The sequence below is a fragment of the Bufo bufo genome, chromosome 9 (genome assembly GCF_905171765.1).
Source record: "Bufo bufo chromosome 9, aBufBuf1.1, whole genome shotgun sequence".
Taxonomy (NCBI): domain Eukaryota; kingdom Metazoa; phylum Chordata; class Amphibia; order Anura; family Bufonidae; genus Bufo; species Bufo bufo.
Window position 1 is genome coordinate 159729506 of NC_053397.1, and position 121931 is coordinate 159851436.

Consider the following 121931-nt stretch of genomic DNA (forward strand, 5'->3'; position numbering starts at 1 on the left):
ACATGAATGGAGGCACGGCATTCATCTTCCTGTCATATCATCACACCAGTTTCCTGCTGCTGTGAACATGATGGTGATCAGGCTAAAGGTTGCTCTTTCCACTGACTTCAAAGCCAGACAGACAGGAACTGAGGGAGGACGAGAAGGATGAAGGTGCTCAGATTCTAGTACAAGGCATGTGAGGTTGATGTCAAATAGTAGAGACATCAGAGATGTTTATGGCAGCGGAGGAGCCACCTCTGGCTGGAGGTCATCCACCGCTATTGTCTCAACTTCCACATCATATCCAGTAAAATAAATAGGATTCCTTCTCGTCATAACCTGGAGGAATTGTGTTATATTATAGTTAGGAGGGAGATGAAGTCTTACTGATAGTGAAGTCTTACTTGCTTAGTGCGGTATGAATGACCTGCTGCACAAGGAGAGACACAGAGGCAGTAATATCTGTGCCTCCATCATTTTGTGGGCAAAAGAATATACTGCCCCTTCCCAACAAGGTAACCGCCACATTACGCCCAGTAATACAGTACACCAGTCACCGTGCTGCCATATGGGCTGTTGCTAGGAAATGGCTTATAGGCATTGTGCATATTCTTGTTAGACAGAAAACAAATATTGAAGGGGTTGGTTACTTCTGGTTATTGTTTGCGAGATGATTATATGGCACTTTTGTCCTGTCCATAAGATGGCCGCTGCTGATGGACGGTCATGTGACCTGGAAAATCACCTCCATGTGAGGTCTTCTCCATTCAAATACACTGTACCTGCACTAAACTCCCAACAGAATAAGTACAGATGGAATGTGCAGCATACCTCCCAACCATCCCAGATCCGGCGGGACAGTCCCGAATTTCAGTGACTGTCCCGCGGTCCCCATATGGCGTCTTCAGGGGTTAGGGCAGAGTGTGAGCGTGTCCTCCTCGCGGCTAGCTATACATATAGGCTAGCCGCGAGGAGGACACGCTCACACTCTGCCCTAACCCCTGAAAACGCCGTGATACGGCGAAACATGTCGGGGGGGCAGCGTGAAGCTCTGATTTTTAACACAGCTAATCACTGAAGCCTAGCAGTATATGACAAATAAACCACACAGTGCATACATCACATACAGGCAGCGCACAGTCTGGCTGGCACTAGTGCGTACAAACCTAGCAGAAAGTTAACCTAGTCAGGTGACAATCCTGATAAGGCGCTTAAGCAAAATAAAAAGGCCAGTGATTACTGGAAGTTTTAACTAACCAGTTATTTACACCAGTAATATTAAATAATAGTGATTAAAAGTTAAGTCTTAGTTAAGTAGGTAGGTGCAGGAAAAATTGGTGTAATATAGTCCTAAAGGACATCAGTAGTAGTGAATCTTTACAGGACGGCCACTCCTAGGGAGAGTAGCAGCAGTGGTGAAATTTCTCTATTTATAGACAATTTGTCTTACCGTGGACTGATGAACAGCAAGGCTTTTGGAGATACTTTTATAACCCTTTCCAGCTTTATGCAAGTCAACAATTATTAATCGTAGGTCTTCTGAGAGCTCTTTTGTGCGAGGCATCATTCACATCAGGCAATGCTTCTTGTGAAAAGCAAAACCAGAACTGGTGTGTGTTTTTTATAGGGCAGGACAGCTGTAACCAACACCTCCAATCTCATCTCATTGATTGGACTCCAGTTGGCTGATACTTCACTCCAATTAGCTCTTAGAAATGTCATTAGTCTAGGGGTTCACATACTTTTTCCACCTGCACTGTGAATGTTTACATGGTGTGTTCAATAAAAACATGGTAACATTTAATTATTTGTGTGTTATTAGTTTCAGCAGACTTTGATTGTCTATTGTTGTGACTTAGATGAAGATCAGATCACATTTTATGACCAATTTGTGCAGAAATCCATATCATTCCAAAGGGTTCACATACTTTTTCTTGCAACTGTAACTACCTTGAAGTGGCACTTATATGGTGTAAGAGATTGCTGTACTTGGGGGGGTCATTCTCACAAGAATCGTCGTCCACCGCAGCTTTTGGGGCCAAACATTGCATTTATTGGGACTTTTTCTTTATACATGGAACAGTCCAATTAATAATCACTGGGTGTGATTAGGTTCCCACATACATCAAAACAAAATAAATACCTGCCCGGCTGGGCTCTCAATACACCTGTTAACATGGCCCTGAATCAGCTACAGAACCCTGTTCACACACGGAACCCATATGCGGGTTTTTCTCAGCCCGTAGTTCCCCAGCCTCTCCGGCTGTAATCAGTCCCGTACCTGTATGGGGAAGTGTGGCCCAACAGTCCTCCCGACTCCGGCCTTGTGACCCTTGAATCCCGGTGTTCCCCAAACTTCGGGCTGTCACAGTGCGCCTGGCGAGCTGAGACCACGCACAGAGCCTCTGCTCTGGGTCTCTGTATCTCACAGCATATCTCTCCTCAGACTGACCTACTCTGACGCGCTTTATGCCAGCCTGATTACAGCAGGCCTCACCTGCGATCACCTCAGGTAGAAAGGAAAACCCGTACTGGAAGGGTGTGGACTGGCAACTCCCTCTACCAAGCCCAGCCGCCAGTCCAAGTAAAATCCAGCCCAGAAAATGTATACAAATATGTCTCAGCAAACTATGCTTTGCTGAGACTACTGCCACTCTCTGGATTTTATCTGTCTCACCCATCTGAGGTACCTGAAGTGGGACAACACACCTTCCAGCACTGTTCACATTACCACACTGGACATAACTATATAACAATGACAATATGTAAAATGGAGTGCTCACTGAAGTATAGCTCGGTCTGCTAGTCCACCTAGCATATATATACCGCGTATGTAGTAAATGACCGGCTTGATATAAAGTAAAACACTTTATTGTATTAATATTCCATATGTATTACCTCTAAAACATCATAAAAAACCTATACTCTTAAAATACATAAAATAAACCATTGACATATATTGCATATATAAATGTGTGTTCACACACAGTCACGGTCCCTCTATCTTACTGCAGTGCGGAGCTCACGTACTGCTATGTTATAATATAGAAAAGTTTCTCAGCGATGTCAGTATAGTTGGTATTCCCGGAGAAGGCACTTATTGCTTATAGCCACATAATGATCTTCACGTTACTTTTTCAAGTTGGGATATAGCTGTGTGGTGGCATACAGGGGGAATAATTACTATGTGGGGGCATTTAGGGGACTGGGTGGGATTAGGTGTTTATTTATATTTTGGGTGGAGTTAGAGGTGTGGTCTAGCCCCTTCTCCTTCTTTTCAAAAAGTTGGGAGGTATGGGTGCAGTGTATTTGAACGGAGGAGACATCATGTGGAGGTGATCTGCCTGGTCACATGACCCTCCATCAGCAGCTGCCATCTTATGGACAGGACCTCTGTGTGTACAACACTAAAGACTTTGTAAACAAGCGGGCATACCTTATGAAATATAGAAAATGGTGCAGAATTTTAAAGACTATATTAGTAAGTGCCATATAATCATCTTACAAACACATTGGTCAACAGAATGCAGGAAGTGGCCAACCCCTTTAAAGCAAACAAAGCAGTACTATCACAGCACACGGAAAGCAACACATCAAAAATGACTATTAATTGCACAACACATAATTACTGTGAGCAGATTTACTAATCCTGTAGATGGTGTAAGCTTATAGTCAGACTGTCTAGACCTGCACCAGATGTATCACAGGGACTCAGGCTGGAGGCTACATCTGGTGCAGGGATAGACACTTTTCTCTAGTTCTATACCAACTGTTGGTTGGTTTATTTTGAGACAAAAATTTATGCCAGAATTGTGGTGCAATTTTGACGCAAAATGTTGCACCATGGGCCACACGCCATTTCAAGCTTAGTGAAAAAAGTTATAGAAACCCCCTTGAAAATCTGCACCACTTTTTTACACAGATTCTAGGTATAGACACATTAGTAAATCTGGACCTGTGTGTTAGGTCACACTTCATTTATTTCCATCAGAGATTGTGAGCCGAAACCAGGTGCGGGTCAGAAACACAAGACAAGTGCCTTTCTTTCCATTACACCTATGGTCCGCAAACCGCGGATCCGCAAAACACGGATGGCGTCCGTGTGCATTCCGCAATTTACGGAACGGCACGGACAGCCTTTAATCTAACTGCCTTTTCTTGCCTGCAAAGCGCGGACAAGAATAGGACAGGTTATATTTTTTTGGCGGGCTACGGAATGGAGCAACTGATGCAGACAGCACACGGTGTTCTGTCCGCATGTTTTACGGCCCCATTGAAGTGAATGGGTCCGCACCCGAGCCGCAAAAACGGCGGCTCGGATGCGGACCAAAACAACGGTAGGCACTGTGTAGGCACCGGATCCTTTTGTTCTTTCAGAAGATAAGCCACTACCAGAAGTGTCTGGCAGCAAATATCTCCCCACTGACAGCACACACATGCTTAGCCAGCCGAACATGTATGTGTATGAGAGGTATCTGTTGGTTAAATAATCCTTCAGCTGACAGCTATGGAATGTGTATAGCCAGCTTAAGATCACTTTTTGATCAGTGGGAGTTTGATGGGTAGGACCCCATCAATCCTGAGGATAAAGGGGCCACAGTGCTGCATTAGCTTTATATATTGTTCACAGTTTTTCAATGTTTTAATCACTTAAAGACCAGGCGCATTTTCAATATTTTTAGTACAGGTGTCTTTGAAACTTTTTTTTTCCATTCGGTTATATAAATATATTTTGCTGCTTTTCTTGGTATTACATGGGGCTTTATTTTTATCTCATTTTTATGTATTTTTTTTTATAACCAGGAAAATGTAAAAAAAATGGGTTGGGGAAATAGTCTGTTTTTCACATTTTTTAAGTCCCAGCTTCCACAGCTGCTTGATTAGTGTGCAGCTGCGGTCTCTGCATGGACATTTGAAAATGTCCATGGGGAGATATTTGCAAACAGCCCGGACGTATATAGTCAACGGGTTGCAAGTGGTTAAAGTCAGTGGGACGGTGGTGCAGCACCCTGCATAGCTGCTGAGCAGAGAAAACTTTGAAGGAAATGCTGTGCTGCTGCCGACTCATTTTCAGGATCAGTGGGGGTCCTGGTAGTTGGACCCCTAGCATTGAGAAAGTGATGGCATATCTTAGCGATATGCCATCACTATATAAAGTGGAACAACCCCTTTAAGAAAAGTGTTCAACACGGGCTATCAAAATATCTACGGAATTCAGGTAAATTATCACATCATGATGCTTCTATGTGGGTCATTAATATGTCTCCTTATACAGGGGTTCGGTGGTTCAAAACTAGCAGCGATTAAGAGTCGGGACCCCTCCCTATACCATACAGGTACTCAGGTAATGCTACGCAAAAAATGTTTATGTTCTGTCTTTGTTAATTGGTAAAATATTATGTTAATGATACACTGCCTGTCCAAAAAAAAAGTAGCCACCTACATTTAACTAAGCAAATAGTTCTGAGCCTCCTATTGGATAATTACTGCATGGGCGATTATCTTTCAGCTGGCAATAAGTTACTTAACCCCAACTGATGCAATGAGTTGCTTCTCATTTCTTAAACAACCATGTCGAAAGACACATCTCGTGGTCGTGGAAAAGATGTTAGTCTGTCTGAGAAGGGTCAAATCATTGGCATGCATTAAGCAGAGAAAACATCTACGGAGATTGCAGAAAGTAATAAAATTGGGTTAAGAACTGTCCAATACATTATTAAAAACTGGAAGGATAGTGGGGACCCATCGTATTCGAGGAAGAAATGTGGCGGGGAAAAAATCCTGAATGATCGTGATCGGCGATCACTTAAACATTTGGTGAAATCAAATCGAAGAAAAACAACAGTAGAACTCAGGGCTATGTTTAATAGTGAAAGTAAGAGCATTTTAACACACACAATGTGAAGGGAACTCAAGGGATTGGGACTGAACAGCTGTGTAGCCGTAAGAACACCACTAATCAGTGAGGTAAACCAGAAAAAAAGGCTTCAATTTGCTAGGGAGCATAAAGATTGGACTCTGGAGCAATGGAAGAAGGTTATATGGTCTGATGAGTCCAGATTTACCCCGTTCCAGAGTGATGGGCGCATCAGGGTAAGAAGAGAGGCAGATGAAGTGATGCAGCCATCGTGCCTAGTGCCTACTGTACAAGCCTGTGGGGGCAGTGCTATGATCTGGGGTGGCTGCAGTTGGTCAGGTCTAGGTTCAGCAACAGTATGTGCTCCAAGAATGAGGTCAGCTGACTACCTGAACATACTGAATGACCAGGTTATTCCATCAATGGATTTTTTTCTTCCCTGATGGAACGGGCATATTCTAAGATGACAATGCCAGGATTCATCGGGCTCAAATTGTGAAAGAGAGGTTCAGAGGGCATGAGATATCATTTTCACACATGTATTGGCCACCACAGAGTCCAGACCTTAACCCCATTGAGAATCTTTGGGATGTGCTGGAGAAGGCTTTGCGCAGCAGTCAGACTCTACCATCATCAATGCAAGATCTTGGTGAAAAATTAATGCAACACTGGATGGAAATAAATCTTGTGACATTGCAGAAGCTTATCGAAAATGCCACAGCGAATGCGTGCCGTAATCAAAGCTAAAGGCGGTTCAACAAAATACTAGAGTGTGCAACCTTTTTTTTTTTTGGTGGCGACTTTTTTTTTTGGAAAGGCAGTGTATGTTGATCATATAAAGTAGAAATAAATCATAACCATAATGAACAAAAATGTGCCTTGATTATCTTACACTGTAGAAATGTATATCTACAAAGAACATTCTGTCTCCATCAGGGACAAGCAGCAGTCCAGGAGCCTGAGTGGATCAATCGGGATAAAATACTGAGACCTGTAGGAGCACACGATAAGGTGGGGGCACGAGATAAGAGGAGTGCCCTGCTGATCGGCTGCTATTGATGGGGAGAGCAGCCTGTCCTGTGAGACTGCAGGAGAAACGCTGCATTATACAGCATCCAGTGCAATCATTGAGCCATCTTTGCAGTGAATAAGACTGGTCCTTCAGAGGTAGAGCCACTCTGGCTGATAAAAGGGAGCCTGAGCAGGAGAATCACTTTATTGACACAATAAACTGAGACCTTCATGACAAAATGTCTCCTAATTGGTTCTTTCTGCTCAGTCTTCTGGTTCTGGTCTTGTGAAATCCAAGACCAAGTTCTGTGTTGAAAATGACTGCTGGATTAACAGAATTTCTGGACATTTGGATACTGTATTAAAGGGAGTCTGTCAGCACAAACATCCCTTTTAAACTCTGCAAAATGCATGGTAGGGCTGCCTCCTCATATTATAACCATGCCTTTGGCTGCAAATTCCAATCCCGCAATGTAAAGAAAATAAACTTTTGATATATATGCAAATTAGAACTCTAGTGCACAGAGGGTGGGCCCGAGACACTCAGTGCACAATAGCTCCAGACCTTAGGTGATTGACATGGCCTGGCTCCCCCCATGCCTGCGCCGATGCATTCATAGAACAACACAGCCTCAATGGATAGTATTGTGCAGGAGCAGTACTATACATTGTGGCTGGGCTAGGACAGAGGCCTCTACTCAACATGTGCCATGGTTTGTAGGTCCACGATCTGATACAAGAAATCATGGGGTGCTACACTGTATAGTAGTCAGGAAATGTATTGATAGCAATTCCTATTCAAATGCACAAGCACATTTTCTGTCTACTACCCAGTGTAGGGACCAGTGCTAGTTCTGGCATGCAGATGCTCTATCAGCTGATCAGTGGGGGTATCAGGAATTGTACCCCCACAAAGACGCTATTGATGACCTCTTCTAAGGATGACATCAATATTACACATAAAACACCTTTAGGGTATGCCACCAATATGAGATAGGTGTGGGTCCCAACTCTGAGACCCGCATCTATCTCTAGAATGGAGCCCCCAAAGTGAACGAGAGTACACCGCTCATGCGTGGCCGCCATCCATTCGTTTTCACACCCATTCCGCCAGCACCTATCTGACACCGGTGGCATATCATAGCAATATGCCACCAATGTGTGAGAGTGACATCCCAGTGTATCTCAAAGGGAAGGGGGAAAAAATATGTTTAAAACCTCTCAGCACGCATGCATTAGAAAAGGTATACTCCCCTAATTGATCCCACATTGCTCATGTTCTTAGGCTGCCTGGTCCCCTGCCATTGTCCACTGCAGCAATAACTTCCCGACAAAGGCACATGCTATAGTGGGTCACTGTGATTGGCTGCAGTGGTCATACAGTCCTGATCAAAAGTTTAAGATCATATTTAGCATGGCTGGATCTTAACAAGGTTCCAAGTAGAGCTTCAACATGCAACAAGAAGAAATGAGAGTGAGAGAAAACATTTTTTGAGCATTCAATTTAATGAAAACAACGAATAAACTGAAACAGGCTGTTTTTCAGCTGATCAAAAGTTTAGGACCACATGCCTTTAAAAGGCCAAATCTGTGCAAAGATGTGGATTAATTGTCATTTTCTGTCAGATAGTCACACGTTGTGATGGCAAAGGCAAAAAAAACTCTCCCTTTTTTAACGTGGTCGGGTTGTTGAACTGCATAAGCAGGGTCTCTCACAGCGCGCCATCGCTGCTGAGGTGGGACGCAGTAAGACAGTCATTTGGAATTTCTTAAATTCTTAAATGATCCTGAGGGTTATAGGACAAAAAAAGTCAAGTGGAAGACCCAAAAAAATGTCACCAGCACTGAGCCGAAGGATCCAATTGGCTGTCCGTCAAGACACTGAACGATCCTCGACCCAAATTAAGGCCCTTACTGGTGCTGACTGCAGCCCCATAACCATCAGATGGCATCTGAGACTGAAGGGCTTCAAAAAAGTCTTCAAAGACCTCGTCTCCTTGAACGCCACAGAACTGCTCGTTTGGACTTTGCAAGATAGCACCAAACATGGGACATTCAAAGGTGGAAGAAAGTTTTATTCTCTGATGAGAAAAAATGTAACCTTGATGGTCCTGATGGTTTCCAACGTTACTGGCATGACAAGCAGATCCCACCTGAGATGTTTTCTACGCGCCACAGTGGAGGGGGCGCCATAATGGTCTGGGGTGCTTTTTCCTTCAGTGGAACAATGGAGCTTCAGGAAGTGCAGGGGCGTCAAACGGCCGCTGGATATGTCCAGATGTTGCAGAGAGCATTCCTCATGACTGAGGGCCCTCGTCTGTGTGGTAAACACTGGGTTTTTCAACAGGACAACGTTACAGTACACAATGCCCGCAGGACAAGGGACTTCTTCCAGGAGAATAATATCACTCTTTTGGCCCATTCTGCGTGTTCCCCTGATCTAAATCCAATTGAGAACCTTTGGGGATGGATGGCAAGGGAAGTTTACAAAAATGGACAACAGCTCCAGACAGTAGATGGCCTTCGTGGAACCTTGTTAAGATCCAGCCATGCTAAATATGATTTTTTGCCATTTTTCAAGTGGTCTTAAACTTTTGATCAGGACTGTATATCCCTGTGTCAGGATCTCATCGCTGCAGCAGTGAGTGGAGAAAAGCAGGGGACCAGGAAGCCTCAGTGGAGGAGCAGAGGGGGATCAATGAGGTAAGTATATCTTTTCTATGTATTTATGCCTTGCTGCACATACTTTTTCCATCTATACAAGTCTATTAAATGGAAAGTTTTATATTCTAAGTTTATCCTGTAAAGCATAAAAAGAATTTTTTTTTGGTGCAGGAAGAAGAAAAGTTGGACAAAAACACTGATTTAGCCTGGAAAAATCGTGAGACCTTCTTAAAATCGGTGAGACAATATAGGTGTGTATATGTGTAGCTGCTTCTAACTTGCATAGTCATGTCTGTTAACAGTATGAGATGACCCCTGACATTACCGCTGAACATATCATATCGGAGATGCAGTTTCCATCAGAAAAACTGGATACTTTGTATTTTATCCGGGAAAAATGAAAGACACACAGCACACACCGTTACAGTTATTGGGATCCCTTGAGAGCTGTTGATATCCATTATGCCACGGATCTGGTGCTTCTGTTATTTTCTTATAATGGAGCAGTACAATGGAAATAACAATGCAGATGTGACCGAAGCCTGATAGTGGTACCATTACTAAGTCTAGCTATGGTGACTGCATGTGGCCTATGTTATTGGATATCGTATGAGAAGGAGTTATTTTTATTGAAATAATAATCACGGGAAAACAGTATTCTATAGTCTTTGACAGTTATCCTATTGATAGGCACTGTCGTTGTCTCCTCCACACCCTGGCCTACAGGGAACATTCAATTACATCCTACTGCCCAAATTCTTGTCAGACAATACAGTAGAGTAGACTATTCACAATGAATTCATGCAATGACCTATTCCGTAATATAATGTTATTAGAGACACTCCTTTTAGTAAAGTGACAAACAGCCTGTGTCTGCTGATGGATTTGCAAGATCACTGTATGGAAATGAGCAGTGTTAGCAGAATATGAAGAGACTTGTGAAACCTGTGAATTAAGTATACATACAATTTACATTACAGACGCCACTGACGGTAGAGGCCTCACATGAACATCACAGTTCTACTCATTTCGAACGTTGGAACAAAGAGGTAAAAAGTCTTGTAACTTATGACAGATTCACATTTCTTACATACTGTACTGTGATGTCCTGATCAAACTCACGGTGGAAGAAGTATAGAAGCAGTTCGGAATGGCCCACAGGGGTACAGGTGAATCCCCCTGAAAGTGGCTGCAGGGACCCCCATATTCAATCATCTGGTACCATATTGCTGCTGTGTGAACAGGTAATATTTGACTGTATCCGTACAATGGGCCCCCAAAATTAATTTTCTGGTGGGTCCTAGGCACCCAACACTGTATAGAAGTGTATGATGTCTCATAAGGTTAGCAGCATACCGCCCACCTTTTGAAAGGCCCAAGGAGGGACAACAGCAGCAGCACACCCTGGTATTTTTTTTTACACTAATCAACGCTTCTAAGGCTACTTTCACATCTACGCTTTTGCTGTCTGGTTTTGAGATCTGGCATGGGATCTCAAAACCACAGCAAAACACATCCGTTATAATAATACAACCGGCTGCATCCATTCAGAATGGATCCAGTTGTATAATACCGAAAATAAGGAAACTGTGTCCGAAAAAAACGGATCCATTGACTTACATGGTTTTTGGTGCCTGATCTGGCATCTTCAGTTACCCATACCGCACACAAAAACACTGCTTGCAGCGGTTTTGTGTCCGGCATGGGAATGCAACAAACTGGAATAGAATACATTCTGGTGCGCTCCGTTTACGGTTTGGTCAGTTTTGTCTCCATTGATAATGAATGGGGACAAAAGTGAAGCGTTGTGCTGCGGTTTAGAGAGCCTGTATCGGATCTCAAAACCGGACAGCACAACGCAGATGTGAAAGTAGCCTAACTCAATAGTGCCCCACACAATAGTTATGCCCCCTAACAGTAGTGAGGCCCTTTAGTATTAATAAAATAAAAAAGTAATATTCACCTAACCCTGTCCCCCCCCCCCCCCATGGCTGGAGCACATCATGCTCTCCCCAGCAGTAGGTGCAATGTGATGACATTATTACGCCTGCTGAGCTGAGTAGGAGAGCACACAGGATTATTCCTCAGCCAGGTGATGATCCCTGACCTGTCCACAGCTCAGCAGGTGCAATAACATCACCGCGTTGCACCTGTTGCATGATAGAGCACCAGATGGTAAAATAAGGACAGGTCTCTGCTTCACCACCACAACTGTATCTGCATCTTCATGAGAGGAGGAGCGATGCTGGGGACCAGGAATGAGAGGAGAAGGCATGCATGCTAGAGGCTAGGAATGAGATAGGAGCCATGCTGGGGAGTAGGAATAAGAGGGGCACCATGCTGGGGAGTAGGAATAAGAGGGGTGCCATGCTGGGCAGTAGGAATAAGAGGGGAGCCATGCTGGGGAGTAGGAATAAGAGGGACGCCATGCTGGGAAGTAGGAATAAGAGGGGCGCCATGCTGTGGAGTAGGAATAAGAGGGGAGCCATGCTGGGGAGTAGGAATGAGAGGGGAACCATGCATGCTAGAAGCTAGGGATAAGAGGGAGCCATGCTAAAGAGTAGGAATGAGAGGGGAGCCATGCTGAGGACCAGTAATAGGCAATATTACATAGTAGATTGTATGTGATACACTATTCAGGGGTGGCCAACCCGCGGCTCCTTGCACTTTCATTTGCGGCTCGCAGGTGAGCGGTGCGGCCAGCTCTTACTCTCCTCTCTGCAGCTAGCAAATTAATCATCTGCAGCAGCAGCGCTTCAAACGCTGCCTGCTGCAGACAGTAACAGCCGGCCCAGGTCCCGCCCCCGTCAGTGCTGCGGTGGAAGGCTGGAACGAGGCAGAAGAGTGGAGAGGACTCAGAGCGCCGAGAGCGGGCACATGACTCCGGCGGAGAAGGCGAAGCTGCAGTGCTTATCCCCGCCACCAGCCGCCGATGTGCCCGCCCACGTCCTCACCTGTGAGTGTGTCTGTGTGTGACCTTATGCCCGCCCCCAGTCTTTTCAGTGCCAGCCCAGCAGCCAGATTCATCAGACCACGGGCAGGGTCTGTGGGGGCGGCAAGAAGTGGCGCAGCAAGCAAGGAGGACCTGCTTCCAGCTCCAGCAGCAGCCAGAGTGAGCAGCAGCCAAAGCTCCATCCATAGTAAATTTTAATAAATGTTAATGATGGGCAGCAGGGCAGGGGGCACTCAATCAGAGCAGCAGTGGCAGAGAGACTCACTGTGGCCAGCAGCAGTTATTTTAGTCCGATTACAGTCACTCTGCGGCATTGGCTGTAATCTGACTGAAATGGCTGCTGCTGGCCACAGTCTCTCTGCCACTGCTGCTCTGCCTATTTTTTCACAGGTTCCACTTCCCAGCACACAAACTGTGTTTGAGCATATGGATGGTCGTCTAAGCATGGGCGGTCTTCTGAGCATAGGGCTGTCATCTGAGCATGGGCGGTCATCTGAGCATATGGGCGGTCATCTGAGCATGTGGTGTCATCTGAGCATGGGGTGTCATCTGAGCATGGGGTGTCATCTGAGCATGGGGCGGTCATCTGAGCATGGGCGGTCATCTGAGCATGGGGTGTCATCTGAGCATGGGGCGGTCATCTGAGCATGGGGTGTCATCTGAGCATGGAGCGGTCATCTGAGCATGGGGTGTCATCTGAGCATGGACGGTCATCTGAGCATATGGACGGTCGTCTAAGCATGGGCGGTCTTCTGAGCATAGGGCTGTCATCTGAGCATGGGCGGTCATCTGAGCATGGGGTGTCATCTGAGCATGGACGGTCATCTGAGCATATGGACGGTCGTCTAAGCATGGGCGGTCTTCTGAGCATAGGGCGGTCATCTGAGCATATGGGCGGTCATCTGAGCATGGGGTGTCATCTGAGCATGGGGTGTCATCTGAGCATGGGGCGGTCATCTGAGCATGGGGTGTCATCTGAGCATGGGGCGGTCATCTGAGCATGGGGTGTCATCTGAGCATGGGGCGGTCATCTGAGCATGGGGCGGTCATCTGAGCATAGGGGGTCATCTGAGCATGGGGCGGTCATCTGAGCATAGGGGGTCATCTGAGCATGGGGCGGTCATCTGAGCATGGGGTGTCATCTGAGCATGGGGTGTCATCTGAGCATGGGGTGGTCATCTGAGCATGGGGTGTCATCTGAGCATGGGGTGTCATCTGAGCATGGGGCGGTCATCTGAGCATAGGGGGTCATCTGAGCATGGGGCGGTCATCTGAGCATGGGGTATCATCTGAGCATGGGGCGGTCATCTGAGAAATATTAAAACACATTGTGAAAAACAAAGATTGGCAGAAGTCTCACTAAAGTTGTCTACATTACAGGTAGGAAAGGTGGTTTAAATACACTTAAATGTTTGAAAACTCAATGGCAGTAATACTGTCGTGTGCACGCATATTTGTGTAAATGTATAGCTTGTGGCTCCTGGCAGTCATAAGTTATTTTTTTCTGGCTCTTTGTGTCTGTAAAGCCTCCTGCACACGAACGTGTGCTGCCCGTTGCCGTATTGGGGACCCCATTTGTGGATCCGCAATACACGGGCACCGTTCCGTGTGTATTCTGCATCACGGATGCGGATCCATTCACTTAAATGGGTTGGCAAATCCGGAGATGCGGAATGGTGCGGAACGGATGCTTCTGTGGGGTTTCGTCCTGTACTTCCGTTCGGCAAAAAAATAGAACATGTCCTATCTTTTTGCGGAACGGCCGAATCGCGGACCCATTAAAGTGAATGGGTACGCGATCCGCTGCGGCTGCCCCACGGTCGGTGTTCGTGCATTGCGGCCTGCATTTTGCGGGCCGCAACACGGCCACAGGGCGCACACGTTTGTGTGCAGGAGGCCTAAGGGTCCATTCACACGTCCCTAGAATGGGTCCGCATCCGTTCCGCAAATTGCGGAACGGGTGCGGACCCATTCATTCTCTATAGGGCAGAAATGGATGCGGACAGCACAGTCCGCGGCTCTGGAAAAAAATAGAACATGTCCTATTCTTGTCTGTAATTGCGGACAAGAATAGGCAGTTCTATGGGGGTGCCAGCCGGGTGTATTGCGGATCCGCAATACACTACGGATGTGTGAATGGACCCTAATGTTGGCCACCCCTGCACTATGTGAGTAGTTATAAACAAAACAATTGTAATTGTGAATACAACTCATATAAAATTAGACAGTGTATTAATTGTGACACTACTTATGTGGTGTATCATGTATTATTTGTAATATTGCGTATATCGGATTCACCATCTGTCAGCTCAAGACCAGAATCTAGGAACAAAATGGGGATTCCAATAACCCTCAAGCACAGAATCCTTCACATGTTTCTAAACTATTTTTTGTCCACATACTCTGGTATTGATTGTGTTAAGAAACCTCTCAGAAGAGGTGATTGGAGATGGGTGCTTCTGAATGGTGAGGTATTCTGCATCCTGTTGCTAAACCACTCCTTCCTGGAAGGTTTGAACTATAGGTCCGAATTAATTTTGCATTATTGAACAACTTTTTCACCACGTTTTCTCTTGTATTGTTTTTAATTATTGTAAATTACATTGTGTCATTGTTATTTTTAACCCCTTAAGAACCATGAGATTTTCAATTTTTGCATTTTTGTTTTTGACTCCCCGTCTTCCCATAGTCCTAACTTTTTTATTTTTCCATTCACATAGCCTTATGAGGGCTCATTTTTTTGTGGAATGATCTGTTCTTTAGTGATACCAATTTGAAGTGTGTGCGACTTTTTGATTACTTTTTATAAAAAAATTATTGGGTAGTTGAAGTGTCAAAAAATGGCAAATTGGCCGTGTTTATTTTTTTTCCTGTTACGCCATTAATATTGTTAGATTTTAATTGTATTGGCATTTTCACATGCGGCGATGCCCATGATGTTTATTTTTTTTATTGGTTACGTTTTTTATTTTAAGGAAAGGGTGGTGATTTGAACTTTTAAGTTTTTTTTTATATTTGTAAAAACGTATTTTTTTTTACTTTTTTTTAAGTCACCTTGGGTGACAATAACTGGCAATCATTGGATTGCCCATTGTGTTCATTGATGGCTATATAGCCATCATTGAAGACTTAATTTGCACTATACCAATACAATGCTGCCCCCTAGTGGCCTGTATTGGTATAGTCCTGAAATTAGCTCCGAAGCCTGCTTGAAGCTTCGGGCTATTTCATAGATATAACAGGTTCCCCGATCTCAGTCAGGGAACTCTGTTACCGGAGCTGAAGCATGCGACTTCCGCTTCCGGACTGCAAAAATGTCGTGGTCACATTTGACCACGGCATCTGAAGGGGAAAATGTATGCGATCAGCCTTATGGCTGATCGCATACATGTGCCGCGGATCTCTGCTATTGAAACCTGGCGGCATTGGCGCCCACTGCACGTGCGAGAGGGCTCCATGTCTGGGGACCATACTTCCACGGTGCATATACCGCGGAGGTCCTTAAGGGGTTAAAGGGAACCTGTCACCATAAAAATGCTAAATAATCTGCAATAAAACTATATAACAATCTGCTCAGCTCCTTCTGCTCTATAAAATGCTGCCTTCAGCTGAGGCTTCATCGTGACAGGTTCCCTTTAGTAGTGCAGTCGGAGTAGTGCTTTGTGCCTCAGAATTTGGGTGTCTGATTATCACTCGCTGCTATTAGTATGCATATTATCACACCTTCCACTCAGTGGGGGCTTGTGATCATTATTCTCTGCTATTAGTATGCAGATTTTCACACTTTCCACACAATGTGTATATGTGTGGGTGAGGTGTTGCCACCTTCGGCTTTTAATCATCAGTAAAAGGCACAACATACAGGCCATGAAAAAGAATTAATGTTGTCTGAAACACATTCATTGGGGGGTAATACATGCTGTGATCTGTATATTCATCTTCTTCTTCTTGGATCATGATATTTTAGGTCTTAATTTTTACAGAATTTTCAAACTAGACATACAAATAAAGAAATATCCCAATATGACATCACAACCACATAATGATATAAAACAGTAGTATTCTGTCATATCAACCATGTCACATAGAAGGATAATAACAAACCAAACACAGAAATATAGAATAAGTAGTGGCCGCAATCCATAAAGAACCATTGTGTATAATGCTACAGATATGGGGCAAGAAGCACAAAGTAATGTAACAAGAGTCCTAAGGATGAGAAACTCTTAAATTTAGTCCACTTCTCCCATTTTATAGAAAAGACAGCACACTGACCCATGCGTCCCAAGACCTTCGATAGTATAATTGTATTGCGCTTTTGACAAAATATTGCCAAGAGTGGACTGGGTAACACTCTTTTAATGCTTATCCACTGAGATTCGGGTGACTGTTATGTAATACTAAAGTAACATCTGAAGTAGGCAATCTAGTCTTAAAGATAAAAGAGCCACCTCAGGTGCCCAAGGGAGCGGGTATTGTAGGATTTGTCCTATTGTACGTGCAATATTAGTCTAATATTCCTGTATCCCTCCACAGTGCCACCAAATATGCATGAGGTTCCCCACTGCTCGTGAAGAGCACCAACATACAGGAGAAATAAGAGTATAATACTGCTTGGATCATAATTTGAAAGGAACCTTTATAAAACAATGACTTTTTAACCAGGAGAGTTGTGCTGGACCTTACCTACACTATTAGAACTGGGAAAGACAAGGGGAAGGTGACTGAGAAAGAAGAGGGGCCACCCATGGTTACCATATTGTGTTGTCTGGGATGACTTATGTAGGACGGTTATATTAGTCCTAGTCTGGGCCTGGTTCTGTGTGATATGTTGATCAGATGCCAAGCATAAATGGCATAATTTGTGACTCCTTCATCATCATTTGTGTTTATTTGTGTGCTGTATGTATTTGCTGTCTCCATTAGACATGTTACCCTACATTCTGTATACCTTTTTCAATGAGAATGCTGCCCCCCATAAAAGACCATTTTTCTGTGGAAATCCAGGTGTTCAGCTCAAAGAGGTTTCGTTGTATGTGGATACAACTGATAGGGAGGAAGGTAGATAAACCTACTACAGATTTGCAATATCAGGGGTCTAGCAGATGTTGGAATCACAGTCCAGAAAGCCATAATGAACCCTAAGCATGTGAAAAGTTGCCCATATAAGAACATAATACAAAACTTAAAGGGGATTTGTCATCAGACTATGCTGACCAATACACAACACAGTATGGGGACAGGTCCTCATTATAATCCAAAAGAGCAAAGAGCAGTAATCAAAGAATACAGTGGACTCATAGTTATGAATCTGGAATATTCATGAGGGGAGCAGTCCCACACCCCTCTCTCTGGTGATCGATAGCTAGCCGCTATATATCTGCATACACAACAGTCCCTGATTATTGTGAGGAGGGCAGGGGTGGCGGGGGAATGTTCTCCTCATCATTACACCAGTCTCATAACTATGGGTCTGGTGTATTCTTTTATCGTTCCTTATTAGCCATGTGACATAGACGCGCAGTCAAAATCCTATAGACTGCAATAGTATTCTATTGCAGTCTATGGGACAAGCTATCATAAAATTGCATATTCAAGTACCCTTAGGAACGAAAAAGCATAGTAAAAAAACAAACAAAAAATAAATAATTTTTTTTTAAATAAAATAAAAATCACAAAAATATTAAAAAATTCAAATCTCTCTTCTTTCTTAATTTTACATATAAAACAAAAATTCAAGGAATGATTAAAGAATAAACATAAAGCCCCATGCACACGACCAATTCATTTCAGTTGCTCTGCAAAACTGTGTGCTGTCCTCATCTTTATGTCCATTTCGCTGTTTCGCAAAGAGATAGAACATGACCTATTCTTGTCTATTTCCATCTGAAATACATGTCAGAACCTGCTTACAATACGCATCCACTGTTGCAACTAGAAAAGCGCAGTTAGTGCATACACATTTTTTCCGCACAAAGAATTAAATTCCACTTTGCAGGGGAAAAAATGATGTCAATTCTTGCTGTGGTTTCTGCGGCGAGATACCGCGGTGGATAGCCACATATAGATTAGCTCCATTGAATGTCAAAAATATATATGATTTTCCACCATTTGAACATGTTCTTATATTTTGGGCAAATGAAACACAAACGTTTCAGGTGACTTTGGTGCAAAATCTGGAAACTATATGACTTCTGCATTGCTCACCAGTTTCACATTATTAGGCTCCAACTCTGTCAGTTTTGCATAAGCCCAGCTCCAGAGTGGGTGTTGATTAGCTGCTTTTATATCTCCCATAGACAGTGCACAGAGAACACTCTACATCAGCATTGAGCATTGTAGCTGTGAATCCTGCACTAGAGTGAGACAGAACACTTACTAGAAGCAGCAGCGTCCTTATGTGTCTCTCTGCCGCTATCTCTCTGCAGCTGCTTCCTCCTCCTACCCTCTGTATAGAATTCTATGGGCAGCAACTGTATCCTGAGACTCCTGTGTATGTTTATTTTATCAGTCAATTTAAAAGGAGTCATCGGTGTGGCAAGCAGAGGGTGAAGGTGGGTAAAAGAGGAGTCAGATAAGTGGTTATTTTTCTGTAATAATGTATACTACAAATTTTAGTCTCTTAATTTGTACTATTAATTTATGTAAAGAAAATAAAGTTTACTCTTTAAGTTGGAAGCAGAAGAAAACAATAGTCCTACTATCACATGAGAAAATCCCAACTACCCGAGGCACAAAAATTCTATTGATATATACTGTTACCACAGCAAAATGCAAATGCTTTAAAAATAGTATTTTTTTTTTGTTATAAGCAGACTTATTATAATTAAATAAATACTATATTTAAAAATATGTATTTTATAATGGTTTCTTCACAGAATCATCAAACAAGTATCATAAGAGCATCTACTGAGCCAACATTTAGCCACTCAGGCAGCTCACAATATCAAAAACTTGAGAAGTCGCAGAAGGTGGAGCAACAGTATAAACCATCACCTACTAATAATCCAGAATCATATTATACTGGATCTAACCACTTACAACACTCACAGCATCACTCATCATATGGCTCACTCCTTTTACAAAATGAGCAGCTGTATATGAAAACCAGCTCTATACAAGAGATAAAAAATGTTGGGTGGTCCCAATACAAGCCCGCAGGTCCACTTTCTGGCCACACACCAGAACCGCAAAGGCAACAGTTTTTGGGTTTTTCTGAAATTGAAAGCATCTCTCCTAAAGCTGATTTGAGGGCAACTGGAACACAAACTGACCAAGAAACGTCAGTAAATGGTGCTGCACCATACACAAAATCTCCCCAGGAGTCCATTAATATAAAAAGTGTTCGAGATCCCTCATTCTCTGCACCAGAATCTGACAGCAAGTCTTATACTCCACCAGAAACTATGAAAAAGGATCTCCAAAGGATACAAAAACCTCCCTCAAATTCCAACTGTTCCACCAAACAACATGCTCATTCAGAAGAACCAAATTATTGTAAACTGAAGGACTTAAACAAATCCAGTGCACCTGAGATCATCAATAATGGCTTTATAAGTTCAACTTTTAAGACGTCCCATAGGACAATATCTTCAAGGTCTGAATCTCAAAATTCCAAAACTGAAAAATCACCAACAGAAGGAATGACAGAATTAAACCAGGAAGAACATCCTTCTGAAGAAAAAAATCTACAGCAATCACATCCACCACCATCAAGTTCTTTCCCAGACCAAGCCGACGGTAACCAAGAACCACAATTCCATGCAAGTAGGTCTCTGTATAAGCCTGCAGGTCCTCTCTCTTGTTACCGGCCAGAGCCACAAAGCCAAATACTTGTGGAATGGTATAGTGGCACTGACAGCCCTCTGTCCAAAGTCATGCTGAAGTCAACGAGAACTGTCAGGGATGCATCAATGAATGTGACTTCAGAATCTGCAGAGCAGAATGATAGCAACAACTCACAAGATATGGATACACCAAAAGAATCTAAATCTCAAAATAACGTGGATGGGAATGAATGTCCACCAGGCGCTAGAAGCAGGCCTCATACTCCTGCAGAGCTACAAAGAACCCCTGTAGATACTTTTCAGAACCTACCTTCCCCAGAACACATTTCATACAACCTGAAGGAATTAAACCTAGCAGATGCTTGTGAGATGCAGTATAGTGATCCATTGCTTCCAGATGAAAAATTACTGACTAAAGGAATTATACAATTCCAGCACTGTGAATATTCCCCTGCTGATACTGCAGAATATGAAGAGGCCTGTGACACAGACATGTACCTGACCACCATGGTAGAACACATAAAGGTATGTACTACAACTGATCCCTCATGAAATACATATGCACACTTTATTAATGTATATACAGTACATTGCATATGCCATGTATTTTTATTCAGGTCTTGTGAAGCGTGATTGTTTTTGTCTGTACTTACATTCTGTTGGCTGCAAAAGTGAGGTCAAATTCTGCATTATTACTAAATGTAAAGTGAAGCCTTGAGTTACTTCATAATTACATTGCTTTAATTTTCCACAGGTTCTAAGCTAAAGGTCCTATAGCCTTTCCTATAGTCGGGAGCTGCATTCAGAATTCTGCTAATGGAAACAGTCAGAAAGCTTGTCAATCGACACACCTTCATCTCAAATAGGGCTGCCACAGGATAGGTGATAAATGCCTAACAGTTGGTAGCTCCATGACACCATTCAAAATCTATGGGACCGATGGAGAAGCCATGTACAGTGCCCGACTATCTACATCAGTTCCATAATCTATGAATGGAGCCACATCACAAATGGTCGATTAGTTCTCCATTCAGTCTCCTCCTCAATTAAATTGTGCAGTGATTAGGAACTGATATCTTTGGACCCCTGTTCTGGTGGGGGTCTCAGAGGTGGGGTCCACAGAGATCAGACATGTATCTCCTATCTAGTGGATGGCTGATAAATGTCAATTGTAGACATACCCTTTAATTAAAGTATTATAATAAAGCAGGAGAGTCCGTTCTTCCAGCATCAAATTACTACACCCTGCCATGTGTAATAATTTTCTGCGCAGATATTACATTACGAAAGCTCTGTTCAGATATTCAGCCTCCAAGAATCCCTTAGATGCGGTCATCTATAGTGACCACCGAATCTAAAGAGCTTAAAAAGAAGGTGGGGGCTCCCTCTGACCGCTAATGCATGACCCCTGAGGACTATAGGTTAGCATGACAGCCAGGGTGGGACTGGCCCACCAGAGGATCCTCCGGTGGGCCCAAAATCTGACAATAATTGACCACTAGTAAAACTGGGCCCTTAAGTTCCTATATATACAGAGGGTGGGCCCTTAGAATCATTTCTTCTGAGCCCAAGAGACTTCAGTCCGACACTGATGGCAGCTGGGGACCTAACAAAAGTCCACGGGTCTGCCATTAGTGTCACCCTATTAGCTAGGGCTTACATCATCATTGTGCCACATATGTCTTGGCAGAGCCAGTTTTAGATACATTATAGAACTGGGAAAAGTCAAAAGTGGGCTTGAAATGCTAAAATATTGTACTAAGAATAGTCACATTCAGTCAACTCAGATGTAGGTGTGTAGAGATCTGATCTCTAGCTGTCACCGCCAGCTCTCTGAGAAGGTCTGACAGACTTTCTTCTGTACCTCTTGCATGATGTTCTTTGTTTTGGTTTCACTTTCTCATCTCCTTTCCTTCTCCCAGCTGTCATCTATTTACACTGATTGCCTCCCTTTATATTCCCTCCCATACTGCCTCACTTTGCGGTTTATACTTCTTCCTGGATGCTCCTTCTCCTGATTCCTCAGATAAGTCTGTTTCCTTTATTTGTGTTTCCTTGCTGGCTTGATTGTAGGTGACCCTGACTCCGTCCGTATTAAGTGCAGGGAGCCGGTGGTCGTGTCCCCTCACTATTATAGGGTTTTCAGGTGTCAGATAGTATAAGGTACGTGGACATGCAATCCTCTACCATAAAGATCTTTGCATGGGCTTAGCAGTCAGGGAGAGCTCTAGGGGTTTTATAGGGCTCACCCATATGCTCCTTAGTTTGGGATCAAGCCAGTCGGATGTTTATTTATAAGTTCCAGCTTTCTGCAACACCATCCGTGACACTAGCGCTTTCAGGGGCATTGGTAGGATCTTTATGTCACCTACTGTATAAAAACGAAAACAGATTTTTAGAAATGCTTGCAAATTTATTACAAGGAAAAACTAAAATTTTGCATGGACATAAGTATTCAGACCCTTTGCTGTAACACTTGACATTTAGCTCTGGGGGCCTCACATTTCTTTAGGCCATCTTTGAGAAGTTTCTATTCCTTGATTGGAGTCCACCTGTGGTAAATTCAGTTGATTGGACATGATTTGGAAAGACACAGACCTGTCTCACAGCTGACAATGCATATCAGAGCAAAAAGCAAGCCATGAAGAGGAAAGAACTGACTGTAGAGCTCAGAGACAGGATGCGGATCCGTCTGACAAATGCATTGAAATGCCGGATCCGTCGCTCCGGTGTCATCCGGAAAAATGGATCCGGTATAATTTTTTTTTGCATGCGCAGACCAGAATGCCTGATCCATTTTGCCGTAACACTTAATGACGGATTCGGCACTAATACACTTCAATGTAAATTAATGCCGAATCCGGCATTCCGACAAGTGTACAGTCTTTTTGGCCGGAGTGAAAACTGCAGCATGCTGCGGTATTTTCTCCGTCCTGAAATGGCAAAAAGACTGAACTGAAGACATCCTGATGCATCCTGAACGGATTACTCTCCATTCAGAATGCATAGGGATAAAACTGATCAGTTCTTTTCCGGTATAGAGCCCCTAGGACGGAACTCAATGCCGGAAAAGAAGAACGCTAGTGTGAAAGTGCCCTAATAGTGCCCATCCGCTTCTATCCTAAAATAAAAATCAATGGTGTAATGGTGCTCTCTTTAGGAACCACACAATAAACATGCTCACCTTTGTGAGTAATGCAGCCTTTATGCCCCTGACATAAGAATAATGCCCTCTTTCTGCCTTCTAAGAAATAATAATAAACAACAATGGTGGGTATTTTATTGTGCATAGAAAGGTGGTATTATTATTAATGTGACCTCCTCATAGTTAATAGTGCCCCCTGACAGAACATAAAAAATCTTTACTCACCTTAGGCTACTTTCACAGTAGCGTTTCTATTTTCTGGTATTGAGATCCGTCATAGGATCTCAATACTGGAAAAAAACGCTTCCGTTTTGTCCTTATTCATTATCGGGGACAAAAACGTAACTGAACAGAACAGAATGCTCCAAAATGCATTCCGTTTGGTTGCGCTCCCATACCGGAGGACAAACCGCAGCATACGACCGTATGTGTTTTGCGGTCTACAAAAAAAAACATGGATGACATAGGGACGCCATCCGATTTTTTTGAGGATCCATTGTAACAATGCCTAAAACGGACAAGAATAGGACATGTTCTATCTTTTTTGCGGGGCTACGGAACGGACATACTGATGCCGAAAGCACACGGTGTGCTGTCCACATTTTTTGCGGACCCATTGAATAGAATAGGTCCGCATCCTATCCGCAAAAAAAACAAAACGAACGGACACGGAAACAAACAACGTTCGTGTGCATGTAGCCTAACTCTGACACAATAGAAAACTGATCCGTGCCCCATTGACTTTCAATGGAGTTCATGGCGGATCCATCTTGGCTATGTTAAAGATAATACAACCGGATCCGTTCATAACGGATGCAGATGGTTGTATTATCAGTAACGGAAGTGTTTTTACTGAACCCTGCCGCTGGTGTGAAAGTAGTCTTAACCTGTTGTGAACCCTGAGTGGCGCAGCTGAGGTCAGGTGTCCAGTGCAGTCAGCTCAAACCAGTGATGTCATGGCGCCACCTGTACAGGGACGCTGATGTCCTGACTGCTATTCTGCAGTCCTCTAGGCCACAGGCCGATTTAGGAGGAGAATGGCAATGAAGGAAGCCTATTGCTCCATGCCATAGGTATCACCTGTATCAGGGTCCTGAGGATGCTGATAGAGTTGAAAGTGGCGTTAACTAAATGTGCACTTCTGGGTCAGCATCCCCTTTCTCCATGGTTGTCCAAACCAGCCACTGATTTACTAACCGGATTGGGAGAATTAGAAAGAAAGGGCCAGATCCTACCCCTGCTATTAGCCCATAGCCCATGGCGAGGGCATATCTAATCGATTACATGCCAGTGACACCCTGACAAGCATATCTCTTTGCAATACTAAGAATTCCAGAGCAGTTCGAAATACAGGTTGGGAAAAATTTAAAGGGGTTATCCTGGAAAAGATAATGATGACTGATCCTCAGGATAGGTTATCATTATCACATCAGCAGGGGTCCAAGTCCCAACACCCCTGCCAATTAGCTGTTTCAAGGAGCCGCCATGCTCACTGAAGCTCTGGTGAGTGATTTAGGCTCCCGGCAGCTTTCCAAGGATAGCACCATACATCGTATAATGGCAGGGCTTGGTATTGCAGCTCTGCCCCATTGACTTGGATAGGGCTGAGCTGCACCTAGGCCATGTGACCGATGTACAGTGATGTCACAGGAAAATGCTGCGGCGCTCAAGGCCTCTTCTAACAGCTGACGGCAGGGGTCCCGGGTGTTACACCTCCACAGATCTGATGCTGATAACCTATCCTGGGGATACGTCATAAATATCTTTTCCTTGATAACCCGTTTAAGATAAATCTCCCCTTCATAGTCTTGTTTGGCCGACTTTTAAAAACCTTGGATAGATTTGGAAACGCTTGCATTTCTATTGCACTGCGGAAATTTCCAGTCTGATGGACTTTTTCAACTGACTTTCTAGTTTTTTTCTGTGTATCCTCCATACAGATGGTTAAAGGAGTTCTCCAGGACTTTTATCTTGATGGTCCATCCTCAGGCTAAGTTATCAATTTCAGATGGACAGGGGTCCGACACCCTGCACTCCAGGAGTCCGGCCTTGGAACTACATAATGAAGTGAATGGGAGCAGTGCTGCAGTAATTACAGTGGAAGGAGCTGTGCGGTTCTGGTGCGGGGACTACTCCTGGTAGTTGATCGGTGGGGATGAGGGTTTATTGATGGCTTATCCTGAGCATAGGCTATCTATACAATAAATTTTCATTGGAAAGACATCAAAACAACTTTTTATGTGGCCGGACCGCCCCTTTAATGAGCAGTGGCACTAATCGAGTACTTTGCGGCTACTTATCATGCCATTGTGTGAAATTGTCTGGGCACCGTGAACCTAAACCTAGAGTGCTATTTATCTGGGCATGGTACTTCCCTGTGCCGTGACTATCACAGTGGGCTGTCTGTTAACATCTGAGATCTCCACCCGGCCTCTGTTGTTTGCAGGCGCTCTCTTGCCCTCTCTTTACATGGCTGCATTCTCTAATAGTACCGAGCAGTGGTGACAACTTCCTCAATAGACATGACGTCTGTGCCCGCAGCTGGGGCATGCTGCCGTGTGATGTCTTATAGATGAAGTGTTATAGAAAGGGGTAATAGAGGTGGGTGGGGGACAGAGGAAGATATTGTAGAATTTATAATTTTATATCAACATCTTGTGGTCATTTTGAAGGGGCTAATCCCATACAGAACGTATTAGCATATTACCAGGCATATCACTTCTGTATGGTGGGGGTCCGACACTTTGTGCGAAAGAACCATATTGTGTGCCTTTAATTTCATATGCTCCGTGCACCATATGGTGGCACACAGTGAGGGTTTTTCACCAGTCTTGATATCCAATGTGCCGATGGAAAAGGGGTTCTGTCATCAGATATGTTGCAATAAAACCATCTCACCTGAGATATGTGCACTTGACAGTTACACTTCATGATAATGATCTTCCTAGGTGCCTGTATTCTTGAGAAAAAAGATGTTTTATAATATGCAAATGAGCCCTTAGGAGCAACGAGGGTGGTGCCGTTGCACCACATTGCTCCGCTCATTGCCATACATGCCGTGCTGCCACCACTAACTGAAAGGTCTAGGCAGTGCAGACGTGCTCATGCCTGGCTCTGTAGCTGGAGCTCGTTCAGTGCATGCGCTGTACAGGGATGGAGCGCCAGTGGGGGCGCACCATGAAGGGCAGTGAGCAGAGCCTCTGGGAGCAACAAGGTACAATGGCGCTGCCCTGGTTGCTCCTAGCAGATGATTTGCAGATTATAAAACATCAGAGCGGGCACCTAGGAAGATGGGACCAAGATGATGTCTCAGGTGAGCGGGTTTTATTGGGACATATCTGATGACATTTATGATGACACTGGTAAAATGGAGTAAAAAAAATTCATTTTTATTTATAAAAAAATACCAAATTTACCCAGAATTTGGAAAAATTAGCAAATTTCCAAGTTTCAATTTCTCTACTTCTATAATACATAGTAATACCTACAAAAATAGTTATTACTTTACATTCCCCATATGTCTACTTCATGTTTGGATCATTTTGGGAATGACATTTTATTTTTTGGGGACGTTACAAGGCTTAGAAGTTTAGAAGCAAATATTGAAATTTTTCTGAAATTTTCAAAAACCCATTTTTTAAGGACCAGTTCAGGTTTGAAGTCACTTTGTGAGGCTTACATAATAGAAACCACCCAAAAATGACCCCATTCTATAAACTACACCCCTCAAGGTATTCAAAACTGATTTTACAAACGTCGTTAACCCTTTAGGTGTTCCACAAGACTTAATGGCAAATGGAGATAAAATTTCAGAATTTCAATTTTTTGGAAAATTGTCCATTTTAATCCATATTTTCCAGTAACAAAGCAAGGGTTAGCAGCCAAACAAAACTCTATATTTATTGCCTTAATTCTGTAGTTTGCAGAAACACCCCATATGTGGCCGTAAACTACTGTACGAGCACACGGTAGGGCGTAGAGGGAAAGGTGCGCCGTGTGGTTTTTGGAAGGCAGATTTTGCTGGACTGGTTTATTTACACCATGTCATAGAAACATAGAATGTGTCGGCAGATAAGAACCATTTGGCCCCTCTAGTCTGCCCAATATACTGAGTACTATGGATAGCCCCTGGCCCTATCTTATATGAATGATGGCCTTATGCCTATCCCATGCATGCTTAAACTCCTTCACTGTATTTGCAGCTACCACTTCTGCAGGAAGGCTATTCCATGGATCCACTACTCTCTCAGTAAAGTAATACTTCCTGATATTACTTTTAAACCTTTGCCCCTCTAATTTAAAACTATGTCCTCTTGTAGCAGTTTTTCTGTCCCATTTGAAGCCCCCCTGATGCACCCCTAGAGGAGAAACTCCATAAAAGTGACCCCATTTTGGAAACTACGGGATAAGGTGGCAGTTTTGTTGGGACTATTTTTAGGGTACATATGATTCTTGATTGCTCTATATTACATTTTTGTGAGGCAAGGTTACCAAAAATAGAAATTCTGAAATTTCATCTCCATTTGCCATAAACTGAGGAACACCTAAAGGGTTAATAAAGTTTGTAAAATCAGTTTTGAATACCTTGATGGGTGTAGTTTCTTAGATGGGGTCACTTTTATGGAGTTTCTACTCTAGGGGTGCATCAGGGGTTATTCATATGCGACATGGTGCCAAAAAAAATGCCATTTGGTCATACAGCAGTTTACGACCATATATAGGGTGTTTCTGTAAACTGCAGAATCAGGGTAATAAATATTAAGTTTTGTTTGGCTGTAAACCCTTGCTTTGTTACAGGAAAAAACGGTTTAAAATGGAAAATTTGCCAAAGAATTGCTGTTTTGGCACGGACGCGGCTATACCAAATTTTTTTGTTTTAGTGTTTCAAGTCTGAGAACCATAGTTTTTTTCCGATTGTCACTGGCTAAATGGAATTAAAATTGGGGAAGGGGAATATAAATTTTGTGCTCCATGGAAGTGTGGTACTCCCTGAAGCAACCGTCAATGCAGAGGCCCGGATGATCAGGGCACGTGTCACACTGAGTGGTGGTGTCCTTTCTTATCCCCCTCCTGTGACACACTCTGCACCATTTTTGGGTCAGTCCCTTCTTTCCAGTATGGGGGACCACACCTGGAAAGTGTTGGCCAGGGACGATCCGGGCGCCTCCAGTTCCCAAGGTACTCCGGCCTGCTCTTTGCCGGTCAGAAAAGATCAGGGCCTTGAGAACTGCCTCATAGAACTGAAGGAATTTCCCTGTGTTGGCAGCGCTCTGGGACAGCACAAAAGAGTTGTACAAGGCAACCTGCACCAAGTAGACCGCAACTTTTTTGTACCATGCCCGGGTTTTGCGCATGGCATTATGTGGCTTGAGGACTTGATCAGAGAGATCAACTCCTCCCATATACCGATTGTAGTCGACGATACAATCGGGCTTGAGGACCGTTGCCGCGGTACCTCGCACAGGGACAGGGGTGATGCCGTTACCGTGAATCGTGGACAGTACAAGGACATCCCTCTTGTCCTTATATCTGACCAGCAACAGGTTTCCACTGGTAAGGGCATGGGTCTCACCCCTGGGGATAGGTACCTGGAGGGGGTGGGTAGGGAGGCCGCGTTGATTTTTCCGCACGGTCCCACAATCGGACATGGATCTGGCGGCGAGGGACTGGATACTAGTAAAAAAATTATCCACGTACAGGTGGTAACCTTTATCTAGCAGTGGGTGCATAAGGTCCCACACAAGTTTCCCACTAACACCCAGAGTGGGGGGACATTCTGGGGGTTGAATACGGGAATCTCGCCCCTCGTACACACAAAACTTGTAAGTGTACCCTGAGGTACTCTCACAAAGTTTGTACAGCTTCACGCCATACCTCGCCCGCTTAGAGGGAACATACTGGCGGAAAAGGAGTCTCCCCTTGAAAGCAATGAGAGACTCATCAACTGCAACCTCCCTTCCAGGTACATAGGCCTCCAAAAATTTGGCCCCAAAGTGATCGATGACCGGCCTGATTTTGTACAGGCGGTCATAGGCAGGATCACCTTGGGGGAAGGGGGGGACATGCTGCATTATCTGCCTAATGCAGGCATTTCTGGATGGCCTCAAACCGGGTACGTAAAGTAGGGTCTGGTAGAGAACGTCCCCACTCAAGTACAGCCTGACACTGTTTTTTTTTACTAGGCCCATGTGCAGCACGAGGCCCCAAAACGTTCTCATCTCGGCTGCACTGACCGGAGTCCAACCACCGGACCTAGCCAAAAAGGAGCCCGGGTGTTGAGCAATGAACTGTTGGGCATACAAGTTTGTTTGCTCCACCATCAGATTCACAAAGTGGTCACAGAAAAAAAGACTAAAATAGTCAGATTCAGTGAAGCCCACTGTGCGAATCTGGATTCCTGGTTGGCCAACAAAATCAGGAATCACTGGCTCAAAATCCTCTGGGGTACACCATGCAAGTTCACTGGTAGGGGGCTCAGGTGGACTTATCTGGTGGGCCGGAAAACTAGTATGAGCCCCAGAGCTGCTTGTACTAGTGTGGGCCACAGGGTCCCTGGCATGGCGGTCCCCTTGCTCCGCCACCTTGGGGGCTCATCATCGCTAGATGATGAGGACGCGGATGACAAAAGGAAAGTGGGGTCATCCTCGTCCTCACTGGGGCTCTCGGAGTCGGAGGCAAGCAGGGCGTATGCCTCCTCGGCCGAGAACGTCTGGCGGCCATAGGGGAGTGTGTGTGTGTGCATGCATGGAAAACTTTATTCAGTGTGTGTGGGGGACGGGTGTTCACAGACTTTGCCCTAAAATTAACAGAAAAAAATAAAAAAATAAAATTGAAAATCCCAAAAAGTGTAAAAAAGAAAAGAAAATAAATATTCAAACGCGCTGATCAGAGGTACGAAGCTGATCAGCAGTGGGGTGGGCGATGCGCTAACAGTGGCCGGATGCTAAGGCCTCTTTCACACTTGCGTTGTCCGGATCCGTCGTGTACTCCATTTGCCGGAAGTGCCCGCCTGACGTCACTCTGAAGCGCCCTGGGAGCCGCACGGACGGTAAGTATACTGCTCCCCCGCTCCCCACTACACTTTACCATGGCAAACAGGACTTTAGCGTCCTGGCAGCCATGGTAACCATTCAGAAAAAGCTAAACGTCGGATCCGGCAATGCGCCGAAACGACGTTTAGCTTAAGGCCGGATCCGGATTAATGCCTTTCAATGGGCATTAATTCCGGATCCGGCCTTGCGGCAAGTGTTTGAGCAAAAAGCGCAGCATGCTGCGGTATTTTCTCCGGCCAAAAACCGTTCCGGTCCGGAACTGAAGACATCCTGAACGGATTTCTCTCCATTCAGAATGCATGGGGATAATCCTGATCAGGATTCTTCCGGCATAGAGCCCCGACGACGGAACTCTATGCCGGAAGAAAAGAACGCAAGTGTGAAAGAGCCCTAAGAGTGCCGGCCACAGTCAGTGCATGCAAAAAAATTCAAAACTGCCGCTCCTCCCGCCCACATGCCCAGCTGAATTGACCTGCGGTTTGCTGTGATCGCTGACACGGGATTGTACACGGCATTGTACAAAGGTGCCTGCTCAATGATTTGAGCAGGCACCTTGTTCCGATCACCGCCCGCCGGTGATCGGAAATACACAGGGCGTACAGGTATGCCCTGTGTCCTTAAGTACCAGGACATCAAGGCGTACCTGTACGCCCTGTGTCCGTAACAGGTTAATAAATGGCTGTCCACACAAGACATAGGGGGTCATTTATTAAACAGAAATATGCCTATATTAGGAGTATTTATGGCGCAGATTGCATTGCAGAGGTCCTTTGCACGGCAATTTGCGACTTTTCCACGCTCACGCCAGGTCTAAAATAGTGGACGTGGCATGGACGGGGAAGAAGGGCCGGCAGCCCCGTCTCCTGTACCATTTTGTATGCCTGTTTTAGGCATAGACAATGGTCGAAATGTAAGACAGCGAGGAAGTTGTGTAGAGCTACTTTCTCACGTGTGTTGTTAATTCTGGTATTGAGATTCAGCAGAGGATCCGAATACCGGAAATAAACGGATCCGTTTAGATTTTACACATCAGGATAGCCTCTGCCGGATCTCAATACCGGAAAACAACACAAGTGTGAAAGTATCCTAACTTCTAAATGTAAAGCTACTTTCACACTTGCGTTGTTGTTTTCCGGTATCGGGATCCGGCAGAGGCTCTCAATACCGGAAAAAAACACGTTTCCGTATGGTCCTCATGCATTCTGAATGGTAAGAGATCCGTTCAGTATGCATCAGGATGTCCTCCGTTCCGGCAGGACACAAAACCGCTGGAAGCTGCGGTTTCTTGTCCAATCATAAAAATGGGGAGAAAAAGGGATCCGGCACTGAAAAAAAATGTAAGTCAAAGGTGACGGATCTGTTGTTTTAGGAGCCTAAAAAACTGGATCCGTCACCCATTGACTTTAAATGTATTTCGTGACGGATCCGCTTTTATTTCACACCACCACATCCTAACGGAACGGATGCATCCTGATGTGCAAAATCAAAACGGATCCATTTATTTCCGGTATTCAGATCCTCTGCTGGATCTCAATACCAGAATTAACAACGCAAGGAGGGACAGTCCTGCTTTGGACCCAAGTCCCTCTGTGTCCGTAAATGTCCCTCTTGGTGATCTGAGGTGTAGATTTGCATTATTGATGCAGAAAGTGTTGTCTGGTCCTCTCTGTATATTGTCGATTATTTCATTGCTCCATGCAATTAGAATTTTAGAAATTTGTATATTTAGATCATTTTTGCACTATTTCGTAAGAATTTCGTATTGAAGTGAATAAATATGCAAGAAAAAAAAAATTTGATCTTTCACACAATGAACCATAAGTGTCCCTCTTTAAACGTCCAAAAAGTTGGGAGGTTGGTGAAAGTCGCTTTATGTGGAGGCCGCCGCCTCGACCGCCAGCACAGGGCCTTATTAAGACCGCTGTTTAAAACACTGGAAGTTACTGCGAAATCCAAGGCAAAACGCAGGTTTTTACCAAGATTTTGGTGCTGAAAATCAAATGACGCACTAGATGGGAAATCCACACCACAGATCAATTTCTGCAGCATCCTGTAATCCGCAGTGTATCCGTGCATGTCACCCTTATCAACCACAGCGCACTACAACTCCCAGCATCTCCTGTCAAACTTCAGGTTAATAACAAGGCCCAGAAGCCTTCCCTTTACTGTTTTGTCCCTCAGTGAAATGACGAGTTATACATTACACAAGGCTCTGAAACCTGCAACTACTCCTCCCAGCGACGGCAGTCTGCTGCATGCTGGGAGCTGTAGTCCCTCAGCAGTTCCTGTACAGTCATGTAAACTTCCTCTGTGACTACCTCTGTGCATTGGCCTGACCCTCCTCCCGCCGGTACCTCCTTCCTCGCTGGGGTAGTTTTCCTGTCCCCTCCCAGGAAGTTTCTAAAAAAAAATTCTAGGAAGATAGAAGGGAAAAGGTTCCAATTTGTAAGAAGTTGGGGACTTTTCGGCGGAGCCATAAGAAGAGGCGGGAGGAGCGGGCTGTCCGGGGAGCGAGGAGGAGACATGACGGTGAGACGGGCGCGGCAGGCAGGGGAGGTCGGGGCTGGGGAGCAGCTACTTTCCGGTTCCTCACCAGTGGGTCCTGTATCTCATCCGTTTATGGGAAAGCTGGGTGACATGCCCACCATTACAGCTCCTACAGGTGTGCCAGTCCCATGTGGGTGCTGTGACTATGGCACCTCTGTCATTCAGGTGGGTGCTGAGCCCTGCTGTACTGGTGGGCGGATGGTCCGGGAACTGCAGTGAGATCACAGCCCCGCGTCCATTCAGTAGTCACCCTGTGGAAACGAAAGTGAGCGATCACTGATCCCCTCCCGCACTCCTTACCGGCGATTCTTCTGCCTGTGTTGGGCCTCGTTCACATTTTCATGTCTGTCAACGATCTGTGTTTGGTCCGTTTTTTTGCCCTCTCTGTGTGTGTCATCCGTAATCCAAGGACGCTGCTAATCTAAAAAGTTATTTCTAAGCACCAGTGGTCAGTGAAAAAACGGACGCGCCATGAATGCCCTTTGTAGGCTACTTTCACACTCACGTTTTGGGCGGATCTGCAAAAAACGGATCCGTTACAGTAAGTTAGGCCACTTTCACATTGGCTTTTGGTGCGGATCCGTCATGGATCAGATAATATGACTGTCTGCATCTATTTGTATTATCTTTAACATAGACAAGACGGATCCGTCTTGAACACTATTGAAAGCCAATGGAGGACGGATCCGTTTTCTATTGCACCATATTGTGTCATAGAAAACGGATCCCCCCCATTGACTTACATTGTGTGTCAGGACGGATCCGTTTGGCTCAGTTTCGTCAGACGGACACCAAAACGCTGCAAGCAGCGTGTCCGCCTCCAAAGCGGAATGGAGACTGAACAGAGGCAAACTGATGCATTCTGAGTGGATCCTTTTAGTTTTGGGCCACTTGTAAGAGCCCTGAATGGATCTCACAAACGGAAAGCCAAAACGCCAGTGTGAAAGTAGCCTTCTACAATGGCATGCATCCGTCATGAACGGATCCATTTGTATTAGGCTACTTTCACACTGGCGTTTCTGGGTCCGCCTGTGAGATCCGTTTCAAGGCTCTCACAAGCGGCCCAAAACGGATCAGTTTAGCCCCAATGCATTCTGAATGGAAGAGGATCCGCTCAGAATGCATCAGTTTGGCTGCGTTTGGTGTCTGTTATGTTTTTTTAGACGGTCACTAAAACGCAGCTTGCGCACCAAAACGGTGACTGTCTGACTATGTGGAGCCTAACGGATCCGTCTAGACCAGGGGTGGGCAATTATTTTTTCGATGGGGCCACATGAGAAACTGAAAATATTTTGGAGGGCCGGGCCAAAAGGCTAAACTCAATACTGCATAAAATCAATTGTATTTCTTTATAAAAAGCAGTAAATATCATTGTTGGACAACTGGTACGAGTACTTGTTATAGTTAAACAATGAAAAAGTGAGGTTGCCTTACAAGAAAAAAATTTAAATTTATTAAACAAAATTTCCCAAAACAATGAACATTTTTCACTATTTGTGACTCATATTAGTGAAAGCCATTGTCCCCCTGTGAATCCAGCCATTGTCCCCCTGTGAATCCAGCCATTGTCCCCCTGTGAATCCAGCCATTGTCCCCCTGTGAATCCAGCCATTGTCCCCCTGTGAATCCAGCCATTGTCCCCCTGTGAATCCAGCCATTGTCCCCCTGTGAATCCAGCCATTGTCCCCCTGTGAATCCAGCCATTGTCCCCCTGTGAATCCAGCCATTGTCCCCCTGTGAATCCAGCCATTGTCCCCCTGTGAATCCAGCCATTGTCCCCCTGTGAATCCAGCCATTGTCCCCCTGTGAATCCAGCCATTGTCCCCCTGTGAATCCAGCCATTGTCCCCCTGTGAATCCAGCAATTGTCCCACTGTGAATCCAGCAATTGTCCCACTGTGAATCCAGCCATTGTCCCCCTGTGAATCCAGCCATTGTCCAATGTGAATCCAGCCATTGTCCCCTGTGAATCCAGCCATTGTCCCCCTGTGAATCCAGCCATTGTCCCCCTGTGAATCCAGCCATTGTCCCCCTGTGAATCCAGCCATTGTCCCCCTGTGAATCCAGCCATTGTCCCCCTGTGAATCCAGCCATTGTCCCCCTGTGAATCCAGCCATTGTCCCCCTGTGAATCCAGCCATTGTCCCCCTGTGAATCCAGCCATTGTCCCCCTGTGAATCCAGCCATTGTCCCCCTGTGAATCCAGCCATTGTCCCCCTGTGAATCCAGCCATTGTCCCCCTGTGAATCCAGCCATTGTCCCCCTGTGAATCCAGCCATTGTCCCCCTGTGAATCCAGCCATTGTCCCCCTGTGAATCCAGCCATTGTCCCCCTGTGAATCCAGCCATTGTCCCCCTGTGAATCCAGCCATTGTCCCCCTGTGAATCCAGCCATTGTCCCCCTGTGAATCCAGCCATTGTCCCCCTGTGAATCCAGCCATTGTCCCCCTGTGAATCCAGCCATTGTCCCCCTGTGAATCCAGCCATTGTCCCCCTGTGAATCCAGCCATTGTCCCCCTGTGAATCCAGCCATTGTCCCCCTGTGAATCCAGCCATTGTCCCCCTGTGAATCCAGCCATTGTCCCCCTGTGAATCCAGCCATTGTCCCCCTGTGAATCCAGCCATTGTCCCCCTGTGAATCCAGCCATTGTCCCCCTGTGAATCCAGCCATTGTCCCCCTGTGAATCCAGCCATTGTCCCCCTGTGAATCCAGCCATTGTCCCACTGTGAATCCAGCCATTGTCCCACTGTGAATCCAGCCATTGTCCCCCTGTGAATCCAGCCATTGTCCAATGTGAATCCAGCCATTGTCCCCCTGTGAATCCAGCCATTGTCCCCCTGTGAATCCAGCCATTGTCCCCCTGTGAATCCAGCCATTGTCCCCCTGTGAATCCAGCCATTGTCCCCCTGTGAATCCAGCCATTGTCCCCCTGTGAATCCAGCCATTGTCCCCCTGTGAATCCAGCCATTGTCCCCCTGTGAATCCAGCCATTGTCCCCCTGTGAATCCAGCCATTGTCCCCCTGTGAATCCAGCCCTTGTCCCCCTGTGAATCCAGCCATTGTCCCCCTGTGAATCCAGCCATTGTCCCCCTGTGAATCCAGCCATTGTCCCCCTGTGAATCCAGCCATTGTCCCCCTGTGAATCCAGCCATTGTCCCCTTGTGTACAGAACACCCCCCCGGCCCCCCCATCATATACAGAACACCCCCCCCCCCTTACAATAGTACACACCCCCCCCCCCCCCCCCCCTTGCCTTTAGAAACGTAATGCTCAGAGATGATCAGCCATGTGTTAGTCACACTGACTACACACAGCACAGGGGGAGGCGGCCGCAGCTTCATGCTTGTCGGCTCTATGACTGTCAGTGTCAGACAGTCACAGCCGATACTATGAGAGCCGCGGGCGCTGCGCTGTTACAGAGAAGGGAATAATTGCGGCCGGCCGGGTCCCGGGTACGGCTCGCACGGGGCCCCCCCCCCCCCCCTGCTGTGTCTTACCTAGACAGTACTGCCGCTGACGCTGCCTCCCTGCCACCGCGCCATGCCACACGCAGCACGCCGAGTCGGAAGTCCTCTTCATTCGCGGAGGAGGGGTATCGTTGCTTGGCACGCCTCTGGCTCCGCCCGGGGGCCGGATTAAAAGGTCCGCCGGGCCGTATACGGCCCGCGGGCCGTAGTTTGCCCAGGTCTGGCTCTAGACTTACAATGTAAGTCAATGGGAACGGATCCGTTTTTCACTGACACAATATGGTGCAATTGAAAACGGATCCGTCCCCCATTGACTTTCAATGTAAGTCAAGACGGATCCGTTTGGACTTTTTTTTTTATGAATAAGGCCGAATGCAAACGGATCCATTATTAACGGATAAAAGCGTTTGTATTATTCGTGCGGATCCATCTGTGCATACACAAGATGGATCCGCACAAAACGCGAGTGTGAAAGTAGCCTTATCTGTAACATAGCCAAACGGTCATGAACAGCACTGACAGTCAATAGGAGACGGATCCATTTTCTATTGTGCCAGATTGTGTCACAGAAAACTGACCCGTCCCCATTGACTTACATTGTGTGTCAGAACGGATCCGTTTGGCTCCGTTTCGTCAGGCGGACATCAAAATGCTGCCAAGGGTAGGGCATGTTTTGAGGAAAGCACATGGATCATCCATATGTCCGTTCCGCAGAATATAGAATATGTCTGCAAAATGCCGACCATGGACCCAGTATTACTTGCTGTTGAAGTCAATGGGTCAGCAAAAAAATTACGGACAGCACACGGACCGCATCCTGATTTTGCGATATGTGGACCGGGAGATGGTTAAGGTCTCTGCGCAGATTCTGTGCGTAAACAGCATCTTATCCACATTTAGACATGGCAAGTTTTGGTGCAGAAACGCACGGAAATTCGTGCGGATCTAATGTGCGATCACCCACCCTTGTGTGCAGGTAGCCTTAGGGTTTGACCACCCGATGTGACTGTGCGGCAGCTGCCTGAGCCTTAGCGGCCTGCAAATACCTGATTAGGACTGCACGGTTTAGTTGGTCTTCATTGTTAATAGCCAAATGGTTTTGAAGGTGCTGAGTGGCCTTGGAGCTGCTAACATCTAGGGTCCCAACTTGTGACCCTAAGGCCTCATGCACACGGCCGTTGCACGGGCAACATCCATGCGGCGGCCGGGACGGATCGAGATCCATTCAACTTGAATGGGTCCGTGATCCGTCCGCACCGTAAAAAAATAGAGCATGTTCTATTTTTTGCGGTGCGGAGGCACGGACAGAAACCCCACTCTGTAGTGCTTCCGTGCCTTCGTTCCGCACCGCAGCTCCGGATTGCGGACCCATTCAAGTGAAGCACACGGCTGGTGCCCGCATATTACGGACCCGCTGTTTGCGGGCCGCAATACGGCCGGGCAACGGCCGTGTGCATGAAGCCTTAACATAAAAACCACCACTTTGGCTCCGTTCCTGGCTCCTTCCAGTCCCTGCAGGAACAGGAAGGTACCATGACCGCTGTGGCCAGTCACAGGCCTCAGCAGCCACATCAGTGTAATAACATGCGAGGTCCGGAGGACTGACGTGGACACACTGGTGGGGGAGATTTATCAAACCTGGTGTGAAGGAAAACTGGCCTAGTTGTCTGTAGCAAGTAGCAACCAATCAGATTCCTCCTTTAATTTTTCAGAGCTCCTGTGGAAAATGAAAGGTTTAATCTGATTGGTTGCTATGGGCAACTAAGCCAGTTCTACTTTACACCAGTTTTGATAAATCTCCCCCCAGCACAGACAGCACTCCAAGTAATACTGGTGATGGGTGCGCGCATCGACAGGGAAATGTCCAACATCCACAGCAAAGAAAATGGAGGCAGCACTCCAACTGAAGTCTATGGGCCAAGTGAAAAATCACGGCTGGCATCCGTATGTGGTCCATGTTTGGTCCGTTTTTCAAGTGACAACTGGTAGGAGATGCTCTGGAAATTTAAATTTCAGCTGAGCGGTGTCCGTGGAATAAGGATGACACATGGAGGGCAAAAAATGGACACACAGATCCTTCACGGATGATGGATGGTTTATTTTTCACGGACGTCAGAGACAGAAATGTGAACAAGGCCTTAGGGTGGATGGCATCCGAACGGAACCCTGACCCATTCATCTCAATGGGTGCGTGCACATGAGCGTGGTTTTCCACTGACCACCTGTCCCTTCAGGAAAAATCTCAGCATGTTCATGCAGGACTGGTCCATTCAAGTCAATGGGTCAGTGAAAAAAAACTGACAGCAAAGGTACAGTGTCCTGATGGAGTCTGTTTTTCACTGATGGTCGCTGGGAGACTGTTTTCTTCAGTTTTTCTTCATGTGTATGAAAAACTGATGCAAAACGGATGCAATCAAGATGGAAAAAAACTGAAGCGCTGAACGCAGACAAAACGGGCTAAACTTGCATGGAAAACTGTCGGTTTTTCTCTGAACAGACCATAGCATAGCAGCCAATCAGATTCTACGTCTCATTTTGGACAGCTCCTTTGGAAAATGAAAGGTGGAATATGATTGGTTGCTATGGGCAACTAAGCCAGTTTGATAAATCTCCCCCATTCTCTATTGCTTCAGGTTAATTCTTTTTAGGGCCCATTCACATGACTGTATTTTTGGTCCGCATCCGATCTGCATTTTTTCACTTCACCTGTTCACTTCAATGGGGCCTTAAAAGATGCGGACAGCACTCCGTGTGCTTTCGGCATCTGCATGTCCGTTCCGCAGCCCTGCAAAAAGGATAGAACATGTCCATTTTGCAGACAAGAATAGGTATTTCTAACAAAGGGCGAAATGGCGGGTCCGCAAAATGCAAGACTTACATGGCCGGTATCCGTGTTTTGTGGATCCGCAATTTATGGTCCGCAAAAATTGATACGGTGGCCTGATTAAGTACTTAACCACAGGGTTCCTTAATCATGGTAGTCGTAGTTATGAGTAAGGCTACTTTCACACTTGTGGCAGAGGATTCGGCAAAACGTGTGCCAACTGATGGCATTTGTAAGACTCATCAGGATCCTGATCAGTCTTAAAAATGCATTGAAATGCCGGATCCGTCTTTCTGGTGTCATCCGGCAAAACTGATGCAGCATTTTTTTTTTCACCTTTTTTTCGGTCTGCGCAGGAAGGACGGATCCAGTACTAACAAATTCCTATGGGGAAAAATGCCGGATCCGGCATTCAGGCAAGTCTTCAGTTTTTTTCGCGGGAGATAAAACCGTAGCATGCTACGGTTTTATCTTTGTCCTGATCAGTCAAAACGACTGAACTGAAGACATCCTGATGCATCCTGAAGGGATTACTCTCCATTCAGAATGCATGGGGATATGCCTGATCTGTTCTTTTCCGGTATTGAGCCCCTGTGATGGAACTCTATGCCGGAAAAGAAAAACGCTAGTGTGAAAGTACCCTTATCCACTATGTTCTGATCCTCAGCTGCGTCATGTTATCGATCCTCTGACTCCAACTGACACAGTTCCTTAGGTGCAGACGGGAAGTCAGTCTGACATTGAGGTTCTTATATATGAATAAAGAAACTGACATATTGTCAATACTTGGAGTTATCCAGGAAACGCTAATGATGACCAATCCTTAGGATAGGTCATCATTATCACATCTGGCACCCCCGCCGATCAGCTGCCACACTCGCTAGAGCTCTGGCGAGTGGAGCCGGCTCTCAACATCTCTCCGAGCACAGGGCCGTACATTGTGTAGGCTTCAACGGGGCTGAGCTCCAACTAGGCCATGTGAGCGATGTATGGTGACGTCACTGACCTAGGAACTCACGCCCAGCCTCTTCAAACAGCTGATTGGTGGTCGGACCCCACCAATCTGATTTTAAATGGAACCTGTCGCCTCCAAAAACCATCCCGAGCAGCCAGCAGTACCTGAGAGTAGTCAGCAGCGTGTTTTTCCGACGATCGATGAAGCAAAAGCTCAGAAAACGTTCTTTTATCCCCTGCCCGCATGATTTTCTAGTCGTGCTTCAAGTCACGGTAACCGCGCCCCCTTCGCTGTGACTGACAGCGTTTATGCACGAGAATTCGGCTGCCTTTGCCGAACAGCCGGCTGTCAGTCACAGGGGAAGGGGGCCTGGTTATCTTGACTTGAAGCAAGGAGGCCGCTGCCCGCTTGACTTGAAGCATGACTAGAAAATCACGGGGCAGGGGATAAAAACGTTTTCTGAGCTTTTGCTTCATCTGCCTTCAGGAAGAAAACGATCGCTGGAAACGCGCTGCTGACTACTCTTAGGTACTGCTGGCGGCTTGGGAGGGTTTTTGGAGGTGACAGGTTCCCTTTAATGACCTAACCTGAGGTCAATATTATCTCCAGGATAACCCCTTTAAGACGCTGTGTCAGTTGGAAAGTCAGAGTGTCGATCACATGACACAACTGAGGATAAGAAAGGAGCAGATAAGTCATAACTAGGGATGAGCGAATCGACTTCGGATGAAACATCCGAAGTCGATTCGCATAAAAGTTTGTTCCAATACTGTACGGAGCAGGAGCTCCGTACAGTATTAAAATGTATTGGCTCCGATGAGCCGAAGTTATTGCTTGGGGAAGTCTCTGGAGACTTCGGGTAATAACTTCATAAATTAATTTGTACTGTGAAAAACGATTTCCCGAACTCGGGCTCGGTTCCAAATGGTACTTGGAAAAGGCCGAAGCACCACCAGGCCCCATTGACTAAAATGGGACTCAGTGGGGATGCGGCCTGTTTCCAGCATTAGTGCTGGGATTCGGCTGGACAAAAAACGTTGCTTGCAGCCATCTTTTATGCCATAAAAATGTACCTAGCATTTCTCCGCTAAAAAACGTACTCCTCATTATAGTCATCGCGACCTGTTCCAGTTAGTTATGTTATTTTTTATCATTGTGCTCCTAAAACGGGTCAGAACAACGGAAATCAGTAGTGCAAGTGTGAAAGAGGCCTAGTATGGTTTCCATGATGTTGAAATAATTTATGGGTTGCTACCTGTAAACCTGACGTGATTATTGATATGGCTGATATCAGAGCCCCATTAATAAGGTGCGGTTTAATATTTTCTCTTCTGCACACTGACATTACTACTCCTGTCGTGTAGTACTGGTATTTCCAGGCATTGCACAATAACTTACTTTACATCTGTCATTCATGGTTTTCATGTGGTTCTTTCAGTTTTACTATGTTTGCCCATCCCGTGTGTTTTGTGTGTGCTGTCGCCCCAGGCGCCTTCCATTCTGATGAGTCTCGCCTGTCTCTTTCTCTCTACAGATGTTTCTTTGAGATTCGCTCTTCTCCTGTACACGGTGTATGTTAGCGTTTGTTGTGTGCTTTACTTTGCTCCCATTTCTTATGTGGCTGTCGTGGTACATGGTCCGCCCGTACAGGTGCTTCTGCTAACCCTGTTCTGTGGTGGGACTCCATACTTTTGAAAGCATGATGGTAAAACTCACTATATTCATGAATGTTCGGAGACGTTTTTTGACCATGTCTCTGTTGTTTTTAGAACGTTTGCACTGTATATTTATTTTCCCACTGGCAACAAAAAAGGGGCAGCTATAATAAAATAAAACTTAGCTTTTAATAAATCGTATCTAAAAAGAAGACAAAAATGCACAATACATACAAAAATTGGAACAATCTTACCGGTATGCTGATAATTCAATTGGCACATGAATACCGGACTGGTTGGGTTGATACCGATGACTGGGGAGGTGGGATACAATGCACATATCCTGTCCCTACCTTGCCCTGTCAGGTCTATTATGCCCTAATGACCTCCTAAATACGGAGTCATCGCCCTGACAAGAACCTTGCCCTATCGCCAATCCCTAAAAAACCCTATTGGGGGAAGTTGGTGGAGGGACTACCCGATATCAGTCAATACCCTCCCTAATCCAAACCTTTAAACAAATCAAAATATATATCAGAAAAGGTTCCAACGTGTTTCGTCTTGATGGGTTCCCCCAGACTCATGAGAGGACTAGGGGCAAAAATTGAAAAGGGAGGGCTGGTAGATCGCCCTACTACCTCTAAGTGTAATAAATGAGGCTGTGTGACAAGTTCACATGTGTCTGACGGCCACATTTACTACACTTAGAAGTAGTAGGGCGATCTACTGGCCCTCCCTCAATGTAACAGTGACACCGGACCACAACTGTGGGGGCATTTTATCATTCTTCACCTTTTCAGTTTTGGCCCCTTGTCCTCTAATGAGTCTGGGGGGAACCCATCAAGATGAAACGCGTTGGAACATATTTTGAGACCTTTTCTGATATATATTTTGATTTGTTTTGTTTTGAGGTTTGGATTAGGGAGGGTATTGACTGATATCGGGTAGTCCCTCCACCAACTTCCCCGAATAGGGTTTTTTAGGGATTGGCAATAGGGCAAGGTTCTGGACGGGGCCGCTCTTGTCAGGGCGATGACTCCGTATTTAGGAGGTCATTAGGGCATAATAGACCTGACAGGGCAAGGTAGGGACAGGATATGTACATTGTACCATCCCACCTCCCCCGTCATCAGTATCAACCCAACCAGTCCGGTATTCATGTGCCAATTGAATTATCAGCATACCGGTAAGATTGTTCCAATTTTTGTATTTATTGTGCATTTTTGTCTTCTTTTTAGATACGATTTATTAAAAGTTAAGTTTTATTTTATTATAGCCTTTTTATATACTCTTGTGTTGCCAGTGGGAAAGTCCATAAGGGAGCGTAGTACGAGTATACCATCATTTACTCGTACATTTTGAGATTGGTTTACTGTATATTTATTACCTTAGACATCTGAAACCCCGTCCTATGAAAAATACTGTCATCACCATTGATACATGAGCCCTGTAGCATGTTACGTTGTATTAACCAGCTGCATGCTGATTTCTTTTTTTTCTTTTTGCTACCTCTGGCCCCTGTATCCGGGTGAGGTATTAGGTGTCTGAAGTCCTTATGCTGTCTATGGGGTAGTCTCACTTTACGCCAGTCTCTCATGTGGTATTCACAGGGTGAAACCGAATCTGCCATATCCTTCGGATGTCTCTCTGCCCCCCTTTGCCCTCGAACCTTCGGGACTGTGGCCAAGGGGCGGGTGTCCCCAGCGTCCCTTCTCATACAGACAACAGCCTTGTAACTGGAGATGGAAAGGTTTGGAGAGAGGGACAGAACTAAATGTCACATAAGGCTCGTGTCCCGGAGATCTAGTGGGAAAAAAATAGAAAGCGAGTCATCTCAATGTATAGATAGAAGAACTCCTCAAGATGTGTAGCACTAGAGTATATAGGATAATTACAAGAAACGGCCAGAGCAGGCGAGCGCTGTATACTGTAGGCCAGTCCTTGAGGATGTGACAGATTTCTTATAGTGCACAGCTAACATCTTGTGGCCTCCTGCTGCCATGACCGAAGAGTTGCGTTCCAAGAAGGACATCTAAGCATGAGATTGAATTAGGACACTGGTGAGGTGGTGAGACGCCCCCATGTTGCCCAGTAATGCGTTTTCTGCATCCTCGGAGCGAGGTGCCAGCTCTGACCTCGAGGTATGACGTCTGTGTCAGGCATGGACAGCTCTGTAGAAGTGGCCTGCTGCATCCCTGTTCTGTGCGGTCTTTGCTGTTCATCACTCCACCCCGTGCTTTATGTATTCACCTGTTCCGCTCTTCATCTACCACTGATGTTCAGTTGCAGTCCATGTGTGTTTTCTCTCAACAGCCCGACCTGCTGAACTTCAAGAAGGGATGGATGTCCTTGCTGGATGCCAATGGAGAGGTGAGTCTATAGCTGTGTGTTGTGCCTTTTATCATTTGGTCAATCTATAAATGCAGCCCAGTTGTGTTGGTGCCATGGCCCACTGTACAGACGTTTGCCCATGTCCACCCGGACTGTGGAAGCATCTGAGATCTATGGACGGATATATGGAAGCATGGTGTGTATGTGTTCTGTACAGTTGGAGGAGGTTTGTTCATTCATGTTATGTTTGCTGTATCACTGGAGCCATCGTTTTTCATTGCCAGTTTACAAAGGTCTTCTCTGCAGCCATCGCCAGTAGGAGTAATGGATAATACAAGCTGTCAGTCCGCACTAGATCACGTCTGTGGCAGGCTTTCTCACTGCACATGATTGGCGTGTCTAGGAGAGGAGCTGTGTCTGGTTGCAGTGTACACAGAGGTGTATAGAGGAGAAGATAATGAGGATGGTGATATGTACTGGAAATATATTTCTCCTTTTTCATAGTGGAAGAAGCACTGGTTTGTTCTGACCGACTCCAGCCTCCGGTATTACAGAGACTCCAATGCTGAAGAGGTAAGGACCTGTTTTCTGAATCCTTTAAGCAGACGTGTTTCATATCTGTTTCTGTAGAAGATGGTTTGCTGAATGTTGACAGCTGTAGAATATCAGAAGTTTATAGCGGGGAACTTATGAAGCTCTGTACTCACAAAAATGTGCAACTTTTTGTAGTTTCTTTTTTAATACCGCTCTCAGCACTTTTCAAAAGTGGGTGTGGTTAGCTAGGTAGGTTAATGGTCTCCCTTCTGCAAGATGGATGACTAAAACCGCTCTAGACAAGTGTTATTTGTAACCTCTTAAGGACGCAGTCTAGTTTAGTGCTTAAAGGGGTTGTCCAGGATTAGGAAAACATGGCTGCTTTCTTCCAAAAACAGATTGTGGGCTGCATTGCAGCTCTGCTTCATTGACTCCAATAGAGCCACTCTGCAGTGCAAGACACAACCAATGGGTAGGGGTGGTGCTGTTTTTGGAAGAAAGCAGCCATGTTTTTCTAATCCTGGATGAGCCCTTTAAGGATGTGGCAGTTTTTTGTTTTTTTATCTTATTTTTCCATTGGCATGGCAGTCTGGGGGCTTGTTTTCTGCATAACGAATCTTTGGGGCACTGGTGTGAAAAAACAACAACAATGCGATTCTGCTATTGTTTTAACGTTTCTTTAGTGTTTGCAGTGCATTAAAATGACATACTGACATTATTCTGCACAGCGGTATGATTGTTTTATTGCTTTAGAAAATCCCTAATTTATTTAGCATTCTGTATTAATAATGCTATTATTTTCTCTTATAACTGTGTTATAAGAGAAAATAATAGCAAAGATCGGGGTCCCCATCCCGATCGTCACTTAGCAACCATGTGTGAAAATCGCACTGTATCCGCACTTGCTTGCGGATGCTTGCGATTTTCACACAGCCCCATTCACTTCTATGGGGCTTGTGTTATGTGAAAAACGCACAATATAGAGCATGCTGCGATTTTCACGCAACGCACAAGTGATGCATGAAAATCGCCGCTCATCTGCACAGCCCCATTGAAATGAATGGGTCCGGATTCAGTGTGGGTGCAATGTGTTCACCTCACGCATTGCACCTGCACGGAATTCTCGCCCGTGTGAAAGGGGCCTTAGGGTTCATGGCTACAGACCAGAAGGTCACAGGGAGATGGTTCTGGGACCAACAGACCTGCCTGGGTTCCGTCTACAAGTAGAGTCCAAGCATGGTACCGTTATTTAGTTTCTGTGGGGAGATATGTAGATCTCCCTTCCCTGGCATCCCACCACCTAACCATGACCACGGGCCTGTTCATCGTGGCCACAGGGTTCCATTAGCAGGGTTCCTGGCTGGCTGAATGGAAGTGTGAAAAGTTGTAAACACTGGTGGACTGCTAGAGGTCCTCTGCCATCTGCTGGCTTTGAGGCAGCGCCCCCCCCCCCCTTCCCGTGTGGAGCTCACTACCTTTGCTACCTTTCAGCAAACGGTGAGTGTGGGAACATGGCTGACATCAAATAATCCATATTCCTCACAGGGGTCCCCAAGGAAAACACTATCTCTGGTCATAAAGTGGTAGCGTACATGTATAGTTTTAATTTGTATAATGGTAATGCTTGCTTACTAATTTGCGTCTACCCTTGGAACAATGGGGGGAAATTTCTGAAGTCAGTTTTTAGCGCATCTGTAAAAATAGCACTTTTGTCTAGAGATGTTAACTCCAGTTTTTTCACACCACCCACCTACTGGAGTTTGTGCCATTTTTTACAGCTAATAGTCGCATTTGATAAATCTTGTATACACATACTTGCTGAGCTAATCATGCTCCCTTTCCCACCCACTTTTCAAAAGTGGCCAGAGCTGTGAAAAATCCCGAAAAGTCACAAAAATGGCAGAGGCCAAAATGTGGAGGAAACAAAATGGTTCAGTACAGCTCAACATGGTAAACTGCAGTCCCAGTGTTCACGGTGAAGCAGGCTTGTGCAACTGTTGGCAAAAATTCCAGAAACCGTTATTGCGTCATAAAATCCACATTTTTATTTGTGCTTACCGGTACAATAAAAACATGGTTAAAATGGACATCCATGGTACAATGTGGGGACAAATAAAAAAGTTCTAGCGGTTACTGGAATTTTGCATAAGCCTACTTGACCAAGAATGTGCCTATATTTCAAGAAGTATTTCTTTGGAAAGAAATGCCAATTTAGAGGAATGTCAGTTGCTTACATTAGCTTGTTCTTTTGACCTGAGGCCTTCTGAAGCTCGCCTCCTCTTGTTTGATCCTCTCGTCATCAGTATATGTGTAGAAGATTTCTAGTGGACCTACAGTCACATACGTCGGCCATAGGGTCCCATAATAAAAACATTTAAAAAAAATGAATGAAAAAACAAATATATATATATATATATATATATATTTTCTGCTGTATCGGGCAAACACGGATCACTAAGAATTATTAAAAAGCTTCATACAATTTTATGAAGCACACTAACATGTGACTCAACATCAGCAATGTACCCTTCAGGCCACTGCCATACAGTAAGTCGATTTCTATCTAGATCGCCTCTTGGAGGAATTTCTGCAACTTTGAAGGGCACGGTTTTGAAGAATTCATCCATTAGGATTGCAGAGAAGTAGAACATAAACAGTCATTATGGAGGTGTGCAAGAAATGCAGGGGGAGGATTATGATAGGGTTTGATACACTAACAGTGGTACCAAGCTGTATGTTCTGCCCCCCCTTCCCCAGGTTAAATTCTTGCAAACAAGAAGCCGCAACAAAAAGTATATTTTTCTTTATTTCCCTTTTTTTTCTATTTTTTTCTGTTTATACAGTTAGATGCTGCTGGCAGTACTGCAGAAGGGTGCTTAATTGGCCTATTCTTTGTATAACATAGTAAACAGGGACGACCTTCAAACAATGTCAGGAACAAGCCACTGATATGCTACTATGACATAAGACTAGTTGAAGTAATTACTACTACTACAAGTAGTTTCTGTACGCGTGGCATATTTATATGTTTTAAGGCCTTTTGCACGCAAACGTTTTTTTTTCCTGTTTCAGTTCCGTTTTTTGCTTTCCGTATATGGAACAATTCATTTCAATGGATCCGCAAAAAAACGCAAGGTAGTCCGTATGCATTTCCGTTTTTCCGTTCCATTCTAAGATAGAACAAGTCCTATTATTGTCCGCATAACGGACAAGGATAGTACTGTTCTATCAGGGGCCAGCTGTTCCGTTCCGCAAAAAACTGAATGCACACGGACGTCATCCATATTTTTTGCGGACCGCAAAATACTGAAAAAGCCATTCGGTCGTGTGAAAGAGTCCTAAAGAAGCAATAAATCGGCACCATCTCTTCTTCCTTTGTACGCTTTGTTCTTTGCATATAAAAAAAAGCAACAAAATGTGTAGATATAATAGTCACAAGGTTATACAGGTCATTCGGATAGAACAGGATGAGTCTTTCAGAAGTCCATATGGAGATGCTGGAGGAGAGGAATGTGCGCAGGTGCGTGCTGATGCGATGCTCCTCAATGCACAGAAGATGCAGAAATAAGCTTAACCGGGGGGAATAACTTACTACAGATATACGGCTCAAGAAAAAAAGTAACAACATTGCTCACTGATCCCTCGTTGCTGCTGTTCTGATGCTTAGGCTACTTTCACACTCGCGTTTTGTACAGATCCGTCATGGACGGATCTGTTCAGATAATATAACCGCATGCATCCGCTCAGAACGGATCTGTTTGTATTATCTTTAACATAGCCAAGACGGATCCGTCTTGAACACCATTGAAAGTCAATGGAGGACGGATCCGTTTTATATTGTCTTATATTCTGTCAGAGAAAACGGATCCGTCTGCATTGACTTACATTGTGTGTCAGGACGTTTGGCTCAGTTTCATCAGACGGACACCAAAATGCTGCAAGCAGCGTTTTGGTGTCCACCTCTAGAGCGGAATGGAGACTGAACGGAGGCAAACTGATGTATTCTGAGCGGATCCTTTTCCATTCAGAATGCTTTAGGGCAAAACTGATCCGTTTTGGACCGCTTGTGAGAGCCCTGAACCGATCTCAGAAACGGAAAGCCAAAACGCGAGTGTGAAAGTAGCTTACTGATCCCTCTCCACTTCCTGCTCCTAGCTCCACATGCAAGAAGTTCGTGGAGATGCCTGGGGTGCGTCACTGCTGCAGCCAATCACTGGCTTAGTGGACATCTCCTGCCACTATCTTTGAGTCATATAACATTTGTAGGGCTGATGGGAATCGCAGAACGCCCATACCATCTATTTTGTGGTTTATTATTGCCCATTTCCTTTTAATAGGATGAAGCATGGGTAAAAATAATAAATGACCAATCTGCATTTAACTAGATACTGATCATGCGTTGTACATGTACGACACATGGTACTGAGCTTTAATCCAGAGCGCTGTACATGTAGTCTGGGGGTTTAAAAACTCTACAATCCACCAGAAGTAGGTTTGGTCCCTAGGCTCTGTATTGCGGTTTCTGGTTGCCCATTTCCTATATACATTGCACTCAATGAGTGCTGTGCAGTGAAAAGAGGAAACGGCTACGCCACGTCCTCTATTAGAGCTGGCGATCACATGGTTGTTGGCTCTTCTCTGGCCACAGCAGAACTTCTGGGTCTTAGCAGACCCAGATCAGCTCCACATGTGTATAAAGCCCCCAAAACAGTTGTGTATATATAAAAATGACGTTACAGCATATAGATTTTACTAATTTATTTTGGTGTACATTTGCAGAAGTACAGAATAAAGGGCTATAGTTTGAAAAAAAAAAAAAAAAAAAAATTTAACTTTTTTTTTGTAATTTTCCCAACAACATTAGAATAAAATCTATAAAGCATATTCATAAAGAGCACTTTATCATTTTACAAACTTAATAAAAATGATTTTTGTGAGGCTACTTTCACACCTGCGTTAGGTGCGGATCCATCTGGTATCTGCACAGACGGATCCGCACCTATAATGTAAACGCTTGTATCCGTTCAGAACGGATCCGTTTGCATTACCATGAACAAAAAATGCAAACTGATCCGTTTTGACTTACACTGAAAGTCAATGGGGGACGGATCCGTTTTCAATTGCACCATATTGTGTCAGTGAAAACGGATCCGTCCCCATTGACTTACATTGTAAGTCAGGACGGATCCGTTTGGCTCCGCATCCAGAGCGGAATGGAGGCGGAACGGAGCCAAACTGATGCATTCTAAACGGATCCTTATCCATTCAGAATGCATTGGGGCTAAACTGATCCGTTTTGGGCCGCTTGTGAGAGCCCTGAAACGTATCTCTCAAGCGGACCCAGAAACGCCAGTGTGAAAGTAGCCTAACCCAACGAATAAATTGTGTGCAAACACACAAAAAAGTGTCTGATCATTGAAGGGGTAGTCTCACTTCAGCAAATGACGTTTAGGCTCCATTCACACTTCCGTGGTGTTTTGCGGACCCGCAAATTGCGGATCCGCAACACAACCGCCCGGCACCCCTATAGAAATGCCTATTCTTGTCCACAAGCTGCGGACAAGAATAGGACATGTTCTATTTTTTGTTGAGCTGCGGACCTGAAGATCTGGGCCGCGCTCCGCAAATGCGGATGCTGACAGCACACTGTGTGCTGTCCCCATCCATTCCGTCCCCATAGAAAATTAATGGGTCCGCATTTGCGGAACGAATGCGGACCCATTTGCGGACGTGTGAATGGAGCCTTATGTAGAGAAAGTTAATACAAGGCACTTACTAATGTATTATTATTATTATTATTATTATTGTCCATATTGTCTCCTTTGCTGCATGGATTCATTCTTCCATTACATTATACACTGCTCGTTTCCATGGTTACGACTACCCTGCAATCCATCAGTGGTGGACGTGCTTGCACACTACTTGAAAAAGCACTAGTCTATATGTGCTCTCACAGTCCCAGGCTCCAGAGTGGCTGGTGCTTTTTCCTATATTGTGCAAGCATGACGACCACTGATAGATTGTAGGGTGGTCGTAACCATGGAAACGAGCAGTGTATAATGTGATGGAAAAATCTATCCAGCCAGCAAAGAAGGCAATATGGACAATCACAATACATTAGTAAGTGCCTTGTATTAACTTTATCTACAAGATGAAAGCCATTTGCTGAAGTGAGACAACCCATTAAGGGCTTCTCAGGCCTGGTCATTAAAGGGCATATGTGAACAGGATCAACCCTATTAAACCACCCATATTGCCTGGTAGGGCTGCCCCAGCCTATTGAAAACATAGTTGTTGTTTTTTTTGTTTTTTTAAATCTATACAAATTAGCCCCCCGCTGCACCTTAGCTCTGCTTCAGTTGACACCCCCCTCCTTCCACCTGGATGCCTGGCCCTGTCAATCAAGTGGAGGGGGAGTGTCCAGGGAAGCAGCGTGGAGGAAGTAATTAGCACTGAGTGGCTAGGGCCCTCGTTTGGTACACTTTATGAAAATACGCAAATTAGGTATTAACACTTATTTCTCCTAATCAAAGCAACCGATCAGGGTAAGAAAGGTAGGTTTTTACTAACGGGGTCAGCCCTACTAAGTTTTAGGGTACAGCTACATGGCGACATGTGTTGCGTGACTTCTTGATGCTGAAAAGTCGCGTAACATTTTTTGTAATAATAGTCAATGGTGTCACAATGCATCGACATAGTGTGGCCGCTCCCTTCATTTCTAAGAGCGTTCCGGAGATTAAGCTGAGTACAGCGCTCACCTAGCTCCGAAATTCTCATAGAAATAAATTGAGCAGCTGCACATATATGTGACCGACCGCTCAGATAATTTTAGGGAGGCTGTATGGGGCCCATGATCTGTGGGGGTCCCAGCGGTAGGACCCCCACCAATGCAATAGTTATCTCCTATCTAGTGTAGAGCGAACTTGTATCTCTATCTAAGAATTCAATTATGGATTCCGCTCCGCATAACTTATGGTCCGTGGTAGCAGAATCCATTACTGAATTAATAGATAACCCGACCCTTGTACGCCGAACTTGAAACACAAGTTCTCTCATCCCTACTCCTGTCCTGTGGATAGGAGATGACAACCGGAGTACTCCTTTTAATCTTTTTTTTTACCTTTTCCAGCTTTGCACAGCACCAGCATCTAGTGTGAATGCAGCCACACTCAGGATGCTTTTGTTTATTACCTTTTTGTGTGTTGTAGCTATGAGCAAGATGAGCTTTTACTGTGATGTGTAGCTGAGAAGGTATTTAGAGTCTGATATGGTTTCTCCTAACACCATATAGGTGTATGTCCGCTGTCCTATACTGCAGTCTTGTGAACTTAATTCTGCATTATTGATGTCTAGGGCTTTGTGCTTGAATGGGCACACAGAAAGCAGGTTTGTAGGAAAATAAAGAGTGGATGTGAGGAGTAATAGTGCAGGTTTTAACAGATTTTTATTTTCTCCTTAGGCAGATGAATTAGATGGAGAGATTGATCTTCGAACTTGTACTGATGTGCCTGAATTTGCTGTACAGAGGAATTATGGATTCCAGATTCATGTGAGTTTAACATTAAAAAGTCTACTGGAATTAGGATACTTTCACACTGGCGTTTTGACTTTCCGTTTGGGTGATCCGTTCAGGGCTCTCAAAAGCGGTCCAAAACGGATCAGTTTTGCCCTAATGCATTCTGAATGGAAACGGATCCGCTCAGAATGCATCAGTTTGCCTCCGTTCAGTCAACGTTCCGCTCTGGAGGCGGACACCAAACGCTGCATGACTGATGCATGCGGTTATATTATTGTAATGGAAGTGCTTTTGCAGATCCATGACGGATCCGCAAAAAAAAAAACACTAGTGTGAAAGTAGCCTTAGTTGTTCATATTAGGTCAATGTAATACATTATTTTATGTACCGGTAGGTGTTTGCTGACAGTAAAAATGAAGCCACTAGAGGGGAGGTTTATTAACCCTACGCCAGTTAACTATCGTCAAAAAGTCATAAACCAAGGGTTTGCAACTTTTTGAACGCCAGTTGCACAAAAAGCATTTTTACACTACCCTTGTCGCTTTCATATTACAGAAGATAAACCCTTATAATAAAACTTAGCGGCACATGTATTAAGATCAACGTTTTAGACGTCGGTCTTAATAAACCTCTAAGCTGACGGTGGTTCCGGCCTCTTCATAATTTCGGTGGCTCCTCTGCCAGTTCTAAATGTAAGACCGCTTCCTAGCTGTCTTACATTTAGACCTTTTTCTACGTCTAACGTGCCATGTCCACCATTTTAGACTTGGCGTGAGCAGGGAGAAATTGCAGATTGCGGAGCAACTAACCATTGCGCTACAATCTGCACCTGACATCCTCCTAATATAGGCCTATTTTAGGTTATTAAATGACCCCCTTAGATTTTATGATTACTGGTTAAAATTGTAAAGTAAAAAAAACTAATTGGTGATAACCCATAGATCAATAGTACGAAGAAACCAGATGTCAATGGGCACATAGAAAAATAACAGCCACCAGGGATTGCACTGAGCAGCTCCGACGCCTCCTTGTGCACTGAAGCAGGGTTACATAACAGTTTCATTAGTAAGACGACCTACAGTTGCTAGAAAAAGTATGTGAACCCTTTGGAATGATATGGATTTTTGCACAAATTGGTCATAAAATGTGATGTAATCTTCATCTAAGTCACAACAATAGACAATCGCAGTCTGCTTAAACTAATAACAGACAAAGAATTAAATGTTACTTTTTCCACCTGCACTGTGAATGTTTACATGGTGTGTTCAATAAAAACATGGTATGTGAACCCCTAGACTAATGACATCTCCAAGAGCTAATTGGAGTGAGGTGTCAGCCAACTGGAGTCCAATCAATGAGATGAGATTGGAGGTGTTGGTTACAGCTGCCCTGCCCTATAAAAAAAAAACACACACCAGTTCTGGGTTTGCTTTTCACAAGAACCATTGCCTGATGTGAATGATGCCTCGCACAAAAGAGCTCTCAGAAGACCTACGATTAAGAATTGTTGACTTGCATAAAGCTGGAAAGGGTTGTAAAAGTATCTCCAAAAGTCTTGCTGTTCATCAGTCCATGGTAAGACAAATTGTCTATAAATGGAGAAAGTAAAGCACTGCTGCTACTCTCCCTAGGAGTGGCCGTCCTGTAAAGATGACTGCAAGAGCACAGCGCAGACTGCTCAATGTGGTGAAGCAGAATCCTAGAGTACAGTTGTTGCGATTCCAAATTTTGGATTCGATTTCGATACCATAAAAAAGTATTGCGATATTCGATACCACGCGAAAAAATAAACCAAAAAAGCCACGTGCATTCCGCATTTAAAAAAATGGCGAATCGCGCAGTTTTTATTTATTTTTTCTGTTCCGGCGTTTACCGCATTGATTTTTTTTTTATTTTTAGTTTTTAATAGTTTGGAATTTTCTGACGTGGCGATATGTGATATGTTTATTTATTGTTTATATATTTTATATGTGAAATTGGGAAAGGGGGGATTTATACTTAATATTTTGTTTGTTTTTGTTGTTTTTTTTACACTTTTTATTTAATAACTATTTCCCCCCTTAGGGGCCAGAACCTGGGATCTTTTGATCCCTTGTCCTATTCACCCTAATAGATCTCTATCAGGGGGAATAGGACTTCACACTGTCTCTGATGCTCTGTGCTTTGTGCACACGGCAGCAGGGAGCAGACTATGGCAGCCAGGACTTCAGTAGCAACCTGGCTGCCATGGTAACTGATCGGAGCCCCAAGATTACACAGCTGCGGCTCCGATCAGAAGCTGCCACTGCCACCAATGAAGAGGAGCGGAGGGGACCCTGTGGCCACTGCCACCAATGATTTTAATACTGAGGGGGGGAGGGGGTGCACTGCACCACCAATGATTTTAATGGGGTGGGGGGGTTGAGGGGAGGGGGAACTGCGCCACCAATGATAATTACCCCTTAATACAGGAAGCGGGTGCCAGCAGCAGATCAGCGGCACCTGACGGGTTAACTGCCGCTGATCGCAGCTCCCTGTCAGAGGCAGGGTGCCGGCTATGCGATTCTGCTGCCGGCACCTGCCTCCTGTATTCAAGGTTAAAGACCACCTTATATGGGTCCGGACTTTAAGTATTAGGCTACACAGAGCGGCGCCCAGAGATGTCCCTGCACTTACTATTATTCCTGGGCGCCGCTCCGTTCGCTCGCTGTGCGCCTGTGCCCCATTACTGTCTCCTGCTCTATATGCTAATTACTATGGAGCAGTGGGGAGGAGACATCAGCTTCTCTAGTGGGCGTTCCTTCTCCCTGCGCTGTAGCGCTGTCCAATCGCAACACAGCGCAGGGAGAAGGAATGCCCAGGAGAGAAGCTGATGTCTCCTCCCCATTGCTCCATAGTAATTAGCATATGAGCAGGAGACAGTAATGGGGCACAGGCGCACAGCGGGTGAACGGAGCGGCGCCCAGGAATAATAGTAAGTGCAGGGACATCTCTGGGCGCCGCTCTGTGTAGCCTAATACTTAACTAAGTCCGGGCCCAGGAAATGTCCTTATCATTGGTGGCGCAGTGCGCCCGCCCCTCCTCCGCCCCTCTCTTTGTTCATTGGTGGAAGCAGCGGCACAGGGGGAGAGAGAGAGACTGCTTCCTTCTCCCCTGTGCTGCTGAGGGAGCATAAGAGCGCGCTCATGTTCAGAAATTTTAGACTGCGCAGCCCAGTATCGAAAAAAAATTAAATCCCGGTATTGTATCGATACCAGGACAATAGTATCGATTGGGTATCGAAATTATCCTAAAGTGTCAGCTAAAGACTTACAAAAGTCTCTGGCATATGCTAACATCCCTGTTAGCGAATCTACGATACGTAAAACACTAAACAAGAATGTATTTCATGGGAGGATACCACAGAGGAAGCCACCGCTGTCCAAAAAAAACATTGCTGCACGTTTACAGTTTGCACAAGAGCACCTGGATGTTCCACAGCAGTACTGGCAAAATATCTGTGGACAGATGAAACCAAAGTTGAGTTGTTTGGAAGAAACGCACAACACTATGTGTGGAGAAAAAGAGGCACAGCACACCAACATCAAAACCTCATCCCAACTGTGAAGTATGGTGGTGGGGGCATCATGGTTTGGGGCTGCTTTGCTGCATCAGGGCCTGGACGGATTGCTATCATCGAAGGAAAAATGAATTCCCAAGTTTATCAAGACATTTTGCAGGAGAACTTAAAGGGCTTCTGTCACCCCATTAAACCGTTTTTTTTTTTTTTTCTTTACTAATAATCCCTACACTGCGATCTCAGCATACATAAGCTAATTAATGATTTTCGTTCAGTAGAATTTGCTAAAAATCGATTTTTATAATATGTAAATTACCTTGCTACCAGCAAGTAGGGAGGCTACTTGCTGGTAGCAGCCGCATCCTCCGATCGTAATGACGCCCCCTCCGCTTGTTGATTGACAGGGCCAGCGGACGGGATCTTTCTCTGCTGGCCCTGCCTGTTACCATTCAAAATCTGGCGCCTGCGCCGCGGCCGTACGTATCTTCAATCTGCGCAGGCGCACTGAGAGGCGGCCACTCACTCGGCCGCTCGCTCCTCAATGCGCCTGCGCCGGGTGTAGATGTGACGTCATCGGCGCAGGCGCATTGAGGATGGAGCGGCCGAGTGAGTGGCCGCCTCTCAGTGCGCCTGCGCAGATTGAAGATAGGTACGGCCGCGGCGCAGGCGCCAGATATTGAATGAAAACAGGCAGGGCCAGCAGAGAACGATTCCGTTCCCTGGCCCTGTCAATCAACAAGCAGAGGGGGCGTCATTACGATCGGAGGATGCGGCTGCTACCAGCAAGTAGCCGCCCTACTTGCTGGTAGCAAGGTAATTTACATATTATAAAAATCGATTTATTTTTTTTAGCAAATTCTACTGAACGAAAATCATTAATTAGCTTATGTATGCTGAGATCGCAGTGTAGGGATTATTAGTAAAGAAAAAAAAAAATAAAATGGTTTAATGGGGTGACAGAAGCCCTTTAAGTCCATCTGTCCACCAGCTGAAGCTCAACAGACGATGGGTGTTGCAACAGGTCAACGACCCAAAGCATAGAAGTAAATCAACAGAATGGATTAAACAGAAGAAAATACGCCTTCTGGAGTGGCCCAGTCAGAGTCCTGACCTTAACTCGATTGAGATGCTGTGGCATGACCTCAAGAAAGCGATTCACACCAGACATCCCAAGAATATTGCTGAACTGAAACTGTTCTGTAAAGAGGAATGGTCAAGAATTACTCCTGACCGTTGTGCACGTCTGATCTGCAACTACAGGAAACAATTGGTTGAAGTTATTGCTGCCAAAGGAGGTTCAACCAGTTATTAAATCCAAGGGTTCACATACTTTTTCCACCTGCACTGTGAATGTTTACATGGCGAGTTCAATAAAAACATGGTAACATTTAATTCTTTGTGTTATTAGTTTAACCACTTCAGCCCCTATAGCTTAAACACCCTGAAAGACCAGGCCACTTTTTACACTTCTGACCTACACTACTTTCACCGTTTATTGCTCGGTCATGCAACTTACCACCCAAATGAATTTTACCTCCTTTTCTTCTCACTAATAGAGCTTTCATTTGGTGGTATTTCATTGCTGCTGACATTTTTTACTTTTTTTGTTATTAATCGAAATTTAACGATTTGTTTTGCAAAAAAATGACATTTTTCACTTTCAGTTGTAAAATTTTGCAAAAAAAAACGACATCCATATATACATTTTTCTCTAAATTTATTGTTCTACATGTCTTTAATAAAAAAATAAATGTTTGGGTAAAAAAATAAATGGTTTGGGTAAAAGTTATAGCGTTTACAAACTATGGTACAAAAATGTGAATTTCTGCTTTTTGAAGCAGCTCTGACTTTCTGAGCACCTGTCATGTTTCCTGAGGTTCTACAATGCCCAGACAGTAGAAACACCCCACAAATGACCCCATTTCGGAAAGTAGACACCCTAAGGTATTCGCTGATGGGCATAGTGAGTTCATAGAACTTTTTATTTTTTGTCACAAGTTAGTGGAAAATGATGATTTTTTTAAAAAAAATTTCTTACAAAGTCTCATATTCCACTAACTTGTGACAAAAAATAAAAACTTCTATGAACTCACTATGCCCATCAGCGAATACCTTGGGGTGTCTTCTTTCCAAAATGGGGTCACTTGTGGGGTAGTTACACTGCCCTGGCATTCTAGGGGCCCAAATGTGTGGTAAGTAGTTTGAAATCAAAATGTGTAAAAAATGACCGGTGAAATCCGAAAGGTGCTCTTTGGAATGTGGGCCCCTTTGCCCACCTAGGCTGCAAAAAAGTGTCACACATGTGGTATCTCCGTACTCAGGAGAAGTTGGGGAATGTGTTTTGGGGTGTCATTTTACATATACCCATGCTGGGTGAGATAAATATCTTGGTCAAATGACAACTTTCTCGCGAGATGACGCATATATGCGTGACTCTGCGCCAGGCTGCCGCCTCCGGAACGCGATCCTGCATTAGGCGGTCCGAAGGCGGTTAAAGGGGTTCTGCACTTTGTTTTAACTGATGATCTATCCTCTGGATAAATCATTAGCTTCTGATCGGCGGGGGTCCGACACCCGGGACCCCCGCCGATCAGCCGTTTGAGAAGGCAGCAGCGTCGCGGCCTTCTCACTGTTTACCGCCGGCCCAGTGACATCCCGACTAGTATCCACTAGCGTGGGCGGGGCTAAGCTCCATTCAAGTGAACAGAGTTTAGCCCCGCCCACGCTAGTTGTTACTAGTCATGATGTCAGTTGGCCGGCAGTAAACGGTGATAAGGCCGCGGCGCTGCTGGAGCGCCGCTGCCTTCTCAAACAGCTGATTGGCGGGGGTCCCGGGTGTCGGACCCCCGCCGATCAGAAGCTGATGATCTATCCAGAGGATAGATCATCAGTTAAAACAAAGTGCAGAACCCCTTTAAGCAGACTGTGATTGTCTATTGTTGTGACTTAGATGAAGATCACATTTTATGACAAATTTGTGCAGAAATCCATATCATTCCAAAGGGTTCACATACTTTTTCTTGCAACTGTATATGCAGGGGTGGACCCAGGACCACAATGTTCTTTCCGTCCAGTGTCCTTCAGCAACCCCTGCTTACAAGTGGAGTAACTGCCCCAACAGAGGTCACCCCATTTCTCAGTGGCTGAACACTGCGCTATACATACATATATAGCCCTCTAGAAAGATTACTTTGTTCATAGTCCCAACTTTTACCATATGGTAATTGGTTCATCAGGAGACGAAAGTGCACCTCAGGTGTGCTTCTTCATGATGTATCGGCGTGTGTTCCTGGAGTGGAGCCCATGGCTGACCCCTCCTTCTGTTAGCATTTCCCGTCAGTCTTTAGTATGGGAGAAGCTGGATTTGCTAAATACTCTAACCACTGCGCAAGCGCTACTCCTCTAAGCATATATGGTGTGTATATATATACCTTGTACAACATCTGGAGGCCCCCCTTGAACACCATACAGACTAACTTGGGCATGTGTGAGATGATATCACAATTACACATAACCCTTAAATTCATATTAGCATGACAAGTGGCACCTATGAAATTAATACCCAGCAATTTTGATGTTGCTAGACCCTCCACTCAGAAATATAGAAGAAATTGACCCCTCTCAGGCCAATACAGTTTAGTTGCAGTCTTCCATATGTCTCAGACACAACTCGTAGTCTAAATAGCTAAGTTGGCCCCTTAAATGAAACCATTAAAGTCCTTTGCCACTTTCCAAAAAAGGGGACGTTTCGTGGGGGCATTGGCCCCAGCAGATTTATCATTTTCGCTAGTTTTCTGGGGTGAATACTGAAATCTTACCCAGATCTTGTAGATTGGCGTAGATTTAGTTCTAGGCCCGCATGCTGTCGGTGGTTTCACTTGACAAGGCGTGCGCCAGTTTGTAACTTAAGAGCGACCTCTGGTGGTCAGTGTTGAGAAAACTCCCCCTAGATGTTTTTGTTAGATTTCTCTCTTACCAGTCAGCAGTATAGAATACCTTACCTGCAGTTTGGCAGTAATCCTATAAGGCTGTGACTTCTTATTTCATCTGATCACATCACTGGGTGATAATGCTTGTACTAAACAGAATTCTCTGCTTACTCTCTTAGACAAGGGAAGGTGTATTCACACTTTCCGCCATGACATCTGGTATAAGGAGAAACTGGATTGAAGCATTAAGAAAAAATGTCCACCCTGTTTCCATCCCTGATGTGACAAAGTAAGCCACTGCTTCAGATCTTCTGTTATGGTTACTTAATTTATATTATCAGAAATATATAAGAGTAAATGTAATGTATGGACAATCTTTTGACAAGATGAACCCCTTTAAGTTAAAGGGGTTGTCCAATGAAAAATATTGTACAGTTTTCATCAAACCAGCACCTGGATCGGAATATTTTTTGTAATTCTATGTATTTAAAAATTTAGCATAGCCACTGAGCTATTCTATAAAATGTATCTGTATAGCGCCACCTGCTGTTTATCTTTCTTATTTCTTTGTCCGGTTTACTGAGAAGGCCACATAAGGTTGGTTTCATTCTTCAACTGCCTCCTGAGCTGTGATAGGGAGAGAGCTGCAGTAAAAAGGACACGCCTCGTGAGCTACAGCAGAAAGGACACTCCCCTCCAGCTGTCAGCTTGATATAGATCTAGCAGAGCAATAAATGTGGAGATCTCTGGACTGGTTCTAGCTTTGTTAGACTCTCTCTGATTTTCTGTTTATAACCTCTATAAATTGAATGCTATTTTATTTATTGTAGATAGATTAAGATTTGTGCTGATTTTATATTTTAATGCATATTTATAGTGATGAGAGCTCAGTTTTTCCGATACAGAACTCTAAGGGGGAGAGTTATCATCTCCCTATGCCAGTTTTCTGGCTAAAGTCACAAAGCTCATGTCTGCAACTTTTTAAACGCCACTGTGACTACATTCATTCTCAGGTGACATTTCTACACAGTCCTCGCCACTTTCTGGGGAGGGGGCATGCCCAGCACATGTATCTTCTTTTACACCATTTTTCTGGTGTAAACTAAAACGGAAATCTAGAGCAGCTGAGACCGGCCCAGATTTCAGTTTAGGCACAGACTGCTGCATGTTGCACCTAGATTATGATTAAGCCTGTGTCTGGCCATAAGTTAAGCGCATCCTCTGGCCGTGCAGGGAATATATTCTCCTAAATCCCTTGCATAAAAAAACATAAAACCTAATGGGCAGCAGGCTCCATAGTCTTGCCTCTGCTGTTTTAAACAGAGGCCCGTGGATCATGTCTGCGACTGCCAGTACTTTAGATGCCAGGATCAAGCATGACCACAGAATCTAAATAGGGAAATACCCAGAAGCTTCCAGGTTAAGACCGGCTCCCCTGTGCAGTGATCGGGGAAGCCGGTCCTTCGTTCTAACATTGAGTCTCTCTGAAGTTCCTATGTTGGCCTGCAGGTGGCAGGCCAACATAGTATATCAACAAATTCAGTTTATACTGTATAAACTGTAGTTCTAATATCCCATAGGGTGTAATAGAAAAAAAATAATAATGTGGGTCAGAATATGGCGATGTAAAAAAAATATATATTTTTAAAGTTTTAATTTTTTTAGTATTAAAAGACAAAAAAACGATACACATTTGGTATCATTGTAATCGTACTGACCCAGAGAATAAAGGGCACAGGTCAGTTTTGCTGCATGGGGAAACACCGTAGGGACAAAACCGGTAAAACTGTGGTAGAATAGCGTTTTTGATTTATTCTTTTCCAATTCCAATTTTTTGCCCGCTCTCCACTACATTATATGCCATATTACATGGTGGCATTAGAAAGTACAACTTGTCCTGCAAAAAACAAGCCCTCAGACAACTATGTGAACGGAAAAATTAAAAAGTTATGTCTCGGGGAAGGCATGAAAGAAAAATAAACTCAAAAACTGGAAAAAAAACTCCAGTATCCAAGGGGTTAAAGACCAAATTCAGAATATCACAGGATACAGCTCATTGCTGGAAATGAGCAAAGCAAATGCTAAGGCGTTGTCCAAGGCAATCAATCCTTCCAGTTTTCATTATTCAAAAGCTTTTTGGCAAATTAAAAGTTAAGTTATCCCATTTCTAAAGTCCCCCAGTGGTTTTTACCAGCATATATGACAACTGTGGTCTCAACAGTCACCTACCATACTGATGACCTATTTATTTATTTTTTTATTTTAATTTTTTATATATTTTTTAGAAACTGGAAACCCCTTTAACCACCTCCGGACCGCCTAACGCAGGATCGCGTTCCGGAGGTGGCAGCCCTGCGCACAGTCACGCATATACGCGTCATCTCGCGAGACGCGAGACTTCCTGTGAACGCGCGCACACAGGCGCGCGTGCTCACAGGAACGGAAGGTAAGAGAGTTGATCTCCAGCCTGCCAGCGGCGATCGTTCGCTGGCAGGCTGGAGATGTGTTTTTTTTAACCCCTAACAGGTATATTAGACGCTGTTTTGATAACAGCGTCTAATATACCTGCTACCTGGTCCTCTGGTGGTCCCCTTTGTTTGGATCGACCACCAGAGGACACAGGTAGCTCAGTAAAGTCCCACCAAGCACCACTACACTACACCCCCCCCCCCCGTCACTTATTAACCCCTTATTAGCCCCTGATCACCCCATATAGACTCCCTGATCACCCCCCTGTCATTGATTACCCCCCTGTCATTGATCAACCCCCTGTAAAGCTCCATTCAGACGTCCGCATGATTTTTACGGATCCACTGATAGATGGATCGGATCCGCAAAACGCATCCGGACGTCTGAATGAAGCCTTACAGGGGCGTGATCAATGACTGTGGTGATCACCCCATATAGACTCCCTGATCACCCCCCTGTCATTGATTACCCCCCTGTCATTGATTACCCCCCTGTAAAGCTCCATTCAGACGTCCGCATGATTTTTACGGATCCACTGATAGATGGATCGGATCCGCAAAACGCATCCGGACGTCTGAATGAAGCCTTACAGGGGCATGATCAATGACTGTGGTGATCACCCCATATAGACTCCCTGATCACCCCCCTGTAAAGCTCCATTCAGATGTCCGCATGATTTTTACGGATGCACTGATACATGGATCGGATCCGCAAAACGCATCCGGTCGTCTGAATGAAGCCTTACAGGGGCATGATCAATGACTGTGGTGATCACCCCCCTGTCATTGATTACCCCCCTGTAAAGCTCCATTCAGATGTCCGCATGATTTTTACGGATGCACTGATAGATGGATCGGATCCGCAAAACGCATCCGGACGTCTGAATGAAGCCTTACAGGGGCATGATCAATGACTGTGGTGATCACCCCATATAGACTCCCTGATTACCCCCCTGTCATTGATTACCCCCCTGTCATTGATCACCCCCCTGTAAAGCTCCATTCAGATGTCCGCATGATTTTTACGGATGCACTGATACATGGATCGGATCCGCAAAACGCATCCGGTCGTCTGAATGAAGCCTTACAGGGGCATGATCAATGACTGTGGTGATCACCCCCCTGTCATTGATTACCCCCCTGTAAAGCTCCATTCAGATGTCCGCATGATTTTTACGGATGCACTGATAGATGGATCGGATCCGCAAAACGCATCCGGACGTCTGAATGAAGCCTTACAGGGGCATGATCAATGACTGTGGTGATCACCCCATATAGACTCCCTGATCACCCCCCTGTCATTGATTACCCCCCTGTCATTGATTACCCCCCATTTTTTTATACAAAGTTGTCATTTGACCAAGATATTTCTCTCACCCAGCATGGGTATATGTAAAAAGACACCCCAAAACACATTCCTCAACTTCTCCTGAGTACGGAGATACCAGATGTGTGACACTTTTTTGCAGCCTAGGGGGGCAAAGGGGCCCACATTCCAAAGAGCACCTTTCGGATTTCACAGGTCATTTACCTACTTACCACACATTTGGGCCCCTAGAATGCCAGGGCAGTATAACTACCCCACAAGTGACCCCATTTTGGAAAGAAGAGACCCCAAGGTATTCGCTGATGGGCATAGTGAGTTCATGGAAGTTTTTATTTTTTGTCACAAGTTTGTGGAATATGAGACTTTGTATGAAAAAAAAAATAAATAAAAAAAATCATCATTTTCCACTAACTTGTGACAAAAAATAAAAAATTCTAGGAACTCGCCATGCCCCTCACGGAATACCTTGGGGTGTCTTCTTTCCAAAATGGGGTCACTTGTGGGGTAGTTATACTGCCCTGGCATTCTAGGGGCCCAAATGTGTGGTAAGGAGTTTGAAATCAAATTCAGGAAAAAATGAGGAGTGAAATCCGAAAGGTGCTCTTTGGAATATGGGCCCCTTTGCCCACCTAGGCTGCAAAAAAGCGTCACACATCTGGTATCCCCGTACTCAGGAGAAGTTGAGGAATGTGTTTTGGGGTGTCTTTTTACATATACCCATGCTGGGTGAGATAAATATCTTGGTCAAATGACAACTTTGTATAAAAAAATGGGAAAAGTTGTCTTTTGCCAAGATATTTCTCTCACCCAGCATGGGTATATATAAAATGACACCCCAAAACACATTCCCCACCTTCTCCTGAGTACGGAGATACCAGATGTGTGACACTTTTTTGCAGCCTAGGTGGGCAAAGGGGCCCATATTCCAAAGAGCACCTTTCGGATTTCACAGGTCATTTTTTACTGAATTTGATTTCAAACTCCTTACCACACATTTGGGCCCCTAGAATGCCAGGGCAGTATAACTACCCCACAAGTGACCCCATTTTGGAAAGAAGAGACCCCAAGGTATTCGCTGATGGGCATAGTGAGTTCATAGAACTTTTTATTTTTTGTCACAAGTTAGTGGAATATGAGACTTTGTAAGAAAAAAAAAAAAAAAAAAAAATCATCATTTTCCGCTAACTTGTGACAAAAAATAAAAAGTTCTATGAACTCACTATGCCCATCAGCGAATACCTTAGGGTGTGTACTTTCCGAAATGGGGTCATTTGTGGGGTGTTTGTACTGTCTGGGCATTGTAGGACCTCAGGAAACATGACAGGTGCTCAGAAAGTCAGAGCGGCTTCAAAAAGCGGAAATTCACATTTTTGTACCATAGTTTGTAAACGCTATAACTTTTACCCAAACCATTTTTTTTTTACCCAAACATTTTTTTTTTATCAAAGACATGTAGAACAATAAATTTAGAGCAAAATTTATATATGGATGTCGTTTTTTTTGCAAAATTTTACAACTGAAAGTGAAAAATGTCATTTTTTTGCAAAAAAATCGTTAAATTTCGATTAATAACAAAAAAAGTAAAAATGTCAGCAGCAATGAAATACCACCAAATGAAAGCTCTATTAGTGAGAAGAAAAGGAGGTAAAATTCATTTGGGTGGTAAGTTGCATGACCGAGCAATAAACAGTGAAAGTAGTGTAGGTCAGAAGTGTAAAAAGTGGCCTGGTCTTTCAGGGTGTTTAAGCACTGGGGGCTGAGGTGGTTAAAGCAGCAACATGATTGAATGGCGAAGGCAAATTCAGTTCACCAGTTAAAGGGAATCTGTCAACTCAAAGCACTCCCGACACTAGAGTATGCCGTGCACAGTGTAAGTGGCGCCCAGTCCGGTTGTGTGATCTTTATCTTCATACTTGCATTCTGACAAGCCAGCAGTAAAATGCAGTGAGAGGACTCCTGAGCTCATGCACATAATGGAGAGGACTCGAGGCGGAGTCCTCTCAATGTATTTTACTGCTGGTTTCTGGGAGCACAGTGTCAGAATGCAAGTTATTATGAAAATAAAAATTACATAATCGGACTTGGCATCACGTACACTGTACACCACTTACTCTAGTTTGGAGGGGGGGGTTGTGTAGTTGACAGATTCCCTTTAATCGTTATGGCGCATAGAGGGCCTTCTTCTATTAGCTACAGAGTGCTGCAAACAGTAGCTCTTGGTGTGACGTCAGTGTATTACACAGATACCCATTGATTTTTGTATGTCTCTTTATAGGCTGTCTGAGAGCAATAAGGAGAATACATTCGTTACCACACGGCAGAATCCAAGGCCGGAAGAACTCCGGCTTAGCTCAGAAGTCAGAACGAGAAAAGTGGAGCTGTCAGCATCTCGACAAGGTTCCTTTGATTATGTGGAATTGTCTCCACTGTCCCCAGGAGAGGAGCGGGATCAGCGATCGGAGGAGCGCAGACGCTGGTTTGAAGCCCCCCCTGGAGGAGACTCCTCTTCTGCACGTCGTATCACACAGACACCAGTCACAGAGGAGCAAAAACAACGCCTCAGCGAGGACATTGAGGCTAAATGGAAGGAACTGGAGAGGCTACCCTTGCGAGAGACAAAACAGACGGCGCTTACATGTTTGCTTGGTGGAAGCCGAGGCAAAACTGGGGGAGAAAACACAGCAGCACTTGAAAAACAGGTATGTACACAGCATGTCAGATGCTATTGTTTCCATTGTGCACATTATCTGCGCTTTTTACAAGATTTCATGACTGGTTTGTACAGGTGGAATACATGGGACCTGTCCATGGTCATCCTAGTATATATCCTGTCCATAGAGAGGAACCAGTCAATAAATTCTGTCTGGATGTCATGTATACAGGCAAAACCTCCCTGCAGCCTTGAACCCTGGCCATATGTGGACCGTATATTTTCTGCCAGCTCGCTTTTGATGGGAATCGTTGGCACTTGTAGCAAGAAATAAACATGTCCTATAAAAGTGTGAATGCAGCCTGGGTTAATGCATTAGATGGCCTTGACCATTTAAATCCAGAACCCCAATGAACCTGAGGTCCATCAACAACAGACCATGAAACATGTCTTACTCAAAGGGAGCCACTTCCACAAGGTGGCGCTAGCGAGATGGTTCCCTTTCCTTGGGAGATGCCTCTTTGCATATTATATTCCCATGAAGCATTGCCAAGAAGTGTCCATACAATGGCTTACTTCCAGTAATTCTCCATACAGGGCTGGTCTCTTTAAGGAGAGCCAGTACCCTACTTAAGCATCATCCTTGTCTTTGGCCCAAAAGGCATCAGACAAGACAATAATTTGCTTATTTGTGCTGTTTTAGGCATCCTGACTCGTGTGTCACATACGACTGTGTTCACACTGGCTCCATCTCGTTTGACAGTATCTATGAGGGACGTATCGATCCCGTTGACATAATGGGCCATTTTATTTTTCTTTAACTGGCCAGTATAGTCGGCATGCTACAGTCGTTGGGGGGAGGGAGAGAATCTGATGGAACAGAACCGTGATGCCAGTGTGAACAGATCCTTACTTTAGTTATCAGGAGTAGGGGGTTTAGTTGAATAAATGACTCTGCATTCCCATATCTAGATACAGAGTTTAAAGATGCAACTGGAGAAGGCTCAGAAGGGAGGAGGCGAGGCAGCGTTACCCAACGGTTACATATCTCAGGTAAGTCCCACACGGACCATAAGAAGTCTGTTTCCTTTACTTCTCCTTTCATTTTGTTGGTATGTGACTGCAAGTGTCTAAAAGAGACTGGGGCAAATTTATCAAAGTCATACTTTTACGTTGCAATTATAAGTTGGCAGAAATTATGCAAATTTCACCGAATTTATCAAAACTGTAAAGTGGTGTAACAAGTTTGGTGCACGAAGGCACAGATTTCTCCCTTACACCACATCATGGCTGGCGTACTGTAGACAATTATGAGCATGTCCATAATGAGTTGTTATGACGTGCACAAAATAGCAGTTACGGAATTTTTTCTCGAATTCATTCTGACAAGTAGGGTTCAGTAGAAGAGTTTCCTTACCTCACCTATGGGGAAAGATTTAGGCTGTCAAATTGAAAGAGATTTTATATTCGATAAATGACAGGCACAATATTCACAACTAATGACTGATGATTTTCCGGGGCTTTTCTGGGGCCCCTGTCGGAGAAGAGCTCCAATATTCATTCTTCAAATATGTTGGGCAGTTTATTGTATCAGGAATACCGCACAGAGATGCCCTCACAGATTATTACTGACAACAGCGCCACCTGGTGCTACAAGTAAGGAAAAAAAGCAATTTGTCAAGTACAGTTGTGTTCAAAATTATTCAACCCCCAATGCTGTAAAGGGTTTTAGGGAATTTAGTGTACATTTGTAATTGTGTTCAGAATGAAATCTTACAAGGACTTTTTAAAGAACCAAATGCAACTAAAATGACATCAATTGGTTTTGTAATACAGTATTAAATGTTTTTTTTGTGATTTCTTCATTGACACAATTATTCAACCCCTTAAAGACTACCACTCTTAAGAACAGAGGTTCATTCAAGTGTTTTCGATCAGGTATTGAAAACACCTGTGGATGTCAAGGAGCAGCAATCAAGCATAATAGGCACCAATAAGGCAGATTTAAAAGGACTGTGATACTCAGCTCCTTCTAGACTTTTACTGGTGTGTTTACAAACATGGTGAAGTCAAGAGAATGGTCCAGGAAGACAAGAGAAGAGGTGATTTCTCTTCACAGGAAGGGCAATGGCTATAAGAAGATCGCAAAGATGTTAAACATACCAAGAGACACCATAGGAAGCATCATTCGCAAATTCAAGGCAAAGGGCACTGTTGAAACCTTACCTGGTCGTGGCAGAAAGAAGATGCTGACTTCGACTGCTGTGCGCTACCTGAAGCGCAAAGTGGAGAAAAGTCCCCGTGTGACTGCTGAGGAACTGAAAAAAGATTTGTCAGATGTGGGTACTGAAGTTTCAGCTCAGACAATAAGGCGCACACTGCGTAATGAAGGCCTCCATGCCAGAACTCCCAGGCGCACCCCCTTGCTGTCTCCAAAGAATAAGAAGAGTCGACTGCAGTATGCCAAAAGGCATGTGGACAAACCACAAAAGTGTTCTGTGGACTGATGAAACAAAATTAGAACTGTTTGGGCCCATGGATCAACGCTATGTTTGGAGGAGGAAGAACAAGGCCTATGAAGAAAAGAACACCTTGCCTACTGTGGAGCATGGCGGAGGTCAATCATGCTTTGGGGCTGTTTTGCTTCTACAGGTACAGGGAAGCTTCAGCGTGTGCAAGGTACCATGAATTTTCTTCAGTACCAGGAGATATTGGATGAAAATGTGATGCAGTCCGTCACAAACCTGAGGCTTGGGAGACGTTGGACCTTTCAACAGGACAATGATCCCAAGCATACCTCCAAGTCCACTAGAGCATGGTTGCAGATTAAAGGCTGGAACATTTTGAAGTGGCCATCGCAGTCACCAGACTTAAATCCGATTGAGAACCTCTGGTGGGACTTAAAGAAAGCAGTTTCAGCGCGCAAGCCTAAGAACGTGACTGAACTGGAGGCTTTTGCCCATGAAGAATGGGCGAAGATACCCGTAGATCGCTGCAAGACACTTGTGTCAAGTTATGCTTCACGTTTAAAAGCTGTTATAACTGGAAAAGGATGTTGTACTAAGTACTAAGATTGAATGTCACTTGGGGGTTCAATAAAACTGATAATGATGTGAGCACAGAAAAGACATTTGTAGTTATTTCATTATAAATGTTATGTTATATTTGTCTGACTTACAAGTGCCTCTTTGATTTAATTGTAAACAAGATGACTGAAATGATCAAAATCAATGTCAAACTGGCCAAAACACTCAATTTCAGTGGGGGTTGAATAATTTTGAACACAACTGTATGTGTCAATAGTTCACTGGCAACCGCTGTGTTTTGGCTTTTAACCTCTTCAGGGGGTTTACCCACAAAGTGCATGTATCGCCTATCCACAGGATAGGTGATAGATGTGTAAATGCTGGGGTCCATCTGCTAGAACCTATACCAGACACTAGAGTTTCCCATAGCTCCTCATCACACGACCACAGAGAACAGGAGTTTGAATAGTGGGCAGTCGAGTATGCAGCTGAGCACAGCGGTAGTATGTTACATCTTCCAAGCCTTTCTGCTGCTGTCTTCCATTTTTGGCTGCTTTCTTTTCATAAGGAAAGTAATAACATTACGGTAGAAATAGCCAAGTTTCTGGCCTTAATTATGGCAACCAGAAAGCCTCCATTACTTACATGAGGTTAGAATCCATGTAATCTATGCACATCCTGTATAATCACAATTCTGTTAGGCTACTTTCACATCAGCGTTCTTTGCAGATCTACAAAAACACTTCTGTTACCATATTACAACCGCATGCATCAGTTATTAACAGATCTGGTTGTATTATGTCTTCTATAGCCATGACTGATCCGTCATGAAGACCATTGAAAGTCAATGGGGGACGGATCCGTTTTCTATTGTCAGAGAAAACCGATTCATCCCCATTGACTTGCATTGTGTGCCAGGACAGATCCGTCTTGCTTCGCAACACATGGCGGACAGAAAAACGCTGCATGCAGCGTTTTGGTGTCTGCCTCCAGAGCGGAATGGAGACTGATCGGAGGCAAACTGATGCATTCTGAGCGGATCCTTTTCCATTCAGAATACATTAGGGCAAAACTGATCCGTTTTGGACCGCTTGTGAGAGCCCTGAACGGATCTCGCAAAAGGAAAGTAGCCTTAGCTGTGAAAGTAGCCTTAGCTGTAAGCACATCATCCATCCTATAGTCTTTTATTGTATATTACAGGAGGCATGTGAACACAGTCTCTCTCAGATGGAGAACTCGCACAAGCAGCTTTTGTCTGAGCTCCAGAGACACCATGATTGGGAGATCCAGAGACTGCGACAAGAGAAGGATCAGCTGTTGGCAGAGGAAGCTGCAGCTACAGCATCTGGTAGGGAAAGGGACGAAGCCTTAGGCCTCATGCACACGACCATATGTATTTTGTGGTCCGCAAAAAACGGATCAGCAAAAAATACGGATGACGTCCGTGTGCATTCCGTATTTTGCGGAACGGAACAGCTGGCCCCTAATAGAACCGTACTATCCTTGTCCGTAATGCAGACAATAATAGGGCATGTTCTATTTTTTTGCGGAATGGAAATACGGAAACGGAATGCACACGGAGTACCTTCCCTTTTTTTTTCTTTTTTTTTTTCTTTTTTGTTTGCGGACCCATTGAAAGGAATGGTTTCATATACAGTCCTCAAAAAAACGAACGGAACGGACACAGAATGAAAATGCGTTCGTGTGCATGAGACCTTAGGCCTCTTGCACACAAACGTGTGGCCATATTGTTGCCCGCATACTCACTTGAATGGGTCCGCAATCACGGAGATGCGGAACGGAAGCATGGATTGGAACCCCACAGAAGCACTACGGAGTTCTTCCGTGGTGTTTTCTGTCCGTGCCTCCGCACAGCAAAAACATGGGCTTGTTCTATTTTTTTGCGGTGCGGACGGATCACGGACCCATTCAAGTTGAATGAGTCTCGATCCGTCCCGGCCGTCACACGGACGTTGCCTGTGCATTGGGGACTGCAAATTGCGGTCCCCAATGCAGGGAACAGATACACAACGTTCGTGTGCAAGAGGCCATAGGGTCCATTCACAGGTCCGCAACTTGGGTCTGGATCCGTTACGCAATTTTGCAGACCAATTCATTTTCAATGGGGCCGGAACGAATGCTATGTGCTGTCCGCATTTCCGGATCCGCAATTCCTTTCCTGAAAAAAATAGAACATGTCCTATTCTGCGGACAAGAAAAGGCATTTTCTATTATAGTGTCGGCAATGTGCGGTCCGCGAAATGCGGAACGCACATTGCCGGTGTCCGTGTTTTGCAGATCTGCAAAACACCTACGGACGTGTAAATGGACCCTTAGACTGATGTACAGCATGTGCGCTTTCTTTTATTGCAAGTTATACTTTTCACATAAAAACTGCTCTCCTGCTCGAATAGTCCGGACCGGCAGGAGCGCCAATCGGGGCGGTTTAACCCCTTACGTGCTGCAGGCAATAGCAGCCACCGTATGTCAGCAGTTAAGACTCCCTCTGTCTCCCATCGGCACCCTGCATATGAGAATGCGGGGTGCCCATGTGTGTATAAGTAGGCTGCACCTCTCTGAAAAGTCTCCCCCACATGTTTAGTATCACCATGTCCATAACGACCTGCACTACACAAATATCATGTAAATTATCCCCTACCTATGGTGAGCACCGTAAAAAATAAATAAAAACAATTGCTGCTTTTTGCTTAGTCGCCACCAAAAAAATTTAATATAAAGCGTTTAAAAAGTGTTATTTACCCCAATTTGATACCAATGAAAATTACAAGTTGTCCTGGGTTGAATGCTGTGTCATACGTGCTGCCGCTCCATTCAATTCTATGGGACTGCCAAAGAGAAGCTGAGCACAGCGCCTCATTCTTTTGATCTGTGGGGTCTGACCTTTTGGGACCCACCAACGATCAGATAACTAACTTTTCCCTTTTCCTGTACATAGGGCATGTTTCATTAACAAACATGAGACAAACCAAGTATAATGCTGGCCATACACAGTCCGTAGCTGTCAGCCAACAGGTATCGTCTCCCTCCCGGCCTCCCATACACACTCAATAGCTGTCAGCCGACAGGTATCGTCTCCCTCCCGGCCCCCCATACACACTCAATAGCTGTCAGCCTACAGGTATCGTCTCCCTCCCGGCCTCCCATACACACTCAATAGCTGTCAGCCGACAGGTATCGTCTCCCTCCCGGCCCCCCATACACACTCAATAGCTGTCAGCCATCAGGTATAGTCTCCCTCCCGGCCCCCAATACACACTCAATAGCTGTCAGCCTACAGGTATCGTCTCCCTTCCGGCCTCCCATACACAGTCCGTAGCTGTCAGCCAACAGGTATCGTCTCCCTCCCGGCCTCCCCATACACAGTCCGTAGCGGTCAGCCTACAGGTATCGTCTCCCTCCAGGCCTCCCATACACAGTCCGTAGCTGTCAGCCAACAGGTATCGTCTCCCTCCAGGCCTCCCATACACAGTCCGTAGCTGTCAGCCTACAGGTATCGTCTCCCTCCCGGCCTCCCCATACACACTCAATAGCTGTCAGCCTACAGGTATCGTCTCCCTCCCGGCCTCCCATACACAGTCCGTAGCTGTCAGCCAACAGGTATAGTCTCCCTCCCGGCCCCCAATACACACTCAATAGCTGTCAGCCAACAGGTATCGTCTCTTAAAACGCAGGAAAACCGCTGGCCCACGGGAGCAAAAATCCAGCTCATCTTAAAATCCAGAATCTTTATTCTGGATTACAGTCCAAAGTCTTGCGTGTACATGTTGTGAGCAAGAACTTTCGGAGCTTAAAAAAGCGTTGACTTTGAATTATATTCCCTGCATTTATTGACATGTAATAAAGATTTTGGATTTTAAGAAGCACTGGAATCTCCATTTTGGATGAGTTTCTATCTACCCCTTTCACTAATTGAATTCAGTGTGTTTATAACAGGAATGTCAATGGATTCCTAGGTCATGATTACCACATTCTGTGCAGAAAAGAGTAAGGATCTGAAAAAACGCTTTGTCATAGATGCCAGGCACAATGCAATGTCATCTGATCTGTCATTCCCAGAAGACGCATCTAAGGAGCGAGGATTCTAGGAAAGTTAAGGTGATCATTCAGGAATGTGAGAACCTCTGTCTTAAAGGGAAGTGTTCTAGAGCAAGACAAACAGAATGGATGAAAGTGCTGAGGTCAGGCGTAGAGGCCCCAATTCTGTTCAGTCTCACTGGTGTATAGTGTACCACAAAGTATTCCTAGTTCACATCTAGTATGATGTTTGGATTCCTCATCTTTATTAAAATCTAAGACAGAACTTCGCTCAAGGCGTAATGTAAACTGTATAAATGCACTGCACCCATCGTAACGGATTCCTGTGTGTTACGCCAGACTTCTGCACACTGCACCCTTAGGACCATTTTCTTTTGACGTCTTGAATATGTTGCTAATAATTTTAAATTCTGAAATGCTTAGTTGTAAATTATATACATATGGATTTTCCCCTTTTGCTCTCCCACAGTGATTGAAGCCATACGAGCTTCTCACAAGGAAGAGCTACAAAGAGAAGTGGAGAAGGCGCGGACATTCCAACATGGTGGATCCTCTTCAAACGAGATGCTCCGGCGGCAGCACCAGTATGCTTCCTTTTTTCCTTTCTTGATTTTCTTAAAGGGGTTATCCATCCAAAACTGTAACACCCCCCCCCCCCCCCTCCCCCCGTACGCGCACACACACACACACACACACACTCCCCCGCGTGCAGATCACAACATGCAGTGATGGGGGTGCAACCAATAGCAGGCTGTGACAGTGATCCGCTCCCTTTGTGTCACATGTTGTGATCTGCGCGACAGGGAGATGCAGCGACAGACGTGGAGGGATCCAGGAGGACACAGGCGTCAGGGACCAGGTAAGTATTCTCCGTATGAGGGCCCCAGGCATTTGGGGGGGCCCAGACATTTGAGTAACCCCCTTTAACCTTGCATTTCAAATGTCCTTGCATTTCAAATGGGGGCGGGGGCAGAGTTCTGGCGGCAGCATAGATTAAAAGTACAACAGGCAGTACTTTTAGTCCGGCTGCCTCTCGCCGTGCGCTGCCTCCAGAGTTAGTCAATGGGGACGGAGCAGCAGTCCGGGGGCACACGTGAACTAGCGACAGGACGGATCTGACAGGCTGTTCACCCGCCGGAACAGCCTGCCGGAGGTCCGTACCGCTAGTGTGAAACTAGCCTTATTTACAGATTTTATTAACCCCTTTGTAACTTTCAAAGGCTTCAGCTGACCCCACAGATTTTTATTTTTGAAATGCCCTTTTTATAGTAGCTGAAAGCCATGTGGGGTTTAACTTTACTCATTTATACTTGTTAAGGCTCTCTCATTTATCCGGTGTAGTATTCTGTGACAATAGCTGCTCCCAGTCTATGCCCTGAAATTCTGCCCTCAAATTGGGGAAATTGTCATTTTAAAACAGTTTTTTGCTCTATTGTGGTCACTGTTACCAAGTGTTTCACAAACAGTGGCATTCCCAACCAGCTTTGCATTAGGAAATACTGGATCCAGCAGAGCATTGCCCGTAGTGGGATCTTCTACAATATGCATCCAGCGGTCCTGCAGCAAGTTGAGGAATTTTCTCCCTTTTGCAGTTGAGGTAGACCCATGACCCCAGTCAATATCGCCCGTTATGACCACTGTACCCACCTGTGCAGCCCACTCTATTTGGTTATACAGCTGAACATCTATCTCCTCAGTGATGTTAGGTGGTCTATAGATTACACCAAATATAGTGTTTGCTCCGCTTTGTAATTTCACCCATACAGTTTCAACATCCTCACCATCTTTAGCCATAAGTGGTTCTTTCACCATCGCCTTCAGATACACTCCACCTCCTTTCCTGTTTGCCCTCGCTTTCCTAAAGAGTGTAAAACCCTAGGTCATCCACATCAACTACATCTATGTGTTCCTCCAGGACAATGCGCTCCAGCTTCCCTATTTTGCTTGTTTGACTTCTGGCCTTTGTGAACATACATTTTAATCTATTTAATTTTCCCAATTCAGTTCCTGGAATGTGAATTCTTGAGATTTACCAGTGGTCCCTCAAGATACAATATTAATTGGTTCCAGGACGACCATTGTAAGTTGAAACCATTGTAAGTTGAGTAATCGGTTTCAAGGCCCCAAAATGTCACCCAAGATGAGAGAAAATGAAGATTTAAGAAAAATAAGCAAATAGAGAAAAAGCAAGTCCTTACATATAACGGTCAGGAATAGCTGATAACTAGCCACTAATCCAGCTATTATACCGGAGAAGTGGCCTTGATTGGTTGGATCCGAGTCTGAGACATTGTATGTTGAGTCTGGTTTCCACTTACGATGGGTCAAAAAAGACCATTGTATGATGAAAATATTGTATCCTGAGGCCATTGTATCTTGAGGGATCACTGTAGTGGGCATATTAGTCTGCAATGTTTGTAACATGAGGATCTCCCTATCCACTGCCCTATCCCCCATCGTCCATTTCTCCATCCACCAATGTCTTCTGACCCCTCTTTGATATATCTACCGCTTTTCTTTCTGCCTTACCCTCCCCCCTCATTCCTAGTTTAAATATTCTCTCCCCCCAGCACAGCAGATCCCCTTCCATTTAGGTGCAATTCGTCCCTGAAATACAGTTTGTATCCTAATGAAATAACCTACTAGTTTTGTCTTCATGTTTAGTATGCTTTGTGATGTATCAAGATGTCAAATTGTCATGTAGGTTGTGCTCAAGATTTCTTCTTTTTCTTTTCTGGGTAGATCTGAGATGGAGGCTCTGAGACGGGAGCTGCAGACTTTGTCAGAACGTTACTCACAGAAGTGCTTAGAGATTGGAGCAATGAACCAGACTGCATCGGAGCGGGACAGGGACCTGCAACGATATCAGCAGGAAGCCAAGGAGCTGCTCAGACAGAATCAGGCAAGTTTAGGAGTTTTCCCACCCCAATGTTTAATGACCCATTGGTTGATCAGCGGGTCATGATGGAGCCACATGAATGAGACTGAAAAGCAGCAAGATCCCAAGATTAGTAGCAGTCTCAGCTGTTTGAATCCCACAGCCAGTGACTTATGATGCATCCTTTAGATGGGTGATAAAACATTGTGGTAGAAAAACTTACTTCGGCACCGGGCTGTCATCAAAGCAGTGCTCCAGACTAAAAAAAATATCAAGGAGCCATTGGCTCCTAACCTGAAAAATTTAGGAGCCAAATGAAATTTTTAGTCGCCAAATTTATAATACATATAATATAGCATGGGGTTTTCTAAGCTACAGCCCACGCAGTTAAAGGGGTTGTGCACTCCTTTCCATGACCTGTCAGACTAGCCAGATTCGCATTGGTAATCCCTAGGTGCTGGGCCTTGGCTCATTTGCTTCCTGGCCTCCGCTGCTTGTCTTGTGTTTCTCCATAAAAACGTTTGGCAGCAGTGGCATCAAGACGATCACTGGCCACAGTGTGAGGGGCTGATCTTCCCCCAGCAGGCCTTTTTTTTCTTAGACCGTCCGCTGCTCTGCCTCTTTATGCACAAATGGTGACAAGAGAAAATCTTGTCGCCATTTCGCAATTCTAAGTCGCATTGGCGACCATTTTGGTCGGCATCTGGAGCACTGGCGTCCGCAAATTGCAGATCCGCAAAACAAAACGGATGACGTCCATATGGCATCCTTTTTTTTGCAGATCCATTGTAACAATATCTATCCTTGTCCGCAAAACAGACAATTTCTATCTTTTTTTGTGGGGCTACGTAACGGACATACGGACACGGAAACAAAATACGTTTTTGTGAATGTAGCCTAAGGGTGTATTCACACGCAGCAGATTTGTTATAGAAATTTCTGTGACCGAAACACACTTCCAATCATCTGAATGGGGCTGTTCCTGCAGCAGGTGATAGTTTACTGCCTTCAGTTGAATGGGACAGTCACAGAAATGTCTCCAATAAATCTGCCACCTTAGACACCAGAATTACTGTAAAGGATTTACTAAGAACTAAGGGAGTTTATCAAACTGGTGTAAACTAGAACTGGTTTAGTTGCCCATAGCAACCAATCAGATTCCACCTTTCATTTTCCAAAGGAGCAGTGAAAAATGAAAGGTGGAATATGATTGGTTGCTATGGGCAACTCAGCCAGTTCTACTTTACACCAGTTTGATAAATGACCCCCTAAGGGCTTTTCTACAATCATAAAACCATAAGGGCTTATGCACACGGCCGTTGTGCGGCCATTCTGTGCATTGGGGACCACAAATTGTGGTCCCCAATACACGGGCTACAGCCGTGCAGCGGCCGGGACAGATCCAGACGCATTCAACTTGAATGGGTCCGTGATCCGTCCGTTCCGCAAAAAAGTAGTGCATGCTTCTGCACTGCATTTCCCGTATTGCGAATGGGTCTGTGATGCAGAATGCACACGGCCGGTGCCCGTGTATTGCGGAGACGCTGTATGCAGGCCGCAATACGGCCATGTGCATGAGCCCTAATGCTGTATGCATGTGTAATATGCGGCAGTGCACACATCACCGCTGAGATGCACCAAAAACTGTATGTGTCCAGCCTAAACAGTCACCCCCAATTATTCCACCAGACAAGAACATTTTGGGGCGTCCTATCCTCTGTGTGGCAGTTGCCCATAGCAACCAGTCAGCCTGCAGCTCAGAGAACATGAACGGGTTCGATTAGATTGCCAAGGGAAACTGCTAACTGTCCTCTCCTACCTGCTGCAGTGAGCGCCTCACACGCAGCCACCTGGAGCTGTCGCCATTTCTCCTTCTGTCCCGGTGTGAGCACGGCAGGTCGGACCTCATCGGTCACCGGGAAGACAGCGCAGAGGAGGGAGAGGAGAGCAGACTCGGCACACACCGGGCCATTCAGCTTACTGCCAGGCAGCATAACCACCCCGACCACAGCGCCCCCTGCAGGCAGGCGCTTATGGATATCCCTCAGTATTTCCTGCAGCTGGCCAGCGATTCCGGGCGGCACAGTAAGAATACCAGTCCGGTTGAGGGGAGGCTGCGGCCGGTCTGGGCCCGGTTTCTCCCACTTGCAGTGGTTGTCATGTTTCGGGGTTCCATGCTGCAAGGCCCCCCGTTTAAAGATATCTCCTCCGTTCACCAGCTCGGCCAGGAAGAGCTCCCACAGAAAGTTCTCCAGCAGATGCCGGCTCTCCGCCCGGCCCCACAGTTCCCCGACCACCAGGACTTGCTGAGGACACCCAAAGTCATCCTAGCAGCATCCTGACCTTACAGCCCCGTACACACGATCCACTGCCCGCAGAGCAGCGGAGGCTCTAGGCGCAAATGGCGACAAGACAACAAAGTCTTTTTGCAATTGATTTTGCAATTCTAAGTCGCATTGGCGACCATTTTGGTCGCCATCTGGAGCCCTGAAAGGGAGTGCCATGTCTTCTTTTTTTTTTTTTTTTTTTTTTTTTTTTTATATACTACTTGTAAGGTACTGTCAAATGGCTTCTGTATTTGGAATCTATATAGTTAAATGACCAGTTACAGTGGGAGTGCAGCTGTCAGTCACAGCTACTACCCCGCTGGTTTTTCTTATGTTACATGCAGCTACTGGGCAAACCATGTACAACTACATCATAGTACCCCAAAGAGTTAAGTAGACATCGTCAGATTTACAAGTATTGCTCATGTGTTCTTTTCTTCATCTTTCTGGAGAGAGAGACATCCATGTGTTAGCTGTAGCTCAGATGGTAGCATCTTCTCCACCACTTTTCTCTGATTATCATCTTATCATTCACAGCGATTTTTGCACAGTGGACATTTATCATGTATCTACAGGGAAGGCAAAAAATGTGTGATCGCTGGGGGCCCCACTGCTGGGACCCCCACCAATCACCAGAATGGGAGTCCAGACCACAAATCAGTCAGTTAGTGAGTTGTCGTTTTAACTTGCGGGGTTATCCAGAACGTCTTCCTACATAGACCATTCTTGAAAGTCTAGTCCAGGCATGCTCAACCTGCGGCCCTCCAGCTGTTGTAAAACTACAACTCCCACAATGCCCTGCTGTAGGCTGATAGCTGTAGGCTGTTCTGGCATACTGGGAGTTGTAGTTTTGCAACAGCTGGAGGGCCACAGGTTGAGCATGCCTGAAAAAAAAAAAGAAAACAGGAGTCTGACATCACAGCTTTTTTTATGCACTTGTAGTGTTTTACATGTGTACCTTCCACCTATTTTACATCTAGGTTTTAAATGATACATTACGTTCAATTTAATGTTAACAGGAAATAGTAATTTACTTAATTAGTATTTAAAGGGATTTTCCGTAACTTAGATATAAATGACCTAGGCTCAGGATAGGTAATCAATATCAGATTCATGGGGTCCAACACCTGGAACCCCCACTGATCAGCATACTGCAGCCCAGCTCCCATTCACTTGAATGGTGACTACACAGTAGATGGAGCCTTCTGTTTCTAGCTCTATCCACTGTGTAGTTTTAGGTATCTGCGACTGCTGCAAGCAGCTGATTGGTGGGGTTGCTGGGTGTTGGACCCCCATGATTTTAAAGTGATGACCTCCTAAGTCCCAGAAAACCCCTTTCACACATGAGCTCCAAACACTATACCCAACTAAGTTTAGTTTTTACAGGGTTTCTAGTCATCATTGACAAATTACACAAGTGTTTGCTTCCCAATCAGCTAAAAGAATTGACTCCAGTCATTGTGCACTATTTTACAGTGTCCGCGGCTTTAGAAGGATTCTTACATTGGTTTGCTGAATTGTAACGTTGTAAATTGGCAATTACTGTGTTAATTTAGGAGCACATTTTCCTGTGACTCACAGTAACCAATCATTTTTTTTATATATATAATATTGTCAGTACATGATAGTGACAAATGTCTTGGTATGTGTTTTATTTTATTTATTGTATTTTTTTTCATACATCCTCGTGCAGAATAAATGTGTTCTTTTTAAGGCCCCATTCACACAATTGTATTTTTGGTCGGCATCTGATCCTTATTTCAATGGGTCCGCAAAAAATGTGGGCAGCACTTTGCGTGCTGTCTGCATCCCTATGTCTGTTCCGCAGCCCTGCAAAAAAGATAGAACATGTGCTATTCTTGTCCATTTTGCGGAGAAGGATGGGCATGGTTACAATAAATCCTCAAAAAAAAAAAAACGAATGCAGCACGGACGCCATCCATATTTGTTGTGGAACCGCATTTTGCAGACTGCAAAATACACACGGTCGTGTGAATGCACCCTGAATCACATTACTTTGGTTTTATTTCTAGGAATTAAACAACCGACTTTCAGAAGAAATTGCAAAATTGCGGACCTTTATGGCCGGGAATGGGCCAAGTGACGGGCAGCTACGGGCAGGACAGAAAAACAGTGCGGAGCTGGAGGTGAATCACACGGTAGACTGGATTGCAGGATGACGTTTTACACATTGCTCATATGCTTACTACACTAGTGCACTTGCCTGCATGACTTTTACTATAATATCTCAATTTTGGGTGGGGGGAATAATGAGAATGTAGAAGTTATACGAGTATCAGGCTCACTCCAAGGTTATGTGACGGGTGCATAATGTGAGGCAGATTTCGGCTATCAGTTATCTACAGCATGTTGTAAAATGACAGAAATGAAAGTGATTTGATGGTCTCTACAGACAAACCAGAAACGGTTTAGTCTTTAGTCACATATTGTAGGACATACATATGCACTTTGTGTCTGCCACAAGGTTACCGACATATAGCTAAAAGGAGAATTTCAGTCATCCATAGTATCACTGCTGCTCGACTATCAAGCAACTTCTGTCTAATGTGTATGGCCACCTTAAAGGCTATGAACACCTTCAGAAGCAATTTTTTTCTTCTATGATTGGATTTTACTCATTTTGTGCTAAAAATATTTTTTTTCCAACTGGTATTTATTACATTTTTTCTGCAGTTTTAGCGGTCAGCATCTTAAGGTGAATTTACATGGGCCGATATTTGGACCGTTTATCAGGAACGCTCGTTCCCAATAATCTGCCTGTCTAAAGGTGCCACAGATCATCCGAGAAATGAGTGAAATGATAGGGGGTGCAGACACCTTATCGTTCCCGGGCAGCAGATTGAGGTCTAAAAAGCACTCTGCTGCCCAGGAGCAATGATTTTCTATGAGGACGAGCTATAGCAGCAGCAATCATTTGTCCTCATACTGTGGAGGCGATCGCTGCTTGTAAATACAGCGCATCACCTCCACTTAACGAGCAGCCGTCTGCCGGGGAGGAACACTTCCTTCCCAACAATCGACTTCTCCTCACAGCATGTAAATACACCTTTACTTTCACTTTGAGTACTTTCCTGCCCAGTATGTATATCCCTGATCTTTGAACTACTAACAGCCTTTAAGGATGGGTTCACACCATGTTTTTGTCTTAAGTTTAACATACAGATGTAGCAGGGTTAACACTCAAGCTCTTAATTCAGATTTCTTAACTCATCGCGTTATCTTCAAAAAAAAGCCATTGGAGGTGTTTGCTTAACGCATTTAGTTTAGATAAGTGTTAACTCTACTACAGCTGTAATATTATTATTTTTAATTATTATTAAAGGGGTTTTCTCATCTCAGACAATTAGGACATATCGCTAGGATATGCCCCCATTGTCTTATAGGTGCGGGTCCCACCGCTGGGACCTGCACCTATATCGAGAACGGAACCCCAAAAGTGGAGAGCGTACTGCGCATGCGCAGCCACCCTCCATTCATTTCTATGGGGCTGCCGAAAATAGCCAAGCGCTGGCTCGGCTATTGCCGTCTGCCCCATAGAAATGAATGGGAGCATAGCGCTCCTCCAGCCACAGCGCTTCCCACTCCGTTCTTGATACAGGTGCGGGTTGGGACCCGCACCTATTAGACAATGGGGGCATATCCTAGCGATATACCCCCATTGTCTAAGATGGGAATACCCCTTTAAGTATACGTTACCTCGTACGTTTTTTGGAGGACTCTGCAGGATGGCAAAGCGAAATGCATCCTTTTGTTTTTTGCCAATGTATATGTTAAACCTGCCTAATATGTTTCCGTTAGTGGAGATGTCATTATGGAAACGTTGATGGCCTCCGTAATGTGTACTTCATAGCCTACAACATTCAAAAATAACTTCCATTAACACTTGCCTGTCACACATTTTAGACAGAAGTGTTCATGTACTAGAAATCTCATCATCTTTACTGAGAGGTGTTGATGTGCTTGTCTGTCTTTTCACATATGGCTTTTTTTTACTGTAAGAAGCTGAGACGGAGCATGGATAGTCAGTATGTAGAATGGGAGGCGTTGCATTCTGTCAGTGGTCAGTATTTCAGGATAGTTTCCCACTACACACAATATGAGAAATGTGCAGTTATTCCTAGTAGTAGCGAAAACTACTTTCCCATTTTCCATGTTTGTGTTTCTAACCTAAGTGCTTCCACTTCAGGTTTTACTGCGAGTGAAAGAGAATGAGTTGCAGTACTTAAGAAAAGAAGTCTCCTGTCTGCGTGAGGATCTCCAGAACATGCAGAAGGTAAGGCTTTCCATGTTGTAACTGTATGAGTGATTTCATCTTTCCTGGGTTTTTAGTGGATAGTCGGGAGCACCCCAGTAGCTGAAAACAATAGATCCGGACAACTTTTATCCTGTGTGTATGTCCAGCTTTAGTCTTTTATCTGCTTTCACCTTTTATGAATGGCCGATAAATTTGTGATATCCTTGTTGACTGTGCATCTAGTACAGAGGACTAACACCCAAACTAGTCATACATTGTAATTGAGAAATTTCCTTTTTATATTCTTACAGAGATGTTGGATTTTGTTCTAGTAAACTTTCATAAATTTTCTCGGAAACGGATGGTAAAACTTTGACCACGTGAAGGTTAAAGGGGGTGTTATCCTGGAAAAGATAATGACCTATCCTCAGGATAGGAAATCATTATCATGATGGCGGGGGTCTGAGTCCCAGCACCCCCGCTGCTGTTTCAGTGAGCACCATGGCCTCCTGCCAGCTTACTAAGCACAGTGCCGTACATTGTATTGCGGCTGTGCTTGGTATTGCAGCTCAGCCCCGTTGACTTGAATGCGGCTGAGCTGCAACTATGCCACGTGATCAATGTACGGTGAGGTCACTGGTCTAGGAAGAGGCCGTGGTGCTCAGAGTGCCTGATCTGCGGGGGTCCTGGGCGTCAAACCACTGCCAATCTGATATTGATGACCTATCCTGTGTATAGGTCATTAATATCATTTCCCGGATAACCCCTTTAAAAAGGACCTTTCATGGGTCCAGACATTATAAACTAAGTATCAGGATACGTAGGGGATAGTGCAGGGATCTAACTGCACTTACTATTTTTTCTGGGCGCCGCTCCGTTCGCCCGCTGTGGTCCCTGTTGTATTCTCCCGCCTGGTATGCTAATCTTAGCATCAGAACATTGAGGAGGAGACTTAGTCTTTCTCCGTGGGCGTCTCCTTCTCCCTGGCTGTAGCGCTGTCCAATCGCGGCAGAGAGAGTCACAGCCAGGGATAAGGTGAGTTTTTTTTTTTTTTCTTCTTCTCCCTGGCTGTGACTCTCTCTGCCGCGATTGGACAGCGCTACAGCCAGGGAGAAGGAGACGCCCACGGAGAAAAACTCAGTCTCCTCCTCAATGTTCTGATGCTAAGATTAGCATACCAGGCGGGAGAATACAACGGGGACCACAGCGGGCGAATGGAGCGGCGCCCAGAAAAAATAGTAAGTGCAGTTAGATCCCTGCACTATCCCCTACGTATCCTGACTGGTTTAAGAGGACCCATGAAAGGTCCTCTTAAACCATTTGTTTCTGAGAAACCCGTTCAAAAGTGGCAGTCACTACTGCGGCATTTCCTGCTGCTACTTTCTCAAAAATAACCACCACAAAAAAGCTAATAAAAAAAATGCCAATATCGAGGCATGTGAAACATAATTACCAGACTGTGGCCTTTGCTGTAGCCTCTGATTTACTACAGTATGGTTAATTGTGTGCATTGGGTGAAAACCATCATTAAATATGTTCCCAAACAGATTCTAAAACGTTCTGCTTTCCACCCCTTCTAGGATAAACGATATGCATCGGAGAAATACAAAGATATTTATGTAGAGCTAAATAACATCAAATCTCGGTCAGAGCGTGAGATTGACCAGTTGAAAGAACACTTACGACTTGCCATGTCAGCTTTACGAGAAAAGGCTGCAATGCGCAACAGCGTAGGAGAGTAACGGTGAGAAATGTGCATGTTTACTGCTATCTTAGCATATAAAAGGCTATGGCTATCTTCACACTGTGTGTACCTAGATTTCTCAATACCTCCGACATATGCCACTGTATAGGTGTACAGTATGTCGTTGATAGAGACCCACTGTAAAAATACAAAACCTAACTTTTGTACACCAAAGTATACATTTTTTTTTTTGGGGGGGGGGGGATTACTTCTATATGGAATAGTGCAATGGAAAAAAGAAAAACGTACGCTAATGCCTACTGAAAGGACACTGCTTTGGCATCCTTTATCAAGTCAGTGGGGCCCCATGGATACATACCGTGTAAGCTTTCAGAGCATCCGCCAAATGCAACCTGCAAACATAGCCCACGTGGTGATACTTGTGTTTTTACAGAGGTATAACATTTTTGGGTCCCCAAGCATTGCATGCCATTTATAGTACTGGTGTGCTTTTATGTGCCAGACAGACTGTTCGAACCCTTAGGATGCCAGGGTTCAGGGGCTTCTGCATCCTAAACCTCTCCCCTTGTTACACCTCTTTATATATCTGTATGCAGGAGTGCACCTATCCTTTATGCTGCCTGAGGCAAAAACTGAAGAGGCGCCCCAACCCCCAATGCCTAACCCCTTCCCTCCAGCCCTACTGTTAAAGACATACGGTACTTGGAAAACATTACATACAGAGCTAAAAAACATATAGGGTAATACAGCGCCACATACGGTGCCCACTGTTCTTCCCAATACTATACTGCAGAAACATATAATCCCCCTTCTTGCCCCTACCTGGTGCTGCCTGAGGAAATCGCCTCACCTAGCCTCATTGGTGGTGCACCCCTGTCTGTCTGTTAACGCTGCCTATACGTTGCCTTGCTGTGTGACATTTTTTCTATATTCCACTGACTTATTTGTATATTTTATTCTCTGTGCAGGTTAATGTACTGCCTCTGTTATTACGGAGATGGATATTACACACGTGCCGACAATGTGACGTCGCTGAGTCTCCACCCTGCTCCACACATCTGCTCTGTTTTATATGTGAATCACAGAATTTTATACCACTCATTATTAATATTATGTTATTATAAATGGGGATTCTTTCACGTTTCCCAGACAGTGGACAAGGTCATATAGCTCAAATTGAGGTGTCCACAGGTCTGGAGCAATTTAACATATCCTACCTTTTACTGTTACGTATGGGGAAATGACTGTATTTAAAGTTCACCTATGTGGACATGCGAGCAGAGAGGGTACATGTGCGGGGACTGGTAAGGTTGAGCTGTTATACTGTATGTGCACTGAATGTGAGCACTGCCTGTAATCTCGCAGGCTTATACAAAGTGGAGACTATAAGAATAGATGTGTATAATAAGTTTATATAGAGAAGAGAGTAAAGCTTTGTACAGATGTGCATTGTGTTGCTAAATGCAGTGGTGTACCCAATAGTTCATATTTGTGAACAGTGTATGATTGTGAAAGGTTCAGTGCTTGTGGATTAGAGATGTCAAGGTTGGATGCCTACGGCTATAGTTAAGCACATATCCAGTTAGCATTGAAGGGGTTTTAATATTGATGACCTATCCTCAGAATAGGTCATCGACATCAAATTGGCGGGGATCCAAACACCCGCACCCCTGCCGATCAGCTGTAGGAGGAGAAATCACGTGTCGCGCGCGTATACATTCTCCTTTCTCTCTATCTTCCTGCTTGCCGCTGATCGGCAGGGGTGCTGGGTGTCGGGCCCCCACTGATCTGATATTGATGACCTATCCTAAGGATAGGTCATCCATATTAAAAACCTGGAAAACCTCTTTAAATTCTTCAAAAGTTATTTGCCAAGTTTTCATTTTTAAAGATTCTTCACATGTAGTCCAGTATTGCTATAGTGTTAGGGTTCATTTTGCGGAACAGAATTGCGGACCCATTCCTTTCTATGGGGCAGCACGATGTGCTGCCCGGATACGGAATTGCGGACCCGCACTTCCGGGTCCGCAATTCCGTTCCCGAAAAAAAAAAAATAGAACATGTCCTATTCTTGTCCGCAATTTCGGACAAGAAAAGGCATATTCTATTAGTGCCGGCAAAATGCGGAACGCACATTGCTGCTGTCCATGTTTTGCGGATCCTGAAAACACGTTATGGATATCTGAATGGAGCCTTAAGCTGACCCAACCTGCAGTGTGATCCATCAGAAGTTAGGGCATCTATACATTAGCAGGCTGGTCACCAGTGGTCCGGGAGACTTGCAGCCATCTGTACTTTACTGGAACATGATGCTCCCAGTAATCTGCTTATTTATATGAAAAAGGAGATTAGGATTTCAAACATGTAATGGCATCTCTGTTTGTGTTAATAGTGCCATCTACATCGCCCAATTCGCACACAGTTGGTAAAGGGTTTGTCCAATCTTAGAGCTGACAACTCCTACAGGCCTAACCTGTGCCCCATAACTAAATATTTAAAAAAAAGGAAAAACAACAACAAAAAACACCCGTTTGTGTGTTTCCCCCCCCCCCCCCCCCTACTGCTCTGATCCATGTTATTTCAGAAATCGCCCTGGTACCATGATTGCTGCAAACACTGGTGAGTGTTCTAAGGGGCACAGGTTAGGACTGTAGGGTTGTCTGGTGCAAGTCAGACACCCCCTTATAAAGGGAATGTGTCATAAGAAAATGACCTATTCTTTAAATCACGTTTTTATGCTTTTATTTTTTTTCAATTTTCAATGTCTGTATTTAAACAAAAACCATAAAATCCTGCAGTATTTACACTGACCACTAAAGAGCCCTCTACACAGACGAGAATCCAGCAGATAATCTCTAACGAGCGTTCATACGAATGCTCATTAGCAATTATCTGGCAGTGTAAGGCCTCATGTACACGGCCGTGTTCCCGCGGCCGAGAGCGGTCCGTGGTAACCCGGCCGGGATTCCTGCTGACAGCGCTTAATGCCGCCGCTGCTGTACAGTGATACACTCGTATAGATCATACCAGTGTATCACTGTACAGCAGCGGCGGCATGAAGCGCACGGCGTCATAGCAACCAATGACGCCGTGCACTCCTGCTGTCAGCAGGAATCCCGGGCCGGGTTACCACGGACCGCTCTCGGCCGCGAAACACGGCCGTGTACATGAGGCCTAAAGGTGATGCCGATGAATGAGCAAAACACTAATTCATTGGGTAATAGATTATTTGTGCGGGCACACAAATCGTTGTTTGCCGGCAGCAGATTGTGCCATGTAAACAACATCTGCTGCTGGCAAACAACAAGTCTGTATGGGGATGAGTGATGGCATTAGCGATCGCTCCTACCCATACTTTGGAGGAGATTGCTGCATGTAAATGCTCCGGTCTCCTCCACTGATGAGCAGGCGCTTGTTTGGAAGGAATGCTTCCTTCCTGACAATTGCCTGCTGTATCATCCTATCTAAAGGGACCTTAAGCCTTAATAATAGGCGCCACTTCTTGGTCTGTACAGATTACTGCAGTTAACTGCTTATCAGTCATAATAATCCTTCCTGTAATGATATCACCTCTTTGCATAGATAAGACAGGTTCCACAATAGGCGATTGTCAAAGCTTATCTATTCTTTCCTTATACAATGACCTCTGCACAGAGCATACCTAGAAAACTCTCCCATAGAAGTCAATGAGGTCCCCGCCCCCCGACCATTGTGTCTCCTGCCCATGTGGCTGCCGTAAAGAAATTTTAAAAATGCTGTTAAGAACAGCTCAGGCAAGATGGCCGCCCCCATGATTATGCTCAGGAAATAGAATAAATAAATCTGCAATCAGAAAATAAAAACCGATCCCATTGACTTCAGACTGTCCATTCACCATGTTTTGTGCCTTATTATTCCTAGTAAATGAATACAGATTGGACTGCAATTTATGAAAAACCTGTACAATACATAATGGCATCGGAGGCAAACTGATGCATTCTGAGTGGATCCTTTTCCATTCAGAATGCTTCAGGGCAAAACTGATCCGTTTTGGACCGCTTGTGAACGGATCTCACAAACGGAAAGCCAAAACGCGAGTGTGAAAGTAAACTTACATTTTCCAGTCAACCTTAGAAAGCAGGTGAGCTGTAATATAATAGGGAACCTTTCTTTTACCCTCAGCTATTGTAAACTAATACAAATGTCCGATATCGAGAGGCTGCCAGCATCATATACAAAATAATATTGCTATAAGTTTTTCATGACATACTGTACTTAAGGGTACGTCCATGCGGGATGCAGATTTTGTTGCAGATTTGCAAGGCTTTCAACTTATGCATCACAAAGGGTGTAATCCACACTGAAAGTCCTCAGAAATAATACAGGTTGCATGTCAATTTGCACCTGTAAGTTTTCCACAGCCTGTGGATAAGATTTGTTAAACTCTTGTCTACTTCTTGCTGCAGGTGGATTTTCTTGCCTACAAATCTTGATAGAAAATCCATAGCATTTCCCCTATGTACGGATGGAACCTAGGGGGATATGTACCCGGTGCATATCGTGTAGATTTTCATGTGGATACTATCTGCCAAGTAGATGAGATTTTCAAAATCTTATGTACAATGAGAAATTTTCTGCATGGAAATTGACCTGAGATGCAGATTTTGAAATCCTCAGTTTGTCTACTGTTTGTGCAGATTTTCAGTGCAGATATCATAATGCGAAGGATAAAATAATGGGCAAATCCACTCCAAAATCCACAAGTAACACATGCTGAATTTGGTTAAGAAACACAGCAAAAAAACGCATGAAAATCTGCATAAACGACACTGCCTTGTACATATACTCTAAGGCTACATTCACATGGTGTTCATTATGTGTAAAGTTTCATGCAGAAGATCCATAGCGTAATGTTGTACCTGTTAAGCCCCCTGCACACGAACATGTGCTTCCCGTTGCCGTATTGCAGACCACATTTGCAGGTCCGCAATACACGGGTGCCATTCCATGGGCATTACGCATCACGGATGCAGACCCATTCACTTGAATGGGTCCGCAAATCCGGAGATGTGGAATGGTGCGGAACGGAGCCCTACGGAGTGCTTCCGTGGGGTTTCGCCCCGTACTTCCGTTCCGCAAAAAGATAGGTCATGTTCTATCTTTTTGCGGAACGGCCGGATCGCGGACCCATTCAAGTGAATGGATACTCGATCCGCTGCCCCACGGACTGTGTTTGTGCATTGCGGCCCGCAAAATCACGACCACGGGGTGCACACGTTCGTGTCCAGGGGGCCTTAAGTTGATGAGATTTTCAAAATCTTATCTACACAGTGTGGAAATTGACCTGCAGAGTGGATTTTGAAATCTGCTTCATGTCAGTTTGTGCAGATTTTCAGTGGGGATTTCAAGGGTGAGATCTGGGCAAAATCCTCTAGTAACACAGGCAGGTTTTGGTCTGGAACCGCAACAAAATCTGTATGGAAAATCTGCATTAGGCCTCATGCACACGTTTTGGTCCGCATCCGAGCTGCAGTATTTGCGGCTTGGATGCAGACCCATTCACTTCAATGGGGCCGCAAAAGATGTGGACAGCAGTCCGTGTGCTGTCCACATCCGTTGCTCCGCGGTCCGCAAAAAAAATATAACCTGTCCTATTCTTGTCCGTTTTGCGGACAAGAATAGGCAGTTATATTAATGGCAGTCCGCGCCGTTCCGCAAATTGCGGAATGCACACGGACGCCATCCGTGTTTTGTGGATCCGCAATTTGCGGACCGCAAAACACACAACGGTTGTGTGCATGAGGCCTTACCTTGTGCATGTACCCTAGGAGTATGTGCATGTATGCTATTCCACAACAATTGTCCTCCTGACTATAAAATATGAGATCTTTGCACATCTTTAGTCCTTTAATCCTAATCTTTAAAACTGGAAAATGAGACCTATATAGTAGTTCTAGGGTTATTTCCATCCGGACATTTATCTATAAGATTTGCCATAGATGTCTGACAAATGGGGGTCCCACCTCTGGGATCTGTGTCCAGCATGACCTCTTTGAATGGATATGTGCCCATGCATGGGCTTCTTTCTCCATTTACTTCCATGCAAGTTGCAAAAACAGCCAAATGCACTTGCTTCAGATATTTTCAGGACTTCTGTGAAAATGTATAGAGTGCTGTTCATGTGGGGCCACAACATAGGGCCCTGTTCTGAAGATAGATGCATTTCCCAGAATTGGACCTGCATTGTCAGACATCTATGGAATATCCTATGGGTAAACTAGAAATGTCCAGATTGGAATACCCCTTTAAATACAGTTGTAAATCGAAGTGGAATACACACCTGTAATTACTTTGTCTAACACTGGATTATAGAGGTTAATTCCAGTTTTTATGTTGGATTTCAATTTGGCCAGCAGAGTACTGATCCTAAAGTAAAGTCACTCGCCTGCTCCCGCCCCTCGGTTTGGCTTTTTACAGTCTGAATGGGTCATGTGTGCCGCTGTGGTCATTCACTGGTGTCAGCGGCGCGTGACACAGCAGTGATGCTACAGCAGTGCATGTCACCCTATCCGTGGATTGGAAGTAGTGGAAGGGAGCAGGTGAGTGACTATTTTATTTAGGATCTGCACTGTACTGGCCTAACTAAAAATTGACAGGCTGTGTTCATACATAGCAAAACTGCTGCAGATTTTCTGTCTGGATTTGTGGGCAAATAAAACCACATTGTATTTGCGGTGTCAGCACAGAGAATGAGATTTAAAGAAACAGACACACTGTGTAAACATGTCTGCGGATTAATTCTACAGCACTGTCAATTCTTTGTGTGGATTGTCACAGTATACAAATCCATTGCAGATTCAGTGGCAAATCGGCTGAAAAATCTGGATTTTGTTGGAAATTTGCCATGGATTTTACAATCTGCGTGGTCGTACCCTAACACTGTAAAATACACAGCAAATGTTTGAGGGACAGGAGCCGTATTGATAGGAATAATGCATTTGAAAGCTAGTTGCCTCCGCTACGTTCTTATTAATACAGATAAAGACTGGTAAATCCCTTCAATCTGGCATCCAGTAATCCAACTCCGGTCTGAATCACAGAAAGGCAAGAATACGTGCTCTAATTACATAACAATCCAGAATATCTGGCGTTCAATGAAGTTGGATTAAATAAAGACCTTTTGTTGTACACTTCAATATTACAGTTAGCTTTTTATATTTTTGCTTCTAGAGGTTAACCTTCGCAGATTAGCCATTTTTTCCATTACAGATAATGTTCTCATGTGGATCACATTTTTGATTTCACAAACCATTGTAATGAGAAACTGCACTGAACAGAATGCAAGGACAGGTCACCAGAGAATGGCTGACCCCGGAGCTACCACTATTCTGCTTCTTGTAAGAACAGGTCTGAACAGATGGGTATGTACGTGCTGCACCAAACATGCACAATTCATACAACTGTTCTTAGCCATGCAGTGTACATCTTGAGTTTTTCTTTTTGTATTGGTCTACAGACCGGGTAATGATGGTTCATATACCTGGAAGTTTTTTTGTTTTTTCTTAAAGGGAACCTGTCGCCTCCCAAAACCATCCCAAGCTGCCAGCAGCGTGTTTCTGATGATGCCTTTCTTCCTGAAGGCAGATGCAGCAAAAGTACTGAAAATGTTTTTATCCCCTGTCCGGCGCGCTTCTCCACACATGCTTGATGTCAAGGGGACAGCGGCCTCCTTGCTTCAAGTCACGGTAACCATACCCCCTTCGCTGTGACTGACAGCCGGCTGTTCGGCAAAGGCAGCCGAACTCTCTGCATAAGCGCTGTCAGTCACAGCGAAGGGGGCCTGGTTACCGTGACTTGAAGCAAGGAGGCCGCTGTCCCCTTGACATCAAGCATGTGTGGAGAAGCGCGCCGGACAGGGGATAACACAACGTTTTCAGTACTTTTGCTGCATCTGCCTTCAGGAAGAAAGGCATCATCAGAAACACGCTGCTGGCGGCTTGGGATGGTTTGGGGAGGTGACAGGTTCCCTTTAATGTGGTCCCTTGTGACTGTTATTGTACCTCTCTCATCTTGGTTCTTGTCCTCACCTTCCATGATTGCACTGGATTAAGATAGAATGAGATGTCTTCATTGCTTTTGTCTTGTAAGACTAAACGACTGCATTGCTCTTGTGCCTTAATTAATACCAGGTTGGTGTTTGCCTGTGTGGCTTGTGATATCTCAGGATTGATAGCCATGAAAGGCATCACTTCGGCCACAGCTCTTACATCCCCGAATGTTTAACACGTGTCATTCAGTTTTAATAAAGGTTTTATCTGTTGTATTCATTTAGAGTTTGTGTGTGTTTTCTGTACAACCATCTTTATAATTCAGTTTATGATGTTCGAGAAGTACAGTACCCACAATGCCATTGGGAAACACGCACATATTATAGTCACCTGCTTGATAAAGATCCTAAATGGTAGATGACCTTAACTGTATAATCCTTTCTAGGAGTCAGTGATAAGGGCAGAGGCTTGCAACAACAATTTGCAGTCAGGAAAATTCAAATGGATTTATTAGGCATTTTCAGTCTTGATTCTTATATATGTAAATTTGTAATAATATATACTGTATCTATTTTATATTGTACTGTGAATTGCTACTACAAGCCATGTGGAAATGGGCCAAATATCTCAACTATGCATGAAAACAGGAGCCGGGGTGCAGAAAAATAGCAGTTGCTGTGGACGGATGAGTCAAAATGTGAAATATTTGGAGTTAACAGAAGGTAGTTTGTGGCGGGGCTGGAGAGCAGTACGACGATAATTGCCTGCAGTGTATGGTGGCGGTTCCTTGGAAGTTTGGGGCTGCATTTCAGCAAATGGAGTTAGGCTGGTTTCACACCAGCTCAACGCATTGAACTAGCAGCGTGTCTCTGTGGAAGCTACCGTACTAACCTCTCTAGCACTGACGGGGTCACATAGCATCATAAATCAATATAATGCTATGTGACCCTCATGTTTTGCATAACACGTACAGCGTTATGTCAATGGTACACAATACATTCCAGAACTCTATGGGTTACATATCATCATAAATCAATATATTACTATGTGACCCTGTCAGTGCTAGGGGAGGTCAGTACATGAGCTTTCGCAAACACAAGCTGCAAGTTCAATGTGTTGAATTTGCTTGTGTGAAACCAGCCTTAGGCCTCTTGCACATGACCGTATGGCTTTTTCAGTATTTTGCGGTCCGCAAAAAAATCTGGATGACGTCCGTGTGCATTCCGTTTTTTGCGGAACAGAACAGCTGGCCCCTGATAGAACAGTACTATCCATGTCCGTTATGCTGACAATAATAGGACATGTTCCATCTTTGAACGGCATGGAAACGGAATGCACACGGAGTACCTTCCGTTTTGTTTTGTTTTCAGATCCATTGAAATAAATGGTTCCGTATATGGAACATAAATGGGGGAAAAAAACATTTGTGTGCAAGAGGCCTTAGGCCTCTTTCAGCCGGGCGTTGCGGGAAAATGTGCGGGAACACCCGCGATTTTTCCGTGCGAGTGCAAAACATTGTAATGCGTTTTGCACTCGCGTGTGAAAAATCGTGCATGTTTGGTACCCAAACCCGAACTTCTTCACAGAAGTTCGGGCTTGGGATCGGTGTTCTGTAGATTTGTATTATTTCCCCTTATAACATGGTTATAAGGGAAAATAATAGCATTCTGAATACAGAATGCTTAGTAAAACAGCGCTGGAGGGGTTAAAAAAAAAAAAATATATATAACTCGCCTTAGTCCACTTGATCGCGATGCCGGCATCTCCTTCTGTCTCCTTTGCTGAACAGGACCTGTGGTGAGCGTCCATTACAGGTCAAGGACCTTTTGACGTCACTCCAGTCATCACATGATCCATCACCATGGTAAAAGATCATGTGATGACCGGAGTGACGTCATCAAAGGTCCTGTTCCTGTATTTAATGCTCATCACAGGTCCTATTCAACAAAGGAGACAGAAGGAGATGCCGGGCTACGCGATCAAGTGGACTAAGGTGAGTTAAAAATTTTTTATTTATTTTTTAACCCCTCCAGCGCTGTTTTACTATGCATTCTGTATTCAGAATGCTATTATTTTCCCTTATAACCATGTTATAAGGGAAAATAATAATGATCGGGTCTCCATCCCGATCGTCTCCTAGCAACCGTGCGTGAAAATCGCACCGCATCCGCACTTGCTTGCGGATGCTTGCGATTTTCACGCAACCCCATTCACTTCTATGGGGCCTGCGTTGCGTGAAAAACGCAGAATATAGAGCATGCTGCGATTTTCACGCAACGCATAAGTGATGCGTGAAAATCACCGCTCATATGAACAGCCCCATAGAAATGAATGGGTCGGTATTCAGTGCAGGTGCAATGCGTTCACCTCACGCATCGCATCCGTGTGGAATACTCGCCCGTGTGAAAGGGGCCTTAGGGATTTGGTCAGGATTAATGGTGTCCTCACTGCTGGGAAATACAGACAGATACTTATCCATCATGTAATGCCATCAGGGAGGTGTGATTGGCTTCAAATTTATTCTGCATCAGGACAACAACCCCAGACATACAGCCAATGTCATTAAGAAGTATATCCAGTGTAAAGAAGAACACGGAGTCCTGGAAGTGATGATATGGCCCCACAGAGCCATGATCTCAACATCATCAAGTCTGTCTGGGATTACTTGAAGAGAGAGAAGGATTTAAGTAAGCCTAATTCCACAGAAGATCTGTGGTTAGTTCTCCAAGATGTCCGAAACATCCTCCCTGCTTATTTCCTTCAAAAACTGTGTTGAAATGTACTTAGAAGAACTGATGCTGTTTTGAAGGCAAAGGGTGGTCACACCAAATATTGATTTAAGATATATACAGTCCTGATCAAAAGTTTAAGACCACTTAAAAAATGGCAAAAAAATCATATTTAGCATGGCTGGATCTTAACAAGGTTCCAAGTAGAGCTTCAACATGCAACAAGAAGAAATGGGAGTGAGACAAAACATTTTTTGAGCATTCAAATTAATGAAAACAACAAATAAACTGAAACAGGCTGTTTTTCAGCTGATCAAAAGTTTATGACCACACCTCCAAAAAAAAAAACTAAACCCCCCCCCATCAAAACAGAAATCCAACTTCCAAACATGAACTCAGTAATGAGTAGCTCCTCTGTTTTTGTTGATCACTTCAAAAATTAGTTTCGGCATGCTTGATGCAAGCGTTTCCATGAGCTGAGTGGGAACATTTCTCCAAGTGGAGAGAACGGCCGCACGAAGGCCATCTACTGTCTGGAACTGTTGTCCATTTTTGTAAACTTCCCTTGCCATCCATCCCCAAAGGTTCTCAATTGGATTTAGATCAGGGGAACATGCAGGACGGGCCAAAAGAGTGATGTTATTCTCCTGGAAGAAGTCCCTTGTCCTGCGGGCATTGTGTACTGTAGCGTTGTCCTGTTGAAAAACCCAGTCGTTACCACACAGACGAGGGCCCTCAGTCATGAGGAATGCTCTCTGCAACATCTGGACATAGCCAGCGGCCGTTTGACGCCCCTGCACTTCCTGAAGCTCCATTGTTCCACTGAAGGAAAAAGCACCCCAGACCATTATGGCGCCCCCTCCACTGTGGCGCGTAGAAAACATCTCAGGTGGGATCTGCTTGTCATGCCAGTAACGTTGGAATCCATCAGGACCATCAAGGTTACATTTTTTTCTCATCAGAGAATAAAACTTTCTTCCACCTTTGAATGTCCCATGTTTGGTGCTCTCTTGCAAAGTCCAAATGAGCAGTTCTGTGGCGTTCAAGGAGACGAGGTTTTTGAAGCCCTTCAGTCTCAGATGCCGTCTGATGGTTATGGGGCTGCAGTCAGCCCCAGTAAGGGCCTTAATTTGGGTCGAGGATCATCCAGTGTCTTGACGGACAGCCAATTGGATCCTCCGGCTCAGTGCTGGTGAAATTTTTTGGGGTCTTCCACTTGACTTTTTTGTTCCATAACGCTCAGGATCATTTAAGAAATTCCACCCTTACTGTGTCCCACCTCCGCAGCGATGGCGCGCTGTGAGAGACCCTGCTTTATGCAGTTCAACAACCCGACCGCGTTCAAAAAGGGAGAGTTTTTTTGCCTTTGCCATCACAACGTGTGACTACCTGACAGAAAATGACAATAAATCCACATCTTTGCACAGATTTGGCCTTTTAAAGGCATGTGGTCCTAAACTTTTGATCAGCTGAAAAACAGCCTGTTTCAGTTTATTCGTTGTTTTCATTAAATTAAATGCTCAAAAAATGTTTTGTCTCACTCTCATTTCTTCTTGTTGCGTGTTGAAGCTCTACTTGGAAGCTGGTTAAGATCCAACAATGTAAAATAAGATTTTTTGCCATTTTTCAAGTGGTCTTAAACTTTTGAACAGGACTGTATATCTCAAAAAATAAAGGTAACACTTAACACAATGTAACTCCAAGTCAATCACACTTCTGTGAAATCAACCTGTCCAGTAAACACTGATTGTGATTAAATGTATCCTGCTGTTGTGCAAATTGAACAGAGAACAGGTAGAAATGATAGGCAATTAGCAAGACAACCCATATAAAGGAGTGGTTCTGCAAGTAGTGACCACAGCCCATTTCTCTGTGCTCATCCTTTTTTGGCTGTTGTTTTGGTCATTTTGTCATTGCTCTCACCCCTAGAGGTAGCATGATAAAAGTCTAAGGGGGTCAGATCGGGAGACCTTGGGGTCCATTCAACTGGCCCACGACGACCAATCCACTTTCAAGGAAACTGTTCATCTAGGAATGCTCAGACCTGACACCCATAATGTGGTGGTGCACCATCTTGCTAGAAAAACTCAGGGAACGTGCCAGCTTCAGTGCATGAACAGTTTCCTGGAAAGTGGATTGGTCGTCATGGGCCAGTTGAATGGCCCCCAAGGTCTCCCGATCTGACCCCCTTAGACTTTTATCTTTGGGGTCATCTGAAGGCAATTGTCTATGCTGTGAAGATACGAGATGTTCAGCACCTGAAAATACGGATACTGGAAGCCTGTGCTAGCATTTCTCCTGCGGTGTTGCTATCAGTGTGTGGAGAGTGGGAGAAGCGGGTTGCATTGACAATCCAACACAATGGGCAGCACATTGAACACATTTTATAAGTGGTCAGAAACTTGTAAATAACTCATGAAAGACTAAAGTTACGTTAAAACCAAGCACACCCTTGTTTTTCTTGTGAAATTCCCAATAAGTTTGATGTGTCACATGACCCTTTTCCTATTGAAAAAACTAAAGTTGGATTCAAAATGGCCGACTTCAAAATGGCCGCCATGGTCAACACCCATCTTGAAAAGTTTCCCCCCTCACATATACTAATGTGCCACAAACAGGAAGTTAATATCACCAACCATTCCCATTTTATTAAGGTGTATCCATATAAATGGCCCACCCTGTATAATATCTATTTATTGTCTATAACTTAACACTTTTCATGCTGGTAAGGCTACTTTCACACTAGCGTTAAAGTTTTCCGGTATTGAGTTCCGTCATAGGGGCTCAATACCAGAAAAAAAACGCTTCCGTTTTGTCCTAATGCATTTTGAAAGGAATGAAGGATGTCTTCAGCTCACTCACTTTTACGGTATTTGGCCGGAGAAAATACCACAGCATGCTGCGGTATTTTCTCCGGCCAAAATTCCGGAACACTTGCTGGAATGCCGGATTCGGCATTATTTTCTATTGAAATGTATTAATGCCGGATCCGGTACCAGGTGTTCCGGAAAAACGGATCCAGTTTTCCAGTCTGCGCATGAGCGTGTGAAAAAATAAAAAATACCGGATCCGTTTTTCCGGATGACACCGGAGAGACGGATCTGGTATTTCAATGTATTTGTCAAACGGATCCGGAAACAAATGATATCCGTTTGCACACAGCTTTCCGCTAGTGTGAAAGTACTCTTAAGGCTGCGTGCCATTACATGCCTTTTTTGTAGTAGAAATGGCTGTGAATTTCACCCTCTCCATGGTAAAGGGTGAAATCTGCAATGGAGGACAATCTATACTGTGGCTTTTTATGCAGCGTGTGGATAAGATTTCCTAAAGTTGCATCCACTTTGTCGGTACTGTATAACGTGGATTTGCCACTTGAAAATCTGCAGCATTTCACTTAAGTGTGGAAATAGGCTGCAGGTATGTCCACATGGCAAAACTGCAGCGTAAGGCCTCCTGCACACGACCGTATGGCTTTTTCAGTGTTTTGTGGTCCGTTTTTCACGGATCCGTTGTTCTGTTTTTTGTTTCCGTTGTGTTTCCGTTTCTGTTCCGTTTTTCCGCATGGCATATACAGTAATTACATAGATAAAATTGGCCTGGGCATAACATTTTCAATTGATGGTTTCGCAAAAAACGGAACGGAAACGGAAGACATACGGATGCATTTCCGTATGTGTTGCGTTTTTTTGCGGACCCATTGACTTGAATGGAGCCACTGAACGTGATTTGCTGGCAATAATAGGACATGTTCTATCTTTGAATGGAAATACGGAAACGGAATGCATACGGAGTACATTCCGTTTTTTTTTTTGCGGAACCAGTGAAATAAATGGTTCCGTATACGGACCGCAAAAAACGGCCAGTAAACAGAAAAAAAAAAACGGTCGTGTGCAGGAGGCCTTAGAGTACAAGCAAAGTGAATACATTTTTAGTGGTCACCTATTTTGACCATATAAAACTGATAACATAGCAATGTGCAATAAAGTACCTTCATTCCAGCATGTGTCCACTTTCTTTTATTCAAGTTTTCATTCAGATGAAAAAGCAATTTTTCTGATATGCTAATTAAAGGGACTCTGTCACCACTTTCTAACCCCCCCTTTTAAAAGTATTGTTATCTCCATGGCGCCCCTGTGATTACAAAGGTGTTGTTAGAAGATAAATTCGCCGTCTCCTTTTGATAAAAAGAGCTTTTATCTAACCTGTCAATCTTCTTGATAAGGTGCCCAGGGCGTTTCTGTTGGTCTCAAGCTGCCGCCCGCCGCCGCCGCTGTTGGTGCCCAGCTCCTCCCCTGATGCTTTCAGCGCCGCCTGAATATAATGAAATACGCCTCCGGCTCTCGCTCAGTGCCCCCTCCTTTTAAAAGATCCCGCGCGTGCGCACAGGCCTGTGCCTGATGCGCCCGTGCGGACATTTACAATCAGCCTCATTGAGCGAAGTGCGCATGCGCGCACTTCGCTCAACCTCCTCATCAGATGAGCACTGCAGCCGGCCGGCTGCAGTGCTCATCTGATGAGGAGGTTGAGCGAAGTGCGCGCATGCGCACTTCGCTCAATGAGGCTGATTGTAAATGTCCGCACGGGCGCATCAGGCACAGCCCTGTGCGCACGCGCGGGATCTTTTAAAAGGAGGGGGCACTGAGCGAGAGCCGGAGGCGTATTTCATTATATTCAGGCGGCGCTGAAAGCATCAGGGGAGGAGCTGGGCACCAACAGCGGCGGCGGCGGGCGGCAGCTTGAGACCAACAGAAACGCCCTGGGCACCTTATCAAGAAGATTGACAGGTTAGATAAAAGCTCTTTTTATCAAAAGGAGACGGCGAATTTATCTTCTAACAACACCTTTGTAATCACAGGGGCGCCATGGAGATAACAATACTTTTAAAAGGGGGGGTTAGAAAGTGGTGACAGAGTCCCTTTAAGCTTCAAGGTGCCCAGAGGGGCGTTATTACTCTGCTCTAGTGCCCAGTAACGCCCTCCTGCAGTGCCCAGCCCGCCTTTCTTCCCAGCACACCTCCTAAGAAATAAATGTACTCCCACCTCCTTGCCGAACTGCACCGCCCCCTCCACTACGTCATGTAATTTATTCACCCCACCATCCTTGCGTCCTCCTCTCTTGGCCTCCGAAATCCCGCGCAGGCGCAGTATCGCTGAGTGCCTGCGCCTGTACGATACTACAGCTCCTGAGGCAACAGCGCTCTGATTACGTCATTGGGCTCGGCGCATGCCCAGTGACACTATTGAGGCTGTTTCCCTCAGGAGCCGGAGTATCGTACAGGCGCAGGCAGTCAGCGATACTGCGCATGCGCGGGATTTCGGAGGCCAAGAGAGGAGGACGCAAGGATGGTGGGGTGAATAAATGACATGACGTAGCAGAGGGGGCGGCGCAGTTCGGCAAGGAGGTGGGAGTACATTTATTTCTTAGGAGGCGTGCTGGGCTTGGAAGAAAGGCGGGCTGGGCACTGCAGGGGGGCGTTACTGGGCACTAGAGGAGAGGAATAACGCCCCTCTGGGCACCTTGAAGCTTAATTAGCATATCAGAAAAATCGCGAGAGAAGACCCTTGCTGGAATGAAGGTACTTTATTGCACATTGCTATGTTAACAGTTTTATATGGTCAAAATAGGTGACAGATTCCCTTTAACCTGAGGGGTTAGGCTGCTCTGGCAGACAATGGCGGGAATTGGCCGGACACATACCGCAGCACGCAGTATTTTGTGTCCGGCCGATTCTCCGCACTGTCTGCCAGAATGTGGCCGGATCTCCGCTGGACCCCATTATATTTAATCGGGCTGTGCCACACCCAGTGAATTCCAGCAGGCTGTTCTCTGTGTGAAACTGGCCACTGTTCACTTGGTGGTACAGTGGGAGGGAAACCATGCCTGTCAAACAGCATCTTTACAAGAGCTTCTAGTGAATTACATTTGGGGAAAGCCTGCACGCAGACAAAGCTAAAGGCAGGGGTGTACACAGATCTCATAGGGCAATACAGTACGGGTCCACAAGGTTTCCCAGTAAGGCCTCTTTCACACTTGCGTTGTCCGGATCCGGCGTGTACTCCACTTGCTGGAATTACACGCCGGATCCGGAAAAACGCAAGTGTACTGAAAGCATTTGAAGACGGAGCCGTCTTCAAAATGCGTTCAGTGTTACTATGGCAGCCAGGACGCTATTAAAGTCCTGGTTGCCATAGTAGGAGCGGGGGAGCGGTATACTTACAGTCCGTGCGGCTCCCGGGGCACTCCAGAATGACGTCAGAGCGCCCCATGCGCATGGATGACGTGTCCATGCGATCACGTGATCCATGCGCTTGGGGCGCCCTGACGTCACTCTGGAGCACCCCGGGAGCCGCACGGACGGTAAGTACACTGCTCCCCGCTCCCCACTACACTTTACCATGGCTGCCAGGACTTTAGCGTCCCGGCAGCCATGGTAACCATTCAGAAAAAGCTAAATGTCGGCTCCGGCAATGCGCCGAAACGACGTTTAGCTTAAGGCCGGATCCGGATCAATGCCTTTCAATAGGCATTAATTCTGGATCCGGCCTTGCGGCAAGTGTTCTGGATTTTTGGCTGGAGCAAAAAGCGCAGCATGCTGCGGTATTTTCTCCGGCCAAAAAACGTTCCGCTCTGGAACTGAAGACATCCTGATGCATCCTGAACGGATTTCTCTCCATTCAGAATGCATTAGGATAAAACTGATCAGGATTCTTCCGGCATAGAGCCCCGACGATGGAACTCTATGCCGGAAGAAAAGAACGCAAGTGTGAAAGAACCCTAAGTGTGCATCAAACACTCCCAGGCCTAGTGCAATGCCCCGGATTTCTTAAGGGTTTACAAAGTATTCATAGTAGGCAACTGCCATAAATACATTGATAAATTGTTTCATTCTCTTCATATAGCATGTTAAAAAAAACTGCCTACTAGCTGCCACCACTTGAAGGGGGGGTGCATAGAAATTTATACAGATACCATTGTCTGAAATGGAAGCTGTAATAATCTCTGCACTGACCTCCTCCCAGTGCTGGGACACCCTGGGCTGAGTAGAAGTTGTGAATTCTACCTCCATGGAAGGAGAAAGCGACTGGATGAAGTTTCCCATATACTGAACCATGAAAATGCTGTCCAGACTGCATCAACTTACACAGCCTGAGCTGAGCAGACTGGTATATAGTTCTCTCTGATTGATTGAAACCCCCAGTGGGTTCTGCTGACTGGATTAGTAAACCTGCATTTATCTAATGTGTATCACCAGCGTGAGGGCTCATGCACACGACTGTTGTTTTGCGGTCCGTTTTTCCCGGATCCGTTGTTCTATATCTGGGTTTTTTTTTCTCTCTAATTTAAGTCCTCTTCCATTCCGTTATTCCATAAAACATATCCGTATGGTTTCCGTATGTGATCCGTTTTTTGCGGATCGGAAACAGAAACAGTAACTTATTAATCACCAAACACATGAGCAATATGGGCTGGGCATAGCATTTTTACAGTATGGATCCGCAAAATACGGATGACATACGGATGTCTTCCGTGTGCGTTTCGTATTTTTCACGGACCCATTGACTTGAATGGGGCCTCGGACCATGATTTGCGTACAATAACAGGACATGCACTACTTTTTTGCGGAACGGAAACGGAATGCACATGGAGTACCTTCCGTTGTTTTTGTGGACCCATTGAAGTAAATGATTACGCATAGGGTCCACAAAAAAAATGGAACGGAAATACGTTCGTGTGCATGAGCCCTAAGGCCGCATTCACACATACGTAGATTTTCACGGACCATGGTCCGTAAAAACCCATCCTGCTGAGTGCATGAGCGAACGGTGTCATTGGTTGCTATGACGCTGTGCGCTTTGTGCCACCGCCGCTGTACAGTAAAACACTCATATAGATCATACGAGTGTATTACTGTACAGCGGCGGTGGCACGAAGCGCACGGTGTCATAGCAACTAATGACACTGTGCGCTCGTGCACCCAGCAGGACGGCAGGCCCGGTTTTCACGGACCCTGGTCCGTGAAAATCTACGTATCTGTGAATGCGGCCTTAGGCAGTTATAGTTAATGGGACACATTTATTAAATCTGACATTTCATATGCCAATCTTAATAAATGTCCACAGTAGTAAGATGTGCCAAATTTATTAAAAGGGGCACAACTTTTTTTTTTAAACTCAATATTCATTGAAAATATTTTTTTTTATATTTTTTTCATTTCGGCGGTACTACACCGTTAAAAAGGGAACACAAAATTTTGTCCTTCTGCAGCAGCCACACAGAGAGCTAAAACTCCTATATAAATGGTTAATCCATTGTCAGTTCACTGCTGCTGCTGCCAAAAAAAAAAAAGGTTATCTTTATAGTATAATTGTAGGTGTAGAAGTGGGGCAACATTATAACAGTTCTATTGTTTTCTAGATGAAGCTTGTTTCACATATGTGTGAAACGGATCCGGGCAGGCTGTTCCACCCAGAAACAGCCTGTCGGATCCCTCCCTGCTGGGCGCAACTGCGCGCAGCAGTATTTGTCCTGCCACTCCTCGGCATATTTGCTGGGTTGCGGCTGGATCTCCGCCGCCCCCCATTTTAGTGAATGGGGCCGGATGGATTTCTGGCAGTGCACAGTTACGCCTGTCAGGGACAGAGCCAACAGTTTTCTGGCATAAATTATTGTAAATGTGTGGGCCGAGGTGGCCCCATACCCTTCTGCTAAACACCATCCAGTTTTTTTATTTTGTTTAAAAAAAAAAGTGCAGAGAGCTGCAGACAATTCTAAAAAGAAAACTGTACAACCTTGATCAATGTGCCCCAATGATCGGCACAGCGCATTTAGAGCTTTTTCACACGAGTGTGTGCAGTCTGGAAAACGCGCTCCGTGTGTGAGCGTGATCCTCTATTCTGGACACTGCTCGTCTTTCAGGAGCGCACGGCATTAGGCCTCATGCACACGAACGTTGTTGTGTTCCGTTCTGCAAAATGGGGTTCCGTTGTTCCGTGATCCGTTTCCGTTTCCATGTGTCTTCCTTTACTTTTGGAGGATCACCAGACATGAAGGAAAGTAAAAAAAAGTCTAAGTCAAGTTTGCCATGCAAATGATAGGAAAAAAACAGACGCGGACGCGGATGACAATTTTGTGTGCCTCAGTGTTTTTTCACGGTCCCATTGACTTGAATGGGTCCGCGAACCGTTTTCCGTGAAAAAAATAGGACAGGTTATATTTTTTTGACGGACTGGAACCACGGATCACGGACGCGGATGACAAACGGTGCATTAGCCGAGTTTTCAACGGACCCATTGGAAGTCAATGGGTCCACAGAAAATCACGAAAAACGGAACAACGAACACGGAATAAAAAAACGGTCGTGTGCATGAGGCCTTATACTGATTTATAATGCTATGTGCCTCAGCATGATCTTATTGCTACAGAATCATAGTGACAGCTTTATGTCAGTATGATCCTGCAGAAGTGAGGTCATACAGAGCCACATAGCCAAGTCCAGAATGGAGGATCACGTTCACACATGGAGTGTGATTTCCGGACTGCACACACTCGTCTGAAAGAGCCCTTATGTAGCTAAATCAACTGCAGTTAGCTTCACCAAGGCCACCTGGCCAATGATATGACATAAAAACTATATTCTCTCGGTCAGTACAATTACAGTGATTCCAAATACATCTAGTTTTATTTAAGTTTTTCAACTTTTTTACTCATTAAAAACCCTTTAAAACAAAAAGAGAAAAATCACTGCATCCCAAGACCCATACCTTTTTTTATTTTTGTTTCTATGAAGCGTGAGGGATTGGTTTTTGCTGGACGACATAATTTTTATTGGTATCATTTCGGGTATAAAACACTTTTTTATTGCTTTTTATTCATTTTTTTGTGGCAAATGGACAAAAAACAATTCTGCCTTTTTTTCTTTTTTTTTTACGGCGTTCACCATGCAGAATAAATAGAGTGATAACTGTGTAGTTCGGGTTGTTACGGAAGCAGCGATACCAAACATGTGGAAAGGTTTTTATTTTTGCAATTTTTTTGCATTGACAAGCTGCATCGTATTTTTTGCATTGAAGAGGCCTGCATCGTATCGCTGACATGGAGGTAAGTATAAGTGTTTTTTTTTTATTTTTATATATACTTTTGCTGGCACATGGCGGGGCTGTTATTACTGGCACATGGCGGGGCTGTTATTACTGGCACATGGCGGGGCTGTTATTACTGGCACATGGTGGGGCTGTTATTACTGGCACATGGGGGGGATGTTATTACTGGCACATGGGGGGGCTGTTATTACTGGCACATGGGGGGCTGTTATTACTGGCACATGGGGGGGCTGTTATTACTGGCATGGGGGGCTGTTATTACTGGCACATGATTGGGGGGTTGCTCTTGTTACTGGCACATTATTGGGGGCACTATAGGGGCATCTACTGAGGCCACCAAGAAGGGGTATTTTATATGGGGCAGTACAGTACAATTTTAGTACTATGGGGTCATCTACAGGGGGCCCTAAGAAGGGGTATTTTATACTTGCAAATTATGGGGGACACTGAGGGCATCTACTAGAGCATTTTATACTGGTACATTATGGGGGCACTAGGAGGAAGAAGGGTGTGGAGCATTATGGGGGCATTTACTGGGGGCACTATATAGGGGTATTTTATACTGGCACATTATGGGGGCACTATAGCTCACCTGGGGGCATTACAAGGGGGTATGTTTTGCACTGTCACATTATAAGGAGAATTATTTCTACTGGGGGGCATTATGGTGGGCTTTATTACTCCCCATGGTATGACCCCCTAGTAGCAGCACCAGCCTCTCCCTGCTCTGCTATCCCTCTGCCCCTTCTCCAAATCCTTATTATTAAATCTTTCTCATTCGGATAAAACACATCAGCTCCACCGAGCCCCCGGTCAAAGTGTTGAAGTGGCGTCCGAGATCCCCAAGGGTCAAGCCAAGTAATTGTAAGTTTTCATGTGAAATATGTTTGTTATACACATATAGAATACACTGTGCCACACAATATACAGTATACCTCTACACTGTGTAGATAAGCTATAAGCACCATTGTTTTGTGGCGGCGGACAGAAAATAATCTGGAAGTGCCCCTCCTGAGACCAGGCTCTGGATCCGCCACTGCCCGGTACGTCACTAGATCTCCAAAAAATGCCTTTGCCCTGCGCAATTTAGCGCAGGGCAAAAGAAAACATCGGAGCATGAACTGCTCCGATGCTCAAGTCAGGGGGCTGCCGGGGTGAAAATGTAGGTATGTCCGGGTTCAGCTCTGAACCCGGACAACCCCTTTAATGGAGCAGCATGTAGTCTATTCACCACTGCATTGTCTGCAGCCATGTGTCGTTTCTCAGCTTTGCTGAATATAGGTCCAAATTCCTACACAGCATACAGTGCAGTCTATCCAGTGCTGTCATTGTGTTCCCCAGCATGTCATTTCTGTGATGAACTTTTCCCTAACAATTTAGATCACGTGCCTTCTATTTATAGTTAATGTATGGTACTTTACACTGAGCGGCTACAATCGCTGTGGTAAGTCACTGTCTTGAAAACGGGATCCCTTTTTCTCATGTATGTAATCTGGAGGGAATAGCTATTGTGGTGACAGTATGTTGCGATCATTTCTGCTTCATTGCAGTTCAGAGGCCTCTGTATCCCAAGGTCACACAGTTTATAAATGCTCACAACTGCATAAGCAATCTCAAACCATAACATTTTGTGACACATAACCCTAATAATTAATGTCACAATATTACAACTGCCCAGCCACACACCATATTTCTGCCATTATTATTTATAGTGTCAAGACTTACCTGAATTTACAGGTTTTTTAATGGCTCAAATTGTGCCAAAATGTTATCAAAATGGTGCGACTGGCTCTTCCCCGGAAGAAGCCAGGTTTACTGGCGAAACGGCGTTGGGTCAGGAGTTGGCCGAGATCTTTGCACCACTCAGGGTATGTTTAATCTTGTCCTTGTACTTTAACCTCAATCTCTACAATTGCCTCCTTTGCACTTTGTTTGGGGCGTTGCTGTCATGAGGTTTTGAGGTATGCTTTTTTTAGCTAGTATTCTCTTTTCCCTGTTGTTATTTTCGTGCACTGATCTCCCGGCCTCTCCTTGGGTCCTGCTCTTCATCTGTGTGTCCTGCCTTGTGCTGCCTTCTTTTATCATGCATGTATGTATTGTTCATATATATTTATAATAAAGTCTTTTGGATTTTCATATATACGAAAGTCAGTTTCATTTTTTGGTAATTACCCAGATTCTGCGGTTTACAGAAACACCCCACATGTGGTCATAAACTGCTGTATGGGCACACGGCAGGGCGCAGAAGAAAAGGAACTCCACATGGTTTTTAGATGCCATGTCCCATTTAAAGCCCCCCTGATGCACCCTTACAGTAGAAACTCCCAAGAAGTGACCCCATTTTGGAAACTAAGGGATAAGGTGCCAGTTTTAATGGTACTATTTTTGGGTACATATGATTTTTTGATCATTCATTATAACCCTTTATGGGGCAAGGTGACAAAAAAATTGGTTGTTTTAGCACAGTTTTTATTTTTTTACAGCGTTCACCTGAGCGGTTCGGTCAAGTGACATTTACCTAATATGTATACTTTTTCTTATTTATTTAAGTTTTACACAATAATAGCATTTTTGAAACAAAAAAATTATGTTTTAATGTGTCCATGTTCTGAGAGCTATAGTTTTTTTTATTTTTTTAGCGATTTTCTTATGTAGGGGCTAATTTTTTGCGGGAGGAGGTGACTGTTTTATTGGTACCATTTTGTGGGACATACGCCTTTTTGATCACTTGGTGTTGCACTTTTTTGTGATGTAAGGTGTCAGGTTTTTTTATTTTTTTATGGTGTTTATCGGACTGGGTTGATCATGTGATATATTTATAGAGCCGACCATCACGGACGCGGCAATACCAAATATGTCTATTTTATTTTATCTATTTTTAACTTTTTTTTTTTTTTTTTTTTTTACCCCCTACATGGGGAATTTTTTTTTAACATGTGAAACCTTTTTTAATTTTATTTTATTAACACTTTATTTTTATTTTACACTTTGTGTCCCCCATAAGGTCATACAAGACCTCTGGGGGATATTTACTTCATTTTTTATTTTTTATTTTCACTGTTGATTTCTCCTGTAACTGGGGCTGACATAGTAGCCCCAGTTACAGAAGAAATGCACCCCTCAGAGAGGCTGTACAGCGCAATACAGCGCTGTACAGCCTCAGTGCAGGGCTGATCGAGGTCTGTGAAAGACCCGACAGCTCCTGCACTCCCGCTGCATAGCGCTTCCTGCTCTGTATGCACAGCGCTCGGTGAGCTATGTGTATGCAGTGATCTAGAAGACAGGGACACCTGGGCACTGTACCTGCCTTCTCTAAGGGTTGCCCTGCTGTCACTGACAGTGGGAAACCCGATCAGCAGCTGCACGATTAGCGTACAGCTGCTATCTCTGAAAGGACGTTTTAAAACGTCCATTAGGAGATAGACAACCACCTCACAGACGTTTACATTCAATGGGCGGACGGGAGGTGGTTAAGGACTGGTATAGGTTTGCTATCGATAGGTGTGACTTACTAAGGGGTGTAATATACTTAGTCAGGTCTATAAATATTGGGACATGGACACAATTCTAACATTTTTGGCTCTATATACCACCACAATGGATTTGAAATGAAACGGACAAGATGTGCTTTAACTGCAGACTGTCAGCTTTAATTTGAGGGTATTTACATCCAAATCAGGTAAACGGTGTAGGAATTACAACAGTTTGTATATGTGCCTCCCACTTGTTAAGGGACCAAAAGTAATGGGACACTTGGCTTCTCAGCTGTTCCATGGCCAGGTGTGTGTTATTCCCTCATTATCCCAATTACAATGAGCAGATAAAAGGTCCATTCACCTGATTTGGATGTAAATACCCTCAAATTAAAGCTGACAGTCTGCAGATAAAGCACATCTTGTTTGTTTCATTTTTAATCTATTGTGGTGGTGTATAGAGCCAAAAATGTTAGAATTGTGTCCATGTCCCAATATTGCAATTGTACTGTGCAGCAGTTGTGTGCGGTTCTGCTGCAATACTGCAGCCACATAGAGTGCCAAACGCTATTGGAACAAATAATTTCTACTGGTGTGATTTCCCAGTTTCCCCCCCAAAAAAAACTGATTGAAGAAGGGGTGCTATATACCAATAATATACTTTCTATATAGTGAATTTAGGTAGTGCAGCATTTGTCTGCAGTTTTACTGCGTTACCGCATCTACACAGATTGACAAACACTATTGGAACCAATCATTTCTACTGGTGTGATTTACCAGTTGCCCCCCAAAAAACTGATTGAGGCAGGAGTGTGATATACCTTCTTGTAATGTACCTCCAGCCACAGAATCTAATGTTCTGTGCTGTCAGGTGAATGCCTATTGGCTCATTTTTGGGGCCTGTACTGGCCGACCGTTACACTTTTTATCTCTAGCCACATAATCACACCCCTGTCTCACTCCTCTGCCTCTCATTATGGTGGCGTATGAATCGCATTCACCATAAGGACCTTTAAATGTCACAGGGTCATGTGACTGTGCCCCCTTATACCCTGCATTGTGCCCTCTTACCACACCCTGTGCAGTGCCCCTAGTCATTCCCTGTACTGTGCCCTCTTATACTCTTTTATCCGGTCACGGTATGGCGGTGTTATCTGGTCACTGTGCAGAGGTGTTATCCGGTCAATGTATGGCGGTGGTATCCAATATCTGGATGGCCATAACTGTATCCCTTTCCCTGCCCACGCCATCCTTTTTTAGACCTGACATGAGCGGGAAAAATATGCAGATTGCTGTGCTAAGGACCTTTGCGCCACAATCTGTGTCAGAAATACACCTAACATAGATAATTGTATTATTATTCGGGGGTAGGGCTAATATCTTTATATTATATAGATTCTAGTGTATTATACTGTGCCCTGTATTTCCCAGTAGAAAATGATCCTTGGGAAACACAGTCCTCATCCCTGACCACCAGGACCAGGTAGCGCTCTGTCAGTACATGGCGGCCTCCCCTCTCCATCACGCTGCTCCGCTGTGTACTGGTGCTTATTCTGACACTAGGTCTGGGTTCACATCCTATTTTTGCCATCCATTTAATGCATACCAAAAATTTATGCGTTAACAGATGCCTCAGACTAATGCCGTACAGTGGCGTCCGTTCACCATAAAGTTCCATGGTAGAAATAATATTTACATTAACGTATGTATTTTTTTTTTATTAGACGTTGCAGGATACAAAAACGTGGAGTGCTGCACATTTGTATACATCAAACTGATAGGAAATAAAAAATTTCTAGGCTCCAGCAGGGCACATTTTTTATTTTTTCTTTAAAGGGTTTCTGTCACCCCACAAAACTATTTTTTTTTTTTTTGGATAGTTATATTCCTTATAGCGCGATATAGGAGAATATAATAGTCTTACTTACTTTCATGCGGCCGATTCTTTAGAAAACGAAGTTTTATAATATGTAAATCCGGTCTCTACCAGCAAGTAGGGCGTCTACTTGCTGGTAGCCGCAGCAGAAAACCGCCCCCCTCGCCGTGTTGATTGACAGGGCCAGCCGTGATCTCCTCCTCCGGCCGGCCCTGTCAGTATTTCAAAAATCGCGCGCCTCTGGTCATTCGGCGCAGGCGCTCTGAGATGAGGAGGCTCGTATCCTCAGCACTCCCTCAGTGCGCCTGCGCAGATGACATCACCGAAAGAGAAGACGTCACCGGCGCAGGCGCACTGAGGGAGTGCTGAGGAGACGCCGTACTTGCTGGTAGAGACCGGATTTACATATTATAAAACTTCGTTTTCTAAAGAATCGGCCGCATGAAAGTAAGTAAGACTATTATATTCTCCTATATCGCGCTATGAGGAATCTAACTATCCAAAAAAAAAAAAAAGAGTTTTGTGGGGTGACAGAAACCCTTTAAGACGCATAAAAATGGCCCCTGATTAAAATACATATTTTTTTGTGGGAATTTTTGCCAATGATCCCCCTCTGGTATATCACTGTCCATGTTGTGGGACTATTTGTGTAGTTCTAGTAAATGTTTGATGGCTGCAAATATGAGCTGAAGGTTTTTCAGGTTCGCCTGCCATTAAAGTGAATGGGGCACGCAACGAACTTGCAGTTCGCGAACATTTGATCGTGTTCACGCAATCGCGAACCGTCACAGCCGATGTTCGTCCATCACTATTTCCGATAGTTGGGAGAGATTTACTTAGGAGAATGCATCAAAATCTGGTGAAATTTGCACCACAAATGTTCCCCAAATGTAATTTTTTTCAAATAGTTTTAGACACTTTTTGCACCTCCCCCAACAGTTTGGAAGAGTGTCTTAAAAAAGTGATGTGGCAAGAGGAGTCGTAAAAATGTATCAATGGTGTGCACCATTTTTCATTGCAAAATAATGGTGTAAGATACAGCAGCCATGAGATGACAAAAGGAAAGGAGTCTAAGGCTCCTTTTACATCACCGTTTCTCCTTTCCGTTCTCCGTTGAGGAGCAGGAGAACGGAAAGGACGGATTCTGCAGATAACTGAGACCTAACTGAGCGTAACAGAGCCTAAAGACCCCATAGACAATAATGGGGTCCGTTCGGGGTGCACTCAGAATATGATTTTTGAGCGGAGACGAGCGGACCCCATTATAGTCTATGGGGTCTTTAGGCTCTGTTACGCTCAGTTAGGTCTCAGTTATCTGCAGAATCCGTCCTTTCCGTTCTCCTGCTCCTCAACGGAGAACGGAAAGGAGAAACGGTGATGTAAAAGGAGCCTAACTTGTCTCCACGTACACGTGTTTTGATAAATTAGGTGTAATTGCCACTATTTATTCTGTCTCATGAAATGATACACTCGCTGTCACCTTGATAAACCTCAGTGGTCTGTCAGTGGTAGTGCTCCTTAGTTTTTAATGGATCGTGAATCCCCGCTTCACCTTCACCAGCGGGCAGAGAGGGATATGTTTGCGCCATGCATCTTCATTTCCCTGCTCTGCATTACACCCCCAAATATTTACTTGTGATGCGGCCAACTAAAAAAAAAAAACATGGGTCTCATCACAAGGAGGCATTTGTGTTTGGTGCCAGTACAGAGCCAGGGCAATGAAGATGCCGCCTGCATGTCCTCCTCTGCCTGATGAAGAGGATGGTCAAATAATTGGATATGAACTTCGTTGAATAAATTAGAGGAGCTACCACTGAAACATTGTTTATTATACAGACATATCTCAAATATGCTTAATGGAGCAGATTTACTAATACTAAAGATTTAGTGCAAACTAAAGGGGTAATGTATACTTTGCTCTTTTTTTGGGGGGGGGGGGGTGCTTGTTTTGAAGTCAGTTTATTTTGACAAATTTAAAAAATGTTGCATATAACTTTTAATAATTTGTCACACAAAATACCTATGGATTTTCCAGTCTAGAGCCCGATCATTATTACAACGGCTCAGTCAGTTTGTATGCCACCCTAAATTTGCAATGATAAACCAACCTAAAATTGTAGCTCCACCCACAGGACATCTGGCCACAACTTAGTAAATGCAAATTGCCAGGCATGGCGCAAACCACCCTAAAAATGGCAAAATATGTCATAAATTTCGCGCCAAAGTCTACTACACTGACAAAACAGGCAAATTCACACTTTTTTAAAGCAGCACACATAAAACATTACAGCACCAATTTATCATAATAGCTGAGGCTGGATGATAAATATGGCAGAGTTTTAGGTTTCCTGATCACATGATGTTTAATTGTTAGTTTTCTTTAGCCACCTGCAGATTTTTACACTAATGTTGCATCTTGGGCCTGTCCCTTTCCAAGCGTCTTGAAAAAAATGAGAGAAACCCTGGTTGCACTATAATTGTGCCACTTTTTAGACAGATTTTAGACGCCAACACATTAGTAAATCTGGGCCTGTGCGAGTCTTATCACTAGCGTTTCCTTTAGGCCTCATGCACACGAACGTTTTTTTTACGGTCCGCAAAAACAGGGTCCGTTAGGTCCGTGATCGTTTTTTCGTCCGTGGGTCTTCCTTGTTTTTGGCGGATCCACGGACATGAAAAAAAAAGTCATTTTGGTGTCCGCCTGGCCGTGCGGAGCCAACGGATCCGTCCTGAATTACAATGCAAGTCAATGGGGACGGATCCGTTTGACGTGACACAATATGGTGCCATTTCAAACGGATCCGTCCCCATTGACTTTCAATGTAAAGTCCGGAGTCCCTTTTATACCATCAGATCGGAGTTTTCTCCAATTCGATGGTATATTTTAACTTGAAGCGTCCCCATCACCATGGGAACGCCTCTATGTTAGAATATACTGTCGGATATGAGTTAGATCGTGAAACCTCATTTCCGACAGTATATTCTAACACAGAGGCGTTCCCATGGTGATGGGACGCTTCTAGTTAGAATATACTACAAACTGTGTACATGACTGCCCCCTGCTGCCTAGCAGCATCCGATCTCTTACAGGGGGCCGTGATCAGCACAATTAACCCCTCAGGTGCCGCACCTGAAGGGGTTAATTGTACTATCATATCCCCCTGTAAGAGATCAGGGCTGCCAGGCAGCAGGGGGCAGACCCCCCCCCCCCCTCCCCAGTTTGAATATCATTGGTGGCCAGTGCGCCCCCCCCCCCTTCCTCCCTCCATTGTAATAAATCGTTGGTGGCACAGTGTGCGCCCCCCCCCCCTTCCTCCCTCTATTGTAATAATTCGTTGGTGGCACAGTGTGCGCCCCCCCCCCTTCCTCCCTCTATTGTAATAAATCGTTGGTGGCAATTATTGGCCCCCCTCCCTCTACTAGCATTAACAACATTGGTGGCCAGTGTGGCGGCCTCACCATCTTGCGCCCCCCCCCCCCCCCCCGATCATTGGTGGCAGCGGGTCACTAGCAATAGTACAAGATTCATACTTACCTGGGAGCTGTGGATGTTCGTGTCCGGGCCGGGAGCTCCTCCTACTGGTAAGTGACGGTTCATTTCGCAATGCGCCGCACAGACCTGTCACTGTCACTTACCAGTAGGTGGAGCTCCCGCCGGACACGAACATCGCAGCAGCAGGTAAGTATGAATCTTCAACTATTGTACTATTGCTAAGTAACCATGGCAACGAGGACTGTAGTAGCGTCCTGGTTGCCATGGTTACCGATCGGAGCCCCCAGCGATTAAACTGGGACTCCGATCGGAACTCCGCTGCCACCAATGATGGGGGGGGGGGGGAGATGGGAGCCGCACACTGGCCACCAACGTTGTTAATGCTATAGAGGGAGGGGGGGGGCAATGGGGGGCGCACACTGTGCCACCAACGATTTATTACAATAGAGGGAGAAAGGGGGGGGGGGGGGCGCACACTGTGCCACCAACGAATTATTACAAGGGGGGGGGGGGGGGGGGGGGGCGCACACTGTGCCACCAACGAATTATTACAATAGAGGGAGGGGGGGGGGCCGCACTGGCCACCATATGATATTCAAACTGGGAGGGGGGGGGAGGGTCTGCCCCCTGCTGCCTGGCAGCCCTGATCTCTTACAGGGGGATATGATAGTACAATTAACCCTTTAGGTGCCGCACCTGAAGGGGTTAATTGTGCTGATCACGGCCCCTGTAAGAGATCGGGTGCTGCCAGGCAGCAGGGGGGAGTCTTGTACACAGTTTGTAGTGTATTCTAACTAGAAGCGTCCCCATCACCATGGGAACGCTTCTGTGTTAGAATATACTGTCGGTTCTGAGTTTTTCACGAAGTGAAAACTCAGCTTTGAAAAAGCTTTATGCAGACGGATCTTCGGATCCGTCTGTATAAAAACTAAACTACGGCCACGTGATCACGGACACGGATGCCAATCTTGTGTGCATCCGTGTTCTTTCACGGACCCATTGACTTGAATGGGTCCGTGAACCGTTGGCCGTGAAAAAAATAGGACAGGTCATATTTTTTCACGCCAGGAAACACGGATCACGGATGCGGCTGCAAAACGGTGCATTTTTCCGATTTGTCCACGGACCCATTGAAAGTCAATGGTCCGCGAAAAAAAACGGAAAACGGCACAACGGCCACGGGTGCACACAACGGTCGTGTGCATGAGGCCTTATGCCGTTTTTTCCCCTACTGTCAAAATGGCCTGAAAAATCACCAAGAGCTCCAGCATGCTGCATTTTTACAGAAGATGCCAGAAAGACAAGAACGCACTAATATCACAAAAACACCAGTACCATTAAAAAGCTTGTGGTGTCCCTTGTTTCATGTTTCCCATAGACCTACAGCTAATATCTGGAGTTGACGTTTTTACCATACATGCAGGTGCAAAAATGTCACCAGAAACATAAAAGTGCAAAAAAGTTCCAGCTAAAACCTACAGTATCTCACAAAAAGTAAGTACAACACCCTCACATTTTATTATATATTGTCATGGGACAACATGATAGGACACTTTGATACAATTAGAACATATTAGTTTAGCAACAAACAAAACACAGATAAGCTCAATCTAAATGTTGGGCACTGTACAATAGCCCTCAAACGTAGCCAACACATAAAAATCTTAAATGGCCAAGAGTACATAAAAATAACAATAATCTTTATTTAATAAATTACATTAAAAAGATGAAAAACACAACCACTATAGTGTGGTACTACTGAGGGACATAATACCAATATATCAAGTATGTAAACTGTGAGGGGTCAATGTAAACACCATAATATATTCAGATAACAGACACATCTATAATTTATCAAGTTAAAGTGCATAGTGTCAAATGCATTGTAGCAAAAACTGTGCATGAATCTGATAAAGAAAGTCTCAATATACCTCCCACATTAGAGCAAGCACGATCATAAAGTAAAACAAAGCTTACCCATATATATTACTGTCACCTCAGAAGGACCACACACCCCAACGTTCCAGAAGAAGGTGTGTTGCCAAAACGCGCGTCGGGGTGTGTGGTCCTTCTGAGGTACAGTATTAGAATGTATGGGCTCCGGTGAGCTAAAGTTAATTATTCGCAAAGTTGCACGTGACTTTGTTGAATAACTTCGGTAATTGATTTTTAAAGTGGAAAACCACTTTAAAAACTTAAAAACCGATCTCGGCTTCGGTTCCGCGGTAATAGCTAACTAACTTCAGCTCATCGGAGCCTATACATCTAATACTGTACGGAGACGGATCTCCGTACAGTATTATTCCGAAGTTTTTGAACGAAGGCAACTTCGGATGAAGTATCCAAAGCTCGCTTCGCTCAAAACTATTGTCCATTATCACTTAGGGTGTACTCACTTTGTTGCCAGTGGTTTAGCCATTAATGGCTGTGTGTTGAGTTATTTTGAGGGCACACCCAATTTACACTGTAAGGGTACTTTCACACTAGCGTTTTTCTTTTCCGGCATAGAGTTCCGTCACAGGGGCTCTATACCGGAAAAGAACTGATCAGGCATATCCCCATGCATTCTGAATGGAGAGTAATCCGTTCAGGATGCATCAGCATGTCTTCAGTTCAGTCGTTTTGACTGATCAGGCAAAAGATAAAACCGTAGCATGCTACGGTTGTATCTCCAGTGAAAAAAACGGAAGACTTGCCTGAATGCCGGATCCGACATTTTTCCCCATAGGAATGTATTAGTGCTGGATCCGGCATTCAAAATACCGGAATGCCGGATCCGTCCTTCCGGCCTGCGCATGCGCAGAGTGGTAAAAATGTGAAAAAAAAATACAAGACGGATTGTCTGTCCGCATGACAAGCGGAGAGACGGATCCGTTCTTGCAATGCATTTGTGAGACGGATCCGGATCACAAATGCTTTCAGTCACACCCAGATCGGCAGATCCGGCAGGCAGTTCCGACGACGGAACTGCCCGCCGGATCACACTGCCGCAAGTGGTAAAGTAGCCTTATACAAGCTGTACGCTGACTACTGTACATTGTATCAACGTGTCAGATCTTCAGTGTTGTCCCATGAAAGGATATAATAAAATATTTACAAAAATGTACAGGGTGTACTTACTTTTGTGAGATACTCTAGGGCCAGCTTTCGTTTTCCGTTCTTCTGATGCGTCAGAAGAACAGAAAAATTAAAAAAGAAAATGGATCCTTTCAAATCCATTGTACTCATTTGGCGTCCGTTTTTGTCAGTTCCGTCAGAGATCCCTTATTTTAGACAGTAGAAAAAGTCCTACATGAGAATCCCGAACGGAAACCAAAATGGTGATGTGAGCCTGGCCTTAAACTGTCCAGTCTAAGGTTATACCACCTATGACTGGTAAGGGTCCATTCAGATGTCCATAAGTGCTTTCAGGTAGGCATATTGTGGATCTGCAAAACACGGACACTGGCACATGGCCGGCCCTATGATAGAAATGCCTATGCTTGTGCGGACAAGAATAGGACATGCTCTATCTTTTATGCAGGGATGTGGAACGGAACTACGGATGCGGACCCAGAACTACGGACGTGTGAATGGACTCTTACTTTGTACCAGAATTCTGGTACACCTTTGGTGCACAATGTTGCATCTTAAAGGGAACCTGTCACCAGGATTTTGTGAATAGAGCTGAGGACACGGGTTGCTAGATGGCCGCTAGCACATCCGCAATACCCAGTCCCCATAGCTCTGTGTGCTTTTATTGTGGGGAAAAAAAGCGATCTGATACATATGCAAATGAACCTGAAATGACTCAAAGCTTGAAAATTTGACTTCTCTCTGGTCACACAAGTGAGATATGACTCTTATGGTAATTTGCATAAATAGCGGGAAGTACAAAAATGCATAATTGAATTCATCTGCAAATGAAATTAAAAGTGTAATTTATATGTTTAGGGTAACACAATGAACATTTAGAAACGCTCAGTGAGGGTAGCATAGTAGAGGTGACAGGTTCCCTTTAAGTCGCACCCCTTTCCTCACAAGCCACACCTTGTCAAACAAGTGTCTGGTCCAGAATTCTAGTGAATCTGCAACAGTACATCTACCCCAATATTTTTTGGGTGTATAACCCTTTTAATAAAGATGAGACATGACTTACAAGCAGGATCGCTCATATATGCCAGCAGCAAATCATTCAAAAGGATTTTCTAACTTGCTCAGCCCCTCTGACATAAGCATCGGAGCAGGGCAAGGGCTTTTTATGGAGATCCGGTGATCTGGTGTAACTCACTAGGCAGCCTATGCTACCTCATGTCTGGCGTACATTTTAATAATATTTTATAATGAGAAGACATGTTTTGGTGCATTTTATAACTCTTAACCACACCCCTTTATCTAGATACATTTCAAGCATTAAAGTAGACATAAAGAGGGAGATTTATCAAACTGGTGTAAAGTAGAACTGGCTCAGTTGCCCAGAGCAACCAATCAGATACCACCTTTCATTTTTCACAGCTCCCACAAATGAAAGGTGGAATCTGATTGGTTGCTATGGGCAACTGAGCCAGTTCTACTTTATACCAGTTTGATAAATAACCCCCAAAAAGTTTATAAAATGAAAAAACTTTTTGGTGCACATTTACTAATATTTATTATTATACTCACTTCTATAGCGCTACTATATTCCGCAGCGCTTTACAGACATTACCATCCAACTGTCCCCAATGGGGCTCACAATCTAAGGTCCCTATCAGTATGTTTTTGGAGTGTGGGAGGAAACCGCAGTATCCGGAGGAAACCCACGCAAATACGGGGAGAACATACAAACTCCATGCAGATGTTGTCCTTGGTAGGACCAAAGCGCTGGAAGGCACCAGGGCTAACCACTGAACCAACATGCTGTCATACTTTACACTAAGAATACCAATCACAGTCTTAGGCCTCATGCACACGACCATATGTATTTTGCGGTCCGCAAAAAAATACAGATGACGTCCGTATTTTGCGGAACGGAACAGCTGGCCCCTGATAGAACAGAACTACCCTTGTCCGTAATGCAGATAATAATAAGACATGTTCTATTTTTTTTGTGGAACGGAAATACAAACTATGGAAACGGAATGCACACGGAGTACCTTCCATTTGTTTGCGGACCCATTGAAATGAATGGTTCCGAATATGGTCCTCAAAAAATAAAAACGGAACGGACACGGAAAGAAAATACGTTCGTGTGCATGAGGCCTTAATGTTAGACAAACTTACTATTCTGGCACATTGACTTTTGTAAATTTGAAGTATACTAAATCCTGCACCAGATTTATGCTAGAATTTTCTAAGTGCGGCAAAAAAATGTGTCTGTGCGCCAAAAAATGGTCTAGTTTGTTTACACTACTTATAAGGCTATTTTCACACTAGCGTTGTTTGAATCTGGCGTTCAATTCCGTCACCAGAACTGCCCGCTGGATCCGGAAAAACCTGTGAAAACGGATTACATTTGAATCCTGATCAGGATTTTGATCACAATGAAAAAATGCATTGGAAAAAACAGATCCGCCATTTATGCCACATTTTTCGGGTTTAACATGCAAAAGCCGGATCCTGTTTGACGGAACACACGGCGCCAGATCCGGCGTTAATGAAAGTCAATGGGAAAAAGGCCGGATCCGGCGTTCAGTCAAAGTGTTCCGGATTTTTGGCCGGAGGAGAAAAACGCCTAAGTTGGTGTAGTTTTACTCCAAAAATGTGTCACATTTTTGGTGCATTTTTAGCACACGGAGACACATTTAAGCCACGCCTCTTTACCATGAAGCCACTCCCCCTTGACAGATGAGCTTAGAAAAGTGTGTGAAATGGTTAGTAAATGTGATGTAAGGTAGGCATGGCAGTGTTTTGGTGCAAATTGCTCCAGAAGCCTGGGCATTTTCATTAGTAAATCTGCCTCCGTGTTTTTGCTGTACGTTGCAAATCCCATCATATATGCTGCAACTTTTTGTGTAACTAGTTATTCAATCGATTTGGAAAGAAAAAACGGAATCTCACAGATCTTCAGAAATGTTTGCATTGTGTGTGACTGTGGTCGGCAGTATTAGGCTACAAGCACACGACCGTATGTTTTTTGCGGATCCATTGTAACAATGCCTAAAACTGACAATAGGACATGTTAGGGTCCATTCACACGTTCGTAGAATGGGTCCGGATTCGTTCCGCAACATTGCCGAACGAATCCGGACCCATTGATTCTCTATGGGATTGGAAGACATGTCCACATCCGCATTTCCGGAGCACGGCTCCGATCTTCCAGACCGTGGCTCCCGAAAAAAAAACAGAACATGTTCTTTTCTTGTCCGCAATTGCGGACAAGAATAGGCAGTTTTATGGGGGTGCATTGCAGATCCGCAATACACTACGGACGTGTGAATGGACCCTTTTTTTTGGTAGGGCTACGGAACGGACATACGGATGCGGAATAGCACACAGTGTGCTGTCTGCATTTTTTGTGGACCCATTGAAATTAATGAGTCTGAATCCTATCCGCAAAAAGAACGGAACAGACACGGAACCAAATACATTTGTGTGCATGAGGCCTTAGAGTGCTTTCACAAGTAGTTTTTTTATTGCCCTTTTTTGCAGTAAAAACACCAGCTCCAGATGTGAGCGGAAAGTCTATGTGAATTAGGAAGCGCTGGACACACAAGCATTTATTTTTTGCTACTGAAGTTTCTGTTAAAGAGGCAGTGTTCACTTGTGGGTTCACTGTCAAAATCTGCCCGTATTTCATGGAAAAAACCGCCACGGTTTCTGTATCCATTTTTCAATTTCAGTGCCATGGACCTGCTTGTGGTTTAGCCCCATTGTATGGAGCTATACCATGAGATGCCTGTTGCGCTTTGCTATGGTGTCCATGTCCATGTGGAATTCGCTCCAAGAATGGAATCGGTCCATTTTTGTCACGGTCTCGAATACCGCGCAGAAATAATCCAACGCAAAATGAGCAGCAAAAGGGACTCCTACTGAAAACAATGGGAGGCAGTTTCAGCACTAATGCAGCACGGATTTCCAGTACAGAATTTGCGCTAAAATCTGTGGAATTTAATATAGTGGCGGTTTTTCTTTCTGGTTTTTTTTTTTTTAAACACAACATACTGAAACTCTTCCCATTTTAGGTGTTTGAAACCTTCTCTATAGGAGAAACCACCACGAAGAAAACATGGTGGCAGGACACACTGTGGGAAGATTTATTATGGCTCCGTAGAGAAATGCGCAACATTGTCGCAAATGCTGGTTTGTGAAAAAGTTTTGCAACTTTTTATCTTTTTCCGATACCATTCCCACTTTTCCAAAAAAGTGAGTGGGAGGAGGCGGGCAGCAGACGGGATATCCGCAGCCCGACTCATGTCCGCCTGAAATACCAGGGCACATTACATCAGAAATCTGGAGTACATTTCAGTTCTGCCAGACACGCACACAATTAGGTATCCGCACACGACTGTATCTGTTTTTTGCTGTACGCAAATCGTAGATCCGCAAAACACGGATAACAGCCGGAGCCTGCCGCCATTTTTTTTCCCTCCTGCAGAAATGTCCTATCCTTGTCCTCAAAACGTACAATAGGACACATTCTATTATTTTTTTTTGCGGAGCGCTTACGATGTGGACAGCACGCGAGTCACATCTGATCTGCAAAAAATACGTATTGGATGTTGACCAAAACTACGGCCGTGATCCTCTAAAAATTGTGGTGCATCTCACGGCAGGACAAATGAAGAGACGGCGTAAAAAAAATCTCCACTGTGTGCAAAAAAATGGTTGGGTTTATT

At 44.7% G+C, this 121931-nt stretch overlaps 1 protein-coding gene across 3 annotated transcripts; it reads left to right on the forward strand.

Moving 5' to 3' along the window:
- The first annotated feature begins 32664 nt into the window (after positions 1 to 32664).
- On the forward strand, positions 32665 to 86399 carry LOC120978811 (TRIO and F-actin binding protein). Of its 3 annotated transcripts, XM_040407170.1 has the most exons (15): positions 32665 to 32980; positions 41777 to 41947; positions 44211 to 44267; positions 44733 to 44801; positions 52222 to 52311; positions 59925 to 60034; positions 65816 to 66239; positions 67163 to 67243; positions 70417 to 70564; positions 73742 to 73856; positions 76015 to 76174; positions 80511 to 80624; positions 82685 to 82771; positions 84313 to 84476; positions 85406 to 86399. In XM_040407170.1, the coding sequence occupies exons 2-14, from the start codon at positions 41942 to 41944 to the stop codon at positions 84472 to 84474; spliced, it is 1623 nt and encodes a 540-aa protein (XP_040263104.1). In that variant the 5' UTR covers positions 32665 to 32980; positions 41777 to 41941; the 3' UTR covers positions 84475 to 84476; positions 85406 to 86399. The 3 variants fall into 3 exon arrangements, with proteins under 3 accessions (XP_040263104.1, XP_040263103.1, XP_040263102.1); XM_040407169.1 differs by lacking the exon at positions 41777 to 41947 and having other exon boundaries at positions 32667 to 32980; positions 85406 to 86398; XM_040407168.1 differs by lacking the exons at positions 32665 to 32980; positions 41777 to 41947 and adding an exon at positions 42763 to 44038.
- Positions 86400 to 121931: the final 35532 nt, after the last annotated feature.

Coding starts and splice junctions, on each gene's coding strand:
- LOC120978811 (XM_040407168.1), top strand. CDS start 43,979: ATGTTGCCCAGTAATGCGTTTTCTGCATCCTCGGAGCGAGGTGCCAGC. Junction 66,240..67,162: donor CAGCAGCACTTGAAAAACAG/GTATGTACACAG, acceptor TCCCATATCTAG/ATACAGAGTTTAAAGATGCA. Junction 82,772..84,312: donor ATCTCCAGAACATGCAGAAG/GTAAGGCTTTCC, acceptor CACCCCTTCTAG/GATAAACGATATGCATCGGA.